General features: G+C 47.6%; 2 protein-coding genes across 6 annotated transcripts; both read right to left on the bottom strand.

Moving 5' to 3' along the window:
• Positions 1-816: 816 nt before the first annotated feature.
• Positions 817-5,394, bottom strand: LOC115082326 (phospholipid phosphatase 2-like). Its single transcript, XM_029586563.1, is given in 8 exon segments — positions 817-1,409; positions 2,263-2,303; positions 2,306-2,446; positions 3,682-3,731; positions 4,156-4,370; positions 4,372-4,431; positions 5,262-5,381; positions 5,383-5,394. Coding segments are annotated over 8 exon segments (771 nt in total). The 3' UTR covers positions 817-1,277.
• A 48,115-nt stretch (positions 5,395-53,509) lies between these two features.
• On the bottom strand, positions 53,510-122,535 carry LOC115082325 (interleukin-6 receptor subunit beta-like). 5 transcript variants are annotated; one of them, XM_029586558.1, is made up of 9 exons: positions 122,451-122,535; positions 84,985-85,207; positions 83,550-83,738; positions 79,748-79,849; positions 69,149-69,295; positions 68,900-69,040; positions 64,897-64,993; positions 64,169-64,250; positions 53,510-54,592 (listed from the first exon to the last, which is right to left on the bottom strand). In XM_029586558.1, exons 1-9 carry the CDS (start codon positions 122,457-122,459, stop codon positions 54,068-54,070), a joined length of 1,515 nt encoding a protein of 504 aa, XP_029442418.1. In that variant the 5' UTR covers positions 122,460-122,535; the 3' UTR covers positions 53,510-54,067. The 5 variants fall into 5 exon arrangements, with proteins under 5 accessions (XP_029442418.1, XP_029442419.1, XP_029442420.1 ...); XM_029586559.1 differs by having other exon boundaries at positions 53,510-54,589; XM_029586560.1 differs by having other exon boundaries at positions 83,550-83,699.
• Between the last annotated feature and the right edge of the window lie 6,707 nt (positions 122,536-129,242).

The raw sequence follows: 129,242 nt of genomic DNA, 5'->3' as shown, positions 1-129,242 counted from the left end.
GGGGGGGGGGGGTGATTTGCCCTCAGCCTTACACCTTCCAAAAGATCAGCCCCGAGCAAACCTACAAGGCAAACAAAAACAGGACAAGCACACCTGCCACTGAAATGTACATCATAGAAAAAGAGCACCCGATACATTTATTAGTATAGACAGAACTGGTAAAGTTCAAACTGAAAAAAAAAAAAAAGTCACAAGAATGTTGTGTTTTGAGAAGAGGCAGGTGACAGCTCAGACGTGAGAGTCTCAGATCCAGCCCCCAAGCAGTCTCTGGTGGCTAGAGACATTAGCCAGTCACTCTTCTCCGAGCCTCGGCCTGGCAGGGGGGGGGGGAAATCAATAATCCATACGGCTGGGGGTGCGGCATCCCCCCAGATCTGAAGCCTGGGGCTGCTGGGCGCCCTTACACACAGGGGTCAAAAGGCCTGTTCAGCGTCCATGACCGTTTGTTTCCAGCACCCCTGGTCAGAATTTGTCCTTGAAGTTTCTAAAGATTCATCTCTTCCAAAACACTGGCATGAGTCGTTCAGGCAGAAGCTGTGACGTCGCTGCAGATCCCGACGGGGAAATCCACAGAAATGCCAACTTCTTGGAGTTAAGTCACTCCAAAGCATAAAACTACTCTGCAAACTGCTCCTCACAGGAGGGAGCAGCATCCACATGGTCCTTACACAGAGACAAAAAAAAAAAGTCAGCTGGTTCCTCATCCTGAGCAAACTAATCCTCCAGCGGACAGAGTCAGGAACAAAAACACCCGCACCCTGGGAGAAGAGAGGGGAGACGCCCCCAAGTCAGCTGGCGAGGGGGCAGCAGGCACTGCTAGAGATAGGTGGGGGCAAGTCGGCCATATCCATGCTTCAGGTTGGTCAAATGTCATTCCAAGGGGGAAAAAAAAAAAAATCGATCCCTCCAGAATACGCCACACGACCCGCGGGGAGAGGAGTTCACTGGTTGTATATTCCACAGGGAAGCAAATTCGGTTTCCCCGCAGCCTGTTGGGAGAGGAAGCCATTGGTCATGTATTCTCTTGGGAGAAGAATCCTGTACAGGGATCTCTTGGGAGGGGAGAGCTCCTTCTCCTGAAGGCCCCCGGGCAGCTTCACTCTTTGCTCTCGAGTGACTCCAGGCACCTGTTGGAGGGACGCATTGTTTAGTATTTCCATCGGGGTGTAGTGGGGAAGCAGCGCACCCCCCCAGCCTGTTAGTGTAACCCAGAAGAAAGCCGGCGGGCTGGGCTGGTCTCCAGTTCTGGTGCTGTTCCCTTCCAAGATCCCGTGGGTTCAGGGGCTCTCTCGGTAGCCAAAATGGTTTTGGTCGGATTCGCCGAGTGGTAAGCTGGGCTTGATCTCCAAAGCATCCCCTTGACACTGGAGCGACGGTCTCACCTTGAAAAAATCCGACACGTACCGCACCTGAAGAGAAAAGTCCAAATCCCAGATTTAGCAAACACAACTCTACCACGGCAGCCCAAGAACATTTCAACCGACGGCGCTGCAAGGAAGCTCGCAGTGGTAGCACAGCCCAGTAACACCTCGCCTGTTTTCCCCCAGAGCGATGAACTAACTAAAAAGCGCCCAGCTAGAGGAGAAAGACTGGCGAGGCTGCACTAATGGAGACAGAGACAAAATCTGGGTGCAGAGGAGAGTATCACAGAAAATGCAGGCAGCGATTCTCAAAACTCAGCAACATGGCGGCGGAAACGGACCGTACAGCCTTCCTGTCTCTACCATCCCCTCAGAGACCCCCCTGGACTCATCCCGGGCTTTCTTGACTTCAGCTGCTGTCCTCATATCTCCAGCACCTGCACGGGGACGCGGCTCCATGCAAGGAAAGGTTTCCTTAGATTACACCTCAGATTTTACCTGTGAGGCTAAGCAGTCACCCGGGTGAAAGTGGAGGAGAACCTGCCTGGCCTGGGTGCAGAGGGAGGCAGGAGCTGGCATTTCATCCTGCAGTCCCCGGGTACGATTTAAAGTGCCAGGTGCATTTGCCACGCGTATGGAAGTACCTGTGCTGCCGCCAGCTCCGAAATTTAGAAAAGTACAAAGCTCTGAATAAATGAAAATAATTTGCCCCCCCCCCCCCCCACCCCCCCAAAAAAAAACCAAAAAACAGTCATCCAGCTTCCCCAGCTGAGATTCTTGCTCTCCGGTCTGCTGGGTAGATGAGGGTACAGATTCCCAAGCTTAAACCAAACGCCAGTTCCTCCCCTTCCCGGGCCTTTACCCGACCTCGTCCCAGGCCCTTGGTGTCTAAAGCACTTACTATGATCACTGCCACCAGCCCTCCCTGCAGGAGTCCCACCACACATCACTCCAGTGGTGTTTGTAATCAGAGATTCTTGTGTAACCCACGTACACTGCAAAGGAAAGGAGGAAGAACTGGATGGTGGGGCGCAGCAGACGAGCCCACTGCCCCTTTAAACGGGCCTGGATGTAGAGCTGGAGAAGAGAGAGAGAGAGAGAAGACACACACACAGATTACTGGGGACTCACTGGGGCTCTGTGCAGTAACACGGAGGACAAACGCCCCAGGTTAGGCTTGTATCCTACAATGGATCCACTCCCGACTTGGGAGGCAGCAGTGGATCCGTTCTTGCTGTAACATCGTTAGTAAGACATTGCGCAGTCCTGTCCTCCAAGCTGGAGATGGAGGGGGGGTAGGGAAGGGAAGGGGGAAGACTTCTGAGTTTTGCTCCCATGACACTCTCAAGCTCATGCTGCAGGAAAATCCAGTGCCTTGCTTAGGCCTGGCTTTCGGCAGTTGCCAGCGCTGCCTTGTGCACATAGCACCAAATTTTGAAGGTGTCAAATATCCAGGCCTGCCTGCCTGCGGGCCACGAAAAACCACTTCGAAGGGGTGCCACATTGCCTAAGGGGGTACCAAAATCTCAAACTCAGCCAGGGCCTTGCTCAGCAGTACCTCACCTGACAGCAACTCACCCAGTGCCTCTCAGAATCAGCGAGAGGTGGGAGCGGTGAGCTGGAGATGAACATGGGGGGTGGGAGGGGGGTGGGAGAAGACAGGGGCCTGGAAAGTGGAACAGGGAGTGCTCAAGAAAGAGGGGTGCAGAGAGGGAAAGGCACAGGAGAAAGGGTCACATGGAGCTGAAGAGAACAAGAAAGGAGGAGGCGGCTGGGAGAATGGCTGGATTAAGCCTATGTGTGCTTATAGCAATGGGGGGGGGGGGGGGAAGCGAGGGTATGAACCACCTTTCCCGCTCCCCTTCACCTTGCAGTCTCGGGGCCGGTTTGATGGCAGTAGGAACAAAATATGAGGAACAGGCAGCGCGAGGCCTCCCACAGGCCTTTTGCGCTGACGGGAACCCCTGCGGCGCTCAGCTCCCTCCTCCCGGCACAGAAACCTGTGCAGCGAAAGGGCTGTGGGAGGCCCCCAGCTGCCCGCTTCTGATATTTTGTTAGGGGCTGCCCGTCGGCGCTGAAAGAGAAGCACGGCAGCAGAGCTCGATTCAGACCCTAAGGCAGCCTACGTTGCCTAGACCTAAATCCGGGCCTGGCTGGGAGAGGAGACTGGGGGGAGACGGGCACACAGGGGAGGAGAGCAGTGAGGAGAGAGGGGAGCTGGATCAAGACCCAGGGGAGAGTGGCACAGGGAGGGGGGGGGAGAGTAACAGGAGATGGAGGGAAGGTAGCAGGGAAGTAGAGTGCCATACTTACTGCCAAGAGACCATGCAATACATCCCAAATGATGAGTGCCCCGAATAGAAAGACAACCTGAATAGAAGCAGAGTCAGACAACCAGGTGTAAAGACGCAGTTTGTTTGGTTTTTTTACCTCCTCCCAAGTGCCAAAACCCGTGCAACATGTGGCTCTCATCAGAGACTTATTGTGCCATTTCCCTCCTCAATACTGCACCAGCTTTCTGAGTGTGAGAGGAGGCTGCAGCTCACCCCGGCGCTGCCTCTGGCGGCTCACCGTGCGGCTGAAGATGCCACGGCTGCCGCTGGGCCCGCCCAAAACACGTGCCCTGCACCCTGCTGGCAGTGCAAAGCGTTAAGCCTGTGCCACTGGGCCAGCCCCGGCACCAGGATTTCCGGAGCCGTCACGGAGGGAAGAGGGAAAGGGTTGCCAGCACTCAAGGGACACAGACTGGCAATAGGAGAAGCTGGCACTTGTGATCTTACAGCACTGTCGTTACCTGGATTCTGTGACAGCCCCAGGGTCTCCTCGGCACACATCTTCCAGAACGTAGCCCGAACAGTTCACGCGTGTCCAGTCCGGATTGCAGACAGCCAAGAAGTTAGGGCGTGGCCGGCCAATCATGTACTTGGCGAGGTCAGTTAAGGACTGGCTGACAGCCGCCCCAAACAGGTAAGTGCCCACTACCTTGTACAAAGCAGCAAGGTAACAGTTTGAACTGCGACTTTGAGTACAGACGTTTGGTGTAGACCAGGTATGCCTCTCCCGTAGTGATCTGTGAGAACCATGGAGAAGAAAAAAAAAAAAAAAAAGGAGTCTGCATCAACTCTGGCATTCTTGTAATGCCATAACAAAAACAGCAAAATCAATGTCCTCGCAGCTCCTGCAGTACCAGTCTCTCCCAGCAAGAGGTGCAGTAGCAATGGGTATGAGGGAGCATACAGCTCCTGTACTCCAGCAGGACAGGTTATAGGGAATGGTGCAGGAGGCACTGGGTATGAGGGAGCGTACAGCTCCGGCAGTCCCAGGCTCTTCCAGCAGGAGGTGCTGTAGGAAATGGTGCAGGAGCACTATGAGGGAGCATACAGCTCCTGTACTCCCAGCAGGACAGGTTATAGGGAATGGTGCAGGAGCACTGGGTATGAGGGTGCTATAGCTCCGGCAGTCCCAGGCTCTTCCAGCAGGAGGTGCTGTAGGAAATGGTGCAGGAGCACTATGAGGGAGCATACAGCTCCTGTACTCCCAGCAGGACAGGTTATAGGGGAATGGTGCAGGAGCACTGGGTATGAGGCTGCTTATAGCTCCTGCAGTCCCAGGCTCTCCCAGCAGGAGGTGTTAGAGGGAATGGAGCAAGAGCACTGACTGTGTGGGAGTTTCACAGCTTCCTGCAGTCTCTGCCTCTCCCAACAGGAGGCATCTCAGGGTAAAGTGTACAGGAGTTATTACACTATTAATATTTGCTAAATTTAGGAAATGGGATCAGGCAAATTTCTTCTAGCTGGTACAGCCATATGGTGTAATAAAGGTGACTTCTGCCAGTGTTCCTGGAAGTGACATTTCTGGGCTATTCCACAGAGGGCTCCCTAGCCTAAGTAACAAGCGTACAATGAGAACCGTGCAGGAGATGGTAACGCCAGCCATTAGGCCATGGGTGATGGTGTCTTCCCTGTACGGATATCTGATGGACTCGTCGTCACAGTAAAAACCTCGTCTGTATGGAGTGTTTCACCAGGGTCATTGACCACAAGGGCAACGATGCTGAAAGATACAGAAACGGAGAAGCTGTCAACCAGATGTCGCTGGAGGTCCAATCACAGCCATTACTTTCATCACAGGACGGGATCTCTGGGCAGGAGAGATTGGGCGACATGAGCAGAGAGCATAGAGGCGTGAGAGACGGAGGAGGTAGAGGAGAATGAGAAAGAGGCTAGAGGGACGCTATAAGGGAGAGACTGGGGTGAGCTCAGCTCTTGCCTCAGATTGTGGCGATGTGTGACCTGAGGGGATGCAGGTTCAGACCCCATCCACTGGGGCCCACTGACAGTCTCCTGCGCCCCTTGGGAAGAAGGAGCAAGCTGAGACCGCCGAGGGAAAAGACAAAAAATACCAAGGGTGAGCTATGGGGTTGAGAGAGGCTGAAGGTGGAAGGATGATTAATATTAGCTCTTGGATTTTATACTGGAGGATGTTTTATAAATGTATGTTTTATGTTAATGTTTCTTGTTATTCCTGTTGTATTAGAGTTTTATTGCTTACTGACTTGGATTATTGCATTTTCTTCGCCCCACAGTTGTTTTGGTCTGTTTGGATTATTTTAATTTATGGGCCATGTTGGATGACACTGAGCCTTTGGGAAAAGTGGTTTATAAATGTAAATAATCTAGAAATGAGAGAGCAGGGAGACAGCACAAAAATGCTCCTTTTACCTTTCAATTTTTATTTTGCAGGGAATGCTCCCCCTTTACTCTTCTGGGATCCTTAGGAATATTTGTTTCTATTCTTTGGGGATTAGCACACATTGAGCCACTAAAACTGTGGACATAGGTAAATGACAAAATCTGTTTTCCCTTCTCCCTCTCCCTCTCCCTCCCAGATTAAATTACTCAAATCTGAAATCTCCATCCCTAGAAGATCCTCCTCCTATCCTTCAGAGAAAGCAGCTTGCTTTGTCTTCTACCACCTAAGAAATCTTTGGCTTCAAAAGAATACTCTCACTGATCACTGCAACCAGGAAATGCCCAGCCCAGTAAACACATGACTAGCCTGGAGACTTGGGTTCCAATTCAATCCCACTGCTCCCACCAACAGATTGCAAAGCCTTTAGCAAGTTACTGGATCTGCATGTGCACAATTTTATTTTATAAACTCTTGGAAGCAGGAACAGATTGAAGCCTGGGACTCCATTCAGGGTCTGTCTTGTCTTTAATTGTAGGGAAAGGTGTACTATCCATGACACCGTGCTGGGGACATATTACCAGGTGACAGGCACTGAATTTTGCATATCTGCTCACATGAATCCTAGAAGATCATGAGATCCTCATTGACTGAGTTCATAGACATTTTACAGTTTCTGAAAACTTCAGTTCATAAGACCCAAGCAAGCTTCCTCTAGAGTCAGTGGTTCCCAACCCTGTCCTGGGGGACCCCCCCCCCCACCCCGTCGGGTTTTCAGGATATCCACAATGAATATGCATGAGAGAAAATTTGCATACATTGTGGATATCCTGAAAACCCCACTGGCTGGGGGGGGGGGGGGGGTGTCCCAGGACAGGGTTGGGAACCACTGCTCTAGCAGCTAGAGATAAACAAGTGGCCATCATACCAGCAGGACAGCACAAACCAGGCTCCGACTGGCTGTCCTTCAATACCTGGGGCAAACGAAAGCAGACTGTTTACGAAGAAAACTCTGTCACCACTCTGAACTCTTTCCCCACCAGTACTAGCGCATCTTGCCTACCACTGGGTCTATATCTGCACCGATACACCACTTTTCTTCTCTGCCTTTCCGGAGTGTGCTCACCCCTCGGTTACCAAGTTACACACTAAGGCCAAAATCCCACATTCACCTTATTTCGACCCCCGCTGCTGTCTCATGAGTGCTCCTTACACCTCACGTCTTTGCCTCATCAGTGCAAAGTCTATCCGACGGCCTCTTTATAAGTCCGTGCTGGCCATTTCTAGAAACATCCCCCCCCTTCACCTTGAAATAAATCCACCGTTTTGAACCCCCCCCTTCACGAATGTCAGCCACCATCTCTCATAATGTCCCTTCGTGTAGCCTTCACCCCTCTAACTCCCCTCGTTCTGTCTACGCCTCGTGTTCAACGGATGTCCTCTCGCATCCGTCCTTTCCTCCTGGAGCCGCCTCCCTACGGATATTCTAATTTTTTTTTTTCTCCCCCTACGTGCTTTGCTTGTAAATCTCAAAAGCTGCCTTCTGTAACCTCATGTCTCATTCATGTGCATCCTCGCCTGCTTCAACTGCCGCCATCTGCTACGCACACAACACTATGCTATGGGGGGGGGGGGGGTGGATGATGCTTTGGATAAAGCAGTCCTATAAATAAATAAATAAATAAATAAATGCAAAGTGGTGTGGAATTCATGTCAGCCTGTAGGACATCCGCTCCCACGCACGCACGTACGGTGTCCACAGAAGCAACTGCCCTGAAAAAAAGTCACCACCCCCTTTTCATCTGATCTCCCTCCCTGGGACTCCGGGAGCCCTGCAATGAGCTCGCCCACGTGGGTAAAAATGTGGTACATGACATGTGACTGTCACACCCGGGCTGTATTCCCACTGGCAGGGGGGCGGGATGCGTGTGACAAAGACAACATTGTAAACAACACGTCATCCTTAAAAACTAAACCAAAAGCAAAGAACCCAGATAGGCAAAAATAAAAAAACAGAATCGTCTTCAGAACAATTTTTCTATTTAATAAGCATCGGAACAAGACAATCCACAGGAACATCATCTTTCCTCTTTCTGTTTACATTTTTTTCCCCCCCCTCACGTGCTGAAGTTTCTCTTTAATTTCGGTCCTTCTGTCCCTGCTGGATCCCCCCATTCCCTGGGCTGTGACCAATGCCTGGCACTCAGCAACAGTACTGTCCCTGCCAGGTCCTTGCGCCCTGGTGTGACTGGGGGGGTGTCTGGCACTCATCCCCAGGCCCTTCCGTTCCCCTGTGGTGCCTCACGGCTTCGGTCTCCTTTCTGAAGGCCCGGCGCTGATCACAAGACAGGTTGGGGACCGCAGGGACTGTTGTCATGCCTCAGACCTGCAATAAAAAGGTTCACGTCTTTGCCAGGACCTGGCTGCTGCTGCTCCTCTCCAATGGCATCCTTTTGTGCCAGGGTTGCCCACAGAATAGGCCTGTGAGGCTGGAAAACGAGCCAGGCAGAAAACGTGCCCAGAGTGGGTGGCATGTTTACAGCTTGGGCCTGTCTGGTGGTTTTGGGTTGTTTTTTTTTTTTAGTTCTTTCCTCTGACTGTGGAACTAAAACAGGACTCTCTGGGCCTGGTTGTGACGGCTCTCCCACACCCTTCTGTAGTTTGGTTTGAGTAAATTAAAACGTTGGGTTCCAGCCAAGAGGTTTTGCCCAAAATAGGCACCGTCTGGCTGTCCCTCCTGCCTAATCACACTCAAAGTTCGCCGGGTAGGGACAGCTTGGGGATTTGAGGACTAGCAGGGGGGCATTATTGCTCCGAGTGGGAAGGAGCAGCCGCCAGGCCACCTATCGAACACCTTCAGCTCATCCAAGCACAAACCAGATCAGTGGAAATAGGAACCCCCCCCCCCCCCTTCCGCCATGTCCCCTTCACCGAGGGAGATGGGAGAGCGCCAGTACAATTTCTTAACTCTTAGGATTTCCCAAGAAGAAAGGCAAATGGGCCTAAGACAGGGGGGGGGGGGGGGAGACCAGCTCCCAAATTCCACCCCTGCCTGGTACAGCCTGCAGACAGGTGCGCACCCAGAACAGACACCTTACAGGTACAGCCAGGAAGGGCACCGAGATTCACTACAGAGACCCTCAGCCAGCCCAGCCAGGAGCTCTCCCTCACCACAGGACGGGCAGAGCTCAGAGAGTAAGTCACTGTTTAGGCCGAGTCCGTCTTTAATCTCACTCCCTAAAATAATGCCGACCAGTGCTACACTCTGATGGTGGGTTTTTTTTTTAGTGATGAAGCTATCTGTAAATTGGGCCCAAGAGTGAGACTTACAACTCAGGTCACCAAACTGCTTTCAGATAAAGATTTATAACTCACACCCTCCTTCATTCAGGGCAAGGTACAGTAAAAACATTAAAAAAAAAAAAATGTGATAAGACAGACAAGTTTTGGCCACAGCTCACCTGAACTGGGGTTTCAGATGACAGCATCCATATGCTTGTTCTTGTCCTTTGAGATCTCCAGACCAAGCGGCAACAGGCTCTGTATCCCTGCACCTCTCTCAGAGTCCTCCTGTTCTACAGGTGACAGACTCTGTATCCCTGTGCCCTTGCCCTGAGCTCTCTGGTCCTAGTGGTGCAGGCTCTGTATCCCTGCACCCTCTGGCCCTAGTGGTGACAGGCTCTGTATCCCTGCGCCCTCTGGTGCTAGTGGTGCAGGCTCTGTATCCCTGCGCCCTCTGGTCCTAGTGGTGCAGGCTCTGTATCCCTGCGCCCTCTGGCCCTAGTGGTGCAGGCTCTGTATCCCTGAGCTCTCTGGTCCTAGTGGTGCAGCAGGCTCTGTATCCCTGAGCCCTCTGGTCCTAGTGGTGCAGCAGGCTCTGTATCCCTGAGCCCTCTGGTCCTAGTGGTGCAGCAGGCTCTGTATCCCTGCGCCCTCTGGTCCTAGTGGGGTCAGGCTCTGTATCCCTGCGCCCTCTGGCCCTAGTGGTGTCAGGCTCTGTATCCCTGAGCCCTCTGCCCTAGTGGTGTCAGGCTCTGTATCCCTGCACCCATGCCCTGTGCCCTCTGGTCCTAGTGGTGCAGGCTCTGTATCCCTGCGCCCTCTGCCCTAGTGGTGTCAGGCTCTGTATCCCTGCACCCATGCCCTGCGCCCTCTGGTCCTAGTGGTGCAGGCTCTGTATCCCTGCGCCCTCTGCCCTAGTGGTGTCAGGCTCTGTATCCCTGCACCCATGCCCTGCGCCCTCTGGTCCTAGTGGTGCAGGCTCTGTATCCCTGCGCCCTCTGGTCCTAGTGGTGCAGGCTCTGTATCCCTGCGCCCTCTGGTCCTAGTGGTCAGGCTCTGTATCCCTGCACCCATGCCCTGCGCCCTCTGGTCCTAGTGGTGCAGGCTCTGTATCCCTGCGCCCTCTGGTCCTAGTGGTGTCAGGCTCTGTATCCCTGCGCCCTCTGGTCCTAGTGGTGTCAGGCTCTGTATCCCTGCGCCCTCTGGCCCTAGTGGTGTCAGGCTCTGTATCCCTGCGCCCTCTGGCCCTAGTGGTGTCAGGCTCTGTATCCCTGCGCCCTCTGGCCCTAGTGGTGTCAGGCTCTGTATCCCTGCGCCCTCTGGCCCTAGTGGTGTCAGGTTCTGTATCCCTGCGCCCTCTGGCCCTAGTGGTGTCAGGCTCTGTATCCCTGCGCCCTCTGGCCCTAGTGGTGTCAGGCTCTGTATCCCTGCGCCCTCTGGCCCTAGTGGTGTCAGGCTCTGTATCCCTGCGCCCTCTGGCCCTAGTGGTGTCAGGCTCTGTATCCCTGCGCCCTCTGGCCCTAGTGGTGTCAGGCTCTGTATCCCTGCGCCCTCTGGCCCTAGTGGTGTCAGGCTCTGTATCCCTGCGCCCTCTGGTCCTAGTGGTGTCAGGTTCTGTATCTCTGCGCCCTCTGGTCCTAGTGGTGTCAGGTTCTGTATCCCTGCGCCCTCTGGCCCTAGTGGTGTCAGGCTCTGTATCCCTGCGCCCTCTGGCCCTAGTGGTGCAGGCTCTGTATCCCTGAGCCCTCTGGTCCTAGTGGTGTCAGGTTCTGTATCCCTGAGCTCTCTGGTCCTAGTGGTGTCAGGCTCTGTATCCCTGAGCCCTCTGGCCCTAGTGGTTCAAGCTCTGTATCCCTGTACCAATGCCCTGAGCCCTCTGGTCCTAGTGGTGCAGGCTCAGTATCCCTGCGCCCATGCCCGAGTCCTCTGGTCCTAGTGGTGTCTGGCTCTGTATCCCTGAGCCCTCTGGTCCTAGTGGTGTCAGGCTGTGTATCCCTGTGCCCTTGCCCTGAGCCCTCTGGTCCTAGTGGTGCCAGGCTGTGTATTCCTGTGCCCTTGCCCTGAGCCCTCCGGTCCTAGTGGTGACAGGTTCTGCATCCCTGTGCCCTTGCCCCGAGTCCCCTGGTCCGAGTGGTGACAGGCTCTGTATCCCTGCACTCCTCTCCTGAACCATAGTCCAGGCTATTGTACTAGTACCCATTCAGCCTATCTTGGAATACAGAGAAGAGACAAATGGGATTTGTGATCTACATTACATACTCCCCCCTTCACTGCCTCCCTTCTCTTGAATGACATCAGATACCGCATGTGGAGCCTGTACTCTCAAACAAACACAGACTCACCAGAATTAGCAGTGCACTTGGCTGCACTTTTCCACTCAGCTCATCTTAAATCAAAAAGAGGACACAAATCAGCACCACCGCATTCCAAATGACTCTGAAAGCCGAAACCCAAGAGCTCCTTGGCCTCAGTCACAGTGGGCTGGGGGTCTAGAACGTGCCATTTACCCAAATAAGGGCCTGGATGGGGACAGGCAGCACCTTCAGTTGCCAGCGAAGTACCTCACACCCTGGATAATAAACTTCTGAGAGATGACAGACACGGCCCATTTCTATCCGAGACCGCTTGGCCTCTCTCCTGTGGGTACATCCAGTGACCACAGACTATGGAGCCCCGGAGAACCTCTGGGCATTCACTTAAACCAGCTCAAGAGGCAACAAGATATTGCCATTCCCTATCCTGAGAGGCCACCTTAAGAGCCCCAGAGCATGTCGTGCCACCTTAACTGATACCCAGCCAGCTGTTTTCAGGGCCCTGAGAGCAAGCAAAGGTCTTTTCCCTTGCCTGCATGCTACATGCAGAGAGCAGCAGTGAGATATAATCGCAGCACAGAGCTGCAGCTCCCTCCACTCTGTCCTCAAATAGGCAAGGGGGGGGGGGGGGGGGGGGGAGGCTGTACCGTGGAGTAAACAGCAGGGAATATTAGAGGACTCCAGGAAAATGCAGCAGAAAAAAAAACCACAGAAATAGCCCCAATTGCTTTGACATTTGCCTGTACATATTACATCATTACGAACTCTAGAAAGGAAGCTTTAATGCAGTAATAAGCAAAGCAAAATCCGAGGGACTGACACTGTGCCCGGCACATCCTGGTTTAGGAAGGAGGTTCATTCTTCTTACGGTATGTGCAAAAGAAACCCTTCTGGAGCCACTGACTGCAGAGTGCTCTGAGCCACATGCACAGCCCCTCCCTGCAGAGGCAAGAAACCCCCCCCCCCCCCCCTGGCCGTGCAGGGGGCAGTAAATTCACAGGAGGCGGCGAGGAGCTGTCTGCCCAGCGCTCAGATCCAGCCCTGGGGCTCCCAATCCCAAGGCCCTGTCATCCCATTTCTTTTTCTATGGAAAAGCAGATCTACCAGGACCTTGGGGGGGGGGTCCTGGGATGAGGAAAGAAATGGGGTCCCTTTCTCAGGACGGCGCATCGCCCCCCCCCCTCCTCTGAGCATCCTTGTGGATTAAGCAGTTCTTCAGCTGACTGCATTTGCCTTGGGATTTGGCTGGGTTACTGTAATTACCATTTTAGGCTAGTGCATGGCAACTTTTCTGCTTGGCTTCACATGATACCTTCACGTCTCCGAGTAAATAATCATGCAGCGGCATGCCTGCTCCGCCCTGCCCGTCCTTGCACCCCCGTGCAAAAAGCTGCTCTACAGGTTCCAGGGGCAACAGCACTCTCTCTCTGCACAGGCGACAGACTCCATGCTCCTCGGTGATGCTTCCTTGCACTTTGAGGATCAGATTAAGCTTACAGGACACCTCCTAAACCTGGAGCCCTCCTCCCTCCGGGGTGTTCCCTCTGAGCAGAGAGCTACCACTTTCCGGGCCGAGGTGGATCACACGTCAATTAAAACCTGCTCCCTTGCTTTTCCGGGACCTAATTATGGACTTCTGAGTTGCTATTTCAGTCTTGTTTTGCTTCTTTGGGGTAACACAAACACGTTCGCTTCAGTTAATTAGAAGAACCGAGGACAGAACTGAAAAAAAAAACGTCTTTAACCAGGAATTAAGGTTCCAATTTGAGGTGATGGCTCAGCTATCCCACCCACCTCCACCAGCAAAAACCATCTTTTAGATTTCAGGCCGGCAGGCCAGGCTCTGGAGGAGGGAGGCCGGCGCTCGCAGTGACCTCCAGAGCTCGGTTCAAGTGGCAGCCCAGGAAAGTGGCTCTCCGGGGAGCAGCATCCAGCTCCCTGCCACAGGAGGGCACTGCCGCGCCGGTCCTGCTACAGGAGAGAGGGGGCGCAACTAGGCAACAGTGGCTTCCCTTGGGGAAGCCAGATGGGGGAGGAATAAGCGGGGGACGGCTTCCTGATAAGAGGCAGATTAGACGGATGGAGCAAGAAAAAAAAGAGGCCGAGCAGGGCAGGACACAAAAACATCCGTGAAAAGCCGGGCAGCTGGAAGTACAAGTCCCAGCTGTGAGCTCTTCTTCCTGAATTTGGCTTGCACTGCGAGCAACAACGTAAGACCTGGCCAAGCAAATGTACTCTCACCTCCTCCTTAAGTACTAAGAAAACAAAACAGTTCATTCCGGAAGGGAGGAGGAAGAGGCAAATAATACAGCAAAGTAGCTCCCCCCCCCCCCCCCCCCCCCCCCCCCCCCAGATATGGCTGTACAGAGACAGACCGACGTCTGCCGCGGGGACGGGAGCTCAGCGCAGGTTCTGCATGCGGCACCGGGGAGCCGGGCGCACGTGGCTTGTGCTACCAGAGGGATCGTGCCCCCACAGCAAGAGGGCACTTTTAAAATCTCTTCTTTTTCCTGCAGGAGGGAGGCTCCTTTGATTGTTGCTGTTTAATCCCACGCCCATTTATACCTGCCTGTTTCAAAGTTTTGTAAGAAGCGCCAAATAATCTGCTTCACGAGTACACAAGCACACCGCAAACGGCAGAGACTCCCTGCCCGGACCCAGTCCTGGGCTCGCAGACCTTTCAGTCGGACTAGAACTGCAGAACATTCAGCACGGCCCTGCCAAGGTAACCCCCACCACAAGAACCGTGCCACAAAGGGTCCATGAAGCCCAGCATCCTGCTTCCAACAGTGGCCAAATCAAGTCACAAGTACCTGGCAAGTACCCAAACATTAAATAGATCTCAAGCTACTATTCCTTATTGATTAATAGCAGTTTATGGATTTTCCCCCTAGGAACTTATCCAAGCCTTTTTTAAACCCAGTTACACTAACTGCTGTAACCACATCCTCTGGCAATGAATTCCAGAGCTTAACTATGCGCTGAGTGAAAAAGAATTTTCTCCAATTTGTTTTAAATGTGCCCCATGCTAACTTCATGGAGTGCCCCCTGGTTCTTCTAATGTCCGAGAGAGTAAATAACCGATTTACATTAACCTCTTCAAGTCCTTTCATGATTTTGTAGACATCAGATCCCCCCTCTCTTCTCCAAAACGAACAGCCCTAACTTCTTTAGCCTTTCCTCATAGGGGAGCCATTCCACCCCCCTTATTTTGGTCGCCCTTCTCTGCACTTTCTCCAGTGCAGCTATATCTTTTTGAGATCTGGTGACCAGAATTGCACACAGTATTCAAGGTGCGGTCTCACCATGGAGCGATACAGAGGCATTATGACATCCATAGTTTTATTTGCCATTCCCTTTCTAATAATCCCTAGCATTGTTTTCTTTTTTGACCACCATAGCACACTGAGATGACAATTTCAATCTATTATACACTATGACGCCTAGAACTCTTTCCTGGGTGGTAACGCCTAAGACAGGACCTAAGTTCTATAACAAATACAACAGCAGCATGTTTTGCTATCCTCAAGAGGGGTTTGCTGTATTAATAAAAAACATTCCTTATGGTCCCTAGTAATGCTCGCCTGACATCCTATTTACCTGCAGCACATATCACCACCTTATGGAAATAAGAGGTCCTATGTGAGGCAATGAAGTCACCTGCCTGTTAATGGCTTTGCAGGAGGTGACCATGTGATACTGTGCAGAAGCCCGGGCTTGATCTTCTGGCCCTGCATGTAGGGCAGGACTTTCCAAACTTGCCCTGGGGACCCCACCCCAGCCAGTTGGGTTTTCAGAATATCCACAATGCATATGCATGAGCTATATTTGCATGCATGGGAGAGTCAGTATATGCAAATGTAGCTCATGCACTGTGGGTATCCTGAGTGGCTGGGGGGGACAGGTTTTGGAAGCCCTGCTTTATTTGAATGCTGGTCTAGGTTGACCCAATCTCCCATAAATATTTATGACAGTTGTTGAGGTTAATGGTTAATCATTTAAAGCTGAGTTTATCTGCTGCTGCTGAATAGCAGCTCCAAGGTCGCAACAAACACGGAAGAAAGGCTTCCAGTAAGTGTTGTTTTGTCAGGTCACTGCCTGAACGGGAGGTGCGGGGCAGCCCGTTTATTAGCCAGGACTGCTCTCAGAAAGGGGGGCTGGGATCTGCTCAGAAAACAGAGGAGGAGATCCTGCCCCTGCCTCAGAGAAGGTGAAAGTTGCTTGATTTATACAGACTGCCAAAGAGGAAAGTGTCTGTGGCAGAAGCATACCAAACTCAAATGCTCGGGAGGAAATGGAGAAAGTCAACGAGAAAGGGAGAGAACCAGAGCGCACCAGAAAAGAATAGAAAGCAAATCTGGGATCGAGAAAGAGAAGCAAGGTATAGAGTATGAGGGAGTGGAGGGGAGGAATCTGATCATCGAGATATAAATGGGATGGAAGAGGCAGCTGGGGCATGAGAGGGAAAACTGTACTCACCGATCACCAGGCAGAGGACATCCAGAAGCACAAATATTTTCCTCTTCTCCATCATATTGATTCTCCCAGGCTCTGATCTGTGTCTCATAGGCTCTGTCTTTCTCTCCCAGATTCTGGATCTCTCTTCAGGGGTCTAATTTCTTCCTCCCGAACTCATCTCTCTCTCTCTCCCGGGCTCTGATCTCTCTCTCTCTTCCGGACTCCCTCCGCTTTAAGCAGGACCCGGAGTATTCTTCCTTTAGATCGAAGACTTCCCGGACCCGAAGCGACTCCTGGTTTACATGGGCCCAGCCGGAGCAGCAAACACAGGGCAGGAGGGAAGTCTGGGAGCCAGGAATTAAAGTCCGCCGCGGGAGGGGAGGAGGGAGGAGAGCTCCTTTCCCCTCCCGGTCCAGCCCGGCCCCCACTGACGTCGCCCAGCCCCGCTCACGCTCCCAGGCTGCAGCCGGAGGATACCCGGCGCTGTACGGCCTCATCTGGGAGCAAAGAGGGTTGGAGGGACCAACGATTTGGGGAGGGGAGGTCTTAGGGATCGGTGATTGGGGTAAGATTTGCGCGCTCTCGGAGATCCGAGGTTTAGGGTGAGCTTTGGGAGTCTGCGGGATTGGCGATTGGGGTGCAATTTGGGGGTCTCAGAGATCCCAACCGGATGTGCCCGCAGTACATCTGCACAGGGCGGGCCACCCGGTGGTGGGGCGAAGAGGAAGAGACTGCCGGTGGACCCTAGCCCACCGGCGCACGGGTAAAGAAGAGGATGACTGCTCCTGCTCTGTGCCGACTTGCGCTAGCCAAAACAGGGGCACCTAGCACGTGCGTTATGCTGATCCCGCGATGCACGAGATCAGTATAGAGGAAGTGCTAGCCCCCCCCCCCGAGATTTGACTAGCGCAGGGGCCGGCACTTAAGGAGGAGCAGCAAAATGGCTTCCGATTGTATGTGAGCGAGTGAATGGGAGTGTGTTAATGGGAGAAAGGGAAAGGCTGAGGAAGTTAGGGCTGTTCAGCTTGGAGAAGAGATGGCTGAGGGAGGGATATGATAGAGGTCTTTAAGATCATGAGAGGTCTTGAACGAGTAAATGTGAATCTGTTATTTACTATTTCGGATAATAGAAGGACTAGGGGGCACTCCATGAAGTTAGCAAGTAGCACAATTAAGACTAATCGGATAAAATTATTTTTCACTCAACACACAATTAAGCCCTGGGATTTGTTACCAGAAGATGTGGTTAGTGTAGCTGGGTTTAAAAAAAGGTTTGGATAAGTTCTTGGAGAAGTCCATTAACTGCTATTAATCAGATGACTTAGGTAATGGCCTCTGCTATTACTGGCATCAGTAGCATGTGGTCTTCTTGGTGTTTGGGTACTTACCGGCTTCTTGTGGCCTGGTTTGGCCTCTGTTGGAGACAGGATGTTGGGCTTGATGGACCCTTGGTCTGACCCAGCATGGCAATTTCTTATGTTCTTATGAATGGGACCCTGATGGGGGGGGGGGGGGTGAATGAGAGCATGACTGTGTGTGTGTGTGTGTGTGTGAATGGGAAGCTTGACCTGGGGGGGGGGGGTGAATGAGAGCATGACTGTGTGTGTGTGTGTGTGTGTGAATGGGAGCTTGACTGGGGGGGGGGAGTGTGAGTGAGTGAATGGGATCTTGGCTGGGGGTGTCAATGGGAGCCTGACTCCGGTGTATGTATATGTGAATGGGAGCCTGTACGGTGTATGTGTATAGGTACCTGACTGGAGGTGTGTGTGTATGGAAGCATGAGTGTGTGTGTGTATAGGAGCCTGACTGGATGTGTGTCTGTGTGAATGAGAGCTTGAATGAGGGTGGGTGTGTGTGAATGGGCGCTTGACTGGGGGTGTGTGTGTGTGAACGGGAGCCTGCCTAGAGTGTGTGTGTGTGTGAATAGGAGCTTGTCTTGGGGGGGGTGGGATGTAAATGGGAGCTTGACTAGGGGTGTGTGTGTGTATATGAATGGGAGCCTGACTTGGAAGTGTTCGTGTGTGAATGAGAGCTTGACTGGGGTGGGGGGTGAGTGGAACTTGACTGGGGGTGGTGGTGTATGGGTGCGTGTGGGTTTGAATGGGAGCCTGCCTGGAGAAGGGGTGTATGGGAGCCTGGCTGGGGGTGTGTGTGAATAAAGTTTGTGCTGCCCCACTAATTCATGCCATACTCAGGATGACTAGAAATGAAAAGTTTTCAGGAATAGAGAGTGGTGAATTTTTTATCCTTATTAGTTTCAATTATTGGGTAGCTGTGTCTGCCATGTTGAAATATTTTATTGCTGTTTGGAAAATTGTTTAAATTTTGTATGAGCTCTTAATTATATGATGTTCCTTTCTTAGTTCATTGGAAATAGTCTTTTATTAGTATGGTTTTACTAATATGATTGATTTTATATTCTTGATTTTATTGTTTGAATGATTATGAGGACTGGTGATGTTTGTTTCTCCATTGCTGCATTGCATGCAGCGTCTGGCTTGTTACAGTTTCCAGTTCAGTTTCTGTCCACATGTTTTTGTTAATACTTTATAATCACTTTATTCTGTATTTGGTGAGGGTTAGCCTGTGTTCTGCATGTTTAACTGAGGTGGGATATTCTGTGTTAAAAAAACAAAAAAAACCCCCAAAGAATGAGGAGGGGGCAGCACAGTAATTGTTTGCACAGGGCAGCAAAAATGCTAGCACCGGCCCTGGGGATTGGGGTGAGATTTAGGAGGTCTCTATGATGAGCTTTGCCTTAAATGTCGGTGAGATGTGGGGGTCTCGGCTGATTAGGGATTGGAGGGTTTGGATTGAGATTTTGGGTCCCGAGATCTGTGAATTGGGGGTTGGAATAAGTTTTAGGGGTCTAAGGAACTGGTGATTTTTAGGTCTCAGGGAATGTGCTCTGAGGTTGGAGTGAGATGTAGGAGGTCTCTGGGATGAAATTTGATTTAAGGTTGGTGAAATTTGAGGATCTCAGGGAATGATGATTTGGGTGTTAATGGGTCTTGGATTTTGGGTTTAGCCTCTGCTGATGAGCTAGACTTCATATTTAGTACTTTTTATCTAATATGTGGAAAGTGTAACACTGCCAGCTTAGCCCTTTCAGAGCAAAACCTTTCTACTCCTGCAGCAAACACTGCTCCGCATCCTTTCCTCCTGAACTCATTTGACTGGCTGTTGCTTTTCCTCCCTTAATCTTATTCCAACTTGGTTTCCTTCTGCAGGTTTGGAGTACAGAAACCCAGCAACATGCCAGGTCCACCTCAAAGGCTCTCTTTGCCCCTTCCTGCCCGGTCCCAGCCCTGTGAACAAGTACGGCAGAACCTCATGCACTGCTGCTAAATTCCACAGCCGGATGGAGCAAGAAAGGGATATTTTTCACAGCAAACTCTTTTTCCTGTTTGCTTGGTGCGGATGTACTGTAGTTGAGTAAATAGACCAGTGGGAGTCCCTTAACTTGATTTACCTAAAGGGAGGTGGTTCTGCCAGGTCAGAGAGGGAGCAAGGCCCCAGGGTAAGGCAGAGAACCCAGCACAAGCTGTAGCTTGCCCAGCCCCTAAAGAGTGGGAGGTGCCTCAGGTGGGCTCTACCTGTCTCAGGTATGCTGTAATACTGAGGCACATCGCTTCCTGCATATTACTAGTGCACCTTCCTTTCTGTGGCCTATAGGAGATCGGGGGTGGAAGGGATGTTAATGCAGTGATTTTCTGGTTTCTTGCTGGTTATTTCTGGCTTGGGGAGACATATTAAAGAAAACTTATTGGGGGGGGGGGAGGCACAATAACAGATGTAATCAGTCGGAGAGGTCTGAAAATTCCACACTTCAGATATCATCTGACTGACTAATAATAATCAGCGCTGTCTCTAGGGAACATGGTGCCATAGTACCCCTTCTCCATACGTTCTCTCCTTTTTCCCTCCGTCCATTCATTTTCTCCTGTTCCAGACATCCTCGTCTCCTTCTCTCCCTCCTCCTAGGCATTCTCCCCCCCTTTCTACATCCATTCTGTCCCTCTGCTCCTCCCTACCTCCAAGCATTGTAGCCTCCCTTCAGGGTGTTCCTTCCCCTCCCAGACATTTCTCCTCCTCCTCACTTCACTCCTGGCATTCCCCCCCCCCCCCAATTCATTCTCCTTCTCCACCTCCCCTCTCCGGGCACTCTCCCTCTTTTCCCTTGCTTCTCCTTCCTTCCTTGACATTTCATTCTCCTTCCCCCTCCCTTTAGGGCTTTCCCCCACTCTTCCCCTCCCTCCAGGTATTTTATTTTTAATTCAACCTTTATTTGAGACTTCAAACGTTTACAAAGATGAGAATAAACGTGCAGAAACAAACATTGATACAAGTGTAATATCACAAGAATGAACAATGTTATTCCCACTTCCCAGGTGAAGAACGTGAGAGATTGCTAATATCATCTAGCCACATGTCGAAGCCTAGAAACATTGCTCCTAAGATGGTAATATGTATCAATATCCTCCATAGGAATATCGTTGCGAACAATCGTTAACCTTGGTGTATCGCAATAAAATCTCAGAGCGCAAATACGTCTCTCGTTTAATTCTTAAACACCCAATACGCATTCCCTCACCCACCTCCCCTCCCACTACCCAGTCCTCTGAGGGATGAAAACCACGTGAGGGGATAATACATGGTACATACTATGAAAAGCCTACCAAATAAGATTGTCAAAGTGATATATTAAGTTCGCTTAATTCTCCAATTCAGATAAGGAGTCCATAATTTTTTGGAATGTGGAGAAACGTTTATTCTTATGGGCTGTAATCCTGCCTAATCGATAGAGCTCGTCTGCTCGAGTCCGAACAGAAGCCATGCTGGGGAACCGTGCAGCTTCTCCAAACGCGTGCTAGCACGCATCTGGCAGTGGTAGAGATAAATTTGATTAGTTTTTGTTGATGTTTGTTTACCGAAGGGAGAGGTTCATTAAGCAAGGCGACTTTAGGAGTTGTTATAATCTCATTTTTGGAAAATGTCACTTAACCAACTAGTGATTGCTTGCCAGTATTCTTGTACCAAGATAAATGCCCACTACGAATGGGAAAAAAACGTGCCTTGTTCTCCGCATCCCTTCCAGCGCTCATCTGATATGCTGGGATAAATCTTATGAAGCCGAGCTGGGGTGTAGCAGAGATTAGGTCTTTATCAATTGAACGATTAGATTTCATCCCAAAAGTCTTCCTCTTGTTCCCCTCCCAGATCTGTCTCCCACGCTAACACAAAAGCTGGCTTTTGCTTGGCTTCCTGATTTAACAATTAGTATATCTTGGACATTGATTTCTGTGTTTTGTCAGCAGATTTAGACAACGCTTCAAATAGCATGACACTTAGTTAATTCCCGTTTCAAGTCGGGGGGGGGGGGACGGGGACTGCAGGAAATGACGAAGCTGTAGATTATGGAAAAATTCTGAGGCAGATAAATTGTATCTGTCTTGTAAAGCCCTAAATTTGAACAACCCCTGGGAATCCCAAATCTGGTCACGTTTATAAACACCATTCTTTATCCAGTTAGAAAATGGGAGATATGGAGATATGCTGATTCCCCCCCCCCCCCCCCAAAAAAAAATCTATATGAAGGAAGCGAAAGGTATTAATAGAAAAGGATTTAGAGCCAATGAGAGTGGATTTCCATCTTTCCCACGTTTCCAGTGTATTTAGTAGGGGTTCAGGAATAAATTGAATAGGCTGCCAGGGTAGTGCCGGTAGAGGCATCCATCCTATAACTGCCTGTTCTAATATATCGCCCAGGGTTTGCAGGAATCTACCTTATGCCAATCAACAATAGCTCTTATCTGGGCTGCTGCATGGTGCCAGAGAAGGTTAGGGCACTCCAAGGGCACCTTGTGTTCTGTATTTAAATAATATCCTTTGAGCCAATCTAGGGTGCTTCCCCTTCCAAATACATTTCATTTCTTTCATTGCCAACTTTTAAGCACATGGGATGGAATATCAAGGGGTAAAGTTTGGAAAAGGCAGCTGGGGAGAACATTCATTTTTATTGTCGCTATCCAGCCTATCCATGATATATGGTAACGGTCCCATTCTTCTAGATCCTGGTATATGCATGAGAGTAGGGGCAGGTAATTGAGTTGGAATATGTCCTTTGTAGCCCTGATGTAGACCCCCAAACATTTTATTTTTTCGTGAGCCCATCTAAAGGGGGGGAAATCTGGCGTAGGCTCGTGGCCTAGTGGACAGGAGGCGTTATGATAAGGTTCTCAGATTTATCCCAGTTTATAGAGAACCCCGAAAGTGCTGAACTGGGTAATATCTGTGACTATCTCGCGGAGGAAACCATAGGGTGCGTGTCGGTGACCAAAACGTCATCTGCAAACAAAGACAGTTTTGAGGAAAAATCCCCTACTTTAATTCCAGTAATCAAAGGGTTGTCTCGAATCTTTTGGCTTAGAGGTTCTATAAATAGAGCAAAAAGTAGGGGGGATAATGGGCAACTTTGATGTGTACCGTGACCCACAGAGAAAGCTGCTGATATCCCTCATTCACTTTGATACAGGCCCTAGGTAAATCGTAAAACTTATGAAGTCAAGAGAGGGAGAAAGGGCCAAATTTCATTTTCTGAAGAACTTTAAATATATAGGGCCAATGCACTAGACTGAAAGCCTTTTCAGCATCCATGGCCACTAGTAGGATCGGGAGCTGCTGCTGTTTGGCCCACTATATAGAATCCAAGATTTGCGTATGTTGTCTGAGGCCATTCGGCCAGGAATGAACCCTGCCTGGTCCAAGTGTATAGGATGGGCTATGAAACTATTAAGCCTAGTAGCTAAAATTTTGGCAAGCAGTCTTAGATTGATATTGAGAAGGAAATAGGGTGATACGATCCACATGCTATGGGATCTCTGCCGGGTTTGACTATGACTGTGATGCCTGCAAGGTTGGAATTTTGTAATAGGGAGCCATCAGCTCGCAGTGTATTAAACATTTTTGTCAGAGGAGTGAGTAATTCAGTTCTAAAGCACTGATAAAAGCGGGTTGTAAAGCCATCTAGGCCTGGGGATTTGCTTATCTTAAGCTGTTTGATTGCAAAGGCAAATTCCTGCTGGGAAATTTCCCTATCTAGAAAACAGGGATTGTGATTCGGTCAAGACTGAAAGAGTGATACCCTCCAAGAACTGATCTATAATGTCTGGGTTAATATTAGAATTTGCCTTATATAAGTCAGAATAGAAGCGTAGGAATCGTTGTCGAATGTCGTTGTTGCCATTAGGCTAGTCCCTTTTTCATCTTTAAGTTTAGTTATATTGTTTGTAGGCGTTTTGCTTTCAGTTTGTTAGCTAAAATTTGCCTGCCTTGTTTCCACCTTCAAAGTGGACCTGTTTAACTTGTTCCATGTGATGTACATTTTAGCAGCCTCTAGTTTTACCAATTTAGATCTACATGCTTCTACTTGATGGAGGCAGGTTTGTGAAGGGGTAAGTCTTACGGGGTCGTTCAAGTAAGGTCAGTTTCAATAAGGCCGCTCTATCTTGGGCAGCTAGTTTTTTAACACAGGAAGCTCTAGCGATCATTTGCCCCGCAGTACTGGCCTTTAAACAGTCCCAATAACTATTGGAGAGATTTCATCTGAAACATTAAATTTCAAATATTCCAAGATATCTGCCTTGCAAACTTTGACATACGAATCATTGTCTAATAAGCTGTCGTTCAGCCTCCAGAAATGATGGCCCGTATCATAGTAAAAATCAATTCGAGCCAGATTGGAGCGTAGTCAGACCATGTTATTGGCTCTATGGTTACCCCAGTGAGCCGACTTAAAAGCTCTTTATTCAGGAACATGTAGTCTATCCTGGAATAGGCGTTTGCGAATTAGAAAAAGAAAGGTGTAGTTCTTAGATAGATAGAGGAACCACTAGGAGTCAGATTACACTGTGATAAGAACCTCTTGAACTGGGCTCGATCCTTCTTGGAGGCTGAACCAGAACTCAATGAATTATCAATAGATGGATTGATAGTAATGTTACCATCCCCTGCTACAATTAGATGACCTTCAGCCTGAGTCGTAATAAATTCCCCAATATAGGAGAAAAAAGTACCTTGTTGCGAGTTGGGAGCCTAAAGGCTTACCAATGTGTACTTTTCTCCACCAGTGGAAATCACTAACACAAGAAACCTCCCATCGGGGTCCCTATAACAAGATACCAAATCAAAAGTAAAGACTTTCTTAAAAAGAATCCTCACCCCGGTGTATTTAGTCACTCTTGGGCTCGCTGTCCAAAACTGAGTGGGTACAAATCTTCCTTCCAGATGTGTCTCCTGGACCATTGCTATCGCAATATTGGATCTATGGAGGTCTGATAGAAGCAACTTCTCTTTCGGGGGGAGTTAAAATCCCTTTACATTTAATGATAATATTTTAAAGGAGACCATGACCTTCTAAAGAAGTTTTGGGCTGATAAAGATAAATGTGAGCTTCAATGATGGCAAAGTCTAACACTATCTCCAAGCAATCCCCATGATCCTACTCTAATACCACCTGGTCTATCCCCTCCAAAGCGTTTGAAACATGATTACCCCCCTTGTGGTAGATAAAACAATACCAAAATCCCTCAGATTCTCCTCCCCCCTCCCCTCCACCCCTTTGGAACCTATTAAGCAATAAGGTCCTATTATCAAGAATATGGGAGGAAGTAAGCAGCGGAGATCTGTGAGCATCCTCCCCACTGGGCCTCCTGCCAAACAACAGGAAGTGGAACCGTATTGTCCAGGTCGTCCCAATCATTATAAGAGAACTTCCGAGTGCAGAAATATACAACAACTATAACTGTGACACCACATGTGCAGTCTCATTGAGAAATATAAGAAATGTAATGAAGCCGTCAGGCCTAAAGTTCAGGTATTTTCATTGTCAGGTGCGTAGCTTTCTGAGTTTCTGTGATGCCTACTGGCCCCCTTCCCCACTCTTTGCCATCGGGGTAGCTCCTCCTGCTGGGTTGACCGATGTGGAGCTTTCTGAACTATAAAGCCGGCATCTTTTAAAATCGCTGAAGCCTCTCCCAAAGATTGCACTTGTTGTGAGACTCCTTCAATTGAAAACCAAATCCCAAATGGATGTAGGCCATTGGTAGCGAATGTTCTCATTGCGCAAGACTGAGGTTATAGGCCACATGTTCTGCCGCTTCTTGAGAGAGATCTGCAAAGATTTGTATATCGTGGCCATCAAGGTGCAGCACAGTGTGTTTCCTTGCCAAGGACAGGATGCGCTCTTTAACAGCAAATTCGTGAAAGCACGCGATTATATCACGTGATCTGTTGGCTGGTTTAGGCCCTAAAGCCCAATGAATGCTCTCAATCTTGATAGTGTCCCTAGATATGGAGGAAGTCGAATCGTCGTTTTCCACACTTAGAATGTCTCTACATATCTGGGTTACGACTGCCAAGCAGTCAGAATGCTCCGGTGTTTCAGGGACTCCGCGAAACCGCAGATTAACTCTGCGGGTTCTATTTTCTAGATCTTCCAGTTTCAAGGCTAACTGGTTAATTTCTGCGAACACAGTTTTTTTGTCTTTTTGCAGGGACTTCAGCTTTTCAGCTTGTGTTTCAGTTATTGTCTCATATTCAAATAGGCGTCAGCACATCTCACTCACCTCTTCCTTGATTTCTCCCACAAGTTCCATGATCTCGTTCTTGTATGCTTTTATATTATGTCGCAGGTCTCAGAACCAGGTTCGAAATTCAGCACTTGTCGGGATTTCCGATTCGGAGGAGAGCGTTATTTTCTCCTGGGCCCCGTCAGAATCGGCCCCAGTTTCCTCTGTGTTGCAACCGTCGCGGCCCGACGGCTTCACTCCGCCTACCTTTCTTTTCTGCGACTCCCTCCTGCTCCTTGTGGACGTCTGGCTGCTGCGGCGTCTGCCTGCCGTCCTCTCCGGCGTCCCCGGACCGGCTTGTGTGCTGCCTCCCGCCATTCTCCTCAGGTACCTTAGGGAGCGCGCGCCGCGCAGCCCTCATTCTTCTTCCCTCTATGGCGCGAACCTCAGGGGCGTCCCCCTGTGATGACGTCACGCTGCCCGGATATTTAAGCCTGTTGTTTATTGCTAGCCTTTGAGTTAGCAAGGGATTTCCTACAGATGGGATTCGCTCTCCGTACCCAGCTACTCTGCCTCCAGCTTCTATTTGGACTCTTTGCTGTTAACGAGGTACCCGCTCCTCGGGGGCCTCTCTGCTTCTTTCAGGTCGCTATCAGGAACCGGTACTCGCTCCTCAAGGGCCTGCCTCTGTTCCAGCACCAGTACCATCTTCCATGGAGAACTGCTGCGTGAGTACTTGCCAACGAGTCTCTGTGCCCAGGGATCTGGTACTCGCTCCTCGAGGGCCAGCTCTCCCTATCTCGGGGCTTCTCCATACTGGGGATCTGTGAATATCTCAGTGTACTCATTTTCTCAGCAGAGAAGCCGCTGTTCCAGCACCCTGAGGAATACTAGCCCAGCCGGGCTCCATCTTCTACTCACTACCCGCCACCTCTGGTGGCTTCATAAACTGTCTAATAAAAGATATAATCTGTGTTTGTGTGTCCAGAGCTGAGCCTGACCTGTGGACCCTCATGGGACTTCCCCCCGTGGGCGTGGTCAGCTGCCACAGTGTCCAAGGGTCCACCCAAACCCTACAAAACATAACACTCTGCCATCTTGTCTTGCTCGGCCGGATGGCCTCCGTCTGCTTTTTTTATGTGAGAATTTGTGAAAATCAACAGATTTTCGTCAGCCCGACATCTGCTGAGATTCTGCAATCGTGTGGGAGAAATTGGAATGGAATTCGGCCCGGGATGCTTAAGATATCCGCAGGATCAGCCCGGTTAGGCCCTGAGCTCGAGGTTAAGTGTTTGAGAACTCCGATGATGTCATATCCTCCCCCCTCCAGGTATTTTGTCCCTATCCCTCACTTCCCTTTCCTCCCTCTAGTCTCACTCTCTCTTCCTTCCTCCATCTCCTCTCTAAGTATTCTGTCCTCCTCCTTTCCCTCTTTGTACATATAATATAAATTCTGGAATCACTACCAGGCACTTTGGAAATAACACAAAACCCAATTAAAAACACTTTCCAAACCTGTATAGCAAACTTGCCATACCAAACACTAACTCCTAGGACAGCATATTACACTGGGCCCTAGAACACCAATACACTTTCTACTGGGAAAAAGAATAAGTCAGACATCCCTACACAGAAACATAAGATATTGCATGCAGTCAGACCAAGGACCATCGAGCCCAGTATCCTGTCTCTGACAGCGCCCAGTTTGGATCACAAGTAGCTGGCGGAGCACACAAAGTAGATCTATGTTTCTTTACTCACTCTGAGAGGCTTTCCTTAGTTTACCTAAACACTAGTAAAATACCTCATCTCTGTCACACATGCAGAACACAGACAAACTTTCACCTAATACAAATAAGGGTCCACAAATTAGAAATATGTAGACAAAAACTGAACTGGAAATATCAAGAAGCCATGCTCTGGGCATGCAGTGCAACACTGGAGAAAAAAACCCCAGAAATGCACTTCTTCCTGAACAGTGCAAAATAAGTCATCAGAGAAACATTTTTCTCAAAGCTTAAATATTCCAATCATTAAATTTAAAATTCTTTCGACCTTTGCAAAATTGGGGCACTTTATTTTTTTCTAATCAGGTTGGACCCAGTCTTTTTTTTCTGCTTTTAGTACCTTCTTCTTTATTTTCCTTTTCTGGGTCACTTTTCCATTTTCTGTTTCTTCTTTCTCCTCCTTTTTGCTTCACTTTCTTTCTTATATCTGTCTGGCATTGATCTTTTCCTTTCATCTAATTTCTCTCTTTGTTCATTTATAGCTACTGTAGATTTCATCCCCTTCCTCCTTTTCAGTTCTCAGTGTCCTAGCTTTTCACCTCCCTAACTGTCCCTTTCATTGCCCTTCTCTCAGCCTTCAATTTACTCTTCACTGATCTCCAGATATCTGGCTTAATTATTCTTATCCCCTGACTGCTGCCTATCTCTTTTCTGACTCTTTCATTCTCCAAGCATCCCCCTTCAAATTCTCCTATTCCCATCTTTTAACCTCTCTGTCCTTGTCATTTCTCCACATCTTTTATTGTCCTGCACCCTCTTGTACCTCTCCCTATCCTACCTCTCTCCATATTTCCTAGCATGTAGATAGATGGACTCAGGACCAGTGGGTTTATGCTGCCCTGCCAACAGATGGAGACAGAGCAAGCTAACATCACAATATATATAATCCTGCAGTGAACCCAGCCTGCCAGCATTCTCTGTCTCCAGCAGATGGTGGCTGTGCAGCTCCATATGGGGATTGTTTCAAGCTTTTTGGAAGGAGAAATTCTACATTCTAAATTGAAGGAAATTTAGTCCTGCTCTGCTGCAGTGATACCTAAAGGTCCCTCCCCCAGTTGAGAATTCCTGAGGCGATTTCCATGGTCCCTCAAAGGTATGCCTTGGTCCAGTAGCTGGGTTTCCCGGTGGGGACATAGCTGCTAGTTCAGCTGAAAGGCAGAGGGTGCAGTAGAGTGAGCGTGGAGGTGATGGCAGATGCCCTCTCCCCCCCGCAACCGGAGACTGTCTCTGTACTCAGCTCGTAAGCGCTGAGCTCAGGTAAGGCTTTAAAAAAAAAAAAAAAAGTTTTAACGTGAATCAGAGACAGGTTTCAGAACTTCCTCCAGTCTCCATTCTCGGCACGCCGTACCGACATTCGTTCCCGCTCCCATTGGAGTTGGGGAAATGGGCAGCAGGGCAGATTGAGCGGCCCCTGGTGGGCTAGGCCCCATACTTTAGGCTTTGTTCCTGCATGCCATGTGGTAGGCTGCGGCAGCCATTTTCGAGCACTCTTGTGCATGTTCTGCCCTCGATAGGCCTTTGGTGTGTGCAGTGCATCAGCTCTGCGTACACTTTGGGGCAGATTTTCAAAGGCTACGCATGTAACATACGTGCGTAACCTGAGAAAATTTGCCCCACGCGCCAAGCCTATTTTGCATAGGCTCGGCAGTGCGCGCAAGCCCGGGGATGCGGGTATGTCCCGGGGCTTGCAAAAAGGGGTGGTCCGGGGGCGTGATGGCGGATCGGGGACGGTATGGGGGCGTGGCCGGGGGCGTGAAGGTGGTCCGGGGGTGGGGTCGAGTGCTCCAGCACTCCGGCCTGTGCCGGGGCATGGCGCGCCAGCGTGTGCAAGTTTTTCAACAACGGTGGGGGGGGATTTAGGTAGGGCTGGGGGGTGGGTTAGATAGGGCAAGGGAGGGGAAGGTGGGGGGGGGGGGGGGGGGCGGAGAAAAAGTTCCCTCCAAGGCCGCTCGCGCATGTTATAAAATCGGGTGTAGATTTGATCACGCCGGGTTGCACGAACAAATCTACACCCGCACATGTTTCAAAATCTGGCCCTTTGTGCGCTCGGTTTTGGGCATGTTTTTACGTGCACAAACTTTATGTGCTTAATTTGGCGTGCAAGTTGTGTGCGTGCCTTGCCGCGCTTTCTTCTAGGCGTTTATTTTTTGGGTGCGAGCCATTCCGCTGCACGTTCAGCACCGCGATGGTGCCGGTAAGTATGAAGCCTAAGCGTCTTCCTGTTTGTGTTGCCTGTCATATTAGGGCTCCTCAGCCTGTCCTGGCTTCAAACCCGTGTCAGCGCTGCTCAGACGCTCAGGGAGTTGTCCTCCTTGGATTTTGCAAAGCCTGGCTCTTCCCATTCTGATGGGTTGGTCACGGCCTTGACTGGGGGGATGCCAGATCTTGGTTTTCCCTGGACTGGCACCTCTGCTGGCGAGGGCAGTTCTGTGGGACGAGCTCCAGTTCCTTCTGGGCTTGGTCCAGACCTGGCTGTATTTCTTGGGTGGAATTTTTTCAAGACTTTCAAGTCTTTCTTCAGGTGCAGTCCTCCACTTCCCCCATTTCTGTCCGTCGGACCTTCAGCTGGTGGCTCCTCCCTCTTCCAGTCCTATGCTTAAACACTGGGGCTCGCCTTGGCACCCTGCATGTGTTCCTGACAGGAGTCCGGATGGCACTGATGATGAGGTTGATCCTGATTCCCTGGAAGATGGGGAAATTCCTGCAGGGCTGGAACTGTATCAAACCATGTTATGGTTCTTTCATAGAGATGAACTGCCAGCGCTGATTTTTCCAGACCTTGAAACAGCTGGGTGTCCCTGGTTCGGATGCTATGTTTGGTTTCCTTACGTAAAACCTCTTGTTTTCTCCCTGTGATGGATGTCATTCAGGAATTGATTGATCTGGAATGGGACAACCCAGAGGCAAATTTTAAAGGGGATCGGACATTGGAAGGCCTGTACCCCCTGGATCCAACTCAAGAGAGCATTTGCGTTTTCCCAGAGTGGATGCTCTGGTATGTGCCATGTTTAAACAGACGACTATCCCTGTAGAGGGAGAAGCGACCTTGAAGAATGTGCATGATAGCAGGATTGAGGCTATTCTTAAGCAAGCCTTTAAGGTGGTGGCTGTGAATTTACAGATTGCCTCCTGTTGCACCCTCGTGGTGAGATCTTGCCTGCTTCTCTCTCAGGAGCTTGATGAGTCTGGAGGAACTTACAGAGCAGTTATGGAGCCTGCTGCCGCCTTTTTAGCAGACACGGGCTGTGATTTGGTCTAGTCCTCAGCCAGAGGAGTGACTTCGGTGATAGCGGCCAGGTGTCAACTTTGGTTGTGAAATTGGTCAGCTGATACAGCTTCCAAAGCCAATCTTACCAAGATGCCCTTTAAGGGCTTGATCTTGTTTGGGAGTGAGTTGGAGAAACTGGCCAGTAAGTGGAGCAAGTCTTCGGTTCCTCGGTTGCCAGAGGATAAAAAACAGTTTCAGCACCCCTTTGGTTTGAGGGTTTGTTTCCGGGGTTCCAGGTGTTTTTGTCCCTACAGAGGGACAACCTTCCAATAGACTCAACCTTTCAGTAGGTCTCAGTCCTTTCGTCCCCCGACAGCCCAAGAGAGGAGCAGGCTCAGGTGGTGGACCTTCCCAAGCTTCCCAATGAAGATTTGTCGACCCACCTTCCAGAATAAGAAATATGGGGACGTCTCTCTCTCTTTTATCAGAGGTGGGTTGAGAACACGTCGGACCAGTGGGTCCTGGAGGTGATATGTGAAGGGTATGCACTAGAACTTAGCAGTATTCCTCGGGACGTGTTCATGGTTTCTCCTTGCTACTCCCCACAGAAGAAGCAGGCAGTGGAGTTCTCACTTCAAAGGCTCCTCAGACTGAGGGCTGTGGTTCCGGTGCCCACATCTCAAGAAAGTATGGGGCGATATTCCATTTATTTTGTTGTGCCGAAGAAGGAGGGCTCTTTTCATCCCATCCTGGATCTCAAGAGGGTCAACTGTCAATGGAAGGTGATTCATTTTCGAATGCTCTGTGATAATGCTCTGTGATAATGGCGGTGTAGTCGAATGAATTTCTGACCTCCTTGGACCTGTTAGAGACTTACCTTTATATTTCCATCTGATTGGAGCACCAACGCTTTCTACGCTTTGCAATGTCGGGGCACCATTATCAGTTTCGGACATTGCCTTTTGTTTTAGCCACCGCTCCCAGGATATTTTCCAAGATTATGATAGTAATAGTGGCGGCCTTGCAAAAAGAGGAAATCCTGGTGCCCCCGTATTTGGACGACTGGCTTATTCAAGCCAAGTCTCAGGAATAGAGCCACCTGGTGTCACACAAGGTGATCTTATTGCAGGAGCTTGGTTGGGTGGTGAACCTGACCAAGAGCAATCTTCAGCCATTCCAGTCGTTGGAGTATCTGGGGATCCAATTCTATACGGGACAGGACAAAGTTTTCCTACCTGAAGTTCGGATTCAGAAATTGATGTCTCAAGTGCGTCAGTTGATGAACACCATACACCCGAAGGTGTGGTCCTATCTACTGGTACTCGGCTTGATGGCGGCTACCCTGGAAGTGGTGCCGTGGGCAAGGGCGCATATGCATCCTCTTCAGCACTCCTTGCTATCTCGTTGGAGCCGGCAGTCTCAGGATTATGCGGTTCAGCTCCACTTGCTGATGGGAATCTGCTCACACCTCCAGTGGTGGTTGCAGGAGGATCATCTGAGAAAGGGAATTCCCTTGTCCTCTCTGGCTTGGTTGGTACTCATGACAGATGCGAGTCTCCACAGTTGGGGGGGGGCTCACTGTCTAAAGTTAATGGCCCAGGGGCATTGGAATGCCGAAGAGTCCCTCTGGAACATCAGTCTCCTGGAGGCCCAGGAGGTACATTTGGCATGCTTTCAGTTCAGCCACAGGCTGTGGAATCAAGCAGTTCACGTGATGTTGGACAACGCGACGACTGTTTCCTATATCAATCACCAGGGAGGAATCAAGAGCCAGCAAATGTCACATAAAATAGACCATCTGATGGAATGGGCGGAAGGGCATCTGCAGATGATCTTGGCCTCTTACATTGCAGGAAAAGACAATGTAAGAGTGGACTTTCTCAGCAGGGAGAGTCTGGACCCAGAAGAGTGGGTGTTGTCAGCCGAGGCATTTCAGCTGATTGTGGATCACTGGAATCTTCCGTTCCTAGATCTGCTGGCGACTTCTCAAAATGCGAAGGTTCCTCTATTCTATGGTCACAAGAGAGAACCGTGGTAACCGGGAATAGACACTCTCATACAGGTCTGGCTGGAAGACAGATTGCTTTATGCCTTTCCTCCATGGCCCTTGCTGGGCAGGATAATTCGCAAGATCGAAGGCCTCAGGGGGCTAGTACTCCTGGTGGCATTGGACTGGCTCAGGCATCCGTGATATGCAGATTTGCAACAACTCCTGGTGGAGGCCCCCCTTCGTCTTCCACCGTACATAGATCTACTACAGCAGGGACTGGTTCTTCATGAGGATTCGACTTGGTTCTGTCTTACAGTATGGCCCTTGAGAGGGCTCGCCTGTTAAAGCATGGTTATTCCTCTGTGGTGATTACCACTTTACTCCATGCTCGCAGTTCTCCACTTCCTTGGCTTATGTGGGGGTTTGGAGAGTTTGAGGCCTGGTGTGAGAAGCAGGGTGTTCTTCCTCGTTCAGTTAAGATCACTCTCATTCTGGCTTTTCTGCAGGATGGACTGAATAAAGGCTTGGCCCTTAATTCCTTGAAGGTGCAGGTTGTTGCTCTTGTCTGTTTTAGAGGCCTGGTGCATGGTGTTTCCTTGTTGTCTCATCCTGATGTGGCCCATTTTATAAGTGAGTGAAGCAGCTTAGGCCTCCCTTGAGATTACTGGTTCCATTGTGGAGCCTTAATTTGGTGCTGGATTTTTTGCCGGGCCCTACGTTCCAACCGCTGTGTAGCCTTTCCTTGTGGTTGTTGACCTTGAAGACTATGTTCCTGGTGGCTATATGTTCAGCATGTTGAATTTATGAGCTGCAGATCTTGTCTTGCTGGGAGTCATTCCTTCAGGTGACTCCGGGGGCGTTACAGCTGCGTACTGTTCCATCCTTCTTGCCCAAGGGAGTAAGCAGGGTGCGCCGGCTTCGTGGGTTACCATAGCTCATTGGATTAAGGAAGTTGTCATGGCCACATATATGGATGCTGGAAAGCCATTGCCTACTCAAGTTAGGGCTCTTTCCACTAGAGCTCAGGCAGTGTCATGGGCGGTGGTTAGTCTGTTGTCTCCTGTTGATATCTGCCAAGCTGCGAGTTGTCCTCCTTACATACTTTTTCCAGGTTTTATCGTCTGGATGTGCAGGTCTGGGAGGATGTAGCCTTTGCACATGCGGTGTTGACTGGACCATGAGCAGCCTCCTGCCCCATTCAGGAGTAGCTTTTGTACATCCCATTGTTTCTGAGTCCATCTGGCTACATGCTAGAAATGGAGAAATTACTTACCTGATAATTTCATTTTCCTTAGTGTAGACAGATGGACTCAGCTTCCCGCCCTCGGCTGTCACATAAATGTGTCAATAGTCCTTCTGTGGGGCTCTGGGTCCCAAGGGATTACTGGTAAGTGTTCATCCGGTCCCTAGCTTGGTATACCTAGAATCTTACGTGAGTACAGTTCTGGTTACCTGTTTTTAATCATCTTTTTAAATCAAGTTTTTTGCTAGTCTGTCCACAATTGCTTTTGAAGCGAATACTGGCAGGCTGGGGTCGCTGCAGGAGTATATATATACTGTGACGTCAGCTTGCTCTGTCTCCAACTGCTGGCAGGGGAGCATAACCTACTGGTCCTGAGTCCATCGGTCTACACTAAGGAAAACTAAATTATCAGGTAAGTGCTTTGTGGGACCATCCAATTTCATCTCTTACATATTTTCGAGCTCCCATTTCAGCCCCCTTTCCTAGTCTTCCTTCCTTTCTCTTTTATACTTTTGTTGTGTTTGTGGTATCTTGTGGACCCTTAGTCGCAGTGGAAGTGACTCCTCCCATGGGGAGGGGCCCCGTGGGGAACCACAGCGATAGGCTAGACTCAGAGAGCAGACACGGAAAGCTTTATTGTACTGATGTAGATAGATGGTATGAGGCAGGAAGGAAAGGCACTGAAGTCCACAAGGTGCCAATATGTTCAGACAGTCTCAGATGACGATGTCTCACTCAGATGTTCAAGGTAGATAGGAGCCCGCAGTGCGGGAAATGCCGAGCCTGGTGGGTGGAATTGGAGAACTGGATCATAGAGGTACTCATAGGAACGTAGTGCGGGTGTCTTCCTGGCAATGGAGATGGTGGGACCGAAGGTCCATGGTGCAGGATACCTGGACAGATAGGCCTCGAGGAGCGAGTACCTGATAGCACAGGAGATCCTGAAATAAATAGAGAAAGACTCCCGAGGAGCGGTTGTCTAGTTAGTAGAAACCCCAAAGGGTTGGTGGAAGCGAGAGGCCCCCGAGGAGCGGGTGCCTAGAGCTTCGTTGGAGCGAGATTCCCCGGAGAGTAGCGAGGCGTCTAAGCGAGCAGCTTAGAGTGGTCAGAGTAGCTAAACCAAAGTCCTTGCTAACTCAAAGGTGGTAGCGTAGTGGAGGCTTTAAATACCCGGAGGTATCAACGTCATGCGGTGGGGACGCCCCCGAGGTTCCTGCCATGACGTGTATTTGAGCGTAGGCAACGTGTGCGCGTGCACCCTAGGATGCTACGGGACAGAGCATGGCGGACTGGGACGCCCATGCTGAGTTGGAGACGCCGAGGGTTTCGGCACCGGAGGCAGCCATCTTGCCCAAGGAGGAGGAAAAGGGTAGAAAAGAGGTAAGGCAGAGCGGTCGCAGCCATCTGCGACCGACTGATGCAATAACCTCCTCCACATTTTCCCGTTCTCACACCTTCTACAGTCTCCTGTTTCCCCTTCTTTCATCTCTTCCCTAGTCCCCCATTTTCACTCCCTGTACTCATCTACTTCTGCCTCTCATCCTTTCGGCAGCTAATGCTCCTTCACTGACACCATCTCCCTGGGCTTCAGTCCCTTTCTTCTGCCATCTTGGGTCTTCTCTCTCTTCATCCTCTCATGCTTAATTCCTTCTGTAGCTCCCTCCATCCCCATGTCCTTGCCTTTCTCTGTCCTCTTCTCTCCAGAGTTGGTCTGCTTCACTTCAGTCCCCAGTATATTGTCTTCCCTTCACCCCATGTGGTCCTCTCTGTTCTACCAGTCCCAGTCCTCTTTTTTCCTTTCCCTTCCTTCCATCCTGACTTCTGTCCCTCTATCCTGGGACACTTCATGCTCCCATTCTGGGTCCCCCTCACCCCATATACAGTCTTTCTTTCCCTGTCCTCTCACAACCAATTCAAGTAGGTCTGTCTCTCTCTACCCACACCCACTACCCCTTGTACAATCTCCTTGTTCACCTTCTTACTCTGTATAATATAGGTCTCCTGCTCTGTACCTCTGATTCCCATTACTTTCAATCCCTCCACCCCTCTCCTGTAGTTCTATCCCCAATTCTTCTTTGGGCCCCTGCAGTGGTAGAAATGGTACTTCATAGCACATCAGTTTCCTCTTCTGCATGTTGCCTGTCTGATTGTTTGAGCCATAAGATCCCATAATCTTGTGTCTTAAACCGCAAGACTGGCCCAGCACAGTAGAGGAAGTTGATGTACTATTAAATGCTTCACCTCTTGCCAGCCACATGCATGGCGGGGGGGGGGGGGGGCATGGAGGCATACCCAGTCATGAAGGCATTGAGGAGACTTAGCCTCTTCAAGCCTCATCATATACTGTGTGCCTACGATCACAGCTGCTGCTTGGCCCACCAGCTGATCAGCCCAATGGATGATGCTGGCAGCACTCAAAACGCCCCTCATTTTACAGTTTCTTGGGTGACTGCCCAGCATATCCTACCCAAAGGCTGGCTCTGAATCTATAGCTGAAATTCACAAAACATTTGCCATCTGATAAGTATTTTTAGTGAAATACCTATCCTCTCTCCTCACTCACATATTCCTTTTCTTCCTCACTGTTACCGTAAGGTCAACCAGTTTTCTCTGCTGTCTTGGCTGTGGCCCATGCCACATTTGCAGTCTCCTGCTTTGCCATCATTCTCACGGTGAGTGAAGCCCTTGCTGTGAATAGAGCCCACTGATGCAATCACCACAACTGCACATGTCTCTGGCCCCATGGCTTGATGACACCCACTCCATGCTACCGAACCATTGCCTGTAGGTCTGATGTAGTTCATCAGTTGCCTGCACATGTGTGGCCTGCCTCTCATATGTCTTTCCACTGGTCTCATCACATTTCGATAATAAGCCAAAACTATGAAATAAACAATTGCTGTTGCCACAGATAATTTTCACTGTAAATATTTGTCCAGTATTGCCAGCAAACATTCAGGACCAATCTTGTGGCTGTCCAGGGAATGTGAGAGCTGTGGTACTAGCAGTGGACACAAGGTGTCAGTATTGCCTTTTAGAATAATAAGATACTGCCACCTCGTGGCCACTGATGGAGTACATCTCCACAGACAGGCAGGTAACATGAGTCCACAAGCTCATTGTCTATATAGATAAATGCTTAGAACTCTTGTTGGCATTTACATTATATAGAAAATATGCTTAGGGCTCTTGGTAGAGTTTTTTGTAAGGGACTATGGAAGTTGTGCTACAGCAGTGCCCGTCCAATGCACATACTTTACAAAGCTGCTGGGCTGTGGAAGCAGAGGGATGGCCGGCCTTGAAGAGAGAGGATGCCAGTGTGTAATCCTTGCAAACCCATGAGACTGAAAGGAGGCAGAGAAGACCAGAGCTTGAGGTGGAAGGGGGGAAGAGTGCTTGGATCAAGCTAGGGGGAGGCCTGAGAGAGAGAGAGGGTGGGTGGGTTGGACCAGAGGAGGGAGGTGAGTGCTGGGCACGGGGGCCTAGAGGCTCCAAGTGAATGTTCAGCAGGTGGCAGCTAGTTATGATGATCCTCCTGTAGTGACTCACTGAGACCCTTCCCTGCTCATGTGAAGTATCTTCTGTGCAGCTCTTTTTAGAATGAGAAGCATTGAATTGAGCCTTTTTGACCATGAAATAATGTAGCTAGGAGTAGTTTTATTAACTTAAGAGGATGCCATTTAGCATCTAGCATTATTTATAGTATAGGTTGGGGGGGGGGGGGGGGGGGAAGAGAGAGGATGGCCAAATCCTCCCAAACTATAGTAACATGTAATGATGGCAGAAAAAGACCAAATGGTCCATCCAGTCTGCCCAGCAAGTTTCTTATGGAAGTAATTGCTGTTCCATGCAGGTTATCCCCAACCCTTATGTTAAGGGTAGTAATATTAATAATCAAAACCATGCACTATCAAACCCATAACAAAATTACTGATAGCAATATCTTTACAGGCTGAGCAGCCGCCTTGATAACTCAGACAATGCTGCTTGAATGTGCTATGCTTTTGGACTTGGCCATAGAAGCAGTTCTGCACTTTTCCCCCACTGTCTGTGTATCTGTACCCTCGACCATAAAAGTCAGGGCACAGCATTGGCTATTATCTGAATCCAATTTCCCCCACACCCCCACCGTGGAAGCAGAGAACGATGTTGCAGTTGTGTCAAGGCTGATTGGTTAAGGGTAGTAATCGCCATGCCTTCTGTTAGGGGTAGTAGCTGCTGCTCCCTGCAGGTCACCCCCATGCTCTCTTTCTTCATTCCACCTCCAGTCTTTGGGGATCCACAGTGTTTATTCCATGCCTGTTTGAATTCATTTACTGTTTTCATCTTTACCACTTCTTCCAGCAGGGAATTCCAGGCATCCACCATCTTCTCCGTGAAGAAATATTTCCCTATGCTGGTTCTGAGTCGCCCCCCCTGGAGTTTCATATCATGACCCCTAGTTCTACTTTTTGCTTTCCAATGGAAAAGGTTTAAGGATCGTGCATCATTAAAACCTTTCAGGGATCTGAGGATCTGTATCTTATCTCCTCTGCACCTCCTCTCTTCCAGGGTGTACATATTCAGGTCCTTCAGCCTCTCCTCATAGGTCTTCTGATACAGATCCCACACCGTTTTGGTTGCCCTTCTCTGGACTGCCTCCGTTCTGTCTCTATTCTTTTTGAGATACTGTCTTCAGATCTGAACACACTACTCCAGGTGAGGCCTCACCAAGGACCTGTACAAGGGAATTATCACTTCCTTTTGCTTACTGGTTATTCCTCTCTCTGTGCAGCCCAGCATTCTTCTGGCTTTAGCCCTCGCCTTGTCACATTGCTTTTCCGCCTTCAAATTGCCAAACACTGTCACCCCAAAGCCCTGCTCCCAGTCCGTGCACATAAGTCTTTCGCCCCCATCACATACAGCTCTTTTGGATTACCGCACCCCAGATGCCGGACTCTGCACTTCTTGGCATTGTATCCCAGCTGCCAAGACTTAGACCACTCTTCAAGCTTTCTTAAATCACTTTTTATTCTCTCTACTCCTTCAGGCATGTCCACTCTATTGCAGATCTTAGTATTATCTGCAAATAGACAAACCTTACCTTCTATTCCTTCTGCAATGTCATTTACAAAGATACTGAACAGAACCGGTCCCAGAACCAGTCCTTGTAGCAATCCACTTAACACAGAGTAGGTTCCATTCATCGTTACACGTTGTCTCCTGTCAGTCAACTAGTTTTTAGTCCACTCTACCACCTTGGCGCCGAGTCCCAAGCTTCTCGTTTTATTCATGAGCCTCCTATGTGGGACTGTATCCAAAGCTTTGCTGAAATCCAAGTAAATCACATTGAGCGCTCTTCCTTGTTCCAACTCCTCTAGTCATCTAATCAAAAAAGTCCATTAGATTTGTCTGACAGGACCATCCCCTGGTGAATCCATGCGGCCTCAGATCAGTATGGATTGTTTTTCCCTCCCTTTCCTTGACACGTTCCTCTGTGTGGGAGTCCACGTTGAGGTCCTGGAGGCACATCGTTGGCTGATACTTTCATAGCACACTGTGAAAGTTCCCGTATTATGGTTTTTACAGCAACATCAGCCCATCCGATTCCTCCATTTGAGCTTGCGTGTCTTTTAGCAGTAAAGAGTAGGTGATTCCCCTGCCCAAAGGTTTAACCTTCCCCTCTCCATCTCATTCCCTAAAGGTTTGTGCTTTCTGCAGGGAAAACAAAACTTTTTCACAAATGGCAAAGATCAATAAGAAGTATCAAAGTTACACATGCAGACCTTTTATGGTTGCAAGATGCCTAATCTCTTGCATTTTTCAGGTGGTCAAAACCTTTCGGCCTATTCTTTTAAACTGCTTGAAGTATCTGGTACAAGGATCCCCTCAGCATACCTAGAAATATGCAAATGGTGTTTGGAAAGAGCCCCTGAGCTGGACATCAAAGCTCAGACTTGTCTGGTGGAGTAGCCTGCATGCCATTACTAATATTTTGGATAATTGGAGCATCCTTAGTCCTAATTATGTTGCCACCAAGAGCAGTGGAAGTGACCAGACAAAGCTACCGTAGTGATATCTTTCGAAATGCCACCCCCCCCCCTCCCCAAACAAAATCAAATACAGGAAGAGCTGATGGAAGTCTCCCACCAGAATTGTTTTAAAATATTGATAAAAGATTTTATTTATAAATCTTTGATATTCTACCTTTTTCTAAGTTATTCGCAAGGCTGATTGCATTCCAGGAACAGAGAGAAGTATGCCTAGTGACACCGCAGCAGGAGCCCCTGTGAGTGTATGTAAACTAATTTTACCAAAGGCTCATGGGAGCCCCTCGGTTAGGGCCTTTGCAAACCTTGGGTGAGGCCCTAAGCGTACAGCCCCTCGCCCAAGGTTAAGCTAAAGAATGAATGACAGAGCGCGACCCGGTCTTGGTTTCAGTCCTGTCTTCCATAAGCGAAGCCCCACCCTGAGCCTTCCTCTCCAACTCAACCTGAAGGACGGAAAGATGGCAGCTGACGTTTGTTTTGGGCCTGTGGGGGTGGACGGGTTTCTGCCTCTCAATGGCTCCAGCTCCTGTAGCTGCATCCACCCAAGCTAAATGAGGGATGCAAAACTCCCCAGCCCCCAGCAGTGCCGGCCCAGAAAGCTCTAAAAATGCTTCCCGTATTCTATTTTTTGGAACTGCCAAACTTTAACTCTGACCCTAGAAATGTTTCTTATCTATTCCAGTCCCTGGGGTGTGTGTGTGTTTTTTTTATAAGTACACGTTTCCTGCTTTAAGCTGTGCAGGAAGACAGCTAAAAACACTTATCCTCTCTTCTGACCCACCCAACTCCAACTTTTCTAGACTCTAATTAGTCGCTAGCTCCTGCAGTCTTGTTTCTTTTCTTGGATTCTTAACTACCTGTCTCTCAGGAAGGATATGCCTGTGGCCTGTTATAACTGCAGGACATGGTGCATCAGTCTGGAGCAGGCTGCTGCACAACCTAAACAGGTTAGGACTCCAGCTTGGAGAAGAGACGACTGAGAGGGGATATAATGGAGGTTTTATAAAATCACTCGAGAGGTGGATCAGGTTAATAGGGAGCAGTTATTTTTACTTGGACCAGCGGATACTCCCTGAAACTAAATGACAGCAGATTTAAAAATACTTAAGTTTGTTTTGTCAATACCCAATTAAGTTGTGGAATCTGTTGCCGGAGGATGTGGTCAAGGTTAATAGTATAGCTGGGTTTTAAAAAGGTTTGGACACATTCCTGGAGGACAGGTCTCTTAATTATTAGCCAGGAAGACATGGGGATCACCTCCTCTTGCATCTGGTATTGAGCAGCAGACCCGTTAGGATCTATTGGGTACTTTCAAGTGATTCAGACTGGCTGTCGTCAGAGACAGGATGTTGGGCTTGATGGACCATTGGTCTGACCAGCCTTGCACTTCTTATGTTCTTGTAATCTCTGCTCACGGGCATTTGAGGGCAATGGCATCCACCTTGGAGAGTGCAGCAGTCTGGAGATAGCAGTCCTCCTGGAGAGTGCAGCGATTCACAATAACACAGAGATGGTGAGGAAGAAGGAGGTTCTCTCTTCCAACTCAGCCCAGTCCTGGAAGTGATAGTTCTTGGCCAGAGGCCATAAGCCCTGTCTCCTTTTGGATCTGGCTAATTTGGACCCTAGACACATCATTGAATGAGGGCTGAGACTCCCTCGGCAGGGGCTATGACCATTCCCTCCGCAGCATCCCCCAGTGTTGGTCAGCTAGGACTCAAAGCCAAGTCCTCCGCAGCACGGCCTCCTGATGTAGAAGGGCTGCCCGTGGTGGTGGGGGGAACTGGGGTGATTCTCGGGCCCTACATCTGGAGAGCTTGTGAGACGGAGCTGATGTGGTGGTAGCTGTCTACCACCGTGCTCCCATCGCAGCTTCTGGATTTACTGGCTGGCCCAATGCCACTGCCTCTTTCCCCTCTTCCTCTGGCACTGTTATTCATGGCCACAAGCTGGCTGGCACTTCCAGGTTCGTGGCCCGCTATTGGCTCTGCAGTCTTCCCACTGCTCCTGCCCCTAACACTGGCATCTTCCAGGTCTTGGTGATAAGTAAACTTTGGAGCCAGCAGAACCATGTTCTCTCACAACACCTCCAATGAAACAAGTACAAAATAAAATAAATAAATGGACTAACGCTTCATCCTTCAAAGGGCAGTGCCTAAAGCACAGGCCATCAATTTGAGGGATTACCCTGTTCCTTAACCTCTAGGGAGCACCCCACCCCGCTCTTCAACTTTCTGAGGGGAGGAGGGGTGAGAAACAGACAACACACTTCTCTTCTTCCTTTTTCTTCAACCTCGGGTGGGGGGTCAGAGAGTGCTGTATTGTGATGGACATTATTACATATTAAACATGAAAAAACGTCTCCCTTCACTCATGCAATACAAAGAGATGATTAATATGGCCTAGTCAGGAGGGCCAGCATTTTCCGCAGTACTGTAGCAAGGCCAGCTCCCAGGCTCTTGTAGATCTCATTCTCTGGGTGAGAGGTGAGGATATTAGTGAGAATCTGTCGCCCTCCAGTGTTCAAACTGCAGACTTGCACGAGATACCAGATAATTCCCCAGGCTCAAAGTTCAAGATTTTAGATTTATGATTTAATAACTAGAAACATGCTGGCAGAAAAAGTCCAAACGGCTTATCTGGTCTGCCCATCCGCCCAACTACTTTAGCTTCACAATTCCAATCACTTCTTCAGAGATCCCCTGTAATTATTCCATGCTTCCTTGAATTCAGAAACGGTTTTTGTCTACACCACCTCCAGTGGGAGGTTGTTGCATCCACCCACCACCCTCTCTGTAAAGAAATATTTCCTAAGATTGCTCCTGAGTCTACCTCCTTTCACCCTCATCCCATGACTCCTCGTTCTAGAGCCTCTGAAAGAAGCTCACCTTGTGTGCATGGAAACCTTTGATATATTTAAATGTCTCTATCATATCTCCCCTACCTTGCATTTCCTTAGGGTATACATGTTTAGATTTAGAACATATAACACCTACCATTTTACCAGTTTACATCTTTTTGAAGTTGCAGTCTACAGAATTGAAAACAGTATTTCAAATGAACTCTCACCAGAGACCTATAGAGGGGTTTTATCACCTCCCTTTTTCTGCTGACCATTCCTCTCCCTATGAAGTCAAGCATCTTTCTGGTTTTTGTAATTCTGGTGCCACATTTAAAAAAAAAAAATATATAGTTGCACTGGAGAAAGTACAGATAAAGAGCAACCAAAATGATAAAGGGGATGGAACGACTCACCTATGAGGAAAGGCTAAAGAGGTTAGGACTTTTCAGCTTGGAGAAGAGACGGCTGATGGGGGATATGATAGAGATCTTTAAAATCATGAGAGGTCTAGAATGGGTAAATGTGAATCGGTTATTTTGGATATTAGAAGGTCTAGGGGGCACTCCATGAAGTTAGCAAGTATCACATTTAAAATAAATCAGAGAAAATATTTTTTCACTCAACGCACAATTAAGCTCTGGAATTTGTTGCTGGAGGATGTGGTTAGAGCAGTTAGTGTACCTGGGTTTAAAAAAAAGTTTGGATAAGTTCCTGGAGAAGTGTTTTTAGCTGTCTTCCTGCACAGCTTAAAGCAGGAAACGTGTACTTATAAAAAAAACACACACACACCCCAGGGACTGGAATAGATAAGAAACATTTCTAGGGTCAGAGTTAAAGTTTGGCAGTTCCAAAAAATAGAATACGGGAAGCATTTTTAGAGCTTTCTGGGCCGGCACTGCTGGGGGCTGGGGAGTTTTGCATCCCTCATTTAGCTTGGGTGGATGCAGCTACAGGAGCTGGAGCCATTGAGAGGCAGAAACCCGTCCACCCCCACAGGCCCAAAACAAATGTCAGCTGCCATCTTTCCGTCCTAGTTATGATAAGTTTCATCTGCATGCTTTTTTTGATGATTAGCATGAGACCTCTGCCTTTTTTCTTTGGTCTGGGGATTGAGAATGATTTGTATGTTGGGTCTTCTTTTTGATTAATTAAAATGTTGTCAGAGTCTTTTATCCAGGTTTCGGTGATTGCTATGAAATCTGGTTTGGTATCAATGAGTAAGTCTGTGAGAATGGGCATTTTTTTTTTACTTTGGATTGTGCATTAACAAGAATGAAAGATAGGAGCATGCATTTGGTGTATGTCTTTAGATTCCTGTATGTTAAGTTTGAGCGATTATACTCACTTTTTTCCTTGTGTTTTCTGCGTTCTTGCGGTGGTTTTTTTTGGGTGATGCTTGGTGGTTTCCATTTTGGTTCCTCCGTTGGTTGAGATGAGGTGTGTTGTCATGTTTGCTGGTGTACCTCTTGCGATCTGTAGCTGCAAGCTGTGTAGTAGACAGTAAAATTTTTAGTTTGGTGTCAGTACTAAGGCTTGCACTAAGGGGTGCACAAAGGGGAGTGCCCCTTTGTCACGTTCCTTCGGCATGCGACGCCTGGGGATCGCGCGTTTTTCTTGGGCCGGGTGCCTCCCGATGAGGTCACCAGGGGCGGGCCTTTTAGTCTTGGAGGTTCTGATGGCCGCTGGGTCGATTCAGCGACTTGTCCTCGGGTGGAGGCGCCTCCTGGCGCTATCTGGCCTCGTTGTTCGAGCTGGCACGTCTCCTGGGGCTGACGGGGCCTGATGGTTCTGCCGTTGCATCTTCTGGGGTTGTTGGGGCCCGGTGTTCTTGCCGGCGCATGTCGGGGCTGGGAGGGCCGTCTGGGGATCGTGCGTTTTTGTTGGGCCGGGTGCCTCCCGATGAGGTCACCAGGGGCGGGCCTTTCAGTCTTGGAGGCTCTGATGGCTAGTGGGTCGATTCAGCGAATTTTCCTCGGGCGGAGGCGCCTCCTGATTGTTCGAGCCGGCTCATCTCCTGGGGCTGACGGGGCCTGATGGTCCTGCCGTTGCGTCTTCTGGGGCTGTCGGGGCATAATATAATATAATATAATGATAATATGGAACCTAACATTGTGTAACTATAGCATGGATTATTTTTCCCTATATGCATCACCTTGCACGTATCCACATTAAATTTCATCTGCCATTTTGATGCTCAATTTTCTAATCTCACAAGGTCTTCCTGCAACTACTATTTAACTACTCTGAACAGTTTGGTTAGCTCTTCATGAACACACTTTTCTGAAAATCGATTGAGATCTACCTTTCTTCCAATCTTATTTGTGTTCATTTTATGTAGTCCTGCTCCTGGTCCTTCTACAGTGAACACACTAAACAGAAATATTTCTTAAGCAATTTTGCTTTTTTCTCCTCATCTTCTACATATTCCTCCCTTTCACCTCTGAGTTTCACAATGCCACATTTGCACTTTCTTCTATCAATAACATATCTAAAAAAAAAAAAAAAGTCTTGTTGTCTGGTTTTACCACATGATGTTTTTTCTTCTATTTTAATTTTTGCATCTCTGACTACTTTCCCAGTTTCTCTTAGCTTTTACAGATAGTCTCCTGTCGTCCTCTTTGTGATCTCTTGTAGTTTATGTTTGCTAACCTTTTCTCCCTTGACCTTTTCTACTACTTCTTTAGAAAATCATAGCAGCTTCTTTTTCTTTTTTTCATTTACCTTCCTAACAAAAAGGTTAGTTGCCCTTGTATCTCCTTTTAGTTTTGCCCATTACTGTTCTACCTCCCCTAGATTTTTCCATCCAGCTAATGACTCCTTGAGGTACTCTCCCATTTTAAGAAGTTTTTTCCCTGAAGTCTAGGACTCTTGCCTTTGAATGAACTTCATCTTTTGTGCTCTAATATCATTCCAGGTGATCATCCACTACAACATCAGAGATACTGTTCCCATTGGTAAGCTCCAGATCCAGTATCACCCTCTCCCATGTAGGTTCCGTTAACAGGTGTCAGAACAATTCTTGCAGAAAATCTAGAACCTTCCTGTTCTAGAAGACACTGCAGTCAGGATGTCCCAATCAACATCTGTCAGAGTGAAGTCCACTAGCAATAGCACCTCCCCTTTCATAGCAATTTTGTGAATACCCTCCATTAAATCTCTATCCATTTATTTTGTCTGTAATGGAGGTCTGTATTTTATACCAATATAAATAGATGTTAAACTTAAACATGGTGGCAGAAAAAGACCATATGGCCCATCCAGTCTGCCCATCCATCCAATTAATTTAGCACTATAATTCTCATCACTTCCTTAGAGATCCCCTGTATTTATCCCATGTTTTCTTGAGTTCTTATATTGTTTTTGTCTCCCACTTCCACTGGGAAATTATTCTCACATCCAACACCTTAGAAATATTTCCTAAGATTACTCCTCTTTGTATGATCCCTTGTTCTAGAGCCTTCTTTCCATTGAAAAAAGCTCACCTCCTGTGCATGGAAACCTTTGAGATATTTGAATATCTCTATCATATATCGTCCCTATCCTACCTTTTCTCTAGGGTACACATGTTTAGATCTTTAAGTCTGTCCCTATGTGCTTTATAACAAGGACCACTGACCATTTTAGCAGCCACCCTCTGGACCAACTCCATCCTGTTTATATCCTTGTGAAGGTGCGGTCTCCAGAATTGTGCACAGTATTCCGAGTGAAGTCCTACCAGAGACCTATACAGGGGCAATATTACCTCCATTTTACTGCTGACCATTCCTCTCCCTATGCGGCCATGCATCTTTCTGGCTTTTACCTTCACTTTATCCACCCGTTTGGCCACCTTAAGATCATCAAATACAATTACCCCCAGGTGCTCGTCTTTTGTGCATAGAAAAATGTCACCTCCAATTCTGTACTTTTCCCTTGGGTTTTTGCATCCTAAATGCATTACTCTGCATTTTCTAGCATTAAATCTTATCTGCCAGACCTTAGACCATTTCTCAAGCTTTGCTAGATCCGTCATCTTGTTTTCCCACTCCTTCCTGGCTGTCCACCCTGTTACAGATTTTGGTATCACTGGCAAAAAGGCAAACTTTTCCCAACAACTCTTCTGTTATGTCTCTCACAAAAATATTGAAAAGAACCGGTCCAAGGACAGATCCCTGAGGCACACCACTAGTAACAGCCCCCTCCTCAGAGAAAACTCAGAGTACAACTACCCTTTCTCATTTCCCACTCTGCCAGTTTCTAACCCAGTTAGTCACTCAAGGATCCATATCCAGGGCGCACAATCTCACTTTCCAGATTAACTCACAGTGCTGCCTCCTTACCTCATAAGCCCTGCAATTCTATTGTTTTAATATTATTTTTTATATATAGTGCCATGCCTCCTTCCTGTCTATCTGGTCCTTCCTGAATAGATTGTAGCCCAGTATAACTGTATCTCAGTCATGTTTTCTGTGTATCACATCTCTGTGGCAGCCATTACATCTAAATTAGCTTCTTCCATGACTGCCTCTAGATCCGGGACTTTATTTCCCATACTATGAGCATTAGTGTACATAGCTTTCTATATATTGTCCTTTTTCTCCCATTATTATATAAATGTTTAATGTTTTACTTACCTTAAAGTTTTGTTCACCCAGCCCTGATGATCCTAGTTTAAAGCCCTCCTCAATAGGTTTGTCATTCTGTGTTGAAAGACGCCGCGCCCCCTTCTTCGACAGGTGGACCCCCATCCCTGCTCAGCAGTCCTTGAAACATCATCCCATGGTCCAGGAAGCCAAAACGCTCTCGTGGACAGCATCTATGCAGCCATTCATTTATCTCTAGAATGCGAGCTTCCCTGCCTGGGCCTTTATCCTTGACTGGGATGATGGAGAATACCACCTATGCACCTGTCTGCTTTGCCCTCTCTCCCAGAGCCATTAAGTCACCTTGGATACGATCTAGAAGTATGATTCAAGCCAACGTGGATGAGCAGCATCGGATAGTAGTCAGTAGGCTTGAGGATTTTCACCACTCTCTCCATAGTGTCTTGGATTTTGGCATGCAGTAGACAGCACCCTTAGTGGGACAACATGTCTAGTTGGGAGATGTATGCCTCGCGCATGTTATAAAATCACGTGTCAGTGTGTGTGCGCTGGGTAGCACACGCAGGTCTTAAAAGCTACTTCGAAGGTCGTAATTTGGCGTGCCTATTATAAACTCTGCAAGTTGAGACAGCTGAAGCCATTTCTTAATTCCTATGATTTTAGATTAGTCTTGCATGCATTGGTTGGCGCAGGACTGGACTATTGTGATGCATTACAAATGCAGCTGCATGGGTATTGATGGGAGGGTGGCATCGAGATTACGTTTCTCCCATCCTGAACGTTTTAGAAGGGCTCCTGATTTATTGGCACATCAGGTTTCAAATTTTGGTGTTGGTCTTTAAGGCTCTTAATGAGAAGGCACCTTTATAAATTTGTGCTCAGCCCTAAAAGTGAAAACACCACTATGGCAGCTGAGGACTTGGGGAATGGATTTGCCGGATATCTCATCGAGTCGCCCATTTCTGTGAGACCAGAGATCGAGTGTTTTTTCAACTGCAGGTCCCACCATCTGGAATTCATTGCCAGATGCAATGCGAACTGATCCCTGTTTATTGTCACTTGGAAAAAGGGTAAAGGCACTATTATTTACCCAAGCTTTGGGAAGCTGAACAAGTGAATACGTTTTTTGCAGGCCACTTTTATTATTGTGTGAGGCTTCATGATGGTTTATTATGACATGTGTCAATGATTTTCCTAATGTTCTGTTTTGTACTCCGTCTTGTATTTTGAGAGAGAGCAGATAAGGAATCCTTTTCAATAAATATTTATATTCTGCCTTTTGTGATCCTTCAAAGTGGATTACATTCAGGTATTTCCCTATTCCCAGAGGGTTTACAATCTAAAGGCCTAACTTACTAAGCAGTTTTCCCCATAGGCACAGAATGGGAGAAAAGCCTTAGTAAATTAGGCCCAAAATGTGTACCTGCGGCAATGGAGGGTGAAGGGACTTGCCCATGGTCACGAAGTGTGTCAGCAGGATTTGACCTTTGGCTTCCCTGGTTCTAATGCTGCTGCTCTAACCACTCGGCTACTCCTTTAAAGTACACAAATATATTTTTACAGAAACAGAACTGTATATGAGAACTGAAGTGCTATACCAAACAGCTACTCTGAATGCTTTATTTTTGAGAATTTGTTTGTCACTCAAAGCAAAGTAACTTTTATCTTTCCCGGGTTTCCAGCACACATCCTTGGTTCAGTGGCTGTGTTACTTAGCAAAGCAAGCCCTGTCCTCAGAGCTCAGAGTACCAGACGCAGGGGCCGATGCAATATTTGTGCGCAGAAAACGGGCGCTCAGTGTCATCGCACGCCCATCCGCCTCTCCTGGGCGCGCGATGCGACATTTAAATTAGGGCTCGCGCAAAAAAGGAGGCTCTAGGGAAAATTTCTGCGTCCCTAGCGTCTCCTCGGCATCGGTCGCCCAGGAGAGGTGGCTGTCAAGATCCATGGTCTGGACCCTGTATCTTTGTGTGTCTATTGGGCGTCCAGAATTTGTTTTTTCTTCAACAACGTTTAGTTAAAAAAAAAATCTGCTTTATTTGGTTCCTCCTACTTAGTATCACTTTAGTACTATTAGGAGGAATCGCAGAAAGCAGGATTGTTCTTTTTATTTTTTCGGTGTATCCTTCAGCATGGCATACATTTAGGGGCTGGCGTAAAATGTGCTGCCTTGCAATAAGCGCATTGGCCGCGCAGGAACATTTTTGCAGTGCTGGGATTAGCTATTAGCCTCATCGGCGTGGAATTTACATGAGATGAGCGCTGTTAGCTACGCGGTGATTTGGAAGTGCGTTTTGGACGGGCTAATCCCCGTATCGCATCGGGGATCATGAACGTGCATCCAAAAGGTGCTTCCCATCGCGTGTTAAACCGTGCGCTAGCTTAGCTTCAAGCCTCACACTTCAGAAACAGCCAGAGAGTGAAGAAAAGAAAATGGAACCATAGATTGAGGCCTAGAGGTAACGTGGGTCCTGATTCTGTGTCAGACTAAACAGATTTTCCTTGCTGATAACACCACAAATCTGAGAAATCCTTTACAGCTGCATAAGACAGCAGGCCAAAACTGAAGGTTTCTATTTTTTTTTTTTAACAGCATTTTTTTCTCTCACCGTTTAATACAAAGGGCCAGCTTTACAAAGCTTTTTTCACTCCCTAGACACCAAATGGGGAAAAAACCCCTAAGTAAATTAGGTGTTGCATATAGGGAAAAATAACCCTTGCTGTAGTTACACGATGTTAGGTTCCATATTAGGAGCTACCACCCAGGAAAAAGATCTAGGCATCATAGTGGATAATACTTTAAAATCGTCGGTGCAGTGTGCTGCAGCAGTCAAAAAAGCAAACAGAATGTTAGGAATTATTAGGAAGGGAATGGTTAATAGAACGGAAAATGTCATAATGCCTCTGTATCGCTCCATGGTGAGACCGCACCTTGAATACTGTGTACAATTCCGGTCGCCGCATCTCAAAAAAGATATAGTTGCGATGGAGAAGGTAAAGAGAAGGGCAACCAAAATGATAAAGGGGATGGAACAGCTTCCCTATGAGGAAAGGCCGAAGAGGTTAGAGCTGTTCAGCGTGGAGAAGAGACGGCTGACGGGGGATATGATAGAGGTGTTTAAGATCATGAGAGGTCTTGAACGAGTAGATGTGACTCGGTTATTTACACTTTCAAATAATAGAAGGACTAGGGGGCATTCCATGAAGTTAGCAAGTAACACATTTAAGACTAATCGGAGAAAATTCTTTTTCACTCAACGCACAATAAAGCTCTGGAATTTGTTGCCAGAGGATGTGGTTAGTGCAGTTAGTATAGCTGGGTTCAAAAAAGGTTTGGATAAGTTCTTGGAGGAGAAGTCCATTAACGGCTATTAATCAAGTTTAGTTAGGGAATAGCCACTGCTATTAATTGCATCAGTAGCATGGGATCTTCTTAGTGTTTGGGTAATTGCCAGGTTCTTGTGGCCTGGTTTGGCCTCTGTTGGAAACAGGATGCTGGGCTTGATGGACCCTTGGTCTGACCCAGCATGGCAATTTCTTATGTTCTCTTATGTTCTTAGGTGCTTGGTTTGCATACAGAGGTTTTACTGTTGTATGCCAGAAATGTTTAAACCATGCTCTCTAGCTGCTTCCCCCCCCCCCCCCCCCCCCCCTCATCTTAAGTGCCTGGGATTCTTTCAAATGAGTTGAACTTTTCTGTAGCTGGAGCTCTTTCCTGTTTACTAAAAGGATGCCAGCTGGCTTGCAAAAATGTAATTTTTCTGAACCTGATTCAGAAGTAAGGGCAAACCTCTCTGGCCCCTGCTGGGTCGAGCACCCCTTTACTGACAGGTATGCCTGGCCGGGTGCAGTCATTCAGCGCGCACTTTGCACTAATGTTAAAAGATTGCTCCATGGCTGTAAATTAAACTTTTCCCTGCCAGAAAGCCCAGGAGCTGGGGGTCCATTTCCCACTGCAGAGCATTTGTACCTGTACCTTGCTATGCTGTTGTTCACCCCAGGACTCAGGAACTAGACACAAATTTATAATGGTGCCCCTCTGCCCTCTCTCAAGCTTCACCCAATGAAATGGAGCTGGTGCTGAAGACAGAGAGGAAGCTGGGAGTTTCTGATCCGGGCTTCTGTTACAGGGAGCCCGATTTTATACCATAACGCTTAGGGCTGCAGTCCAACTGCACTTTGTTTATGCAGACGTCGGCTGTAATTTTCAAAGTGGACTCTCGTGTGCGTAAGTCAGCCTTTGAAAACGATTGGGTACGCGCGGACCCTTGCGCAGCCTCCGTGTGTTCATTTGCTCACATTGGTTCAATCTCAGAACGCACGCTTGCAAATGATTTCCCAGCCCGCACCCCTTTCCTGCGAACGTCTCTTTTCCGTACACATAAAAGTACATCTGAAATTGCGTCTGCACGTAACTTTGTGTGTATAACCCCGGGGCTTGTTTTCAAAAGGCCCACATCCACATGTACGTGTTCTTGAAAATTCACTCCGAAGCGATTCCTTAAAGTTTAACTTCACCTTTAATGCAAATATTCTCCTTATTGTTAATTACGGGCTTCTACTTCCGGTGTTCATAGATGTTTATATTTCTTATCAATGCATTTTTATTAAATTTAATTAAAATAGTGAAGTAAGAATTGTGTGTTCATGGAAAAAACACATACGGTTAAGGACCGTTCAAATTAAGAAGTGTTTAACTACAAAACAACTATTCTCACATCCGTGTTATATTTGACACGCTTATATAGCTGTTGCTTTTTTTTTTTTTTTTGTCTTTATCCTGCTGCTTTCACATGGTCTGCGAGTTTGTGGTACAATGAAGGGCAGTTTCAATAGTTCCAGTGCATAAAGGTGGAAGTAATGTGTGCAAGCGAGTATGCGTGCTAGCTGTGAAGAAAAGGGGTGGTGTAGTGGTGCTCTGGGGCAAGGTTTGACACTTCGCCCGAGTCAGCAATTTGTACTTGGTTCACTTGCCCACATCCCCAACCCTGTGCGCTCACTTTTACACCTGGTAACTGAGTCGCGGAAATGAAACCGCGTCTGTCTCTTTTATAACTTTTTGGTGAGTACACTAGGAAATTATTGGTGTTTCTGGTAATTCAGACATTATATAACCATTTTTTATTACAGAAATGGTTAGGTAAGGAGTGTTTTTTGGGAGGTTTGGAACGCAATATGGGTATTTCCTATGGAAAAAAATAGTCTTGACTTACAACCAACTTGAGTTACAAGCAGCCCTCTGGAACCAATTGAGTTCGTAAGTCAAGGGTCCACTGTAGTGGTGGTGCCACAGCACCCACAGAACTGGCACCCCGTGTGTGTGCTGGTGGTGGCAAGAGAGCACAGTGTCACGAGAGGTACAGCTTCTGCTCACGGCGATTTTAAACGGCGGTGTCACCTTCTCTCCTTCTATAACTCGTTAGGTTGAGATCCTGCTTCTTTTAGCCTGCCCACCACCGACCCTCGGTAGCCTGGCTGCTGTTCTTTGCGCCCCCCCCCCCCCCCCGTTCCTGAAGCACAACCTCAGGTAAGCCGCTGCAGGAGGCTGCCGCTGGTTCAGAGTTTACTTCATCCTTTGTACTATAAAGAATATCTGTGCTGCTAGCGATGTCCAGAATAAAAAGGACCTGCAGCTGCTTCTGAAAGTGACCTACACAGAGCGCAAGGGCACACCTAGGTTGCCACGATTCATCCACAAGCTGGAATCCATTAGCTAGCTGTTGCTTTTTGCTACACAAGAGGTAGGGTTAACTGAAGGTGCTGGACTGATAACATTCGACTTCTGTCTTTATGCGTAGAAGCGATGCGGCACAAGGGCAACTACAGCACAAGGCTACTCACAGACACACACTGCCGTACCACAGAACGGGTACAGCAAGGGCAGCAGCAGCGGCAGCCGTGCGAGCTCCCCCTCACCTCCCCCATGTGCGCACTGACCCGCCACAGAACAGGTTTAGCCTAGGCAGCAGCAGAGCAAGCGACACCCAGCGCAGGCAGTGGCAAGGCGAGCTTCCCCTCACCTAATCCCGCATCACTGCAAAGTTCAGCTGGGTGAGTGTTGGCGTGCGGTAGGACAAACAGATGGGTTAAAACTTCCACGCAGAACGATTTGCTTTCTGAGAACATTTATCACAAGTTAAAAATAACAAAACTCATTTATTTTTAACTGAGACAGACCTACACTACAAATTCAGAAAATAAAACAGAGAGCTAGTTTGCATCGGATGCTAATTATAGCCTCTCTGGCACAGTGTATTCAGATGTGGTCCCAAAAAAAAAAGGCTCTGTGAACCCAGAAAACCGCACATGTGTCAGTTGCCACTTTGGGCAGCATCACCAGACAGGAAAAGAAAATCTGGTGCTATTATTTTTGAGTCTGACAGAGCAGTCAAAACGAGAGTAATCCACATCTTTTCGACATTATCGATGTGAAAAGGACTTCCTAAAGAATTCATGTTCAGGAGTGGCACAGAAGGGTCAGTTTTATTGTCCAGCTTTCAGCAACGGCAATTAATCATTTCAGGAAGGCTATCGCACCCACACATAGTGCTGGAACCTGGCCTATGTGGCCACACCCAGGCTCTGAGTTAGAGGTCGAGCGCCACCCATTCTGTTTTCAGTCTGGCCTCACCGGGCTTCTCTAAATGACACTCCATCTCTTCCCCTTCACAGTTGACTGTTCGGTTTGTGAATCAAAGTTCAAAGGTCTCAGATGCTTCAGTGAGTCACAGGATGATGGTTCTGGCCAGGCTGGGTGTCATCCTCCATCATGAGAGCCATCAGGAATGGAAACTCACAAAATGATGCTGGATCCTCACCTGGGAGTTCCAGGCAAGGCACGCACAGGCCCTCCAGGTCACCTTCTAACGGTGCATTCTGCTCTAGCCAGGGAGGGTGAGATCCACAGCTTTCATGGTGCAAGATGGCAGAATTAGAAGCTCGTGAAACTGGATCACGCTGTGACAGCCCATACGCATGGACAATCACGGCAGAATACTGGACCTCGTTGGGGTAATGTGCTTGAGCCCGCTGCCCTGACTCTGGATGTGCTGATAGATCTGAGCCAATTACAGCTGGGGCAGTTTGCTCATATGTGTCTGACCGCCAGGTTTTCTCCACAAAATACATCTTCGTTTCTTCATGCGTTGCAGATTTGAGTTCTGGGTTTCCACTGGACGGAAACCAGGTTAGACACATCCTCAGCTTCTCTGTCTGCTCCATGGGTGGGTACAGCATGTTCTGCTGAGAAATATCAAAGATATTATACTCAAGATACAACACTTGGACAGCGGCAGCACTTTCCCTGAAAAAGAGAAGCTGTTTGCGTTAATCAAAACCCTTCCAGTGTTGCAGAAAAATAGGGCTGCAGAATGTCCACTTATTATGTGACACCAGAGGGACACAACCCTAGTCCTTAAGGGCAACAGACTAGTCTGCTTTTCAGGATATCCCCAATGAATATCATTGGGATATCAACACAATTTCGAGCTGGGAACTAGGTTAATGCTGTACTACTAGCTAGCTTAATCTTGTAAAACTGTCTGGGGTTCTGGAGGATTGGGATCATGCACCTCGGGCCTGCACCTTTAAAAGAAAATTATACCTTACCTGCTAATTTTCGTTCCTGTAGTACCATGGATCAGTCCAGACCGTGGGTTGTCTCCCCCTTCCAGCAGATGGAGTCAGAGCAAAAACTGAGAAGGCGGTTCCTTATTAGCTGATGCGCCCTCTATATCCCCTCAGTATTAAGAATATCCAAGCAAGAAAGAAAAACCTAGAGATGAGCTTTGTTTTTCTGTGTCGGGTCGGGTTTCGGGTCCCCTCAACCAGGACGAAAGCACATTTCTAAGAAAAACAACTTGAATGGATCTGTCAAACAACTTGAACTGTGGATGGAACAAGCCAATCAAACAATCAAAAACCTGAATAACCAAATAAGCTGCTTGCTCCAGAGTCCATTGTCCCTGCACCGACTGCCTTCCACACACCACTCCCCAGCCAGAGAGGCTGGAGTCTGTGGTGATGACCCCTCATTGTGGGATGTCCAACTCCACTCCCCGCAGTAAATGATCCAGATTGAGCCACCATGATAGGCTGGCTCTGACTAAGGATGGTATCGGCAGGGGAGTCTGAAATTCTTGGTATATCAGCTTCCACTGGGAAAGCAAGGCTCTTTGTAAAGGTCTCATTTGAGCAAAAGCCCATGGTACCACATCTATAGTGGAGGCCATGGTTCCCAGGACTTGCAAGTAGTCCCAGGCCGAGGGTAGTGGAAGGTCCCGAAAGCACTGTACCTGCGACAGAAGAGAGTGAGCTCGCTCCACACAAAGATAGACCTTGCTCACCTCGGTGTTGAAGTGTGCCCCCAAAAAATCGAGAGACTGCGACGGAGTCAACCTGCTCTTGGCAAAATTGATCACCCAGCCTAGCGACTGAAGGAGGTGCAACATCCTGTCGATCGCCCTCTGGCACAGGACTGTCATATGAGCCAGTCGTCCAGATAGGGGTGAACCAAGATTCCTTTCTTCCACAGCACCTCCGCCACCACCACCATGTCCTTGATGAAGGTGCGAGGCACGGTCGCAAGGCCGAAAGGCAGGACCTGGAATTGGAAGTGCTGGCCCAAGATCTTGAACTGCAGAAACCGCTGATGCTCCTTCAGGATAGGAATGTGAGGATAAGCTTCCGTCAAATCCAAGGAGGCGAGAAACTCTCCTTGGCGCACCGCTGCTATAACCAAGCGCAGATTCTCCATCCTGAAGTGAGGAATACAGAGGGCTTTGTTGATCATCTTGAGGTCCAGGATTGGATGGAAGGAGCCTTCCTTTTTGGGCACCATAAAGTAGACAGAATAGTGGCCGGGCCCATGCTCCACGAGAAGCACTGGAAAAATTGCTCCTAGGGCCAGGAGCCGATCGAGGGTCTGGTGAACAGCATCCTGCTTCCTGGTTGGGCTGCATGGGGAGAAGACAAACCTGTCGCGAAGGGCTCGAGCAAATTCTAAAGCATAACCATGTTGTAGAATATTCAAGACCCAGTGGTCTGAGGTAATTTTGGCCCAATCCTCATAAAAAAGGGACAGGCGTCCTCCTATTTTGGGGAACGAAGAGTGGACCGGCAGTACTTCATTGGGAGGATTTAGCCGATGCCCTTGGGCAAGGGTATCTCGAGCGGGCTGTCGTCCTCGAAAGGAATGCGACCAGGACTGCAACCTTGAAGAAGGTGGCTTGTGAGAAAGTGGTCTAGACTGTCGAAAACTCAGTTGTCCTCTGAAATGGCTTCGTGTGGAGCTGAAGACTCTCGGAGTTCGAGGGCAATCTTCCAGCAGCTTATGTACCTTATTTTCTCCCAGCGATTTAATGAGCTGGTCCAACTTGTCTCCAAACAGTAATTTTCCTTTAAAGGGAAGAGAGCCCAGCTGAGCTTTGGAGGAAGAATCCGCCGACCAGCTTCAGAGCCAGAGGAGACGCCTCGCCGAGACCACTGACACCATGGACCGAGCCAGCACCTGGAGAAGATCATATAAGACGTCCGCCCCATATGCAATGACCGCCTCCAGGCGCTCCGTCTGCTGTGCCTCTTCCAGGGGAAGATCCTGGGTACTAAGCAGTTGTTGGACCCACTGGAGTCCTGCTCTTTGCATTAGGGAACTACATACTGCCGCCCGAACTCCCAAGGTGGACACCTCAAAGACCCTTTTCAAATAGACCTCGAGTTTGCGGTCTTGCAAGTCGCGCAGGGCGGCTCCTCCTTTAACCGGAATGGCAGTCCTCTTCGTGACCGCCAACATCGAGGCATCCACCTTAGGTACCTTGAGGAGTTCCAAGTACTCCTCCGGAAGTGGGTACAGCTTGTCCATGGCCCTGCCTACCCTCAGGGACACCTCTGGAGTCTCCCACTTTCTGGACAATAGTTGGAGGAGCATGGGATGGAAAGGAAATGTCTTCGCTGGTGGGCGGAGACCTGCAAGAACCAGATCCCCCTTTTTAGTTGTAGCACTGGGTCCTGGAGACTCCTTGGGAGGCTCGATATCCAATTCGTCCAGGACATGCGAAATGAGAGGGTCCAACTCGACCTTCTGAAAAAGCCGTAGGACCCAGGGATCGTCACTTTCTACCTGAGACAGGGGAGAAGGGTCATCCAGGTTGGGGTCACATAAGGGATCCTGGGAAGGATTAGGGTCAGGAAGGGCAGGCTGGGAAACCACCCTCACTCGAGAACCTGAGGAAACATCTGGCAAGGTCCCATCTCGAGGAAATCTCAAACCCTGGGGAATCCCTGCTGCACCCTGGGATTCATCTAACCAGATGACCTTCGGTGGAGGAGGGACGAGAATAGGATCCTGCTGCTGCTGCTGTTGCTGTTGGCTCAGCCGAGCCAGAATATAAATTCAGTTGAAAACGGCCCGGGGGGGGGGGGGGGGGAGGAAGGGCAGGAGGATCCCCCCGCGGTGGGTCTGCATTCAGCAGGGTAGCTGGGGTAAGAACCGGAGGCGAGGGAGCCTGGCCGCGGTCAGAATCAGCGCTGAACTGCGTGAGAGCATGAGCCTGAGAAACCAAAATGGTCACCGTTCCTGCATCGGACGGGAACGGGGCCGACCCCTTCACAACCAGGCGCGCCTTTGCGTGCACGAATCGGAGCTTCCATCCAGCCTCCAGGTGCCCTTTCCTGCCAGGGAGGCACCCTGCACAAAGTCCTTTAATAGTCAGAGACGCGACATCCCTCTGATTGAAAAAAAAAAATTAATTTACTCAGTCAGGTTCGTGCCTGCACTGTTGGGTCACAAGGGCTAGAAGCAGCGTTGATTTGTTAATTGTCTGCTGCCGGCAACCTCCGGAGGTTTATTTTTTGAATTCTAACTTACCTCCATGCCGCGCTCTGTGCAATGCTCCGCGTGTGGAGAGTCCCGACTCTCCACACGCGAACCTGACCGAGTAAATGAATTTTTTTTTTTCTCAATCAGAGGGATGTCGCGTCTCTGACTATTAAAGCTGCTCCTGAGGAAAGCGACATCTCAGGGCAGCGGGTCACAAAAATGGGGGAGAGGCTGGACCACCAGCTTACACCCCAGGCATCAAAAAAGGGCAGTGCTGAAACACAAAATCACAACTTACCCCAAAATATAGAAAGGAGAATAAAGAGACAGATTGACAGGAATGTCCCTGACAGGAGCCCTGCCTGCAAGTTCAGCCTGAATTAACTGAACTGGAGTCTCTAAAATTTCTCAACTTCTTAACTTCTTTTTTTTTTTTTAAAGATCCATCCAAGTAAAGAGAAAGGATAAAGAAATAACTGTAAAAGAATTATCCTTTCTAAGGTTAGTGGGGAAACCGTAGGTGCAACCCGCATCTGCTGGAGTCAGAGGAATACAGAGGGGATATAGAGGGCGCACCAGCTAATAAGGGACCGCCGTATTAGCTTATTGCTCTGACTCCATCTGCTGGAAGGGGGTGACAACCCACGGTCTGGACTGATCCTGGTACGTACAGGGAGCGTTGGACTTTCTTGGCTTTTGAAACATTGTATAGAAGAACACATGAATCCAGTTCTAGGGTGAAAGACATCTAACTCTTGGGGGCAGTGCCAGCCCTTACTGCCCATCGACTCTACCCATCTCATACTTTATGTCTATGAATACCCTAAATACGGGCATCCAGTAAGTACTTCAGACTGGAACGTGCAACTCATTTTTGGTTTTGAGTTTTGGGATATAATATTTAACTTTATTCTGCATTAAGCTTTTGCTAAGAGATACTGGCTTTCCCCCCTTGTCTTGTAAAAATGGCAGGAAGCTGGGAAGGAACAATTTCACAGCCTTTTACGCAGGTGGATTGGCTGTCTGAAACTCACCCTCCCTCGATAACAGCTAAAAATATTCATGCTGTTCCACAGCTAGGGGCAGTGCTCCTGGGGTGCTTTGAGTGCAATCTGGAAAATACAATGTCTAGATCATATTTTCAAGTCTGTGTGCATTACTTTCCTTAGAAAGTCAACCTGTATAAAAAGGTAGGTGCACAAGTTCACATGTACTTTGTGTCTGTAGCAAGCTTCAAAGAGAAAGTACACTGTAATTTTTCTTTGTAGTTTGGAGCTAAGTCTGTGGGTAAAACATACCCATGGACTTTGTCCCAAAGTAGACAGTCTGAAAATTGCCCCCAGGACATCCCATTTAGCAGCACAGTGCTCCATAACTCCATGCTGGTTCACTTTTGACTCAAATGGAAAAGCATCCCCATAATATTCCAGGTGGCTCACTGGTTCAGAAGTGGCCATGATGTGCTTGATTACAAAATCAGACCGACAGTGACACATTGCCCAGTTAACACCACAGTTACTGAACAGTGAGGGAGTCCTGGTTTTGGTGTGAAGGGAAGTTAATGCTCACAGATTTTAAGTCTCCTCAGAGCAAACTAAAAGTGTTCTCACTTTGTATGAAATATAATCTGCTTCACCGCTTTGTGCATATTTTTTTTTTAGGGCAACAGATCGTCTGTGTATAGTGAATTTTATTCTTACCTGATAATTTCCTTTTCATGGGTCCAGCCAAACCAGTCCAGCTGCATGGGTTATGCTCTCCAGCCAGCAAATGGAGATAGAGAACAACAGGTTTGCTGACCTCACACCTTATAGGATCTAGTGTTGCAATCAGCCTACCAGTATTATAAGTAATAAGCTAAGATAAAACATAGATAACTTCCCTATCTTTAGAAACAAAGGCCTTCCATGGAACAGCTATATAACAATTTATAAGACCATAACCTTCAAACATTTCGAGGGAAAAAATAATAGGGGCAGATTTTAAAACCTGCGCGCGGGCGCAGATTTGTTTGCGCAACCCGGCGCAAACAAATCTACGCATGATTTTATAACATGCGCGCGCAGCCGCGCGCATGTTATAAAATCCAGGGTCGGCGCATACAAGGGGGTGCACAATTGTGCAACTTGTGCGCGCCGAGCCGCGCAGCCTGCCTCCATTCCCTCCGAGGCTGCCCTGGAGGGAACTTTCCTTCCGCCCCCCCCCCCCACACCTTCCCCTCCCTTCCCCTACCTAACCCGCCCCTCAGCCCTACCTAGAACCCCCCGCTTACCTTTGTTGAAGAAGTTACGCTCGCTGGCCAACGGCAGGCCCGCGATCCCGGGCACAGCAGCAAATGGCCGCTGTGCCTGGAGGCTCAGGCCACATCCCACCCCGCCCCCAGACCACCCACACCCCGCCCCTTTTTGCAAGCCCCGGGACATACGCGCGTCCCGGGGCTTGCGTGCGCCGCCGAGCCTATGCAAGATAGGCTCAGCCCGCACAGGGGGAGGCAGGGGGAGGTTTTTTGGGGGTTGCGCGTGTATCTTACGCACGCAACCCATTGAAAATCTACCCCATAGTGTCTTACCTGAAAGGAATTAAACTGTGGTCCAATCAACATTATCCTGAATGATCTCTATATTTCTGTGAGAATCCCAAAAGACTAACAGAGCAGACCATTTTTGGCATATAGAGAAGGTTCTGGATTAAACTGGCTGGACTCAAGGAAAGGAAATTATCAGGTAAGAATATTTTTCTCCTTTCTTTTTATCCAGCCAGTTCAGAAGCATGGGATGTATGCAAGCTATCTCTCAACACTTCTCACATCCAAATGATGCAGTTGAACAAACTCTTCACAAAACGAGTCCTTCTGGAAGGAGGGCAGACCCATCACCTGATTAACATGAAAGGAATGAAGATATTGTGTGAACATAAACCACCTCTTCTGAAAATCTGTGAAAGGGTTCCCTGCAGGAGAGAGCTTGAAGGTCTGAACAACACCTGGCCAAACAGATTGCCACAAAAAACACTGTCTTAAGAGTAAGATGTTTGACCAAAGCCTTCCTTATTGGTTCAAATAGTTGGCTGGTTAGAATCCTCAAAACCAGATTCAAATCCCAGGCAGGAACTAATTCCTTGGCCTCTTTGAGAAAGCAGGGCTGAAACCACCAGCCCCCTTAACAGGAGGCAACATTTGAGTGTTTCCCATAAGGCCTCCATTCTTCGAGTGGAATGACAAGGATCATAAAAGCGTCCGAAATTGGATGGGAAAGTTCCAGGGTACAGCCTTCCCTAACTGCCCCCAGAACTCACTTCCTCCTATCTTCTGAACCAAAGACTGGGCCCCTAAACTTTCATTGTGTACTTCGAGTGCCAGCAGCATTGCTTGATCCTGTGTCTTAACCTCCTCTTTTATTGTTCTGAAAGGACTGAAACCTACTAAAGGGTCTAGATCGCTGACCACCTGATGCTCTCCCAAATCTTCCCCATTTCGAATCCTGATAACCTGTGGAGGCAGTAGACTGTGAAGAAACTTTCAGCCTATCCTCCAGTAATCCAAGCATCTTAGATTCCCCCTAGTAGGGTTGCCAACTGGCTCCAGACTTTCAGAACAGGTTGATCCAGTCCTGGTTTTACCCCACCTCCTACATGGACTTGTAGCTTTGCTTTTCCTAGGAAAATCAATAGGAATACCAGAACTACAAGTCCATGCAAACAGTGGGGTAAAACCAGAACTGGATCAGCCTCTCCTGAAAGTCTGGGGCCCTACCCCCAAGGCCTTCACAATCTTCTCTACGTCCTGAGCAAAGTGAAGGTTTCCCTTAAAAGGAAACTTGTTGAATATGGAGTCTGCTGACCGGTTATGCAACCACCACAAAGGTTTTGCCACTACAACAGAAGCCATATGTCGAGCTGTAGCACGAATTGAATCATATGAGGCATCCACCAAATAAGGCTGCCCCTGGCTCTCTTTTGAGTTGCTTCCTGTATGGCAAAAACTTCTATGGAAGGCTTGCGTATATGCTGAGACATATGTAAACTGGCTCTAACCACAATGCCGCTACACACAGCCGCTTGGAGAACCAAACTAGAGGCTTTAAATGCATGCTTAGGAGCAGATCCAATCCTTCTATACCGCACATCTGTATGGGACACACCGTCCTGAATAGGAAGAGTGGTCCTTCTAGTGACCACACAAAGGAGCTCATCCACCTTAGGAACTTTTGACTCCTTTCTTCCTTGCGTATTCGGGACAAAGCTTAGTCCTAGCCTTTCTGACATTTAAACTGGCTTCTGGAGAATCCCACTCCCCAGGGATCAACTCTTTTCAGGATCTGGGCAGAGGGAAGGACTTGGAAGGTTTTCACGATCCTTCCATTATAGGGCCTTCTACTGAATTGGTTTCATCCTCCCCCTTTTTTCTCTGCGCTGTTCAAAATCTATAAGAATCAACGGAGAGTCGTCTTCCTCCCTGGGGGAATACTGCCCCTCTTCCAGCTCTTCATCATTACCATAGTCCTTTGCTTTCTTGAGTATTCCTAAGGAAGCCTGTGATCCAGAGAACTTTCCCTCTAACAAATCATCTTGGCTGCTTTTTTTTTTTTTGGCTTCTCATGCCCAGGATTTGAAGAAAAACCTGACTGAGGCTGAAATCTGCCCTAATCAGAAAACGTAATGTAGGCACTTAAAATTCAGTGGAAAATGCAGCCCACAAGGGTGCATACATTGGCTCTAACATCACTGCAAAAGATCCTGCTGCCTTAAAAGCTGCAGTACAGAATATCCCAGAGGGGCTCTTGCCTGGTTCTGACGCTGCGGGAAATGAGGGAGATCCAGTATGGCTGCCATCCCTACTGCACAGCAAGCCCACTGGCGGGCATTAACTGATCAGCTGGCCCTGCCAGTGTGGGGTCAACCTCCCCTCCCCCCCCCCAAAAGCCAAGCAGTCTCGCTTCTCTTTCTCTCTCTCTTCACAATGCCGGCATAAAGTGCCTCCTCCTGCTAAGGACCGCCGTGTCCTAAACACGCTACACATGAGGCTCCCTTCCCGTGCTCCGAAGGAGCAGCCATTCCCTTAAACACCTTCTGCCAACACTGACTCGCCAAATAAATAAAGAAAACAATATCTGCTCTCCTGCTTCAGAGCCAAAAGTTCTCTCTGCAGATCTCTGTTTTCACCAACTAAAATCGGCCTTTGTATTTTTTTTTTTGTTTGTTTGTTTTAATTTTATCCATGTGGCCAGGACAGAAGGCAGAACAACTGACAAGAAAGGAAAACCCACATTTTGGGGTTATTTTTTTTTTTTTAGATAATCAGAGGAAAATTGGAGAGAAAGAGAGAGAGAGAGAGAGGTCAGCGAAGAAAAGAAAAAAGGTGGAGAGGGGGAGGAGGAAGGTTTTACAGCATGTTGGAAAGAGCCCTGTTCCACAACAAAGGCCCCTGGCCAAAAAACTAAGCTCAACTGGGGAGAGCAAGTCCAGCGACTATCGTGCCAGGAGCGGCTCAACCAGGAGAGAAAGTCTTAAGCCCAATCACCTCAGGAGCAGCCAAACTCACCAGCTTCTTCTTCACCTGGCCTAAAGGTCAGAGCATGGGATGCTTGCCTACCATCTGGTGGACACAGAGAATACTGGCAGGCTGAGTGCAGCGCAGGGCCCAATAAGAGATGATGTCAGGACACCTGTTGCTCTCTGTCTCCACCTGCTGGCTGGGGAGCACAACCCATGCGTCTGGGCAAAGAGAAGGATAAATTCATTGTAGATCTGAAGACTGTGTGACGATTTAGAAACCCCTTAGGTGCTAGAATCACTAGTGTGTACCCAGAGAGCTTCAGTTTAGGCAGGATGAGCAATGACACACTTTTTTCTCATTTTATTTAGCTCACAAGGTTGAATCAGCCATGCTGGGATTTGAAGCATGACCCACAGGTTTACAAAAATGTTAGCAGTGGAAAGCCTTATTACACAGTATCACATGAATACATTCCATAGAGATATGATATAAGAAATATTGTACTAACCATCCAAATTCTCCTTGGCTTCCAGCTGCCCAGGTTAGTGTTAGTGGGATCAGGGACTTGTGGCCACAGGAGTGCTTTTATTCTGTGAGGAAGACCGGAAATGGCCATGTTATATAGTTGCAAGAGTCAGACTCTTAGGGTCTGAGGTTTATCCATTGATACCATTTAGATCCCTTTGGACCTAATCCAAGCCAATCTTGGCCATGTGGCGTACCCGAGTACTTAATGTGGTTGGAAATCCCAGTATGGTCACTGCATTTGGCAGCAGACAGAAAGACGTTTCTCTGACCGAATGCACTGACAAGCTCAGGGTTTCCAGCTACACAAAGCAATATTGGCTGAAGAAAAGATCTAAGGAGTCCAGCTTGAATCTTAAAACATGTGTTAGCTTTATAAAAGGCACCACACCTCTAGACAATGCTTTGTTGATTTTGGGCATAACTGGCAATTTGTACATGCAAAAAGTTAAAATACCATAGGACAGTTTCCGGGGGTGATTTTTCATGATTAGGGTGTACACTGACAGTACAGCATGAAAAGAATCAGTTTTGGGCCTGGAGAACATAAAGGGTCTTTACATTGTCTCCTGGTGTATTTCTTTCTTAAATGTGCTAATGGTGTGGGACAAAAAAATCATATCCTGTAACTGAATCAGGTGTTCCCTTTTCCTCACTGTTGTCTGCTGCCAGCTGCGAGCTGGGAAGGTGATAGAATACAGTACAACCTACAGCTGGTGCTTGTAGATGCAAGCCAAGACAGCAAAGATCAGCAGCAGTGCAAGCCCAATGAAGACAGAGGACACCAAGAGTTCTACTTCTCCATCATCTAGAAAAAAAAACCAGGAGAAAAAAAGAGAAGAGGTGAGAGGTCTGGGTGTTTCAGAAGAAGATAATAAAAACGTGGTTATTTAAGCAGGCCTAAGAGCTTCATATCTAGTGACTATGCAGCAAGATATTATTGTTTCAAATAAACCCAATCTATACAAGAAATGAATATATGCAAAATCATATGATCTTGTACTATAGAGATATTGTTAAACACTAATGGCTATAACATACCCGGAATGTTAAATCTGTGAAGGATTTCAAAACGGCGTGGGATAAACGCTGTGGATCCATAAAGCCTTGAGGATGTGAATGAAATGAAATGAAGAGAAGAGGCATGGGGGTGGCTTGCGGGAATGATGGCTACTACCCTTATTCAATAAACATTCACAAGGTTAATGCGACTCCAACATTGCTCTATGCTTCAACGGCAAGAGGAAATGTGGGAAAAAAGATCTACATTCACAAATAAGCGTGGGAGTAGCTTGCTTGTTGCGGCAGTTACTACCCCAAATCAAATTAGCCTGATGCTTCACTTTCACTGCATATCCAAGCAGCTCTCTGCTTCAATGGCAGGGGGGAATGAAGAAAAGAGGATTCATATTCAGACAACAACCAACAAGGACTAAATCACACAGGCTGGAAAAACAAATAGGCGTGGGAGTAGCTTGCTTATTGCGGCGGTTGCTACCCCTGGCCATTTAGGCTTGATACTTCACATTGATGCAGCTCCGGCACTGCTCTCTAAATCAGTGGCGGGGGTGGAAGGAAATTGGAACCAAAAAGTTATCAATAAGGGCCCTGACCTCAGCGGTTAGAGTAACAGATAAGTATGAGAAAAATAAGTACGAAAGCTTGCTGGGCAGACTGGATGGGCCATTTGGTCTTCTTCTGCCGTCATTTCTATGTTTTTATATTTCTATGAGGCTTAGAGGTTTATAATCATCGGTCACTTATTTGAGATGTATTGGTAATTTATTTGCTATTTTTATGTTTTTGATTTTTTGGTAATTATTGTTAATCAACAGTCACTTAACTCTGAGGTATTGTATTATCCGCAACAATAATTATCAAAAAATCAAAACATAAAGATAGCATAAAAATTACCAATAAATCTCAAATAAGTGACCGACGATTATAAACCTCTAAGCTTCATTCCGGGTATGTTATAGCCATTAGTGATTAACAAACCGAGGTATATGATGGTCACTTTGAGATACTATATAAATATGTTCACAGTCTATTTTTGAACAGATATCTCTATAGTATGAACAAGATCATATGATTTTGCAAGATATTATTGGACATTATTGAAATTGGAGGTCTGGAAGGTCTATATTAAAACAGTTAAGATAATATTTTAGGTAATAAAGGGAAGTGCTCTTTCAGGATTTTAATATTTTTATTATAATTTTATCTTATAATTTGTTATATTCTATATTTATGATTTTATTACATGAAATTCTTGTACATTACTTTCTAAGACTATATGTTATGTTTTGTCTTTTGATAAACCAGTTTGATTTATGTTCAAAAGGCAGTCTTAAAAAGATAATAAACTAAAATAACTCAGTGTAAATTGTGCGTCAAGCATAAAGTTGTGAAATTTGAAGGCTGGGTTCTAATCCCACTTCTCCCTCTTCTGTAACCTGAAAAAAGATGAGTTCTAATCCCACCTCCCTCTCTTCTGTAACCTGGAGAAGGCTGATTTCTAATCCCAACTGCCTCTCTTCTGTAACATGGAGAAGGCTGATTTCTAATCTCACCTCCCTCTCTTCTGTAACTTGGAGAAGGCTGATTTCTAACCCCACCTCCCTCGCTTCTTTTACCTGGAGAAGGCTGATTTCTAATCCCACCTCCCTCTCTTCTGTTACCTGGAGAAGGCTGATTTCTAATCCCACCTCCCTCTCTTCTGTAACCAGGAGAAGGCTGATTTCTAATCCCACCTCCTTCTCTTCTGTAACCTGGAGAAGGCTGATTTCTAATCCCACCTCCCTCTCTTGTTACCTGGAGAAGGCTGATTTCTAATCCCACCTCCCTCTCTTGTAACCTGGAGAAGGCTGATTTCTAATCCCACCTCCCTCTCTTCTGTTACCTGGAGAAGGCTGATTTCTAATCCCACCTCCCTCTCTTCTGTAACCTGGAGAAGGCTGATTTCTAATCCTACCTCCTTCTCTTCTGTAACCTGGAGAAGGCTGATTTCTAATCCCACCTCCCCTTATTGCCTAATAAGGCTGTTATCTAATCTCACCTCCCCTTATTGCCTCTACTCGCTGATTGTATTCACCAATATATAGAATGGTTCTAATTGCATGAAGTTCTAATTGCATGAAATTAACAAGTTGCTCGGTTGTAACCTTTTCTTTCTGTAACAAGTTGTTAAAAATGTAAACCGGAGTAAAGGCAGACTGCTATACCTCGGTATATAAAAGATTCTAAATAAATAAATTATTCTGTAACTTGGAGAAGGCTGATTTCTAATCCTACCTCCCTCTCTTCTGTAACCTGGAGAAGGCTGATTTCTAATCCTACCTCCCTCTCTTCTGTAACCTGGAGAAGGCTGATTTCTAATCCCACCTCCCTCTCTTCTGTTACCTGGAGAAGGCTGATTTCTAATCCTACCTCCCTCTCTTCTGTTACCTGGAGAAGGCTGATTTCTAATCCCACCTCCCTCTCTTCTGTTACCTGGAGAAGGCTGATTTCTAATCCTACCTCCCTCTCTTCTGTAACCTGGAGAAGGCTGATTTCTAATCCCACCTCCCTCTCTTCTGTTACCTGGAGAAGGCTGATTTCTAATCCCACCTCCCTCTCTTCTGTTACCTGGAGAAGGCTGATTTCTAATCCTACCTCCCTCTTTTCTGTAACCTGGAGAAGGCTGATTTCTAATCCCACCTCCCTCTCTTGTAACCTGGAGAAGGCTGATTTCTAATCCCACCTCCCTCTCTTGTAACCTGGAGAAGGCTGATTTCTAATCCCACCTCCCTCTCTTCTGTTACCTGGAGAAGGCTGATTTCTAATCCCACCTCCCCTTTTTTGTAACCTGGAGAAGGCTGATTTCTAATTTTACCTCCCTCTCTTCTGTAGTGTCAGTTTTCTGTTCCTTAGCTAGCTAGGGTGTATCTCATGGCTGCTGCTATTATCAGGAAAAACAACTGGCCAAATGAATAGAAGTCCCAGCTCAAGGGTCAGGGCACCGTTGTCCCTGATTGAATTCATTGTCAAGGGCACATTTACTATTAGAAAAGATGGCATTAAAATGCATAAAATGGATCTATTTGAATGGGTTTTTACAAATAGATTATTAAATCTCAACTTCAGTGGCACCATTTGGGATGTCGTAGGCAGTGAATGTTTATGCAGAAGTAAAAAATATTTAAGATTAGGAAACTATGGCAAAGACAGGGGTGTGCTTCCCATGTAAATCTTTTGATGCCCATTTGGGCCTTAACATGCAATAAAGCAGCAGCACATGCTTCGTAAGACAGTAATGTTCCCACTCTCAAGATTTCCTTTCATTAATATGAACGCAACCTTTCATTCCTGTGTTTTCTCCCCATATCCCTGCACTTCCAGGTTGCCTCGGCTTGGTCTATGTGAAATCTAATATTTTGATATGCTTTGGCTCCACGCTATATAGAAATGCTCATTGCTCCCTCATCACTGTTAAGAAGATAAAAGGATAAGTGTTAATGCTGAAAGACAAGCAGAGGCACTTTAAGGTCATGCAAGGTTGCTGAAAGGTTGAGGTAACTCAAGAAATCAGCAAGTAGGTGCCCAAAGGTTCACGTAAGCCTTTTGGTACACTGCCTGCTGTAACTTGCTTTATAAGGGTAGATTTACCAGGCTGACATTTGAATTAGTTATGCTCAATCATAAAATCTCCTGTCGCCGGGCGGTCTTCTCTTACCAAAGATATTGGTTATGACGGTTAGGACAGAACCATTCCTGCTTCCTCCATCAGTGGAGACCACCACGTAGACCTGAAGGAGTGTGCCAGAGGGTAGGTCGGCGATGGTATAGCGATGGATGGAGCTGTTCACCACCACCACTGTGAAGACATGGATGCACTATTGATTGCATGCACGGGTAGAGACAATACCCAGAGATATCCCCAGTCTGCCCGCTCCCCTGCCAAGCTAAGCGGGCTTCGCCTTACTTTGCATGTTGCCCCCTGGCTTCCCATAGAAGAGGCTGTAGTTCCGGATGATTCCTTGCCGCTCTCTAAGTGGAATATCTTCCCATTCCAGCGCCACCTGGGATTTCCAGATCCGGGTGGGATACAGAGCAGGAGCACGCAGAGGAGCTGCAGACAGCAACGATGACAACAAGAATTCTCCTGAATTGCTTTTATAATCGCATTTTCCACGTCGCATTCCAAACAGATAAAATCTTGGGGTTCTTCAACACCAAGGGTTATAAGAACTGCCAGGCTGGGTGGTCCGTCTGACCCAGCACCTGTCATCCTGTGACCCAAGAGTTATTACTAAGAGCTGGGTTCGTTTAAGCACTCCCTCTGAACATGTAACAACTCAGCCCCACCCCAACCTCTAATACCTGTTCATGTTCTTGTTTTCCAGACCCCTCTTAAACCCCGCTATGCTGCTTGCTTGTGATTACATCCCAGGGCAGCAGATTCCACTGACTAAGGAAATATTTTCTCGTATTCATCTTGAAATTGCTAATATGCAGTTTCATTGGATACCTCCTGGTCCTAGTATTTTTCGGACAGGACAAACAGCCTCTTGCTTGGGGTTTGCTCTTTTCTACTCATGATCTTGTAGGCCCTCTATCATATTCCCACCTCAGTCTTCTCTTTTCCAGGCAAAAAAAAGTCCTAACTTTTTCAGGCTTTCTTTGAATGAGAGATGCCCCAGTCCTCTCACTGAAAAGGCCAGGCTTCAAGGAATTCCCACTCCAGGTTGGGAGGGGAGGGCAGGCCCTTTCAGTGATTTGACCGGTGTATTGCTTGGGGAGGAGGGAGTGCCACCTCATCTCTCTCTCCTTAGGCAGCAAATTGCCTTGAGCTGCCCCTGCTTGTCTATGTTAATTTCCATTTGCCACTTGGATGCCCAAGTTCCCAATCTTTTCTAGACCATCCCGTAATATCACTCTGTTTTTATTAATACCCTACATAGTTTGAGGCACTCTGCTACGTACTCCCCTCCAGTCTGAGAACTGGCCATCAATCCCATCTGCTGTCTCTTTCTCTTTAACCAGTTACCGATCCACGAATGCACGTTGCCCCCATCCCATAGCCCAGGGGTCCCCAAACGCCCTTGACTAAATTTCATGTGGCCCACAGTAGTAATGTCAGAAAGAACTTGATGCAGCCTGCAGCAGTGATGACAGAAGGAGCTTGATCTGGCCTGCAGTGGCAGTGGTTGAAACGCAATCTGCTGTTACTTCCAGCTCAAATATTTGATGTCCGAAATACAAGGGGTGGCATGGGCGGGGAATGCCAATGCAAATTCACCACTGATTGCCTGTGCTATGCATTGCTGGCCTTACTGCTGCTTGTGCAGGTGGAGCCACTTGGACTAAAGACAGGAAGAGAGGCTGCTGCGTAGCCACAGGGAGGAAGACATTGGTGGTAACAAGTCATGGGTTTTGCGGGGCAGCCAGGGAAATCCAAGTAGGGACGGTGGTTTTTGGAGTTCCCAACCATGCTGCCATCTCTTTGGAGCTGTGGGGAAGGGAGCATGGACATTTCATTAAGGATGCAAAATTTGGCGGCACAGAATGCAGAAAGCTACATTATTATAAACCAAATACCGAGTTCAAATGTTCTCCCCTGGATTGGAGTCTGCAGAGGGGGTTTTGCTCATGCTATGGTTCTGGCTTGTTGCAAGAGAGGGAGCAAGAGGAAGGGAAAAGGGAGCAGGGTTGGGGGAAAGGATGAGAAAAGGGAAGAAAGTAGGTCATGTGATGTTCTCTAAAAGACAGACGTGTCTAGGAGCAGCTCCCCCAGTTCAGTATTTCATTTATCATTTATTTTTCACCTCTCTGTAGAGTCTGGCATAAATCTTGCTGGACAATATGCCCAAGAAGTCAATACCAGCGAAGTGGGCGGAAGAATCGGCGAAATCACAGCAGATGCCGAAAAAACAAGCTGTTGAGCAGGAATGTGCTTCGGAGGCCTCGGAATTGGAGGAGGAATGGCCAGCTCTAGTGGAGCGTACCGCGACGCTGCAGAAGATGTTTGATACATTTTCGCAGCAACTTACCGAGAGTATAGAATCCAAATTACTCATGGTGGTGGAGAAGGTAGCGTCACTGGTTTCCTCGGTACAAGACAACGTGGCCAGGATCGGCAAGACAGTTACTCGGGTTGAGGAGTTGGAGATGTCACTGACGCAAGCACAGGCGAAGGTGGACGCCCTGGAGAGAAAATATGAGGTCTTGCTGGAAAATAACTGACGATATCGAAAATTGTGGCCTGAGGAAAAATCTGAGGATAGTGGGCCTGCCCGCGAAAGTAGAGGGTAAGGACCCGTTGGACTTTTTTTCAAAATGGCTGCCAGAGGTCTTGGGGTTTGAGATGCGGAAACGTCGCCTGAAGATTGAAGGGGCTCATAGAGCGCTGGCTGTTCTGCCGCCACCCGGAGGAAGGCCGAGAGCGGTAATAATACAGATGCATAGTTACGTAGCCAAAGCCTGAATAATGGCAAAGGCCTGGTTACAATCTGCTATTTTGTATGACTTGCATAAAGTCATGATTTTCCAAGACTTTTCGTTTCACATGCAAAAGAAGTGGGCAAGTTATATGGAAGTGAAACGTGGGTTGAGGGCTAAGGGGATCTCGTATGCCCTGTTGTACCCGGCCTGCCTTAAAGTCATGCCGGCAGGGTGGCCCCCGTTATTTTTTGATACCATGGATGCTGTCAAAGACTTTCTAGAGGCTGCCAATACAGGTATGGATGGCGCTCAAGGACAGACGGAGCGCTGAGGATCGCATCTGAGAGAGGATGCCATTTTCTATAGCCGGGGGAGGGGAGATGACAGATGGTGTTTATTCCAGTTTATGGCAAGCACCAACCCCCTTAGTCGAGGGTTCAGGTTTTTTTTTATGTTTTGGGTTTGAAGTTTTTGGTGGGGACTTTTGTTTTATTTACCTCATGCCATGGGACAAGATGGTGGCGTTCCTGTTCTGCTTCCTTTTTAATTTGTTTGCTGCATGGGATACTAGCTCGGCCTGGCTGTTTGCAAGGACCTCGGCTGGACTCCGACAAGGCAAGCACTTGTGTTCCCTTTTTATCGCTGAGGTTTTGCCCTCCAGAGAGTTTTGTGGAATTGTCAACTGCTCTGGTTCCTTCGGGGATCGGTGGACTAGATATGCAGATGTGGTCCTGACGCCCGATAATATTTATGTTACAGACCTCAGAGCTAACTGCTGTATCCACATCACCTGGCAATGAATTCCAGAACTTAACTATGCGCTGAATGAAAAAGAATTTTCTTCGATTTGCTTTAAATGAGCTACTTTCTAACTTCATGGAGTGTCCCCTGGTTCTTCTATTATCTGAAAAAGTAAATAACCGATTTACATTAACTTGTTCAAGACCTTTCATGATTTTGTAGACTTCTATCATATCCCCCCTCAGTCATCACTTCTCCAAACTGAAAAGCCCTAACTTCTTTAGCCTTTCCTCATAGGGGAGCTATTCCATGCCCCTTATCATTTTGGTCGCCCTTCTCTGTACCTTCTCCAGTGCAGCTATATCCTTTTTGAGATGCGGTGACCAGAACTGCACACAGTTTTCAAGGTGCGGTACAGAAGCATTATGATATCCTCTGTTTTATTTGCCATTCCCTTCCTAATAATTCCTAATATTCTGTTTTCTTTTTTGATCGCCACAGCACACTGAGCCAACGATTTCAATGTAGTATCCACTATGACGGCTAGATCTCTTTCCTGGGTGGTAACTCCTAAGAAAGAACCTAAATCGTGTAACCTCAACAAGGGTTATTTTTCCTATATGCATCACTTTGCACTTGTCCATGTTAAATTTCATCTGCCATTTGGAAGCCCAATCATCCAGTCTCGCAAGATCCTCCTGCAATTCATCACAATCCGCTTGAGATTTAACTTTTCTGCACTGGTCCAAGTACATCACCTCCTATCCCATGACTTTTTAGTTTTCGTAGAAGCCTCTCATGCAGGACTTTGTTGAACGCCTTCTGAATGATGACATGATAACCAATGGGATAGTGCTATACCAGGGTACAAATTACATAGCAATGACAGAGAGGAGCATCTTGGTGGCAGGGTGGCGCTTTATGTCCAGCATGGCATAGAATCCGACAGGATAAAGATCCTGCATGAGACTAAATGCACAATTGAATCTTTATGGGTAGAAATCCCTTGTGTGTTGGGGAAGAGTATAGCGATAGGAATATACTACCGTCCACCTGGCCAAAATGTTGAGACAGACAGTGAAATGCTAAGAGAAATTAGGGAAGCTAACCAAACTGGTAGTGTAGTAATAATGGGAGATTTCAGTTACCCCAATATTGACTGGGTAAGTGAAACATCAGGACATGCTAGAGAGATAAAGTTCCTGGATGGAATAAATGACAGTTTTATGGAGCAATTGGTTCAGGAACCAAAGAGAGAGGGTGTAATTTTAGATCTAATTCTCAGTGGAGCACAGGATTTAGTGGTGGGGCAGCTTGGCAATAGTGATCATAATATGATCAAATTTGAATTAATGACTAGAAGGGGGACAGTAAGTAAATCCATGGCTCTAGCGCTAAACCTTCAAAAGGGAAACTTTGATAAAATGAGAAAAATAGTTTGAAAAAAACTAAAACGTGCAACTACAAAGGTAAAAAGTGTGCATTGTTAAAAAATACCATCCTAGAAGCACAGTCCAGATGTATTCCACACATTAAGAAATGTGGAAGGAATGCAAAACAATTATCGGCATGGTTAAAAGGTGAGGTAAAAGAGACTATTTTAGCTAAAAGATCTTCAGTCAAAAATTGGAAGAAGGATCCATCAGAAGAAAATAGGATAAAGCATAAGCATTGGCAAGTTAAATGTAAGACATTGATAAGATAGACTAAACGAGTGTTATGCTCAGGCTTGTGGACCCTTGGCCGACGAGAGGATGGTATACCTTTCGGAGGGTCCGTAGGCTCTCTCGTCGGGTGGCGAGGCAGAACAGGAGGCAGGACCAGCTGACCCTTGGCACTGGAGGCTGAGGCGAATACAGAGGCGATGAAGAGACGAGATGAGGTGCTGTGTCTTCACCACTGGTGGTCAGCGGTCCCCCCGGGAGGAGCCCGTAGGGACCCGACCGCTGGGACTTAGGTGGACCTAGGGAGGTCAGGGAACGGTGCAAGGGCCAACTGGAGCTTCGCCCTGGAAGCCCACGGTCCCCCCAGGAGGAGCCCGTAGGGACCCGGGCCGCTGGGACTTAGGCGGGCCCTTGGAGACGGTAGTATTGAAGAAGTCCTAGGTCAAGTGCCAGAGGGTCGTTGCTCACCAGTCCGAAGTTGTACGCCAGAGAATCACCACTTGCCAATCCGAAGTCAGGAACCAGAGAATCACCATCAGCCAATCCGAAGTCAGGAACCAGAGAATCACCGTAAGCCAATCCGAAGTCAGGAACCAGGAACACCAAGATGGAGCAGGATCCAAAGTTCAAGGACTCACCGAAGCAAGCAGACTGGACAGAGCTGGAGGACGTTGCCAAGTCACTGGATGAGCAGAGGAAGCTGCCTTTTACACTTCCTCTGCCCTGGCTGATAGAGAACAGGTGAGGCCATTTAAAGAGATGGGTCCCTTTAATTCTGTGGAGGGGGCGTGGCCTCATGCCCAAGCATGGCGGCGGCCATCTTGGATTTCCCCTGCGGAGGGGAGATGCCGCTGGGGGGAAGCAGGACGGCTTCCCCTGCAATGGGCAGCGCCGGAGGCCGCACAGGCGCGATGGCCCGAGTCACAGCCCTCCCCCGGGGCTCCTGCGGCGCCGCGAATCAGGTAGGGGCCGCGGTCGTGGGGCACCACGGCCGCGGAGCACAACAGTAGCCCCCTCTTTAGGGCATCTCCCTGGAGGCCTGGGTTTAGCTGGATGGTCCTTGTGGCACTGCTCCAGCAAATTCCGGTCCAGGATGTTAGCCAGTGGTTCCCAGGAATTCTCCTCGGGGCCGAAGCCTTCCCACGCTATCAGGTATTCCCATTTATTCCTGTGTTTCCTTACTTCTAGGACCTCTCGGACTTGATAAGTGAGGTCATCTTCAGAGGCAACAGGTTGCGGAGTTGGAGGTGTGCTGGAAGGCCATGATAATACCAGAGGCTTCAGTAGGGAGACGTGGAACGTGTTGTGGATCTTGAGAGACGGGGGGAGACGAAGTTGATACGAGACTGCTCCCACCTGCCTGATGATGGGAAACGGTCCAATAAATCGCGGGGCCAGTTGCGATGATGGCAACTTCAAGCGGATGAACTGCGTGCTCAACCAAACTTTCTGGCCCAGCTTGAGAGGCGGGTACGGTCTTCTGTGCCGGTCAGCATAACTCTTAACTGCCTGGCCTGCCCTTACCAGGGTGCGTTGCGTGGATATCCACAGCCGATGCAGCTCATCGGCAGAGAGTTGAGCTGTCGGAGATGCGACCGTGATGGGGACAGGCAGTGGCGGGCGTGGCTGTTTCCCATACACTATCTAAAAGGGGGAGGCCCCCGTAGCAGCAGAGATATGAGAATTCAGCGCAAATTCAGCCCAGGGTAACAGGCTAGCCCAGTCATCTTGTTTTTCGTTAACATATAGCCGAAGGAATTGCTTCAAGGTCTGGTTGGTTCTCTCTGCGAGACCGTTAGTTTATGGATGGTAGCCGGATGTATAATCTAGAGTGATGTCGAACTTCTGGCAGAGAGCCCTCCAGAATTTGGCTGTAAATTGAGGCCCTCGATCAGACAAGATGCCTTTAGGTAGGCCATGAAGCCTGAAGATGTGCTAAACGAACAGCTGGGCCAGCTGGGGTGCCGATGGCAATCCTGGCAAAGGTACGAAGTGCGCCATCTTGCTAAAACAATCGACTACCACCCAAATTACCGTGTTGCCATTGGATAATGGCAGGTCCACCACGAAGTCCGTCGCCACGTAGCTCCACGGTTCAGAAGGCGCGGGTAATGGTTGAAGTAAGCCTGGGGTGGACCCGAAGATTCTCTTGTGGCGGGCACAGGTCTGGCAGGACGCCACATAGGCCCGGACATCCTTATTTACCTTTGGCCACCAGTAATATCGGCGCAGAGTCTGCAATGTGCGGGATTGCCCTGGGTGGCCGGAGCAGCGGGAATCGTAAGCCCATGCCAGCACTTGTTTCCGTAAGCGCGGCAGAACCAGAGTTTTCCCAGGTGGAATGATGGTGGTAGCCAACAGGAGGATGCAGGATGGCTCAATAATGTACTGAGGTTCCTCAGAACCTTCTGTTGAATCAAATACTTGAGATAGGACATCAGCCTTGATGTTCTTCCCAGCCAGTCTGTACGGGAGAACGAAATTAAAACGGGTGAAGAACAGGGCCCACCGGGCTTGTCGTGGGTTGAGCCGTTGTGCCCGGTGCAAGTATTCTAAGTTCTTATGGTCCGTGAAGACCGTAAACTGGTGCTGTGCCCCTTCCAGCCATGGGCGCCATTCTTCCAAGGCCACCTTGATGGCCAAGAGCTCCTTGTCGCCGATGGCATAATTCCGCTCGGCAGGCGAGAACTGGCGGGAGAGGAAGGCACAAGGATGTAGCTTATGGCCCTCGGAGGCCTGGCTCAGGACGGCCCCTACTCCCTCTGAGGATGCGTCCACCTCTATAAAGAAGGGTCGTTGTGGATCTGGGTGACGAAGGCATGGTTGCTGCGTGAATGCCTCCTTGAGACAACGAAAGGCGGCCTCTGCTGCCGGAGGCCATTTTTTGGGATCCGCGCCTTTCCGGGTCAGAGCTGTCATCGGGGCAACAATTGACGCGTAGTGAGGGATGAAAGAGCGGTAATAGATGGCAAAGCCTAGAAATCTTTGGAGTGCCTTGAGCCCAGACGGCTGTGGCCATTCCCGAATGGCACTTAGCTTTTGTGGATCCATGCGGAATCCCTGACTGGAGACTATATATCCCAGGAAGGTAAGAGAGTCCTGCTCAAACTGGCACTTTTCGAGCTTTGCATACAGCTTATGTTCTCTGAGGCGTTGTAACACTTGAACGACGTGCTGCTGGTGAGCGGCCAAGGTAACGTAAAAAATCAGGATATCGTCCAAATAAACTACCACGCATTGGTACAGGAGGTCGCGGAGTATCTCGTTCATAGTATTCTGAAATACTGCGGGGGCATTACAGAGCCCGAACGGCATCACCAAGTACTCATAGTGGCCGTCACGGGTATTGAAGGCCGTCTTCCATTCGTCGCCTTCCTTAATACGAATGAGGTTGTAGGCCCCTCGGAGATCCAGTTTGGAGAAGATCCTCGCACCTTGTAGCCGGTCGAATAGCTCAGAGATGAGAGGCAGGGGATAACGGTCCTTGATCGTTATGGCATTCAGGCCCCTGTAGTCAATGCAGGGGCGGAGCGTTCCATCCTTCTTTCTGACGAAGAAGAATCCAGCCCCTGCGGGGGACTTTGACTTCTGAATGAAGCCCTTCTCCAGATTCTCTCTAATATATTCATTCATAGCCTGCGTCTCTGCAGGAGAGAGGGCGTAGGTGCGTCCTCGAGGAGGCTCAGTGCCAGGGAGGAGATTGATGGCACAATCGAACGGTCGATGAGGTGGAAGTACTTCAGCCTTCTGCTTAGAAAACACATCTGCGTACGAGGCATATGGAGCTGGCAGGCCTGGGAGATTGATGGTGGCGATCGGGCAGGGCCCTGGAGCCACAGCTTGGAGGCAATTGCCGTGGCAATTCGGCCCCCAACGAGCCAGCTGCAAGGTCTTCCAATCGAACTGGGGCTCGTGCTCCTGGAGCCACGGGAGTCCTAGGACAATGGGATGGATAGAGTACTCCAGGACATAAAATGACATCTGTTCCTGATGCAGGACCCCAGCCCTCAGCTGGACAGGAATAGTGGCGTGCGTCACCCGTTCCGGAAGAGGCTTCCCTTGGATGGAAGAGATGACCAAGGGACGAGACAGCAGAACTTGAAATCTTTAAATGTTCAACCATCCCTTTCATGATAAAATTCCCGCCGGCACCGGAATCCACCAAGGCCAGCGTGTGGAACTCTCCATCCGCCGCGGTTAATGCCACTGGCAGGGTTAGTGGAGGTGCAGGAGTGGTACGGCCCAGGAAGAGACCTCCTTCAGGTCCTAGGCCCGAGAGTTTTCCGTACGCGTCGGGCAGGCAGCAATCCGATGGCCCGCTGCACCGCAGTAGAAACAGAGCCCCTTCCTCATTCGCCGTTGACGCTCTTGTGGAGAGACTTTCCCGCGACCCAACTCCATGGGTTCGTTCTGTGAAGGATGGCGTGGGTATGAGCCCTTTGTGCTGCGGCGATAGGTCCTCTCACTGTCCGCTGACACTGGAGTGACCAATGGGCAGACAGTGAAGGAATTAATAAATTAATATTAAGTGTCCGTAAGGGCCAAAGTGGGTTCAGGAAGGATCAAATTAATTTAAGGTGAGAGTAGGGGTTTAGGAAAGGAAGGAGGAATTTGCTGGCCAGATCAGACCTGACCTGACCCGACCCGACCCGGCTCAACCTTGTTTCCTGCCCTTCTTTCTATTGCAGGAAGTTTAAAGACGGCTTCTGACCAGGAGTTAAATTTCCTTGGTAAAAGGAGGCATGCTAATGTGCCTCCTTCAATTACAGGGTAATAACTAATTACAGGGTAATAACTCCGGCAGGAACCATGCCCGATCACCTTTAAAAAGAGACTCAAAACTTGGCTATTCGAACAAGCTATTAATTTATGCTAATAATTCCCTCTTACCTCACCTTACTTTCCTACAAGCTATTCTATCAGATTCCATCAGATTATATTTCAGTTTAGCGTTCCAACTCTGCAGTCAACCAATCCAAATATGTGCTCCATGTACCGGGACTTTAATTATTCCAGTACGCACCTAGATCTTTAGCCAGGTTAGTCTTAGCTCCACTATAAAATCTTATTACTTTATTATTTATTCGTTGTACGTTATTCCCCAGTTCCTTGTGATCCAAGTTTATCTCCCTTGTTCAATGTAATCACATTCTTACATGCTTGTTAATGTTCTAATGTAAACCGAAGTGATATGTAACTTTGCTACATGAATTTCGGTATATAAAAATGTTAAATAAATAATAATAGCTAATAAGGCTTATTACCCTGCAATATGCATCAGACAAGCTAAGCTTGCAGTGGGTTTTTTAGTGTGGTTTTTTTGGGGGCGCTAAAGGCCATATTATTTATTTTATTTTTATTTGATTTATATTCTGCCTTTCAGCCACTTCAAAGCAGATTACATTCAGGTGCTGTAGGTATTACATACCTGGGCAAGGTTAGCACCGACAAACCCAAGCAAAAACCAGAGTAAAAACCTGTGGTAGGCTTAGCGAGACTTATTACATCAGCCCCACTGTTCTTCAGTGTCAGATTATTATGGCTGTCTCCTGAAGCATAGCCTGCTTATTATTTGGATGCAATAAGGTATGCTAAAACATGCCCAGTGGTTCTGGCATTTGAACAATAATTTACTGATGTTTGTACAGCGTTTGTACAGTGTTACCCTTTCTCAGGGTGGGGATTCCCTGCAGAGGAAAGATGCAGCCTGTGGCCTTTGGGTGCATTTTACTCACCCATCTGTTTAGAGTAAGAACAGGTGGTCCCAGACGCCCAGACATCCCCATCACTCAGCGCATGGACAGACAGATTGTACAGACGGCCCGGCTCAAAAGCATCTGCAATTCAAATTACAACATGATGAGAAAATAAAAAAATGTATCCCCCAACCAACAAATCTCCACCGCGATTAACCCTAAGCAATGGCAAAACTCAGATCAGGGTGTACTACAAATCTGGTTTTTAGCACTTCTTCCATGCCCCTCACAGTCATAGCACTTCGGAAATAGACATGCATCCCGCTGGTGGATGGCTCTGCACAATGGTGCTAGACATGACCACACCAGCCACAGAGGCAGGCACTAGATGCACCAGTGAGCAGAGAAGAAAAGGAAGGTTAATGGTGTGGCATAGCTATAGCTGTGTAGAGTGAGGTGGGTTCTATCCTCAGCTCTGCCATTCCTCTATCTTGTCCAAGATCATAACGGAGTGGCAGAGTTGGGGACAGAACCCACCCTGGATTCCTGTAACTCCCAGCGCTGTTTTCCCATCACTACACCATTCTCCACTTTCTCATATCATTAGGAGCTTTGCTATTTTCCCCATGGTACGTGATCTCAGATTGGGATCTGCGAAACCCCAGAAATGAAAATGCTTGGAAGAGGGTGGGGTGTTTCAGGATCACAATCAGAAGTCACAAGTAAGAACATAAGAACATAAGAACATGCCATACTGAGTCAGACCAAGGGTCCATCAAGCCCAGCATCCTGTTTCCAACAGAGGCCAATCCAGGGCATAAGAACCTGGCAAGTACCCAAAAACTAAGTCTATTCCATGTTACCATTGCTAATGGCAGTGGCTATTCTCTAAGTGAACTTAATAGCAGGTAATGGACTTCTCCTCCAAGAACTTATCCAATCCTTTTTTAAACACAGCTATACTAACTGCACTAACCACATCCTCTGGCAACATATTCCAGAGTTTAATTGTGCGTTGAGTAAAAAAGAACTTTCTCCGATTAGTTTTAAATGTGCCACATGCTAACTTCATGGAGTGCCCCCTAGTCCTTCTATTATCTGAAAGAGTAAATAACCGATTCACATCTACCTGTTCTAGACCTCTCATGATTTTAAACACCTCTATCATATCCCTCCTCAGCCATCTCTTCTCCAAGCTGAAAAGTCCTAACTTCTTTACTCTTTCCTCATAGGGGAGCTGTTCCATTCCCCTTATCATTTTGGTAGCCCTTCTCTGTACCTTCTCCATCGCAATTATATCTTTTTTGAGATGCGACGACCAGAATTGTACACAGTATTCAAGGTGCGGTCTCACCATGGAGCGATACAGAGGCATTATGACATTTTCCATTTTATTCACCATTCCATTTCTAATAATTCCCAACATTCTGTTTGCTTTTTTGACTGCCGCAGCACACTGCACCGACAATTTCAATGTGTTATCCACTATGACGCCTATATCTCTTTCTTGGGTTGTAGCACCTAATATGGAACCTAACATTGTGTAACTATAGCATGGGTTATTTTTCCCTATATGCATCACCTTGACTTATCCACATTAAATTTCATCTGCCATTTTGATGCCCAATTTTCCAGTCTCACAAGGTCTTCCTGCAATTTACCACAATCTGCTTGTGATTTAACTACTCTGAACAATTTTGTATCATCTGCAAATTTGATTATCTCACTCCTCATATTTCTTTCCAGATCATTTATAAATATATTGAAAAGTAAGGGTCCCAATACAGATCCCTGAGGCACTCCACTGCCCACTCCCTTTCACTGAGAAAATTGTCCATTTAATCCTACTCTCTGTTTCCTGTCTTTTAGCCAGTTTGTAATCCACGAAAGGACATCACCACCTATCCCATGACTTTTTACTTTTCCTAGAAGCCTCTCATGAGGAACTTTGTCAAATGCCTTCTGAAAATTCAAGTATACTATATCTACCGGTTCACCTTTATCCACATGTTTATTAACTCATTCTCTTGTCTTTGGTTATACACCACAACACACACTCTCAAAATTGCTGCTCACACAGCTATTTTCAGAGATAAGTTACAGGAAACAAAATGGACTTTTTGCATCTTTTACCAGATGAAAAAACCTCGAAAATACCTTTACTACAGAAACCACAAGATCAAGAGAAAAGCACTTTGTCAGCCAGCTGAATGCTGAGGTGCTCTCCCTGCAATGCTCTGATCTGTTGATTCCTTCCCCACAGAATTTATTGTTAGCAGCATGGTTATTAGGATTCTGTTAGTATGTGGTCCCTGGGCCGAGGTGAGAGATGGTACCGCCCACGGGGAGGAGCCCTGTGAGCCTCACCGACAGGAGGCAAAGTCTCAGTGATGTCAGACACAGTACAGTCTAGAGCAGTGGTTCTCAACCCTGTCCTGGGGACCCCCCCAGCCAGTCGGGTTTTCATGATATCCACAATGAATATGCATGAGAGAAAATTTGCATATACTGTCTCCATAACATGCAAATTTTCTCTCATGCATATTCATTGTGGATATCATGAAAACCCGACTGGCTGGGGGGTCCCCAGGACAGGGTTGAGAACCACTGGTCTAGAGTCTTTATTAAAAGAGATAGAAGCACTACCCGCAGAGCGGGGAGTGCCAGAGAGGAGGTCACACAGGCCTAGAGACACAGGGTTGGTGGAATGGGGAATGGGGATGCCCAGAGGGAATACCTCCATAGAGTTGCTAATTGTCCGCAGAGTGGGGTACATCGATGAGGTCTTCAGTAGAGATGGTAGTGGCCCACAGAGCAAGGTACACAGAAGAAGGTCCTTAGTAGAGATGGTAATGGCCCGCAGAGCAGGGTACACAGGTGAGGGTCTTCAGTAGAGGTGATAGCAGTCCGCAGAGCGGGGAACACTAATGAGGTTCGCAGTTGAGTTGGTAAAGGTCCGCAGAGCGGGGTACGACCGAGGGAGTCCTCCGTAGAGATGGTAATGGTCCGCAGAGCGGGGTACGCCAGAGAGGTCCTTGATAGAACAGGAAGTGGTCCGCAGAGTGGGGTACTCACGAAGAGAGTAGCGATGGTTCCAGGGAAGCCCCGGGAAACGGGTCAGGCAGAGTCCCAGGTCAGGCCCTCCGAGGAGCAGGTACTCGAGACATCTATGCCAGGAAGCAGGAACTGGAACGCAGGTCCTCTGAGAGCGAGGTGGATTTAGCAAGGATGGATCTCTTTGCCAAGTCGTCCGTAAGCAGGGCCAACTGGTTTAAATATCCTGAAGGGATGACGTCATCCGGAGGAGACACCCCCCGAGGTTCCCGCCATGACGTGCTTAAGACTGGCCCATGCGCGTGTGCACGCACCTAATGGATACTGATTGCAAGATGGCGGTTGGTGGCGTCCGTGCTGCCTCAGGAGGCCTGGGAGCGGTAGGCAGGCCGTCGGCAGCTGGCGGAGGCTGCCATTCTACCCCATGGAGTCAGGGAAGTCTAAAGAGAGGTTAGTAACAGCGGTCGCAGCCGCCTGCGACTGACGGGCGTAAGAATGGTGACATCTGCTATACTATAATGCACAATATTTGAAAACCACAAGAGCAAAGTGGCTACCTAGAAGGAGACCTCCAGGCTTATCTACTTGCATTTCTATAAATAGGAAATGTAAGTTTTGCCAGGTAAAGCTCTCTGTGGCGATACCCAGCGGATTAGGGTGCACACAGTGTTATCTTTCTCCCACATATGGGAATTTAATGCCAGATACTGTGCATGAGTTTATACAGGTACGGTTTCCTCAAGCCCCCGACACACACTCAAACACATGTGCCAGGTGGGAGATTTACCTTTTATGACTGTATAGTTGATGCTGCCAGCCTCGTAATGCCAGCTAACATTCCGGCTGGGTTTCCCTGGCTCCTCAAACCACTCAAAGATGTAAGAAGCTGCTCGTAGGAGAGGGGCTGCCCAGTGGAGGACAAGACTGTGGTCATCTACTGGAGAGACGAGGACAGAGAGGAGCGAGTTAGACGTCACTGAGAGGGAAAGAATGGGGGGGGTGGGGGAGAGAGAGAGAGAGAAAGGGGTAAATATTCTGTGTACACATCTGTCAAAGTTAAGTAATATTAGTCACCTATTTATTTATTTATTTATTTATTTATTTATTTGATGAGTTTTATATACCGTCATTCGGTAGAACTTAGCATTGGAGTAGGTGTCAGTGGCAGCCTGCACTCCTTGTTGGGATAACTTGCCTGGAAGTCAGTGCCAGCCTTTACTTCCCTAATGGCTAGTACCTATTACAGATTCTGCCGCAATTTAGTCATCTCTTCACATATGGGGATCAAGGGAAGGAGAGGGGGGCGGAGAAAATGCTGACTATACTCCATCTACAGGAGTTATGTTTGCCTGCAACCCACCTTAATTAGCAGAAGAGCGAAAATGCCTTCAGCAGCAGACTGGGCCTATTTCCATTCCCATCCCTGCCCCCACGCCCATCCCCCCACTGATTGTATCCCTCCTTTACGCTTCGGAGGATGAGAACTCCTGCTCTGCTAAAGTAGCCTCTATCCTCCACATCCTGTCTGTCTTTTTTTTTTTATTTTAATAATTTACTTTTATTGAACCACAACATGCTGCATGAAGAATAAACAAGCATAACACATCTCAACAGTTTTTCCCCATTTCCAATTTTCCAATCAATCTTCAACCCCCAACCTCTCTACCTCCCTTCCCCTTTGCTACTAATAACCATTCCACATCAGGTCAGGTCCTAAGGGACATCATCCCCGAAGCTTTCCCCAGAAACACCAAAATCAAATTTCGTACCACTGTTCAAAGGATTTCCAAATAATGTTGAATTTCACAAGAGAACAATTCCTAATTGCTGTTAATTTGCCCAGATAGTAAACCCTCCATATGCTATAATGAACCCAAAGCAGGCAAAGTATGTTTCCATCTATCAACAATTTCACAACGCACCACTGTAAAGATTTGTGAAATTAGTTTCATCGATCTAGAAGAAACACCCAGACAGAAAAATCTAACAAAAAATGTTTTGATCCTTCATTACCACAAAGTGGACACTTCACTAATTAGACTCAACACCATGACCCAAAATTGCTGTCTATCTTGACTAGGCTGTAAGGTCTGAGAGCAGGAATTGCCTTTTCTATGCATTTGTACAGTGCTGCGTACTCCTTGTAGAGTTGCATAGAATACGATTTTTAAATAAAATAAACAAGTGTTTAATAGTAATGGTAGTAGTAGCAGTACCAGTACCTGCTTGGGCTGCTGCTGGGATTATGATCTTGGCTGAAGGTGACTCTCCAGCAGAATTGTAGGCAGTAAGGAAGATGGTAAACTCCTCCTCAGAAAGCATGAGGGCGCACTGTAACTCATCTGTGATGCATTCCAGGGTCATTCCTGTTTCTCTTCTTCCCTTTCTCTGGGAAATGAGTCTGTATCCCAGGATCTTCCCATTGGCATCTTTCTTTTCTAGAGGCTGGCGGGTCGAACACAATAGAAGAGCGGGTTTTTTGGGGTTTGGTTTTTTTTTCACAAGGCTGCTTCTAGGCAAGGCCATGGGATCACTGAAACTGTCTACAATTCTTTGACCCTCCTAACTTCATAGATAGGGTGAAAATGTAGTATGTTGCATTGAGATGTGAGATCACTTATATCAGAAGCCAGAAACCAGAGTGGGTAAGTGTTAAATGGGGTACTGAGCAGTGAAGTTTGCAAAGGAACCCAATACAGAGGCCTAAGAGAAGCAGCAAAATGTATTTCTTTATTTTTTAAGATTTATATATCACCTCTACTACATAGTGAGTGATTTACAAATGTTAAAAAAAATGCAATAAATGCAATATAAAAACTTATAAAACAATCACAATAAAATCATGCAAAATATCATTATTAAAATCATATTTACATAGCGAATCAATTAATTCAAAAGAATATCCTAATGTGACGGGGTCACTATGCTAGACTGGATAGGAAGAATAAAGCTAGGAACCAAAGTTCTAGAAGGGGGGGGGGAAGGAAAATACAGCAACACCAGGCTAGAGACGTCCCTTGATTCCTTCCCCCTGATGTTACAAGGACAGAAGAACCACAGGTGTGGGAGGTTAAGGGTGGGACTTCCCTGGAGCCAATCAGCTGGCAGAGGAGGAGGAGTTTCCACAGGATAAAAAGGACTCCCTAGGAGAGCAGAGTCAGTCGCCTGTGGGGGACTGAGGAGGAAGGATCGGATTTCCTGTCTGCTCTGGGAGACTTCGAGGCTGGACATTCCCCGACCGTGTGAAGGACTGCCGCAACTATCACAGAGAAGGTGAGCATGGGGACTTCTGTTGTTGGACCGAACGACAAGGGATACTTTGCCTGGAGAACTGCCAGTGGGTGGCTGTACCTCTGGGAAAGGGTTGAGGTTCCAGAGGTATGGAGGGAGGTGGCAGTTAGACCCAGTGGGGCTGGACTTTTGAACTATGGACTTCGAGAGGGACTTCTGAAGCCAGTGGTTGGAAAGTGAGTTGCTGGCTCAGTGGGGAAGGCATCTGCCTTCCATCCAGGTGGTGAGGGTTCAAATCCCACCTGGGGACTTTTAAGATAAATATGTTTAACTGCTATTTGAGTTTCCAAGGGACCAGGGAAGCTCGGTCAAGGTTTGGGACCCGGGGAACGGGACGCAAGCAGATGGTGTACGGACCGGTGAAAGTGTCACACCTAGATAACAATTTCTTAAGGCAGTTCCTAAATAATATAGGGGTAGATTTTAAAAGAAGCTGCGATCAGCCTACTTTTGCTTGCGCATCAGACTCAAGCAAAAGTACGCTGGATTTTAGTAGATACGCGCGGAGCCGCGCGTATCCACTAAAATCCTGGATCGGCGCGCGCAAGGCTATCGATTTTGTATAGCCTGCGCGCGCCGAGCCGCGCTGCCTCCCCTTTTCCCTCCAAGGCCGCTCGAAATCGGAGCGGCCTCGGAGGGAACTTTCCTTTGCCCTCCCTCACCTTACCCTCCCTTCCCCTACCTAACTAACCCACCCACCCGGCCCTGTCTACACCCCCCCCCCTTACCTTTGTCGGGGGATTTACGCCTCCCGGAGGGAGACGTAAATCCCCGCGCGCCAGCGGGCCCCTGCTGCGTGCAGGGCCGCGACCTGGGGCGGGTACGGAGGGCGCGGCCACGCCCCGGGCCGTAGCCACGCCCCGTACCCGCCCCCAAAACGCTGCCGACACGCCCCCGCAACGCCGCGCGCTCCGGCCCCGCCCCCGACACGCCCCCCTCCGAGAACCCCGGGACGTACGCGAGTCCCGGGGCTTCTGCGCGCGCCGGGAGGCCTATGTAAATAGGCTTCCCGGCGCGCAGGGCCCTGCTCGCGTAAATCCGCCCGGTTTTGGGCGGATTTACGCGAGCAGGGCTCTGAAAATCCGCCCCATAGTGTACTATTTCTGTGAATGAATGTCAACTGGAAGTGAGTTCCACAGTTTGGGTGTTACCACAGAAAAAAGCTTGTCCTGCAGTTTTGTCTTTAAATGATTTTCAGAAAGTCCTTGAACTGCAAGCAACTCTTTTTGGGAAGGTCTCAGGCTCCATGTGTTATGGGAACCGGCCGCGGTAGGCCGCAGCCTGCTCCCTCCACCTACTGCCGTGGCTGCCTGCTGCTTGCTAGCCCTGGAAGTCTCGCGACCGCGGGGCACAGCAGTTGCCGTGCGCTGTCCACTCCGGGCTCCTGCCAGACCTCTGGCACAGCTGCCCCTCCCTGGCCATGCGCTCCTTCCGCGCAGGGTCTTCGCCGGGCCTCTGACCTTGTTGCTCCTTTCAGACTGTGCACTCCTTCCCCGAGGGAACCTTGCAAGGCCTCCAACGCTGCTGCTCCCTCTCGGCTGCGTGCTCCCTCTGTGCAGGGCCTACGCCAGGCCTCCAACGCTGCTGCTTCTTCTCTGCCTAGACACGGTAGCGCCCGGTCCGGTCTCATGGGGGTACCCCGTGCTCCTAGGAGCGCGCACGCATGGTCTCTGACGTCATTTAAAGGAATCGCTATGGGAGGTGCTAGGGATCCTCCCTCTTGACCCGGGACTATTTAAGGCAAGGCCTTCCTGCAAGCCCTGGCCTTGGCTACTCAGCTCCTGCTTGCGTTCCTGATAGTCCTTTTCCTGTAATCTTGCTTCTGACTGGCAAGACCTCTGCTTGTTCCTGAACTCCGAGATTCGCTGCCTGCCAAGACCTCTGCTTGCTCCTGACCTCTGAGATTTGCTGCCTGCCAAGACCTCTGCTTGCTCCTGACCTCTGAGATTTGCTGCCTGCCAAGATCTCTGCTTGCTCCTGACCTCTGAGATTTGCTGCCTGCCAAGATCTCTGCTTGCTCCTGACCTCTGAGATTTGCTGCCTGCCAAGATCTCTGCTTGCTCCTGACCTCTGAGATTTGCTGCCTGCCAAGATCTCTGCTTGCTCCTGACCTCTGAGATTCGCTGCCTGCCAAGACCTCTGCTCGTTCCTGACTTCCGAGATTCGCTGCCTGCCAAGACGTCAGCTTTACCCGACCTCCAGCCACGCCATCTGCCTTGCTTTGCCAGCTCCTGCCTTCAACCAGGAGCGGATTGGCCTATCGGGGGATCGGGCATCCCCCGGTGGGCTGATCGCGCTAGTCACGTGGTCTGCCGAGCACGACCGTGACAGCTCTGGGCGGCGAATCCCCGGGCCGGTCTTCATCGGGAATCCGCCGCTGCCTTCAACTCATCTTTGCCTACTAAGAGCCTCATCTGTACTTGGACTCTGTCTCTTGGGACCCCACGTAAGTCCAGCCGGCCTCGGTACCCAAGGGCTCAACCTGAGGGGAATGTGGGCTGGTAGTGGTGAAGCATCCATGGGGGTCTCAGGCTTCCCATTAGCCTCGCCTGCCAACGATAGAGACCTGTGGGGCTCCTCTCCACAGGTGGTACCAACTTCCCCCTTGGCCTAAGGATCTACGCTCTGTAACACCGTACAAGAGCATACCAGGATAACTTATTTATTTACGGTACTTCTTTTTACTATACCGATACTCAAGACACAGGTCTTATCGTAACGGTTTACATCAAACCAGGGGGAAAACACCAGAGAGAAAGAGATAAATAAGTTTACATAAAACAAGGGTGATGAATTCGGGGACAACTTAGAAGGTAAATTTAGATTAGCATAGGAATAGAAACAAAGGAATTAGTCTAAACGAGGAATAAAATTTAGCCTTTATAACAATCAAATGGTACTAACAATGAATTAAATCACATAGTTAACTTAGCGTGCATACTGAGTTGAAATTAAATCTTAGGGGATTTAATAAAACAGTTCAAATAACTTAGTGTGACAGCGGAGTGGAAACCAAACTAAATGGAGAAAGGGGTTCCCGGGGGGGGGGGAGGGGGGGGGGGAAACGGTGTCTTGTCTGATCAAGGGAAGGCTTGTTCGAAAAGCCAGGTTTTCAGTTTCTTTCTAAAGGTGTGAGTACATTGTTCCTGGCGAATCTCTGGTGAAACTTGGATTCAAATAATCAGGCCCTGAATTTCGCAGATCCTTAAAAGGACCAGGATCTTAAAAATAACCCTTTCTTCAACCAGCGTTCCAATGTAAACCCTTTAAAATGAGTGTGATAAGATCTGTGAATCTCAGTCCTAAAATTACACATATGGTGATATCTGCAGTAATCACATTTTGTAATTACTTTCTGAGGCAACCAAGCTAAAGCTGCATCACATTAGTCTAATCTTGTCACCAGTAATACAAAATTAGAAGGTAAAAAAGGACACAGTTGATGCGGCATCCTTAGTACTCTAAAAGTTGATTGTAGTACTGAAGTGACATGGGTACCCATCTCCAGAAGAGAATCTGAAAAGACTCCTAAATCTCTGATTTTAAAATGCAGCAGCATTAAATCATTAATAACCGCCTGTTGATCAATCTTTACTTGAAAATTTCCACTTCTAAAGCCTCAGATTTACTTATATTTAATATTAAATTGTGGGCACTAAGCCATCAAGGCACACAACAAATAGTCATTTATATTATTCAAATTTCTACATCAAGAATCTGAAAAATGTGGTAGGTCAGATTGACAAACTGAAGAGTAGCAAATCACCTGAACTGGATGGTTTGCATCCCTGGGTTCTGAAAGAACTTAAAAATGAAATTTCAGACTTATTACAAGTAATTTGTAACCTATCATTAAAATTATCTGTTGTACCTGAAGACTGGAAGGTGGCCAATGTAACCCCAATATTTAAAAAGGGCTCCAGGGGTGATCCAGGAAACTAAGGACCAGTGAACCTGACTTTAGTGCTGGAAAAAATTGTGGAAACTATTATAAAGAATAAAATCACAGAACATATAGAAAGACATGGTTTAATGGGACACAGGCAGCATGGATTTACTCAAAGGAAGTCTTGCCTCACAAATCTGCTTCATTTTTTTGAAGGGGTTAATAAACATGTGGATAAAGGTGAACCGGTAGATGTAGTGTATTCGGATTTTCAGAAGGCGTTTGACAAAGTCCCTCATGAGAGGCTTTTAAGAAAATTAAAAAATCATGGGATAGGAAGAGACGTCCTTTTGTAATTACAAACTGATTAAAAGACAGGAAACAGAGAGTAGGATTCAATGGTCTATTTTTACCAGTGGTAAAAGGTAAACAGTTGAGTGCCTCTGGGATCTGTACTTGGACCACTGTTTTTTTAATATATTATAAATGACCTGGAAGGGTTATGATGAGTGAGGTGATCAATTTGCGGATGACAAAAAATTATGCAGCATAGTTAAATCTCAAGTGGATTGTGATAAATTGCAGGAGGACCTTGTGAACGGAAGACTGGGCTTCCAAATGGCAGATGAAATTTTAATGTGGACAAGTGCAAGGGTGATGCATATAGGGGAAAAATAACCCTTGCTGTAGTTATATAATGTTAGGTTCCATTTTAGGAGCTACCACCCAGGAAAAACATCTGGGCATCATAGTTGATATTACATTGAAATCGTCAGCTCAGTGTGCTGTGGTGGTCAAATAAGCAACAAAATGTTAGGAATTATTAGAAAAGGAATGGTAAATAAAACGGAAAATGTCATAATGCCTCTGTATCGCTCCATGGTGAGACCGCACCTTGAATACTGTGTGCAATTCTGGTCGCCACATCTCAAAAAAGATATAGATGCATTGGAGAAAGTACAGAGAAGGACAACCAAAATGAAAAGTGGCATGGAAAGGCTGCCCTATGAGGAAAGGCTAAAGAAGTTACGGCTGTTCAACTTGGAGAAGAGACAGTTAAGGGAGATATGATTGAGGTCTACAAAATCATGAAAGGACTTGAACTGGTAAATGTGAAATGGTTATTTACTCTTTTGGATAATGCAAGGATTAGGGGGGCACTGCATGAAGTTACAAGTAGCATATTTAAAACAAATTGTAGAAAATTATTTTCCACTCAAAGCACAATTAAGCTCTGGAATTCATTGCCAGAGGATGTGGTTAAGGCAGCTAGTGTAGCTGGGTTTTAAAAAAGGTTTGGATAAGTTCCTGGAAGAGAAATCCATAAACTGCTATTAATCAATAGGGAATAGCCACTGCTTGTTGCAGCCATTAGCAGCATGGGATCTATTTAATGTCTGGGTACTTGCCAGGTACTTGTACCCTAGATTGACCACTGTTGGAAACAGGATACTGGGCTTGATGGACTCTTGGTCTGACCCAATATGACATATCTTATGTTCTTATGAGAACATAAGATAGTAACATAAGTTACATAAGATAGTAACATAAGTTACATAAGATAGTAAAAATTTGTAACTTATCATTAAAATCATCCATTGTATCTGAAGACTGGAGGATAGCAAATGTAACCCCAATATTTAAAAAGGGCTCCAGGGGCGATCCAGGAAACTACAGACCGGTTAGCCTGACTTCAGTGCCAGGAAAAATAGTGGAAAGTGTTCTAAACATCAAAATCACAGAACATATAGAAAGACATGGTTTAATGGAACAAAGTCAGCATGGCTTTACCCAGGGCAAGTCTTGCCTCACAAATCTGCTTCACTTTTTTGAAGGAGTTAATAAACATGTGGATAAAGGTGAACCGGTAGATATAGTATACTTGGATTTTCAGAAGGCGTTTGACAAAGTTCCTCATGAGAGGCTTCTAGAAAAGTAAAAAGTCATGGGATAGGTGGCGAGGGTCCTTTCGTGGATTGCAAACTGGCTAAAAGACAGGAAACAGAGAGTAGAATTAAATGGGCAATTTTCTCAGTGGAAGGGAGTGGACAGTGGAGTGCCTCAGGGATCTGTATTGGGACCCTTACTTTTCAATATATTTATAAATGATTTGGAAAGAAATACGACGAATGAGATAATCAAATTTGCAGATGACACAAAATTGTTCAGAGTAGTTAAATCACAAGCAGATTGTGATAAATTGGAGGAAGACCTTGTGAGACTGGAAATTGGGCATACCAAATGGCAGATGAAATTTAATGTGGATAAGTGCAAGGTTGATGCATATAGGGAAAAATAACCCATGCTATAATTACACAATGTTGGGTTCCATATTAGGTGCTACAACCCAAGAAAGAGATCTAGGTGTCATAGTGGATAACACATTGAAATCGTCGGTACAGTGTGCTGCGGCAGTCAAAAAGCAAACAGAATGTTGGGAATTATTAGAAAAGGAATGGTGAATAAAACGGAAAATGTCATAATGCCTCTGTATCGCTCCATGGTGAGACCCGCACCTTGAATACTGGTGTACAATTCTGGTCGCCGCATCTCAAAAAAGATATAATTGTGATGGAGAAGGTACAGAGAAGGGCGACCAAAATGATAAGGGAATGGAACAGCTCCCCTATGAGGAAAGACTAAAGAGGTTAGGACTTTTCAGCTTGGAGAAGAGACGACTGAGGGGGGATATGATAGAGGTGTTTAAAATCATGAGAGGTCTAGAACGGGTAGATGTGAATCGGTTATTTACTCTTTCGGATAGTAGAAAGACTAGGGGGCACTCCATGAAGTTAGCATGTGGCACATTTAAACTAATCGGAGAAAGTTTCTTTTTCACTCAACGCACAATTAGACTCTGGAATTTGTTTGCCAGAAGAATGTGGTTAGTGCAGTTAGTATAGCAGTGTTTAAAAAAGGATTGGATAAGTTCTTGGAGGAGAAGTCCATTACCTGCTATTAAGTTCACTTAGAGCAGGGGTGGGCAATTCCGGTCCTCGAGGGCTGCAAACCAGTCGGGTTTTCAGGATATCCTTAATGAATATGCATGAGAGAGACCTGCATACACAATGCCTCAGTTGTATGCAAATCTATTTCATGCATATTCATTAGGGGTATCCTGAAAACCCGACTGGTTTGCAGCCCTCGAGGACTGGACTTGCCCGCCACTGCCATTAGCAATGGTTACATGGGATCTTCTTAGTGTTTGGGTACTTGCCAGGTTCTTATTGCCTGGATTGGCCACTGTTGGAAACAGGATGCTGGGCTTGATGGACCCTTGGTGTGACCCAGTATGGCACTTTCTTATGTTTTTACCTAATGCTAACATCTCATCTACTTCTCTTTTTATATGCTTCTCAGCTTTAGCTGACCTTCGGTAGGCAGTCTGCTTCCACAGTTTATAGGTACCTGTATCTATGTTATGAATAGCAAAGCGGGTAAGTCCTGGTTTAGTAGAAAATAGGTCAGCATATGTGTGCAATACTGCTTCTATCTGCTGTTTCTAGGTAGTGATTCTGCTGTTTCTGGGTAGTGCTCTCTCAGAACAACTTGTTGCACAGACCCTTCAGGCAACAGGCCCGGCATGACTGGGTGTGCACACCGTGCATTTGCATGGGACGGCACACCTGGTAGGGCGGTGGCAGTAGGAGAGGCCACTGGGCCTCTGGGTGGAGCACAGCCTGCCGACGGCAGCAGGAGAGGCTGCGGAGGTGGCGAAGAAGAACCACTGAAGCAAGGTTGCCACGAGAGCCCATCTCTGTGGCAGCAAAGAAGAGGTTTGGCGGTGAGCCCCGGGTGAGAATAGGAGCCTGAGTGTGAGTATGTGGCAATGGGAACCTGGGTGTGAGTATGTGGCAATGGGAACCTGGATGTGTGTATGAAAATAGGCGCCTGGGTGTGTGAGTGAGAGCTTGTGTGTGGTAGAACATGTGAGAATGAGAGCTTGTGTGTGTAAGGGAGTCTGTGAGAGAAAGCATGAGCCTTTGTGTGTGAGAGAGATGAAGGGAAGAAGATAGGAGAGAGAAGATACAGAAAGAGAAAAGTGACCCTAGAGAAAGAATTAGGAAAAGATGACAAGGGAAAGTGAAAAAGAGAGACCTGGACCAACTAATTAGAAAAAGAAAGGAACAGATAACAAAGGTAAAAAAATATTTTGAGATTTTAGCAATTGGAATATGCCATCTTTGGGTATTTGCATTTCTTATAATTTTGAATTTTGCTCTTTATTTATTTATTAGTGGTTTTTATATACCGCTCATCGTTCAGAACATCTGATCGGTTTACAGTAGAACAGCGAATTCAGCAACAGGCTTTACATATAACTAAGTGTATAACGAGAGTAAAAAACAGGAGGGAAGAACAGCGAAACACTATAGCACAGTTAAAGCTATCGCTTCAAGTAAGCAGAAAGATAGGAAAATCATTGCATTAAAAGGAAAAAAAAATAAAGTATTTCAAAAATTATTATATACAGAAAATTACAAAATGTTATGTATGAACATGGGACTTTAAGATCTAAGACGTATACCTTATCTCCGAGTTGTTGACATTGGGTTTAAATAATGATGACATTAAATACAGGAAAAGGAAAGGAGAGAAGGGGAGGGAAACAGCACAACGAGAAGAGGGATGAGGAGAGCGGTGAATAGGGAGGGGCAAGTGGGAATTAATTAGGTGAAGGCTTGCTTAAAGAGCCATGTTTTGAGGTTTTGTTTGAATTTCTTATAGCATGGTTCTTGTCTCAAGGTGTGAGGCATGATGTTCCATAAGGATGGGCCAGCAATGGATAGGGCCTGGTTCGCGGTGGACTTTAGCCTTATCGTTTTGTGGGGTGGGGTGTGTAGTGTAGCTGCATGTTGTTTTCTAGTGGGTCTGCCAGACTCGTGGAAGTAGATGTCGTCCTTGAACCATTGCATGTCATAGTTGTAGAGGGATTTGTGAATTAGAGTGAGTGTTTTGTATTGAATCCGGGCGGATATGGGTAACCAATGTAAATGTTTGAGGACAGGTGTGATGTGTTCGTTTTTGTGTACATTTGTAAGAATCCGAGCAGCGGCAATTTGTAGGATTTGTAAAGGTTGGCTAGAACTTTTTGGTAGACCTAGGAGCAGGGCATTGCAGTAATCGATTTTATTAGAATAATGGCTTGCAGGATGGTGCAAAAGTCATTGAGGTGTAATAGAGGTTTGAGGTTTTTTAGAGTGTGTAATTTGAAAAATCCTTCCTTCAAGGTGGAGTTTACAAAGTTTTTTAAGTTAAAGTGACTGTCAAGGATAACCCCAAGGCTACGGACATGGGAGGAGAAGGGATTAGGTGAATTAGGAGGTTTGCTAGGTAAGGGGTTGACGGGGATGGAGCTAGGGGAGATGGCAAGTAGCCTTCCACTGTTCAGAGTCTGGTTTCTCAGTCTTTCTATTTTGGTTTTGTTTACATGTTTCTATTTCTAAATTGTCCCTTATTTCTGTATTAGGTAATGATCAGTCTGTGTCCTGCCTGTGTGTGACGGAGGTGCAGTATTGCTGCTAGCGTATAGTCTCTCTGTAGAGACTTGTAGCAGTCTGGCTTGTTCTGTTATCCCAGTAGGTGGTGTAATAATGTTCTAAGGCTTGGTGTAGTATTCGCATTGCTTCTTTTTCATAAGGTTGCTGTTATTTGCATTTTCAAAGCACTGCGGCCATGCGCGTAGCTCCCGGTACACGTGGAAGAACCCAATACGAAAAAAGGGGCAAGCCGGGACAGCGGCAATAGGCTGTCCCGCTGAAGTGTGTGCCGGCAGCCAGCTGGCCTGCATAACTTACTACTGCTCCAGAGAGCAGGTACATTTTGAAAAAAAAAAAAAAAAATCCTAGTTAGAGGGGTTTTAGGGTTCAGGGAGGATAGGGGAAAGGGCAGGCAAGGTAGGTAGGGGGTTTAGGAAGTTCCCTGGGAACTGGGGAAAGGCATTATCACATCACTGTACGATTCTTATAAAATGTATCCCCCTTACTTGTGCGCTGATATAAAATCAGGTGTTCATGTGCGCACACATGCTGGGAACCGCGCAAACGTATCCCTGCACACGGGTCTTAAAATTCACCTTAAAATGTTTAGTAGGGGGGGGGGGCGTGGCTGTGATGCTGGGCTGAGCAGACACTCTTCAACCCTGCTCCCTCGGGATCACCTGATTTTTACAGACCTTTCTGCAGTTTTTTCGTAAGCAGCTATACACCCTCTTTTGAGCATTTACTGTTGTACATCTGTCTGCACCCCGTACCAGCTGCTTCCTGGCGGGTGATTCGCAACTGATGGCTAATAGATCGCACAGAGGCATGGATCGCGTGGCGGGACCCGGAGGACAAAATGGCACCAGACACTGAGCCTTCTGTGGAAGGCCTAATCGGAAGCTGTGCTGAAGGACCTTACCCGCGCAGTGTTGGCAGCAATCACGGATCAACTCCAGAAGCTTCAGACCTCGGTTGAGGAATTACGTGATAAAGTGGGGGAGATCAGCCATAGGGGAGCAACCAGGATGATCATATTGCCTCTCAACACCACAGTTACTGACCTTACCTGGAAGAAAAAATTGCTGAAAGATAAACTTGACGAATAGGAAAATCGTAGTCGCCGTGACAATCTCTGAATTTTTGGAGTCCCAGAAACCATTTAAGGCGAAGAGTTGGTCACTTTTTGTGAACGTTGGCTGCCCCAAGTGCTAATATTTCGATGGAGGACTGGAAAATCATAAGAACATAAGAAAATGCCATACTGGGTCAGACCAAGGGTCCATCAAGCCCAGCATCCTGTTTCCAACAGTGGCCAATCGTGCTCATCGGCTTGGCGCAGGAGGACCGGATGGCAGTAGGCCGCATCCAGTTATTGTAAAGTACCTCAACTATACAGACAAAACCAAGCTTTTGGCAGCATTTTTCAAAGCTTCGGACCTCAAGTATGGCACCACCAAGCTACTGCTTTTTCCTGATTTTTCAGTGAAAGTACAGGCTGCCTGACGAACATTCTCTCCTTATTGCACTCAGTTATTTCAGTGTGGAGTTCGTTTCTCTTTGCAATTTCCAGCACGCTTAAAAGTGTTCCATCATGGGGACACAAAGTTGTTTACTACTGCGCAAGAAGCAAAGGTGTTTTTTTGGACTCCATTAAGGATTGATGTGATGCTCTTCTCAGGCCTAGCGTTTGTGACCAGCTGGTCTTTTTGGTCGGTTGCGACTGGCCAGTGAGACTGGATGCACCACGTGTTTTCAGTGCATGTTCTTGGACTTGGCAGAATTTGACCTGGAAGCCTACACCGGGCTACAGAGGACTTTCTTTATCCTCTGAGTGCATAGCAGCACTGGTTTGCTTATTACACATAATTATACTGCCTCATATTGTTCTGAGGATTGCTCTGCTTAAGATGGCCATTGCCCTCTGGTACTGTATGGGGCAGAAACAGTTTTCATTTTTTCCTGAAGTTACTGGGGAAGATTTTCTCCTTCATATTTAGCCATGGCAATCCCTGGAGACTTGTGGGGATGACACTACTGGTCCAGAACAGAGAGCAGGAACAACTCAGCATTGGACATTTGTATGGTGGTTTCTGCAAGGACTCGGGGTTTATTGGGGTACTTGGGATGGGATGGTTCTGGATGAGATTGGGTATTTTGTGTTTTTATGTGTGAATGTGAGTGTGCATGGACAGTCGCAGTTGGAATGTTTGCTTATCTTCTTAAATTGTGCCTCGGATGGGTACTGCGTTTTCCTTTTTCTGTCAATGCCTGTTTTGTCCCACTTGCTTTGTTTGGTCATGCTGATTTCTACTATGCTGGAGGGAGCCTGGCCTGGGGGGGGCTCCCCTCTGTGGTTTTTATTTTTTTTCTTTTCTTTGCTCGGTGCACTAGTTCTAGTTTCCTTTCCGTATGGCTGATGTTCTGATATGTTCACTTAGGGGTAAATTTTCAAAACCTTACGCGCGTCGGGCCAATTTTCAAAGGCCCGGCCACATGTGTAAATCCCCAGGACGCGTGTAAGGGAGGAGCAGTCCAGGGGATGGGGCGGGGCATGGCTAGAGGTGCCTGGCACAGTGGCCATTTGCCGCTGTGCCGAGGGGATCGTGTGCCGGTGTGCGCACCTTGCTCCTGTCCCAAGGCAGGAGCAAATGGTAAGACAAGGATTTGGGGGGGGGGGGGGTTAGGATAGAGCTAGGGGGCGGGAAGGTTAGGGGAAGGGGTAGGAAGGTTAGTATAGGGGGTAGGGAAGTTCCCTCCCAGGCCGCTCCTAAATTGGAGCGGATTGAAAGGGAACTGCGGAAGGGCATAGGCATGCGCAGGTTGCACAAATGTGCACCCTCTTGCGCGCGCTGACACCCGATTTTTATAATATGCGCGCACGGGCGCGTATGTTATAAAATCACGTGTCCATGTGTGCACACCAGGTAGCGAGTGCACATTGACGCGTGCGCACAAGTTTTTAAAATCTATCCCTTAATGTGGATGGGCTTCACTTGCCGATCAAACAAAAGAAAATCTTAACTGATCTTAGGAAGTGGGGAGCATCTATGGTTTTGTTTTGTTTTTTTTTTTTTGCAAGAAACACATTTGGACAATACTGAGCATGCTAAGTTACGAAGGGATTGGGTGGGGCAAAGTTTTTTCTCCTCCTACTCTACCCGGCAGAGGGATGTGGCCATACTTTTCCATAAAGTCACTCAGTTTGTGCTTGAGAATCAGGTCTCTGATTCTGAGGGCAGATTTGGTTAATGTTTATGCTCCCAATCGATAGTCCCATCAATTCTTTTCTTCTCTAGCAGCCAAGTTATTGCGCTGGAAGGGTTATGTTCTTGTCCTCTTGAGGACTGTCAAGACCCCGAAAAAGATCCAGGCAAACACCAGTATTGGATTTCTTACTCAAGAATTAGGTGTTGACAGTTGGCATACCCTTCATCTCCAAGAGAGAGAGTATTCTTGCTATCCTTATGCTTATAATGTGTACTTGAGAATAGATTGCATTTTGATATTAGAGTTCTGTTTCTCTCAGCTGCGCAAGTGCCAAGATGGTTGACGTTCCTTTTTCTGATCACTCCTTAGTAGTTTGCACACTGGCATTTGCACATGAGGGGAGGACCCGGCCCCCTTGGAAAATGTCCTCCTTGCCTTACCATGATAAAGAATTTGTTAAATTTTTGTGTGCCAAGCGGAAGGAGTACAAAGAACTGAATTTCTCGCAGGATTTGTTGGACATTACTTTTTGGAATGCTGCCAAGACTGTGCTTAGGGGACATATTTTGGCCTACCAGCGGTGCCAGACTGCACCAAAGAGCTGGACTTGTCTAAAACAAATTACCCTTCTTAACATACTCACGTTAATCGAATGACTCCAGCTGCACGACAACAATTGGAGGAGGCTCGGAGGGAGTTGGACGCATTGCTGGATGTCAAGGCAAGACAAAATTTGCAATATTATAAATTTAAACTATTCCAGTGGGACAATAAATCAGGCAAGTTGTTGGCACGTCTGCTTCGGAACGTGGGACCAAAACCCTTTGTTCCACAGTTCTGCTTTCGTAATATGGATCATCTCGGCATGGAGGTGGTCCTTAAGGTTTTTCAGGGATTTTTTCGGGATCTCTATACCAGTGAACAACCAGATCTGTCTAACCGACAGAGACCTTTTCAGGGATAACTTTCCCCAGATTATCTTCAATGGATAAATCTAAGCTGGAAGAGCCCATCTCTTTAGGGGAGATCCAATCGGTGGTGCGGGGGCTTAAGCTAGGTAAGGCCCCAGCTTCGGATGGTTTCGGTCCTGAATGTTTTTAAATCTTAGGGCCACGGAGTTTTGAGCCTTTAATGGGAATGTTTAGGGAAGCTTTTGCTGAGGGTAGTATGGGATCCAAGAATAATTTGGCAATGATTATTCTTCTCTTAAAACCAGATAGGGACCCTGTGGCTCCTGGGTCTTATAGACCCATTTCTCTTTTGAACCAGGTAGTCAAAATCCTCTCTGCTGTGCTTGCCGCTTGGGTCAACAAGATTATTCAAACTATCGTGTCCTTGGATCAGACTGGATTCATCTCTCATAGGCATTCCTCGGCAAACATGCTCAAAACTTTACTTACGGTATCGCTGAACCTCCAATCTGAGTGTGATAGCATGTTGGTAGGATTGGACACTGAGAAAGCATTCGAACGGGTTGAATGGTCCTATATTTTGAGGGCGTTGGAACAGTTCAATTTTGGGGACCAGTTTATTCATTGGGTGAAAGCTCTGGGGCAGATTTTAAAAGCCCTGCGCCGGCATAGGCTGCCGGTGCGGGCAATGCCCCAGGACGCGCGTAAGTCCTGCGTGCACATCATAAAATCCAGGGTCAGCGCACGCAAGGGGGTGCACAATTGTGCAACCTGAGCGTGCCGAGCAGCCTGCCTCCGTTCCCTCCCCCCCCCCCCCACCTTCCCCTACCTAACCCAGCCCCCAGCCCTAACTAAATCCCCCCTACCTTTGTTAAGAAAGTTAGGCCTGCCCAAGGCAGGTGTAACTTGCGCATGCCAGCGGGCTGCCGGCGCGCCATTCCCCGGCCTGAGGGCTGGTTCGGAGGCCTCGGCCACGCCCCCGGAATGACATCATGCCCAAAGCCTCACCCCCGGAATGCCCCCAAATGTCGCGCCGCCCCCGATACGCCCCCAAGCAAAGCCCCGGGACTTACGCACGTCCCGGGGCTTTGCATGCGCCGGCAGCCTATGCAACCTGTTCACTGGGGAGGTGTTTTCCTTCTTAAGTGGAATTGGGGGGACATGAAGTACCTGGGCATTCACATAGCTCGCATGGCCCACGGTTTGTATTTGAAGAACGTTGGAGCTACCTTGGGGAAGGTTCAGGCTTTGCTTGAATATTGGCATTCGTTCCCGTTATCTTTGATGGGGCGTTGAGCCATGGTAAAAATGATTATTCTCCCCAAGGTGCTCTACCCACTCCAAATGCTTCCTCTTTGGCTAAAGCAATCTGAAGTGCTTCAATTTAAATCCATGGTCTCTGCTTTTTTATGGCGTAGGAGACGGTCAAGACTCAGGATGGATGTTCTCATGCATGAGAAAGTATGGGGGTTTGGTTGTCCCAGACCTGCGTTTATATAATGTTGCTTGCCTTATGTGCTATGTACAGGATTGGGTCTCTCAACATCGCAAGTATGACCGGAGGGGTTACTGAACAAATGGGCCAATCCCTATCATGGGATATATCTGCTCCATCACCAGACATGTTTTGTTCTCTGTAACCTACTTCTAAGTTCCTATATGCCTCATTATGTTATCTGTTATTTGTTTCAATGTAAACCGCCCATCGAGGCGTCTGTTTTATTTCCTTGTAAACCTGTGTGATATGTATTTTATACAGGCACACCGGTATATAAAAACTAAAAATAAATAAATCCTTCAGAGTTTGTCTTCATACCTTCTGGTTGGGGGCATTTCAGAATGCATGGAAATTGTTGAGGGCCTTGGCACAAGGTTCGGCCACTGTTTCTCCTTTTTTACCTCTAACTGGAAATAAGGATTTCCCCACGGGTCTTGCTCTTTCTAGGTTTCACACCTGGAAGGAGTTAGGCTTTTCTTGATTTGGACATCTGGTCGATCCAGAAGAACAAAAGTTATGGTCATTTCAACAGCTTCAAGAGCAATGGGATATCCCTAGGCAAAATTTATTTTCTTACTTGAAAGCTATATATTATGCCTTGGAAATCTGCCAAAGATATTATGTGCTTCTTGCTTTTTCAGATGCAGAAGAAATTTTTTTGGAAACCAGTCCTGGCTTTAATAAACTTGGCATATGGGCATGTTTTCTGCCCAGTGTCAGACCTCACCGCATCTGGAAAAATTGGCTAAGCAATGGAGTGAAGCATTGTGACTAGAGATTGATGCATCAGATATTGGCAGAGCATTTGTTTTTGATTTACCATTGTATGGCCCCTGTTAACCTGCGGGAGATTCAATTTAAAATTATTCACCATCTTTACTTATCTAGAGATAAAGGTGCTCGATTACGTTTGTGGGCATCTGATGAATGTTTGACATGTTCGCATCTTTGTGGGAATTTGTCACATATGTTGTGAATTAGCTGTTTTAGTGGACCCTTGAGTCGGCCTACGGGAGACTGGGGATATAGTCTCTGCTTGAGGGCAGGCCGGGAGGCCAATACCAGGCAGGCGATGGACGGTGAGCTTCACCTAGGAAGCCGGTACTCCCCCGGGAGGAGCCCGTAGGAGCCCAGCCGCTTGGGACTTAGGGGATTCACCCTGGAAGCCGGAGCTCCCCCGGGAGGAGCCCGTAGGAGCCCGGCTGCTGGGACTTAGGACATCACGGAAGCTGGAACTGAAGCAGGCAGGCAGGGATCCGGAATCAGGCAGGAACTGAAGCAGGACAGGTTACTGGAACCAGGCAAGCACTGAAGCAGGACAGGTACTGGAACCAAGCTGGAACTGAAGCAGGACAGGTACTGGAACCAAGCAGAAACAAAGACAGGACTTGGACACAGAAGTGTAGCTAGGCAGGAATGGAGTTGCTAACGCAATAGCACACTCTGGGGCTCGGAGCAACTGGGAATCGCAAGGAACCCCGTTGCAAGCAAAGTTCTGGGCTCCGCAGCGGCCTTACATAGGCCGCAGCGTCTGGCGTCAGGGTAAGGCGGAGCCTTCAGTGGCGGGAAAAGGCCTTCATAAGCGCGGCTGCTGCTCACGTGCACGCCTAAGGAGATGGCGTCCAGGAAGGGTTTCTCGGTGGCGTCCCCCCCGCGGGCATGCCGCGAAACAGGCCACAGGCTCTCAGAGGCGGAACGGGACCAAGGAGGTAAGGGCCAGGTCACGACCGGGACCTCAACAACATATTTACAGAATGCCCAAGGCTTCAGTCTTTCTGGAGTAAAGTTTGCTCAGCTATCATCCATGTATTAAATAGCCCAGTCCCATGGAATAGTGGCCTCATTTATTTGTCTTTGTTTGAGGAGACGCCTGTACTGCCTGGTGGGGGTCAGAGGTTTGTTGTAATCTCTTTAACTTTGGCAAAAAAAGCGATTTTATCTACCTGTAAAGCTGCACTAGTTCCGGATTTTCAGGACTGGCGGAAAGCAATGATCCACTTTGCAACATTAGAACATATGAGAAAGAAAGAGCTAGGTAATAAGCGCAGTGTTTTATATTTGAAAAGCTATTTTGCGCTTTGGGAGAAAGTTTCTAAATGGAAGACTAATTAGTGTATTTTTTGTTTCCTTCATTGGGTCTCCGTGCTCATAGTTTCCTTTCCTTGGCATGTGTGTATGATAGTGGGTTTTTTACAGATGGGGGGGGGGGGGGGGGGGTGGATATAACTTTGGAAAATGTTGAAGCGACGTGTAGCACTTGTTCTGTTTATTTCCATTACATTCTACACTGATATATTTGTTTCTGTTAGGCTTTGTACTAGAATTGCTGTACATTGTATTGGTTCTTAATGTATTGCTTCAATAAAAATTCGTTTAAAAATAAAAAAATAAAATGTTTAGCGGTGGAAGGGGTTCTTTTTTTTTTTGTGAGGTGACCCCAGAATTTGAATATAGTCTTTTTTCATGTCTGGGTTGTAATGTGAACTGTCGTAGTTTTGCTCTGCACCCGTTCTTATGATTATTGCTATTTTATTGTAGTTATGGTGATCTCTGCCTTTCTAGAAAGAGGATTCGAGAGAGAATACATAGGGGCCGATGCAATAAATTTTGAGGAAAGCGGGCGCTGACTTTTCAGCGCTCGCTTTCTTAGCACACGCATGGCGCCCACAAGGGGGCGCCATGCAATATGCAAATTAGGGGGTTGCGCTAGCAAGCAGGCACTAGGGTCGCTTGCGTGACCTTAGCGCCTCCTTGCTAACGCAACCCCGCGGCGGCTGCCAGTTATGAAGATCGACACCGGTAAAATTGGCATCTGTTTTCATTGCTGGCAGACGGCCGGTTATGAAAACCGATACAGAGTTTACTGGCGTTGGTCTTCATAACTCGGCGGTCTGCCGAGGGGGGGTTTTTTTTTTTTTTTTTTTTAATTGAAGAAGTACGGAAAAGCAGTTTTTTCTGCTTTTATGTACTTCTTCTACATGCGCTCAGCTATTAACGCCTGCTCCAGGCAGGTGTTGATATCTGAGTGATAAATGTGCGTCTGAGATGCACATTTATCTTTTTGCATTGGGAGTGAATGAGTAATAGCCTCATTCTTATGCATTTGCATGTGATGAGCGCTAACTCATTCACTCCGCGTCGGACGCGTGTTAAACACTAATCCCCCTATTGCATTAGGGGTGGATTAGCGCCTATTTAACCCGCGTCCGACAGCAGGTTAAACAGTGCACTAGTGTGAGGCACTGTATTGCATCGGCCCTATTGATATTTATTTTATGATATAATTGATTGGATCTGAAGTTAGTGTTCTTTGCTTTTTACCTGATATTTTTGTTTAATAAATTGCAATAAATATAAAATACATACAGATTTATAAGGGATTTTTAATGTTGGTAAGTGCTTGAAATAAGAGTTAAAATATTCTAAAAAGTTTCACTCATGTTGCATAAGGGCTGTTGTGACTACTTAGGAACCCATTGTAAGGTGCATGCTAAGGCATTATTTATCAATAAGAGTACAGCTAGTGGGGTTCAGACCTGTATGCTTACTGCCCACCCTTGTTAACCTTAGGCCCACCCAAAAACTCAGTTCTGGCTATGCCATCGGCCTCCGGGCACGTGGTGGAGCTCATCCCACCACGGCCTGAAGTTAAAGGAGAAGGAAGCTGGCGGGGCCATGATGGCGTTCATCTCATCACGGCCTGAAATGAAGAGGAAGGAGGGGGCCACAGTGAAGCACATCCCACTGTGGCCTGGAGAAAGGAAGCCGCATGCGCACGTGTGTGTGTCTGTGTGAGAGCTTCAGTGTGTGTCTGTCAGCACTTGTGTGCGTGTTTGTGTGAGAGCTTGAGTGTATATGTGTCAGAGCTTGTGTTCATGTATATGTGTCTGTGTTACGTGAGAGTTTTGTATGTGTATGTGTGTATGTCTGTGTGCAAGTGCTTGTGTGTGTGTGTGCCTGTGAGAGCCTATGTATCACATATAGGTTCTCAAAGGCATGCTCACATACACACAGAGGTAGATTTTAAAAACTTATGCACACTATCCAGTGCACCCACATGGACACGCGATTTTATAACATGCGCATGCCTGTGTGCGTATGTTATAAAATCAGGGGTCGGCGTGTGCAAGGGGGTGCACATTTGTGCAACCTGGCACGCCGATGTCCGCGGCCTTCTGTAGTTCCCTCCCAGTCCGCTCCAATTTAGGAGCGGACTGGGAGGGAACTTCCCTACCCCCTATACTAACCTTTCTACCCCCCCAATAGCTTTAACCTATCTTTTGCGCGCACCGGCACACTGCCGGCACGTGATCCCCCCCCGGCACAGCGACAAATGGCCGCTGTGCCGGGCGCCTCTAGCCCCGCCCCCTGGACCACCCCTTTCAGCAACTCTGGGACTTACATGCGTCCCGGGGATTTACACGCGTGGCTGGGCCTTTGAAAATTGGCCTGGTGCGCGTAGGTGTTTAAAATCCGGCCCATAATGTGTCTGAGGAAAAGAGAGCAAGTGTATGTGAGAGCATAGGCATGTATATGAGATGGAGTGTGTGAGAGATTGAATGTGTGTGTGTATGTATGTACATATGCATGTGTATGTGTGTGTGAAGATAAAGTTTGTTTGGCCCTACCTCCCCAATCCACAACAATCTCAAGGTGACTGGAAATCGAAAGAACTCAAGTGTGAAGAGCAGGAGATTTTTTAATCTTTATCAGTTTTAATTATTGGTGTAATTTGATGTTTCTACTGTTTTGAAAATTTGTTTTTTGTGAAATATTAGAACATTTTAATTATTGGATTTTTTTATTCATCTGTTTTGAAATATTTATTGGTGTTTGGGAAATTCTAGATATTCTATTTAACTGGTTTGAAATACTTGTTCTTTTTATGACTGATTTTCTTATGAGTGATGTTTTATATTTCTTGATTTTAGTTTTTAATATTTTATGAAGAATGGTAATGTTTCTGTTTTTCCATTGTTGCTCTGCATATAGAGACTGGCTTGTTATACGTTCCAGTTCAGTTCTCTGCATGTTTCTAGTTATAATTTCTGGTCTCTTTATTCTGTATTTGGTCAGGGTCTGTCTTTGTTCTCCATGTGTGACCGAAGTGAGAGATTTTGCTACCATATAATTTATCTGTTGTGATCTATAGCAGTCTGATTTGTTCTGTTTTCCTAACAGGAAGTGTGTTGGTGTTCTAGGGCCTTATGTAATATGTACAGTGTTACCTTTTCATAGATAAGATTGTCACAGTTTGAGTGCTGGCAGTTAGGGTTGTTTTTTTGTATGGGAGGTTTACTATATTGTAATATTAATTCCATTTATTCATGGCTTTCTGAGAGCCAAGCCCACACCCAACACCCATTACAAAAAATGTAATTCTGTAGGAGTTCCAAGTATCTTTTTTGCAGGATTTTCTGGTTGGCACCACAGCAGTGCATGTAAATATAATATGCATGTTGTAACTGATATTTTGCCTCAGAAGACTGTACTTTTTTTGAATGTTCTTTTTTCATGTAAAATCTGTTATAAATGCATAATTGAATTGTGTGTGCGCATGCAAGGCTGTAAGGTTTGCTTAGGGTACGTAATACCCTTCCCTTGACCATGGGTTCCGTCTGGAGGGGTGTCAGTTTTTAAAAAGATAGATTGCTGGAGGGAGTTGGACTTTTTTTGATGGGCACAGGATAGAGACTAAATGAGGCGGGGGGGAGAGGCAAGAACAGTAATTGTTTGCACAGGGCAACAAAAGAGCTAGCACCGGCCCTGTCAGGCAAAGCCTTCTCTGGAAGATTAGGCAGAGGCTGGGTCACTATCCTGACTCTCATCAGGTGGGCTACATACATATAGCCAGCACCAAGGCTGTACAATCAGCATAAGCCTTTATCGTATTTACATGAAAAGTATGCTGCTTCTAATCTTGGGGATACATATATATGAAATAGTATCATTAGTTTATTTTGACATACTTGGCTTAGAACAAGTCCTTGCTAATCCTCTAAAACGTCTCTGCTTCTGTCTTTATGATCATACTAGGCCTTTTGCTTTGCTTGGGCTGCATGTAAGTTCTCAGACGAAGCTTATAAGGTTTTCCAAGTGCACCCACATATTGACTACATATTCAAGACTAGGGGTCAGTTAGTTTTACTGGTAAACGGTATATAAACTTGCTTAAATAAAGGGGTCATTCTTTTGCTCCCAGTATTCTTTTACTAGGTTAAGGGATCCTCTCACACTTCTACTATAAAGCAGCTAAATGAAGAAAATCCAGTGGACTCTTGGGGTATCTCCCTGTGGACAAAGAGTAAATAGGGTAGATATATTTTCCAAGCCATTAGTTTCAGGATGATATGGGGTGGTCCCACAGAAGTCCTCATGGACCATGCATGCAAAACACCGAGATCACCCAGCATTTCACTTGGGATTTAAAATCAGTCTCAGGCACAATGGTAATAAACAAATTTAATATTAACAAGGAGGAACAGTGAACTATTTCACCACATAAATGTAGAGATTGAAAAGAAACAGAGATAAAATTGACCCTTGTAGAACCCCAAAATCTAGAGTCCATGAGTCTGAATGACTATCTTTCATAGACAGATACGTGCTGTAATCTATTGAACAAATATTTATTTTATTTATTTTTTGCTTTATTATTCTGTCTTTCAGCCACTTCAAAGTGGATTACATTCAGGTACTGTAGGTAAGACCTAACAATTTAAAAATTTCCCCCAATCCCATCTTCACTTACTCGATCGAGCAGTAATCTATGACTTACGGTTTCAAAGGCTGAAGATGAATCAAATAAAATGAACAACTCACATCTGCCATTATCCAAACGCCACTATCTCAGCACTAGGATGGACTCTGAAACCTGATTAAACAGGATCCAGCTGTTAATTATCTTCCATAAAATCCAATAGTTAGACAGATACAGCTTTCTCAATTATTTTTGCTAAATATGAGAGAGAGAGAGAGAAACACACACACATACTCTGGTGAGGGCCTCACTGTGTGCACCTATTCCTATCTCTATAGGAGGGTCATCTAATAGGGCGAGGTAAGGTGTTGGTGGTGGTTTAGGGGCCAGTTTTGCATGTAGAATGAGATGTACGAACAGCACAGTACACTTTGGTGAAGATTTGATGTCATTTGAGGTGAGGAAAGTCTCACAAAGATGAAATTTTGTTCTACATTACCTTACCCTAGCTTGATGGTACCCTGTTATAGACGTCAAATCTTCACCAAGTTGTACTATGCTGTTCGTACATCTCACTCTACATGTGAAACTGGCCCCTAAACCCTTAATCACCACCAACACCTCACCTCGACCTATTCGAAGGACCTCTTATAGAGATATAATACTTCACTATAACGAGGGCCTTATAGATATTCTCAGTCTCTCTTTCTCTCAATATGCCCCTTTTTCTTAACGCGGGTGTTATCAATGCGTTAATAACTCATTTTGATGAATCTAGGGCAAGAGAGGGGAAGCACGGATGGCACCATAAACCACAGGGCTCTCCCCAATGCCTTTTTTTGGTGTGGATATTGTCTGATATTTTTAAGAGTTTTTGTATAGCACATACGGGTCTATCCTGTACCGAGCGGTAGGAAGAGCTGCGGTTGCCGCACGCACAGTGCAGCACACCTACCGCTCTATCCTGAACATTAATTTTATGTAAATGTAAACCGCGTCCGTGAAGCCTTAGGCCCGCGCAACCCATTTTACTGGATAGAGCGCCTATACAGTATCCTGGGTGCGCGGGCCTAACGCTTCACGCCACGCTGGTATCTGTCATTTCAAATGACATACCAGGAAGTCGGGACTACCAGTCCCCCCTCCCCTCCTCCCGAAGCAGGGCGCGAAAAGCAGCCTTGCTCCGGGAGGAACAAAGAATAGACAAGGACAGCGGCGAAGCGAAAAAAAAACCAAAAGCAATTTTGGTTTTTTTTTCAAAATTTTGGTTTTTTTCCCCAAAAGCGACAATTTTGGGATCTGTCAAGATCCCAAAAGTAAGTCGCTTTTGGACGCCTGCACAACTTACTTTTTTTTTTTGCAGCCATCAGCAGGAACACATGGCGATCCTGGCTCCCGTAGCATCTCCCGACGAAGATGGCCGCCTGCACGGGGGAAAGCGTGCAATTGGCCGCTCAAGACGTGGCGTCACATCCCGTGACGCCAAACGTCGTGACGTCACGTCTTGAGCGGCCAATTGCACGCTTTCCCCCGTGCAGGCGGCCATCTTCGTCGGGAGGAGCTACGGGAGCCAGGATCGCCATGTGTTCCTGCTGATGGCTGCAAAAAAAAAAAAGTAAGTTGTGCAGGCGTCCAAAAGCGACTTACTTTTGGGATCTTGACAGATCCCAAAATTGTCGCTTTTGGGGAAAAAAACCAAAATTTTGAAAAAAAACCAAAATTGCTTTTGGTTTTTTTTTCGCTTCGCCGCTGTCAGTGTCTATTCTCCCCTCCTCCCGGAGCAAGGCTGAAAAAGCAGCTCCGGGAGGAGGGAAGAACTGACAGCGGCGAAGCAACTTACTTTTTGCAGCCCCCTCCGGACATCAGAGGGGGGCTGCAACGTGTTTTTCGCCTTTTTTTTTTTTTTTTTTTTGCTTCGGGAGGAGGGGAGAGGACTGGGGCTGCCACGGAGACCGGCACCCACGATCGCGGCTGGGGCAGGTGAGCGGGGGCTGGGGGAAAGCTTGCCACCTACCCTTATAGGACACGGTAGGAGTAGGTTATAGTGGATTCGGGATCGCAGGAAGGGATAACGCGGCCGGAAAGTGAGTAAAACGCGGCTTAGGAGCAGGGTAAACGCGGCCGTACTTTACAGGATAGACCTGATAGTTAGGGGGAAAGCTGGTTTCACAACACTAATCAATCTCTCAATCACGGCAGATTTTAGCACTTCGAAACAAGGAAGGAGGATTCTGGTGGGGTAAGAGTCTCTAGTGCAATAAGAGGCCGTCTCACACTGACTGGTTGTTAGCGCACGTGGACCCTTGGCCCGAGGTGGAGCTGGCGCTACCTGTGGGGCGAACCCCACAGGTCCCCACCGTCGGGAGGCGAGGCTAGACAGGAAGCAGAGGCAAGCGGATGCTTCACCAGGGCCAGCCCTCATTCCCCGCAAGTTTTTGTATCCGGGATGCGTGACGTCATCACAGGGGGATGCCCCTGAGGTTCGCGCCAAAGAAGGAATAAGAAGCAGGGCCGCGCGTCACGCGCACCCTATGGCAGCTGAACAACATGACAGGATGCAGTGTCCAAGCCAGACCGGGGGTGCCGGAGAGGACTGCAGGCAGACGCCATGGCAGCCAGACGTCCATCAACCGCGAGAGGAGTCGCCAAAGAGGTAAGGAGGGCAGAGTGGAGATGGTCGTAACAGTACCCCCGTTCAAAGGGCGGTCTCCTCTGCGGGTACCAGGTTAAGGCTTCAAAGGATGAGTGAGATGAAATTGACAGAGCATATCTTTATCAAGGATGTTAGCCTGAGGCGCCCAAGAGTTTTCTTCGGGGCCGAAACCTTCCCAAGAAAGAAGGTATTCAAGTGTTTTGCCTTGTCCTCGGACATCAAGAATCTCTTCGACCTTAAATTCCAGGTCATCTTCTGTGTTGATGGCAGGTGTTTCCTGAATCTTGGAAGAGAATTCACTGAGTATGAGAGGTTTCAAGAGTGAAACGTGAAAAGCGTTGTGGATGTTTAGTCCGGGTGATAGCTTCAGATTGTAAGTGATGTTGCCAAGACGGAGGATTGGGAATGGTCCAACGTAGCAATGAGCAAAACGAGTGGAGGGTAACTTCAGTCTGAGATGTTTGGTAGATAACCAGACTTTGTCGCCAGGTTTGAAGACAGGCGCTTGAGAATAGTGAGCGTCATAAAACTTCTTAGCATGGTCACTCGCTTTAAATAGCATGTCTTTCATCTGAGTCCACAGGTTATGGATTTCATCAGCAATAGATTGAGCTGCTGGGGACGTCACTGAGAGCTTCAGTGGAAGTGGCAGTGTTGGAGAGCATCCATATACCACTTCAAAAGGTGTTGATCCATTTGATGTTGCTGGATGAGAATTGATGGCAAATTCAGCCCAAGGTAACAGTTCAGCCCAGTTATTCTGATGGCAACTCACGTAGGCTCGAATGAACTGTTTTAAGGTTCAATTCATCCGTTCTGTTTGGCCATTTGATTGCGGATGATAGGCTGAAGTGTAGTCTAGAGAGATGTCAAATAACGTGCACAAGGCCCTCCAGAATCTTGCCGTGAATGGAGATCCTCGGTCTGAAACAATGTGTCTTGGTAGGCCGTGAAGGCGAAAAATGTGCAATATGAAGAGCTTTGTAAGCTAGGCAGCGCCACGAAATGGGCCATCTTGCTGAAGCAATCAACTGTTACCCAGATGGTATTCATTCCTCCAGAAAGAGGTAAGTCGACTACAAAGTCAGTAGCAATGTGTGACCAGGGCTGTTCCAGAACTGGCAGTGGTTGCAGCAATCCCCATGGTTGGCCAGAAGCAGGTTTGTGTTTGGCACAATTGGTACAAGATGCCACGTAGGATAGGGTATCTTTCTTGATAGTAGGCCACCAATAGAACTTCTGGATCTTGAGCAGGGTGCGGCGTTGATCAGGATGGCCAGCCAGCTTGGAATCGTGCGCCCAAAAGAGCACTTTCTTCCTGAGGTGCTTAGGCACGATGGTCTTACCAGCAGGCACAGAATGTGTAGTCGCCAAGATTACTTTTTTCGGGTCAATTATGTGCTGAGGTTCTTCAGGCACATCCTCCGAGAAAGGAGCGTGACAAGGCATCAGCTCTGGTATTTCTGTCTCCGGGGCGATATTTAAGCACAAAGTCAAAATGATTGAAGAATAAGGACCATCTAGCTTGTCTGTGTTTAAGACGTTGCGCATGGGGGAGATACTCTAGATTTTTATGGTCCGTGAATACGGTTATTTGATGTTGAGCACCTTCGAGCCAAGGCCACCATTCCTCAAATGCTAGCTTAATAGCCAAGAGCTATTTATCTCCGATCCCTTAGTTCTTCTCTGCCGGGGAGAAACGTTGTGAGAAGAGCAGGGACGTAAGGATTTAGAGTCTCCAGTTTGGCTCAATACAGCCCCCACGCCGACATCCGAAGCATCAGCTTCTACGATAAATGGCTTGTTGGGGTCAGGATGTCGCAAGCATGGTTCCATGGAAAAGGCAGTCTGTAATTTCTCAAAAGCGGACATGGTCTCCGCAGACCATTTTGAAGCGTTGGCACCCTTGCGGGTCATTGCGGTCAAGGGTACTGTTAAAGAAGAGTAGTTCTTTATAAAGCTTCTATAATAGTTGGTAAACCCCAAAAATCGTCTCAGGGCCTTCAGGCTGGTAGGTTGGGACCAATTTTTGATACACTCTAGCTTTTGAGGGTCCATCTGGAAGCCATCTTTAGACACAATATAGACAAGAAAAGGCACGGAGTCTTTATGAAATTCGCACTTGGATAGTTTGGCGTGGAGCCGGTGTTCACGGAGTCAGCGTAGTACTTGCTTGACATCTTCTAGATGAGTGGGCAAATCCTGAGAAAATATCAGGATATCATCCAGGTATACCACGACACTCTCTTGTACAACAGGTCCCGCAAGATGTCGTTCATCATGTTCTGAAATATAGCGGGTGCGTTGCACAGGCCGAAAGGCATTACTAAGTACTCAAAATGGCCGTCTCAGTCTTATTTCCTTAACCTGCTTGAACTGCCTTTGCCTTAATCTTGAGATATAAATTTAAGACTGAACTTCCGGGGGTAGGCAAGAGCCTGCCCCGACGGCGTTTACTGGCAACCAATTGGAGTGGACTTTGTCATCTGGGAGGGGCCGGAGGAGATCTTTAAAATCGGCCTTCCTATGGCACGCAGTTGCCAAGGGGCGCGCGGCTCTGACTCACTCCGACTGGGTCCAACTGGGTCTTCAGTGATTACTGGATTATTTAAATTATATATTGGTTTATTTCGTTTCTTTTTTTTTTTTTCCTGTTCAGGTAGGCATACCAGCTATATGGTTTTTATTGCTTGGAATACTCCTTAAACTTCCATTAGGGAAGCACTATAGATATTAGTAGGGACAAGTCAGTCACCTCTGTTCATAGCTCTTTTTCTATATTGTCTCATTACGAATGCCTCATACCAAGCGGAAGGCAAAATTAAGGCCCTCTGCAAGTACTCCGACATTAGAGCAGGGATAGAGAACGGTGGCGGATTGGTTGAGTTCCCCACAAATAACTCTTGTAGAGGGGGCTGCTATAGGGACAGAAATGGAGCTAAATCTGTCCCTATTGGCCAATAATATCTCTTTGAGTCCAGGAGCTCCAGACATTCCATTACCTCCTGGTAAGGAAGGGATTTTACTCCTTAACTTACCAGAAAGTCCCTAGGATATATCTAATAAATTAGAAGGAATCAGCGAAGCTATACAAGGAAAGAAAAGTTTTAGAAGAAAATTCTCTGCCTCCAATTACTATTATACAAGAAGCTGAAGTGAGTAGACCTGTTGTATCTTTAAGTTTACCCAAGGAAAATCAGAAACAGATAAAAAGGGGAAATATCCAAGAAATAATAGTAAAACCTACATTTATAACAATGGATATTTTGTGGAATGCTCTGACAAAATTAGACCTATCTATTAAAAATTTAACTATAGCAGTAAATGAAACTAATAAAACCGTTAAGATTAACTCAAACTTTGCTTAATTTGCAAAAACAGACTAATTGTTTAGATCAGCACCTATCTCAGGTGGAGAAGATACAAGTCCAACAAATTAAGGCAGAAGTTGAAATACAAAGGAAGATTGAGAATTATTCCCAGGTATTAATTTTCAAATTTATCAATTTTCCTCTTATTAGTAAAATTGCACCAATAGAATTGTTTAGGATGTATGTGATAAAAATCTTGAACATACCAGAACAAAGTATGCCGACAATTGTTAGGGCATTTTACATAAGTAATACAGTCAAAATGAAGAAACAGCCTGAATATGAAGAGGATAGTAAGACAGTAGAAAAGCATGGAGAGAATGCTGAACTCTCAATAGATTTGTCAGATTTATTGGAAAAATCACAAGATGAGGTAGATGTTAGGAAAACAGGCACTATGTTAGTAACATTTGCATTTATTTCAGATAGAGATACAGTTTTAAAATATTTCTTTCGAAATAGGTTAAAAACTTTTTATGGGAATAAAATATGGATCTACCCCGATTTAGTTAAAGTTACACAAACTAAGAAGAAGCAGTTTAAGGTTAGAGCTAAAGTAATTGAGAGGGGAGGTCAATTTATTCTTCGATACCCATGTAAATGTGTAATCAAACTGAATGGACAAAATTATCAATTCACTGAACCAGAACATCTTAGAGCATTTCTGGGAGATTGAAGGAATGCTAGAGAAAGAAAAAAGAAAGGGGGAAGAACGATACCTACTTTTTCCTTATACCATTTTTAATGAAATAATGCTCAAAGTTTAAGATGCTTCTCTAAGTTTGCTGTATTAAATACAGATGGATGTATAAGAGAGAATGTTTTACTTTTAAAAAAAAATTTTCTTCTAAAATATTTGGATAATGCATCTATCTGTAAAAGTCTTAGACACTGTATTACATGTTAAAATTATAAATAAAGAATTAAAAAAAAAATTATGGCCATCTCGAGTGTTGAAGGCTGTTTTCCATTCGTCACCATTGCAAATGCGAACTAAGTTGTAGGCCCCCTTCAGGTCAAGTTTTGAGAATATTTTGGCCCCCTGAAGTCTGTCAAACAGTTCTGAGATTAAAGGCAGGGAGTAGCGGTCTTTAATCGTGATCTCGTTCAGACCTCGTTAATCGATACAAGGACGTAAGGTACCATCCTTCTTCCCCACAAAGAAGAAGCCTGTGCCGGCTGGAGACTTCGATGGTCTAATAAACCCCTTCTGTAAATTCTCCTCGATGTATTCGGACATCGCCTTGTTCTCAATCACGGAGAGTGGATAGACACGTCCTTTAGGAGGTTCAGTATTGGGTTTCAGTCTTATGGCACAGTCATAGGACCTATGCGGAGGAAGATGTCAGCAGCTTCTTTGGAAAACACATCACTAAAAGATGCGTATTGGGGCGGCAGTCCCGGCATCACTGGAGTTGTAGGCATGCAGATGATAGGAACAATCTCCTTAAGGCACTTTCCATGACAACCTGGGCCCCAGCGGGAAAGTTCCAAGGATGCCCAGTCAAATTGGGGTTGGTGCGACTGCAACCAGGGTAACCCCAGGACGATAGGGTGCATGGCTTTCTCTAACACAAAGAAGGGAATTGGCTCGGTGTGGAGAGCTCCGGAGCGAAGAGTTACCTGTACAGTATGGCAAGTCACATCACCTGGTAAGGGCACCCCATGGATGGAAGATAGGAGAAGTGGAACCTTCAAAGTGATGAGGGGGATCCTCAAATGTTCCACTAGGCGTCGAAGAATAAAGTTGCCTCCTGCCCCTGAATCCACCAAGGCAAGAGTTTGAAACTCAGACGATCCGCAGATCAAGGAGACTGGGGGAGAGAGAGCGGATGAGAGGGCGTCGTAAGGCCTAGGAACAGTCCTCCTGCAGGACTTAGGCCCGTCCGTTCCCCGGACGAATTGGGCATACACAGACCATGCCTCTTCCGAAGTCTTCTCTCTTTGGAAATCAAATGACTGCGACCAAGATGCATCGGTTTATCTCCACTGGCAGCAGGAATTACTGGAACCATCCGAGATGCAGGTTTAGCACTAGCCTCCTTCTGAACTGGTCCTCTATTAGACCGGAGTTCTTTCTCCTTATCACGAAGCCAGTGATCGATCCTAGTAGCCAAAGCCACTAGTTCATCCAGCGAGTCAGGTGTTTCACGAGCAGCCAGCTCATCTTTCAAGCGAGTATCCATGCCTCTGAAGAAGAGGGTTTTCAGGCATTTGGAGTCCCAGCAGAGTTCTGTAGCAACAGTCTTAAACTCTATCGCAAAATCAGCCAGTGGTCAGTTGCCTTGCTTCAGGTCCACCAGAGCAGAACCTGCAACGGTCACTCGGTCAGGATCATCGAACACGGATTTGAATAAGTCCAAAAATCCATCTATATCCTGCAAAATAGGATCCTTGCGTCCCCACAGTGTAGAGGCCCAAGACAAGGCCCTTCCATCAAGATAAGATAGAATGTAAGTAGTCTTGGCAAAAGCTGTGGGGAAGTGAGAAGGCTGCAATGCAAAATGCATGCAGCACTGGTTTAAAAAGCCCCTGGTCTTCTGAATCTCTCCCGAGAAACAAACTGGAGCAGCCAGCGATACAGCAGTCTTTAAAGTTACTTCAGATAACTGACCTTCATTATTGGAAGTAGCGCCTTGGGTTTTCTGTGCGTGTAGCTGATGAAACGCTGAAGTGAGTTTCTCCAATGCGTCTTGCTGTTCAGAAATGCGCAGGGCCAGGCCCAGAATAGCTTGCAGGGCATTGAGCTGTGCCGGATCCATGGAGTTAGCAATCTTATAGTTTGTAAGGTTTTGGGTGGACTCTTGGACACTGTGGCAGATGACCACGCCCACAGGGGGAAGTCCCATGAGGGGCCACAGGTCAGGCTCAGCTTTAGGACACACAACACAGAATTATCTTTTATTAAACAGAGTTGAGAAGCCACCAGAGGTGGCAGTAGTGAGTAGAGATGAAGCCCGGCTGGGCTTGTAGTCCCTCAGGACACTGGAACAGCGATCCCGCAATAGCTGTGCTGTAGTGGAGAGAAACTGAGATAGTGAGTACAGTGGAGCAAACACAGGGTTCTGGTATGGAGCCTCGTTGGTTGATTACTCACACAGCGGTTTCTCCCAGAAGGTAACACAGAAGCTGGAATAGAGACAGGCCCTCGGAGCGAGTACCTGGTTCCAGGGTACAGGTCTGAGAGAGTCTAGATGGTAACTCACTGATGGTGTAGGCAGCGGTTTCTTCCAAGCAGACATGAGCTCAGGCAGCGAGTCCAGGAACATGGGCCCTCGAGGAGCGAGTACCGGTTCCAGACAGCAACCTGAAAGAAAAGAGAGAGGCCCCTGAGGAGGGGGTACCCCAATAGAGTAAGTCCAATAAGGAAAGGCAGAGTAGCTAGGTACGGAGAGTGAATCCCATCCGTAAGGAGTCCCTTGCTAACTCGATTAGCTAGCAAACAGAGTAGGCTTTTGTATCCAGGATGCGTGACGTCACAGGGGGACGCCCCTGAGGTTCGCGCCAAAGAAGGAATAAGAAGCAGGGCCGCGCAGCGTGCGTGCCCTATGGCAGCTGAACAACATGGCGGGATGCAGCGACCAAGCCGGACTGGGGACGCCGGGGAGGACGGCAGGCAGACGTCGCGGCAGCCAGACGTCCATCAACCGCGAGAGGAGTCGCCAAAGAGGTAAGGAGGATGGAGTGGAGACGTCGGGCAGCGACAGTCGTAACAGATATACAGCAGCTCTGGAGAGAGACTAAAGATGCGCTCCAAAAAGCAGGACAAAGCACAGAAAGGCTATGACGCTCACCATTGCAATGCTCCTGAATTTCAGCCTGGTGACAAAGTCTGGCTGTCTACCAAACATCTAAGACTCGAGCTTCCATCTGCTCGATTTGCTCCATGCTTTGTCGGACCCTTTCCCATCCTCCGACGATTGGGCTCACTTACCTACAGTCTGAAACTTCCTCCAGCTATGAAGATTCATAATGCATTCCATGTTTCGCTGCTGAAACCGCTTGTTCTTAGCGAGTTTTCCACCAAGACACCTGAACCTACTCCTGTTGATGCAGAAGAAGACATTGAGTACAAGGTTGATGCCATCCTTGATGTGAGAGAGAGAGGCAGAGCTTGGGAATACCTCTAATGGGAGGGATACGGACCAGAAGAAAACTCTTGGGAACCATTGGTTAATATCATGGACAAAGAGATGCTTCATCAATTTCATCGATCACATCCTCAAAAACCAAGACCATGTAGGGGGTCTGGAGGGGGCCCTTTGAAGGGGGATACTGTTGCATCCATTGGTCTCAGATGGCTTCGACCTCTGTGCCTCACCTTTCTTTCTTCTCTCTTCACAAGCTTTGGGAAGATGGCTGCTGCCGCGTCATCTTGCCGCTCTCTCTGGTGTCCCTAGAATGGCTACGGCGACTGTGTTCGCCATGTTTCTCCTGAGGGCCTCCTAGGGTGCACGCATGCCATCCACATCTTTATCCACATCATGGCAGGAACCTCCGAGTGACGTCACACCATCCGGGTATTTAGCCTGCCCTTCGTTTGCTAACAAACAGGTCGATCCAGTAAAGTGTGCTCCGTCGGAGCGCACTGTCACCCTGCTCTGGACGCGTGTTTTCCCTTACCCCTTATTCAGTAAGGGGAGGAAAACACGCGGCCCACCCGCGGCACCTAATAGCGCCCTCAACATGCAAATGCATGTTGCTGGCCCTATTAGGTATTCCTGAGCGATCCAGTAAGTAAAATGTGCAGCCAAGCCGCACATTTTACTCTAAGAAATTAGCGCCGCCCAAAGGTCAGCGCTAATTTCTTCCGGCGCCAGGGAAGTGCACAGAAAAGCAGTAAAAACTGCTTTTCTGTGCACCCTCCGACTTAATATCATAGCGATATTAAGTTGGAGGTCCCCAAAAGTAAAAAAAAAAGTAAAAAAAAAAAATAAAAAAATTTTGAATTCGGCCCGCGGCTGTCGGGCCGAAAACCGGACGCTCAATTTTGCCGGCGTCGGTTCTCGAGCCCGCTGACAGCCACGGGCTCGAGAACCGACGCCGGCAAAATTGAGCGTCGGCTGTCAAACCCGCTGACAGCCGCCGCTCCAGGCCAAAAGGAGGCGCTAGGGACGCGCTAGTGTCCCTAGCACCTCTTTTTCCTCGTTTGCACTGCGTCGCCTAATTTAAATACTGGATCGCGCGCACCGGCGAGGGGCCGGTGCGCTCTCCCACGGACTTTACTGGATCGAGCTGAAACTGAGTTAGGAAGGATTGGAATGCCTCCGGTCTAAGCTACTCTGCCGCTTCCTTGCTGCTGCTGGAAGTTCTCTCTGCCCTTCGGGGCCATTCAGCTCTAACCTGGGTACCCGCTCCTCTGGGGCCCTATGCTTTCTTTCAGGTGCCTATCTGGGATACCGGGTACTCGCTCCTCGAGGGCCTGCTCTCCCTGCCTTGGTGCCTGCAAACCAACTATTTCTGCCTGCCAGGATCTTCATCAAATACAGCTATCTATTCAGTGAGTAAACTAACGTTGTCAACTTCTTTCAGCTTCAGCGCTGCGAGTCTACATCCGGGACTCTCTCCTCTACCCAGTGCAGCCTACCATCATTGGAGTGTGGGATGGGTCTCCTCTGCCGAGGACCCCTGGACTACTCTACTGGGTTACCTCACTGCTGCCACCCCCTGGGCAGTACCACCAACTTGTATAATAAACACGAATTCTCTGTGTATAGAGCCTAGCCTAGTACTGCGGTTCCTCACGGGGCTCCTCCCCATGGGAGTGGCCATTTCCGCAGTACCTAAGAATCCACTCAAACACCTCGAAACCATAACACCCTGGCGCAAGTGTAGCAAGGTTGACCCGAAGACTGATTGCCTAGCTGGGTCATCAAAGACCGTGCGGAAAACGTTTAGAAAGCTGGTCAAGTCCCATAGAACTCGATCCATGCATTCCCACAGCGGTGAGGCCCAGGCCAGTGCTCTCCCATCCAAGAGGGAGAGAATGTAGGTGGTCTTCGTTATGTCTTCCGGAAAGAGGGTTGGTTGTAGCAAAAGTGCATATTGCACTTATTCAAAAAGCTGCGGCACAGCTGAGGATCTCCCGAGTAACGCGGAGGTGTAGGCAAAGGAATCACAGGTCGGTGTACTGGCATGGGGACCGCCAGAGCGGACGTGGAGGGCCCTGAGTTGAGATGGAGACTTAGGTTCTCTACTACCAAGGCCAAGGTGACCAAGGCCTTTTGTTCCATGATTTTTTGAGCTAAGCCCAGAATGGCCTGAAGCGCGGAAGCCCCCACCATGTCCATGGACTTGGTAATCTGTGAGCAAACGTGGACCCTTGGCCTAAGGTAGAGTTGGCGCTACCTATGGGGCGAACCTCGCAGGTCCCCATCATTGGGAGGTGAGGCCGGACGGGAAGCAGAGGCAAGCGGATGCTTCATCAGGGCCAGCCCTCGTTCCCTGCAGGTTGAGTCCTTTTGTGCCGGGTCTGGCTGGACTTAGGTGACCTTCTGCATGGCTGATCCCGAAGGCGGCCAAAGGAGGTAGTGCAGACAGCTGAAAGCAAGGTCAATTCCGGTCCGAGGTCTGGACAGGTGGCTGAAGACAAGGTCGGTTCCAGTACGAGGTCAGGGCAGGCGGCTGAAGGCAAGGTTGATTCCGTTCCGAGGTCAGGGCAGGCAGCTGGAGACAAGGTTGGTTCCGGTCTGAGGTCGAGGTAGAAGGAACGTAGACAAGAAGGCTTCTGGAAGACGAATCCACACAGGAGGCCAGAAGCAAGCAAGTTGCCAAGTCGTTAGGGTGACCAGGAGGACTTCCTTAAGAAGGCCGGGGGTCGTGATGTCACCTAAGGGCCGGGCCTGATTTTCCTGCCATGGCCCCTTTAAGAGGTGGAGTGTCGGCGCGCGCTAAGGGGAGTCCAGGAGCATCGGAGCTGGCAGCTTCTCGGCCTCCATGCGGCTGCGGGAAGGCCAGATCAGGCGGAGAGCAGCGGTAGCAGCTTGCCGCTGCGGCGCGGGCCCCTGGGGAGAAGACGGCAGTCGTGTCGCGGGTAAGGGTAGGTGCCCGCGGCCTGTTAGTGCTGCCAGTACTAACACTGGCACTGCAAATCACCAGGAAAAGAAAGGAAAAGTGGCACAGTACAGAGACAAATATGAAAAAGGAATAATAACTAATGAACACTACTGTAAAAGAAATTGGTATCCAAAAAATAAAATAACAATCCTCAAAATACAATGTTATAGGTAGTAAAATTAAACATTTTTTTTCTTTTATTGATAAGTGCAGTATGGCTGGCTGTGGTCAGAGAGCTTTGTCCCTGGGTTTGAAAAAAGTTATTCTTAGCATGTTTGGATAAAATTGTTCTAGTTTAGTAGTGGAGAGAAGGTGCTCACTTAGAGGTAGATTTTTAAAAAATACGCGCACAGGGGGGGGGGGGCAGAGTAAAGCAAAAATCAAGCAGCAACGTATCATGAGGCTTCCCCAGTTCCCTCCCACTCCGCTCCAATTAAGGAGCGGAGTGGGAGGGAAGTTCCCCTCCCCCTCCTCTAACCTCTCTTCCCCTTCCCCTCTCCAACCCGCCCCCTATCCCTATCCTAGGTACCCCCCATTTTTTAAACTTTCCTTTTGCTCCTCCAAAGGAGCAGTAGGAGGTTGCGTGCGCCGGCACCCCCCAGCACAGCAGTAAATGGCCACTGTACCTGTGTCTTCGACCCCGCCCTGCCCCACCCCCGGACCGTCCCTTTGCTGAGGCTTGGCTCTTGTACGCGTAACAGAGGTTACGCAAGCGGCCAGGCCCCTTTTAAAATGCGTGTGGTGCGCGCAAGGCCCAGCTGCACGCGGAACCTCTGTTTTTTGCACGTGCAGGCCATTAAAAATCAGGCCCTTAGTGAGAAGCAGACTACTGACCAACATTCCCCCGTGGGCGGAGTGGATTAGTTCCATCACTGGTACTCCCTGAAGAACTCCTCTGAAATTTTCACTTACGCGAGGCTGCTTGGTCCACTCTTACGGGACAGCAGTTTGTCACTGGAAGAGATTTGTCTATTTGGGGTTCCCCTCCTTTTCACCTAGCAGAGGTGTCACCCATCTTTTCACTACTATAATCGATGTTGAATTCTTATAAACCCTGATGCAGGTGTTGCCGAAACATGATCATGTTGAAATGTTTTATTTGTATTGCTTATTAATTGTTGTATTTACCGCAACACATTTATATAATTTTATTAAAATATATTTTACTACCTGTAACATGGTATTTTGTGGATTGTTATTTTATCGATACCAATTTCTTTTACAGTAGTGTTCATTAGTTATTATTCCTTTTTCATATTTGTCTCTGTAGTGTGCCACTTTTCTGTTCTTGTTGATTGTGGTCATTAGATTCTGTTTTTTTTTTAGCTACTACACATCTCCGAGTACCAGATGATGCATCTTACACTGTAAGATAGGTCTCGATGCAGCTATTAATATTATTAAATACCTATAGATTTCAGATAATGAGATTTACATAAACTTACTTTTAAAACAAAGACGTTAGGGAAAGAAACCACTGCGCTTGGCAGATTATGCAAAATGACACCAGGGGGAGGCTGGTGAACCAGTCCAGCGATCCAATTGCTTGATTTCTTCCGGGGGGGACACAGATGCCATTTATTAATGGCTATTGTTACTTATTGTCACCAGACTAGCCCTCCCCTCTCCTACCTTCCACATCAGGAGGACTTCTCTCCTTTTGTCAACGCCCGCCACCGCTGTTATTCTTCTCCACAAAGCCGGGCTGCGGGATGGTGCTGGAGTAAAATGAGCAAGAGGCGAGTACAGGTGTCAAGGCGGTGAAAATGAGAGTGCTCAGAACAGTTACGCTAAGCAACAGAACGAGTCTTCAGCCAGCGTCTGAGGCATTTGCCCACAAGTAGTAAGAGCCTCTGGTGTCAGGGTTTCCTAAACTGTGGATCAGGACCCCAAATGGGGGGGGTCCACAAAACCTTCAGCTGGGGGTCACAAGCACCTGATACAGCAGCACTCTTCAGGCGCCAGCAGCAGCGCCGGGGGGGGGGGGGGGGGGGGGGTGTTGGCCTTTGAGCCATCATGCGCTCACAAGTCCTGCCGTGGCACTGACCTTGCACGAGTCTGTGGTAAGTGGAAGCTCTGCACGAGGAGGGTTTGGGGGCTGCTGTGAGGGCCTGTGAGTTTGCAGTAGCGTACAGTCCCCTGTGCTGACTTTCATTATTCATGCTGCTGCCGCTCGAAGCTCACCATCAAGCTAGGGACCAGCCCGTGAGGGGAGAGAAGGGCAGAGCGGGCATGGGCTGGTTCAGATTGCTGCTCACCCACCACTGAACCTGCCCAAGAGAAATATTTTTCCCCCCTCTCAGCCTGCCCTCATTTCCCACCTGTTGCTATCCACCTTTGGCCCAGGACCATGAGAAAACGCTGCTGCTGACCCTGGACAGGGGGCTATTTGGAGGATGAAGTGTCGGAACAGAGGGATCAGCTTCAGGAGGAGTTTGACGGTTGGGTCAGGTGGAGAAGGACCGATTGTGGAGGATGAAAGAGGGTGAATGACAGAAGATCAATTCGGGGATGTAGGAGAGGAGCTGGGGGTGTGAGGAGATCAGCTGGAGAGTGTGTGACAGAAAGGTTAAAAGGGAGGACTTGAGGCTGGGAGATGAGTAGGGATGTGCAGAGCAAAATTTTATGTTCATATTTCTTATGTCCGAAAGTGGGTCCCACTTGCGGCCAATATGGACATAAAAAAAATCTAATGAGTTGGGTATATGTACATATGTCGCCCATTAAAGTCAATGGGGGAAGGATTTCCAGCCTATTTTTGGCTGCAGAATTGTGGTTTTCTTATCAATTGGCCCAGGAGAGAGTTCCCTTTCCTTTGTGCAGGGAAGTACTCCCTGGAAAGGGTCCACCCCTAGAGTTGTGTGTACCCGGTGTTTACATTGGCGTCTAGTGAATTCCGTTGGCGTCTAGTGAATTCAGACGGTACTTACGCACTTCAGCAGATGACAAAGGAATTGGAGGATCTCTCAGAAATAAGAATACGTGTGGGAATACAAGGTCTGGATGAACAGGCAGGCACAGCAATGGAGTTAAAACAGCAGTAGGAACACAAGGCCTGGATGAACAGGCACTTCATTCGAGGACAGAGGTCAATCCCAGCTAGGGACACAAGGCCTGCATGAACAGGCACAGGAACTAGGTTAAAACACTGGTAGCTCGCCAGCATCTTTCTGATGCATGCTAGAATATTGGCAGCGGTATGGGCATGGTCCGTCAGGTGGGTGTGCAGTAAAGCCCACCTCCACCCTCATGCTTGTTCAGGGAAGGACTCCCTGGAACGGGTCCACCCCTAGAGTTGTGTGTACCCGGTGTTTACATTGGCGTCCAGTGAATATCGTTGGCGTCTAGTGAATTCCATTGGCGTCTAGTGAATTCAGACTGTACTTACGCACTTCAGCTGATGACAAACGAATTGGAGCCTAGGATCTCTCACAAATAAGAATACGTGTGGGAACACAAGGCCTGGATGAACAGGTACATCATTCGAGGACAGAGGTCAATTCCAGCTAGGGACACAAGGCCTGCATGAACAGGCACAGCAACCAGGTTAAAACACTTGTGGGAACACAAGGCCTGGATGAACAGGCACAGCCACTGAGTTAAAACACCTGTGGGAACACAAGGCCTGGATGAACAGGCACCGCCACTGAGTTAAAACACCTGTGGGAACACAAGGCCCGGAAGAATGGGTACAGCAACTGAGTTAAAACACCTGTGGGAACACAAGGCCGGGATGAAGAGGCGCAGCAGTCGAGCACAGAGGTCGATCCCAGCTAGGGACACAAGGCCTGGATGAAGAGGCACATCATTCGAGGACAGAGTTCAATCACAGCTAGGGACACAAGCCGCGGAGGAAAAGACACTAACCAGGATCCTCCAAGCCCTCATTTTCTCCAAATTAGACTACTGCAACTCTACATTTCTTGGACTCCCTTCCTCATACACAAAACCACTCCAAATGGTTCAAAACGCAGCAGCCCGTCTACTAACAAACACTAGGAAAAGAGACCACATTTCCCCAGTCCTAAAAGACCTCCACTGGTTACCAATTCAGTTCAGAGTCATTTACAAATCCATCACCTTGATATACAAAATCTTTCACCAACACACCATAATCGACCTACAAATTCCTCTCCGTTTATACAAATGCACAAGACCGACCAGGGAAGCCTACAGAGGATGCCTCCTTGTTCCACCCTCCAAAACCACTTATCACAGCACCTTTAGAGATTGAGCCCTTTCCACAGCAGGTCCACCGTTATGGAACTCCATCCCCCCAGATCTCAGAAATGAACCTTGCCTCCTAACCTTTCGGAAAAGACTCAAGACATGGCTTTTCAGGCAAGCCTTCCCGAACTGCACCTAACACACACCATCAATAAATTCTCAGCTCAGAAGCTGTATATATTGGACGCCATATTTGTAATGTACTCTTGTATATTTTTATATTCTACACATGTATATAATTAACCTCCTCTATCCCTCTTTATTTCTTACACTCCCAGTTCATAGCCCCAGTTAATTGTAACTGCATCTCTTCACCACGTGTATTTATGTTATAGGTTGTTTTCTTTGCACCCCTGTTTTCTGTAAAGCGACATCATGTGAACGATTTCATGAATGCCGGTATAAAAAAACCTTAAATAAATAAAATAAATAAGTAAGTACCGCAAGGGAAAGTTGAAAACAACTTTGAAGAGGGAGTTCAAGAGGGCGTGAAATTGTAAAGAGGTAAATGGGTGGGGTCCGTGCAGTCCGCCCGCAGGATTCAACCCGGCGGGTTCGGTCGGACCGGGGTTTCGGCGGATCCCCCACCCCCACCCCTTTCGCGGGGGGTGGGGGAGGGGCGGGGAACGCCTCCCGGACGGCCCCGGCCCCCGCAGGGCGCATTTCCTCTGCGGCGGTGTGCCGCGACCGGCTACGGTTCGGCTGGGAAGGCCCAGGGGGGGCAGGTGGCCCGCTGCTCCAGCGGCGCGTGTTATGGCCCCCCTCCCGGCGTTTCCTCCTTCCCCTTTGGCAACTGTTAACTTGTCTTAACCTCATTCACTACATCTATGCAGACGATGTTCAGATTCTTATTCCCATAACAGAATCTATTAACAAACTTGGCTATTCTTACAAGCCTTCCCTGATCCTTCAAACTTTCACTAGATAAGTAAAGCTACTCAGCTTTCAATATGGAACTTCGCCCCTCCAATATTCTCCTCATTTAGCTACCCTACTTATGCACTTCAGAAAATGACAAGGAATTGGAAGATCTCTCAGAAATAATAATACGTGTGGGAACACAAGGTCTGGATGAACAGGCAGGCACAGCAATGGACTTAAAACACCAGTAGGAACACTAGGCCTGGATGAAGAGGCACATCATTCTAGGACAGAGGTCAATCCCACCTATGGACACAAGCCGCGGAGGAAAAGAAACTAACCAGGATTCCCTCCGTAACGGCGAGTGAAGAGGGAAGAGCCCAGCGCCGAATCCTTGCTCGTCCGGCGGGCGCGGGAAATGTGGCGTACGGAAGATCGCCTCTCTGGCGCCGCTCGGGGCCCCAAGTCCTTCTCATCAAGCCTCAGCCCGCGGACGGTGTTAGGCTGGTAGCGGCCCCCGGCGCTCCGGGACCGGGTTTTCTCGTAGTCTGTTTGTTTGGGAATGCAGGCCAAAGTGGGTGGTAAACTCCATCTAAGGTTAAATACCATTTCCGGCGCGTGTTATTGCCCCCCCCCCCGGCAGCAGCTTCGCCGTTTCCCCCGCCGTTTCCTCCTTCCCCTTTGCCAACTGTTAAGTAGTCAACCTCATTCACTACATCTATGCAGACGATGTTCAGATTCTTATTCCCATAACAGAATCTATTAACAAAGCCATCGCACTTTGGAACAACAGCTTACAAGCCATCACTAATCTCCTCAACAGTCAAAGCATGAGATCTTATTAAGAAACTGACATTATCCTCAACAAATTCTTACTCCTAGCAAAACCTATACCAAGTAAGTACACAGGGGTCTGTATTTTCATACCCCATTGCTTGCTGTTTGAATACCGCTCTTGCCGTACCGACCCGCAGGGTCCACCTAGGGACACAAGCTGTGGAGGAAAAGAAACTAACCAGGATTCCCTCAGTAACGGCGAGTGAAGAGGGAAGAGCCCAGCGCCGAATCCCCGCCTGTCCGGCGGGCGCGGGAAATGTGGCATACGGAAGACCGGCTCCCCAGCGCCGCTCGGGGGCCCAAGTCCTTCTGATGGAGGATCAGCCGGCGGATGGTGTTAGGCCGGTAGTGGCCCCCCCAATAAAACCACCAAAGACTGCTTCTATAAACTGCAAGTTTAAAAAAGGATAAGACCACTCTTCCACGCCAAACACTTCAGAACCATCCTCCAAGCCCTCATTTTCTACTACTGCAACTCTACATTACTTGGACTCCCTTCCTCATACACGAAACCACTCCAAATGGTTGAAAACGCAGCAGCCCGTCTACTAACAAACACTAGGAAAGGAGGCCACATTTCCCCAGTCCTAAAAGACCTCCACTGGTTACCAATTCAGTTCAGAGTCATTTACAAATCCATCACCTTGATATAAAAAATCATTCACCAACACACCATTATCGACCTACAAATTCCTCTCCGTTTATTCAAATGCACAAGACCGACCAGGGAAGCCTACAGCGGATGCAATGCCGGTATAAATAAATAAAGTAAATCAATAAAATCAATAAGTACGTAAGGGAAAGTTGAAAACAACTTTCAAGAGCGAGTTCAAAAGGGCGGGAAACCGTTAAGAGTTAAACGGGTGAGGTGCGTGCAGTCCGCGGCCCCGGCCAGGAATAAAAAAATAAAGTAAATATATAAAATCAATAAGTACGTAAGGGAAAGTTGAAAACAACTTTCAAGAGCGAGTTCAAAAGGGCGGGAAACCGTTAAGAGGTAAACGGGTGGGGTGCGTGCAGTCCGCCTGGAGGATTCAACCCGGGGGTGGTTTCGGCGCATCCCCCACCCCTTTCGCGGGGGGGCGGGGAACGCCTCCCGGACGGCCCCGGCCCCGTCCAGGAATAAAAAAATAAAGTAAATATATAAAATCAATAAGTACGTAAGGGAAAGTTGAAAACAACTTTCAAGAGCGAGTTCAAAAGGGCGGGAAACCGTTAAGAGGTAAACGGGTGGGGTGCGTGCAGTCCGCCTGGAGGATTCAACCCGGCGGCGGGTTCGGTGGGACCGGGGGGGCTTTCGGCGCATCCCCCACCCCTTTCGCGGGGGGGGGGCGGGGAACGCCTCCCGGACGGCCGCAGGGCGCATTTCCTCCGCGGCGGAGCGCCGCAACCGGCTCCGTGTCGGCTGGGAAGGCCCAGGGGGGGCAGGTGGCCCGCCGCTCCGGCGGCGCGTGTTATAGCCCCCCCTGGCAGCAGCTTTGCCGTTACCCCCGCCGTTTCCTCCTTCCCCTTTGCCAACTGTTAAGTAGTCTTAACCTCATTCACTACATCTATGCAGACGATGTTCAGATTCTTATTCCCATAACAGAATCTATTAAGAAAGCCATCGCACTTTGGAACAACAGCTTACAAGCCGAAGCCACCACTAATCTCCTCAACAGTCTAAACCTGGTCCTCAATGCCTCTAAAACTAAACTCCTCTTCATTTCCTACAAGCAAGAAAACCTCCCATCTCAGATCCATCACAAACACCTTCTCACCCACAACCATGTGAGAGACCTGGGAGTAATTATAGACAACCGTCTTGACCTAAAGAATATGATCCAAACCACAACTGTAAGATATAATATTATATCTTAATGGGCCTCGACAAAGGAAACTCTTTCCTATTGATCTTGTTAGACCTTTCCGCAGCGTTCGACACGGTCAACCACGCCATCCTCCTAAACCAGCTTTCGTCCATAGGAATCAGCGGCACCGTCCGATCCTGGTTCAAAACGTTTCTCGATAACAGAGGTTACAAAGTTAAACTCCAAAACAAGGAATCCTCAAGATTTGACTCTGTCATAGGAGTCCCTCAAGGTTCTTGATTATCTCCGACCCTATTTAATATCTATCTTCTTCCTCTCTGCCAACTTCTTACCGACCTCAATCTAAAGTACTTCCTTTACGCAGATGATATTGAAATCATCATCCATATCAAAGACACATACTCTAAACTCTTGACTACTGGGAAACATGCCACCAGAAAATCAAACAAGTAGTAAACAACCTACACCTCATCTTAAACTCATCCAAGACAGAAATCCTACTCATCTCTCCTGAAAACAATATCTCCAACACTACTCTTCCCACCAACCTACCTACCACACAAGTTACAGACTTAGGAGTGATAATAGACAACCGGCTAAACTTCAAGGCACATATCAACAAAACAACCAAAGACTGCTTCTATAAACTCCAGGTTCGGAAGAGGATAAGACCTCTTTTCCATGCTCA

Source organism: Rhinatrema bivittatum, unplaced genomic scaffold (assembly GCF_901001135.1).
Source record: "Rhinatrema bivittatum unplaced genomic scaffold, aRhiBiv1.1, whole genome shotgun sequence".
NCBI lineage: Eukaryota > Metazoa > Chordata > Amphibia > Gymnophiona > Rhinatrematidae > Rhinatrema > Rhinatrema bivittatum.
Note: the sequence above shows the minus strand (reverse complement) of the source record. Positions and strands in the feature narration are given on the sequence as shown.

Bases quoted from the DNA above. Each gene is read 5' to 3' on its own strand.
- LOC115082325 (XM_029586558.1), bottom strand. The intron at 79,850-83,549 runs GTAAATCTCCCA...TTTGAATTGCAG, and splicing joins CAACTATACAGTCATAAAAG to ATGCTTTTGAGCCGGGCCGT. The intron at 69,296-79,747 runs GTGAGTAAAATG...TGCTGTCTGCAG, and splicing joins TTCTTACTCTAAACAGATGG to CTCCTCTGCGTGCTCCTGCT.